Genomic DNA, 144,179 nt, shown 5'->3' on the forward strand with positions numbered 1-144,179 from the left:
TCAACAAAAGAAAGCAACAGTGTACTATTAACCTGAATGAATTATTACATATATTAATGTTAAAAGTTAAGTAATTGAATAAATTAAGTCTTAAGAAACAAAGCAAATGCTTAAGAAACCTATCACTTATCTAAAGGAAAGTAATCAATTTAGAAGATATTTCAGTGAATGCCAACAAAAAATTTTGGATGGTCTAATAAGGGATATAATGGATGGATCTTAGTATCGATTTTGAATTACTTTGGAGAATGCTCTTAAAAAGATATTAGGCCCTATAGGAAGAAATGCATACATAGTACATTATTAAGCTATTTACACAGAAATAGGTAGGAAAAGGAATCTAAATCTTGGTGTAATGGTATTCAAATACCTGAGACAGAGTTTTTGGTCACAAACTTATCTACTGTAGGCATTACTCTTCCTTCTCAAATCACTTTGAAAGCCTGAGAAGATATACTTTAGGGTTTGTACCTCATTCATAAACATACATTGTCAGTGGATGGAAAAAGTCAACAATATTGTAAATTTCCAAAATTAATATCTAAAGGGAAGAATAAAATAATTACAGAGGGGTATGGTTATAACTTATGATCATACACAAGTTCATACTTTTGCTTCTTTAGTCTTCTAAGTAGAACATCATTTCTACACATGTGACTCTAGTCTGTTTTTTGTTGTTCTGCCTTGATCACCATTGTGAGGTAAATTCTACATATTTGGTTTTCTGATATGATAGTGCAAGATAAAATTTTCTTTCATTTTGAGATGAACTTAATTGATTTTCATTGAACTGCAGACAGTAATACCAAAGCAATAGCACATTAGAGACTAAAACTCCAGTTAAGCATATTTTAGGGATCAGTTAACTTAGGTTAACTTAAGTACTAGATATTTTAGGCAATGAGACACACATAGTAAATAGATTCAAAGGAAGTCAAAACATGACAAGCTAAATTAGGAAACCCGATGTCAAAGACTTAGATGTAATTAAATAAAACTTTAAAATGTCACAAAATAGAAAAACATCTTTATGCTAGGAAGTGATATTTATTACCTAATTGATCTTTCTTTAATTGCTTCTTTGGAAAGCCCATTTTGAATGTTGTCTCCAACTCTACACATTCTTGAACTATTAAAAAATTACACAACAGTAACAAAAAACTTGCTCTCTTATTTACCTCATTCTCCTCCAACATCTTTTATTCTCAAATGAAAGATATGTATTATCCTTTTTCTCTTCAAACTTTGATTTTACTCACTTTAGGGGAAAAAAAAAAGCTTTTATGGACACTTTTGCCCTCAGCTTTATGTCAGAATTCTTCACATCTGTTGCCTTTATTTTATGTAATCTACTTATCATGAGTAATCAGACTTTTATCCCTTCAGAGACTCCACTTTTACTTATCACTTGAATTACTGCTGTGGTCTGATGAAGGAATTTTAACAAATCCTTCTTGATTAATCCCCAATACCTTAAGATTGTATATCCTAAAACCTTCCAAGTTTCCTTTGCCTCGTATATTTTATAGAAACCCTACCATTATTCAAGAGCCTGTGCAATCCTTGTATCTTCCACAAAGACTTTCCAGGCTAATTAATCCTACAGAGATCTCTCCATTCACAGAAATTGATAGCACTTTAAATATTTTTGTCTTGTGTCCCTTGTTAGGTACTTAATCATATGACTTTTGTCCTTTTTTAAAAATTTTTTTAAATTTTTGGCTGTGTTGGGTCTTCACTGCTGCGTGCAGGCTTTCTCTAGTTGCGGCGAGCGGGGGCTACTCTTCGTTGCGGTGCGCAGGCTTCTCATTGCGGTGGCTTCTCGTTGCGGAGCATGGGCTCTAGGGGAGCAGGCTTCACTAGTTGTGGCACGTGGGCTCAGTAGTTGTGGCTCGCGGGCTCTAGAGTGCAGGCTCAGTAGTTGTGGCGCACGGGCTTAATTGCTCCGTAGCATGTGGGATCTTCCCGCACCAGTGCTCGAACCCTTGTCCCCTGCATTGATAGGCAGATTCTTAACCACTGTGCCATCAGGGAAGTCCCATGACTTTTGTCTTACTTTAATGTTTTTTTATATTCATGCCTTATTTTTAACCATATCATAATCTCAGCAAGGCAGAACTGTGTCATTCATTTCATTTATATACCCACCCAACAGAATACTAAGTTGTATGTTCAGTATGTATTTGATGAAATGAGTGATGGAAGGAATGTAAGATGGATGGAAAGGAGGAAGGAGGGGAAAGGAGGCAGGGAGGGAAGAAGAGAGGGAGAGGGAGAGGGAAGGAAAGGGAAGTGATAAGAGCTGCCTGAGACTTTGAAAAGTAATCAGCCAATATTCGGCCACTTATTAAAACTTAAAAAAAAAACAAACATTGATTTTATGCATGCAGTAAATTTGATGAAATAAGAACTCAATCATCATTCTCAAAAAAAAATGGTAAAATATTACTGGAGAACATTGGTCGTCACTGGGTCTAATATATCACTGCCACTTTTTCTTGGTAAATTATCTTGTGTGTTTGTAGGGCACGGCACATAAAATTGTTTAAAAAATAACTCATCTCAGGTCCTTGCAACACTATTATATCCTTTTACAATTTTGAAAATATCAGAATGCATGGTCAAATACTTTATAGTACTCATAGCCCTTGTCAAAGGAATTGATTGTTTTGGTCTCTTCAAATGATCCCACCACGGTAAATCAAGAAACAATTTGAAAACAATATCCTTAGTTAGAGTGAAATTATTGTTTGTGCCATTACCAAATGATTAATTTCAGTTGGTCATATTAGAAATGGCCTAGATAAAAATAAAAGTCTTTATATTAAAGACTTCCATTGACATAGGCTGATGTTATTTTGTCTTTTATATTGAATCAGTCTATTCATTTGAATTTCTTTATGTGCTTTTAATTCTTGATATTTAAAAAAAAATGTTCTTCACTCTATCAATCTTAACCTTATATATTACATCTGTTATCAAGGAGTTCTTCCAAAATAAGCACATTCCCAGATTACTTTTGGCTGATTCACTACCCGGAGGGATAATAAAAATGTTTTTATATAGAAAGAGTACTCCATAAAATGAACACATATCTAGTAGTAAGTATTTATGATATTCTCTATTGCATTATGTACCCCCCAAAGCAGATATATTTGTAACCAATTTAAAAGCTGACTACTGATACACACTCAAATGATTTTAATGTTTTCTTACTGAAACATTTCATTCTCTTCATTCAGTCTGTATCTACTATATCATGTGTACTATTTAGGTGCTCAGGATACAAATTTAAATGAGATATAGAATTTGTCTTTAAGAAATCCTCAGGGTAATGGGGGTATAGACTTACAAGTTTTCACCACGAAACTGCATATGAGTGTTATAAGAGTACGGGGGAGGTAAAGGCAAATTTACATAATGAGATCAGGAAAATCTACATAAAAGTGGTCACTTCTGAATTATGAATGAAAAGAAGAATGAGAGTTCATTGAATGAACACTTAACAAGAGCATTCCGAAATGGAATATCACGTGAAGAAACAGGAATATGAAAATTTGGGGTGGCTTTTGGTTGATTGGAATGTAATATGACTGAGATATGGTGCACAATATGGAAAAGGAAGGATAGGAAAGAAGATCGGTATGGCTTAAACTCGTAAGCATCTTGTGCCTCAAGGTACAATTTTTGCACTTTTTTCTCTCACAGTGGGAGATATGAAATAATACTTGTAGAAAAGTAATTATACTAATAGTGGAGAGATTAAATTAGATATGATAAATTAGATATGACAGAGATCAAAATCGTAGAGAAGAGTTAGGAGTTTTTCCAGTAGTTTGAAAGAGAGTCACCCGGAAATGACCTGGGCTTAGGACTTAGTCCTTTTCTCTCTTTCTCTTTTCTGTCTACATTTGCAAAGCGATCTCATCTCATCTTAGAGCATTAAATCACATCTTTCTAGACATTTTGTCCTCAAATTCAGGCTTCTATTTTGGTTGGCCAAAAAGTCCGTTCAGGTTTTCCTGTAACATCTTACGGAAAAATCCAAACGAATTTTTTGGCCAACCCTATATATCCTACCGCCTAGTCTTCATTTCCTCATAGTTATAGAGTAGCCATCTCTTACTGTTAATATGTAAAAAACTGAAGTCTGGTACCATCTCCCACACTCTAGCTAAAACCTTCTCCAGATGCAGTTTTTTTTTTTTTTTTTTTTTTTTTTTTATTTATTTTTATTTATGACTGTGTTGGGTCTTCGTTTCTGTGCGAGGGCTTTCTCTAGTTGCAGCAAGCGGGGGCCACTCTTCATCGCGGTGCGCGGGCCTCTCACTGTCGCGGCCTCTCTTGTTGCGGAGCACAGGCTCCAGACACGCAGGCTCAGTAATTGTGGCTCACGGGCCCAGTTGCTCCGCGGCATGTGGGATCTTCCCAGACCAGGGCTCGAACCCGTGTCCCCTGCATTGGCAGGCAGACTCTCAACCACTGCGCCACCAGGGAAGCCCCAGATGCAGTTTTTCCTTCTCCATTGACGCTGATCCCATCTTTGTTGCTCAGAAAAAAATAATTTGAACTCATCTTTTTTTCCACATTTACATATCCTTTGATATTATGCTCAAAATACATCCAGAATCTGATTACATCTCACACACAACTGCTGCTACGCTCTTCTCAGCAGCAACAATTCATTTTGATTAAAGAGCCCCCTTAGTGGTCTACCTGCCTCCATCCTTGCTCTTCTATATTGTTTTCTCACAACATGGTAGTCAGAATGATTCATTAAGAATGTTATTTACACGTACTCAAAATCCTTCAAAGACTTTGTATTTCATTCAGAGTAAAATTCAGTTTTGCAGTGGCTTCCTAGGTCCTACATAATTAACCCTCAAACTCTATGAACTTTTTGCCCACTCCCTTCTCAGCACACTGACCTCTATGTTCTTTCTTCAGCACATCAGAGACCCTTCAGTTTTAGGGCTCTTTCAACCTCTTCCTGATGTTTGGAATGTTCTTGTATCAGATAACTTCATATTAACTTTCTCACATTCTTCTTTTCTCAGGTGTCAATCATCTCACAGAGGCCTATCCTGACCATTAAACTTAGATTGTAATTCTTTTCCAATCATTCCTGATTCTCCTTGCCATACACACAAAACATCTCTACCATGCAATATAGTTTACCTCTTACTATGTTTATTATTCATGGTCTTTCCTCCTGCTGGAATATAAATTCCAGACGTGTAAGGATTTTTGTCTGCATAGTTCATTGATACATCTGTAACACCAATAAAGTGTCTGGTACACAGTAGGTACTTGCTGTCTACTTTTTAAATAAATAAATGAATGACTTGCATTAATGTGATGGTAACTGTGATTGGAGACAGATGTGATAGCTGTTTATTACAGCAATGTCACCTAGTTATGATATAAAATTTGTATTCCCGTTTTCTCATTTATTAACTATGTGATTCTAGGTGATGTGGGAAAGGAAACAGTGAAGCAGCTCAGAATAATTATTAGAAAATGAGGGGAGAACTAGATGAGAATGATATCCCAAAAGTCAAAAAAATACTTCCAAAAAATTGGAATAACCAATACTGAACTGTACTATAAATAAGTCAAATAACTGTTAATTTCATGTAAAAATTAGGGTATCATTAATGATAAAAGAATAACTATTTTCAGTGGTGTGGGAAAGATAAGAACTCATCTTGTAATAGGATTTCATATAGATGACAGATAATTTTGAACAGGGTACATATGTGGGTACAGAAGATTTTTAAAAGAATATTTGCATTTTACAACTTGCTTTTTTCATTAGCCTTAAATTCATTTTTGTTACTTAAGATTTAGACCCAGTTCCACATGTTTTATGTCAAGATTATTGTAAAATTACGCAAAAGCTATTTGCAATTTAATCTGTGCACTCGGAATACAGGAAAATAATACATACAACATAGAGATAATTTTAAATACATGTAAAAAGATGGTTGTCTATTTAATTTGAATTGCGTGAACTGATCTTTAGTTTTATGAAGCAATTTTCAAGTATAATACTTGTATAAAACTTATTGCTACTGGTTTTCTTATAATATGATTTGCACAAATTGCAGACAAGGTAATTGATAAAACTCAGAGTTTCAAAGTCTAGTCTGCCCTGAATAAATACAGTCTCCTTTTAAAATAAGATTATCTCAGCTGCTTGTTTTATATGTTTTTTTCCCTTGTATAATTCAGTAGTGTCAGTTGCCCATAAACAGGGAGTAACTTAATGATTTAGCAGACAATCTGAAAGACATATAAAAATAATTTAGGTAGTAAATAAGTATGTAATAGTCTAAGTATGTCTTAAGTTAATATATTTAAAGTTAAATTTATTTAAACCTTTTAAAAGTTAGATTTTCAAAACATAAAGAAAACCAGCAAAAAAAACTTTACCTAAATTACATAGAACTTGCATATTTTAAAGTAGGCATTGACTAAAATATTTTGTCACTCATAGTTTCTGAACTTCCCTGTGTTTTAAACTGTAATATTGACAGTTCCTGGCTTTTAAATAATATACACAATTGTGTTTAGTTTTTACTGTTATTATTTTTATTCTCTTAATAAGTACATGTTATTAATCAACAAATTATATCCAGAAGATATACAACTAGTTATAGTCTTAATCCTAGATCTGACTATAACTTTTAAAAAGTTACTATTTATGTTAGTACTCTATCTAAACAAGACAGAGTACTAACATAAATAGTAACTTTTTAAAAGGTATTTTTTCTTCATCTGCGTTCCCCTCAATTTTCTAACTTTTGTCTCAATACATATACAAAAAAGAACATCCATAATAAAGATATGGCATATTTCATTGTGATAGTAAAATGTAAGCTCCAGAAGGGCAGTACTATCTACTATTTCCCTGTGCCAAGCACATAGTTAAGTGTGCAATAAATGCTTGTTGAGTGAATTGCTGAATAAATCCAAGCATTTCTGTAAAGGTAGTAGAATACAGTTAACTCAGATAAATATTCACTATTGTGGATTACAGAACTATTGCCTGATTCCTGAACCAAATTCAGGTCTTGTTAAAAAAAAAAAAGAGGAGCATGAACTGGTATATTTAAGCAGCCAATAGTGTCTGCCATACATATGTTGATTAAAATACATAGAGCGGGACCTTGTATTATCTACTTTAAATTTAACCATGTGGAAATCATGGTATTACAGTAGGTACAAGTAAATTAATGCATCTGGAGGATAATTTATAGCTTCTATAAATAAAAGTCAAAGCTTTTACATTTTATTGAAATCATGATTCAGCATTTTGAAGGCATATTAAATAGCATTTAAAATAACTTTATATCTTAAGAAGATATAAACAAAACAAACTTTATATGAATAGAGATGTTCTCTTATGGTGATATGGGGGTGTAACTGAAAAAAAGAGGTCTGCTGCTGTGGTAGGAGCAAAGACATTTATTAGGCAAATATTAAATTTTCTATTATGGTAATGCCTACTAAACTCAGAGGAAGATTAAAAGATGCCATTACACATGGTATATGCCTTCAGCCATTTACAAATTTCTGATGAAAAAAATGGTGTAGAAACATGACTATTGCAAATAACAATGAGGTCCATTAGAGAGGTACAAATAGTAGAGGGGGAAAGAATATCAAAATATTTAAAATAATTTGAGGAGAGGTCTGATATTTTATCTGTCCTTCAAAAACTGGAGAGAACTTGTAACTTCCCTCGTGGTGCAGTGGTTAAGAATCTACCTGCCAATGCAGGGGACACGGGTTCGAGCCCTGGTCTAGGAAGATCCCACGTGCCGCAGAGCAACTAAGCCCGTGAGCCACAACTACTGAGCCCATGCGCCGCAACTACTGAGCCCATGTGCCACGACTACTGAGCGCACGCGCTACGACTACTGAGCTCACGTGCTGCAACTACTGAAGCCTGCACGCCTAGAGCCTGTGCTCTGCAACAAGAGAAGACACTGCAATGAGAAGCCTGCTCACCACAACGAAGAGTAGCCCCTGCTTACCGCAGCTAGAGAAAGCCCGCATGCAGCAACAAAGACACAACACAGCCAAAAAATAAATAAATAAATAAAATCGAAAACAAAAAACAAAAAACATGAGTAAAAAAAAAAAACTGGAGGGCAATTTATAAGATGGGGATCAAGATATATTAAGTGATGCAATCTATAATTTAATTAGTATCATCTTGTATACAAAATATTTCATTATTTTGTATTTCAATATTCCTTCTCTCTGTTAGTTTGCTAGGGCTGAAGTAACAAAGTACCATGAACAACTTGTGTTGGCTTCAACAACGGAAATTAATTTTGTCCCATATTTCTTGAGATTAGAATTCCAACATCAAGGTGTTGATAGGATTGGTTCTTTCTGAGGGCTGTTTGGGAAAGGATCTCTTCCAGATCTCTCATTGTCTTCATGTTCACATGGTGTTCTTGTATGCCTATCTGTCTCTAAATGATGTCTTTTTATAGGGACACCAATCACATAGGTTTAGGGTTCACCCTAATAACCTCGCTTTAACTTCAGTACCTCTGTAAAGACCCTAAATATCTCCAATAAGGTCATGTTCTAAGCTACTAGGGGATTAAGATTTCAATATATGAATCTTTTGGGAACACAATTCACCCCCAGTGCTCTCCATTAGTCAGCTCCATTAGGATCTTCAGGGCACACTTGTTTGTTTATTTACCTTATTTCCCAGGAGGATTATAGATGTTCAAAAACATTTATCAAATATTATTGGAATTTGTTATAACCGTGATCAAGAAACACAAAGCCTATTTTGTAAGCAACACATTTGATCTTTATTAACATCCAATTAATTAAGAGTTGTTTGGAATTCTACATTTAGTAGTCATTTTATGGCATGCACAAAACATTTTTTATTCTTTTTCATTTTTTTCATTATAAGCAAATAATAGCATCCTTTTACTCAGCCCAGTGAATTGGAATCATAGTACTTGTGAGTTCCTTTGACATACTAATTTAGAGTCATATAACATAGATTTAGTGCCCATTTGCGCCCAGGTATATCTCAGTTATTGACATGCTAACTGTGCATCATATTTCTTCTAATCTCTCCGTAGTAGTATGTGAATTTTGATCTAGACTTCTACCTTAGTTCTTAAATAGCAATGCAGTTTCCTAGTTGGGACTAGAATAATGCCTCAAGCTCTCTCATTTTTCTGCGTTCTGGCTTTAAAGACTTTTGTCAGCTTAACGATTCCTACAGGATAAACTCTTTCTATTTCCTTTCAAATGCTGTATTTAAAATTTTAAAAAGACAAATAATCTTTGAAAGAAGCTGAGGGGCATTTTCCCCAAATAAATTTTTATGGCAGGTGGTGAAATGAAGCAATTAACGTTGAGTGACTCTATCTCAGATAAAGGTGGGAAACTGGCAGACAACTTCATCATTCTGGTGACATCGTGTTTGGAAAATGCTACCTCTCTCTGACTCACTTCCTGATTAATTAGCCTCAAACACCTCATTTCTAACCCTAGGCTTTACTTTCAAATGACCTATGATGCTTCACACTCATTCTTTTTTTTTTTTAAATTAATTAATTAATTTATTTTTGACCCCGTTGGGTCTTCGTTGCTGCGTGGGCTTTAGCAAGTGGGGTCTACTGTTCGTTGTGGTGCACGGGCTTCTCATTGCGGTGGCTTCTCTTTGTTGAGGAGCAGGGGCTCTAGGTACGTGCACTTCAGTAATTGTGGCTTGCAGGCTTTAGAGCGCAGGCTTAGTAGTTGTGGTGGACAGGCTTAGCTGCTCCGCGGAAAGGGGAATCTTTCCGGACCAGGGCTCGAACTTGTGTCCCCTGCATTGGCAGGCGGATTCTTAATCACTGCGCCACCAGGGAAGTCCCCACGCTCATTCTTAAAATCACTTGTTATTCATACTCAAAAGTCAATTCAAGTCTTTGATATTAAAAAAAAACAAAAAACAAACTTCAGAATGGACAAATATAATTCAAAACTTGTCTGACATATATATAATGTGAATGATTCTCAGTTCACCACCTATAAAGCATAAAATGAACTAACATTTATCTCTCCAGGGATTTCTTTTTCTCCTGACAGATTAAAAAAAAAAAAAAACTTGCAGTAGAATTTGGTGAGACAACTTAAAACCTATCAGCCCTATTAATTGAGAGAGATTATGTTTGTAACCAACAGGGATAAAGACTATGTTAAACAAGCCTATGAAAAAATAATGACTTACTAGAGAATGATTTTATAATGCAGTAGTATATAAATCATCCCTGCCTCCTTCCTCTGAGACTATATTCACATTTCAATAATCTGAGATTTGTCATTGGAAATGAAAGAATTCAGATGCCAACACTTAAGATTGCTCTCACCAATTATTCAGAGGTATGTTAGAAATGTATTACAGAAAGTAAAATTTAATAATTAGTACATTTATATAACAACTCTTGAATATTGTTTTGAAAATATTTTATTGAGAAATACATGTAGATAGCAACATATATTTGTATCTGGGGTGGGGCAGAAGTCATGCCAAGACTGTATCATTTTATTGTTTTTATTTTATTATTTTTTTAACATGTTTATTGGAGTATAATTGCTTTATAATGGTGTGTTAGTTTCTGCTGTATCACAAAGTGAATCAGCCATATGTATACATATATCCCCATATCCCCTAAGACTGTATCATTTTAGATTGCAAACATGTGCTCAGCCTTCTTTTTTATATGTCAATCATAAACCATTTATTATTGAATACCAACAGTAATCAAATTAATTTACTGATTATACAGAAAGTAAGTAGGAGATCTGAAAGTTAAATCTACTACATTACATGAACATTATTTTGAGATATATTTTTATGGGACAAAAAACAATCCCAAATGTAGCTTAATTTTATACTTGTTAGTAAGAAAATAATTTGGATTTTGATTAATAACTTAATGCCACTTTGAATTCCTTTGACTTAATTGTCCATAGGGTCTCCACTTCTTTATATTAGCCGACGTGCTGACATGCTTCAGTTAGCTTCATTCAATTATGTGAAATTGCAATTAGAAAAGGCTGTCAGCCAATGTTGTAATTAAATCTTCTAAAAATAAGAGATAAGAATCCAGTCGCATCCAATAGTATCAATACATGCCTGTGATAATACGAGGTACACATAAATGGACTTAGGTATTCCAAACTTATTTTTTAAAAGTGTATTTGAAAATAGAATTAGTAGATCTGTCAATCAGAATGTTTCTTTGTTCCTAAACATTCAAGTCCGAATTGCTGCAAAGATGCTTTTGTACAAATTTTGGTGGAAAGCTTTGTACCTTTTAGTATACGCTAAAATTGTTCCTCACATTCAAAATACATGAGTCAAGTAAATGATTTTTAATATGATATGCCTTTTCTTCATGCTGTTTGCTTATATTAATATGATTTTTCAGTCTTTTTTCTATGACAAATGTATTCTATTTAGAAGCTTATTCTTTGTTAATGTTATATTTATGAAGAAATTATAATTGCCTCTGTACCTGCTGCTTCAGTAAGAAAGATTTAATTTGCCCCAAATTATTTTAATGTCAACATCATTTATTCATTTCTAATTGTCATGTCCAAATTTGCAGGAGATAGGTATATACATGTGTATGTTTGTATATATATGTAAGTATGTATAAATACATATATATGAGTATGTATATTTAGATAAACAAGTGTGATAAAATTTTGTGCTTCTATAAGGTCATATATTTAAAATAGTCCTATATACTCAAATGATTTACATGAAAATCTAATTCTAACATTTCAAAAAAACTTTTGATTAAATACAGAAGTTAAGTGGTTTCCAAATTAGTCTGTCTTCCCTTTGATATAAAATATGTTTGGTGTAATTAGGAAACTAGTAGAAATTCTTATATTAAAAAATCAACACCAAATGCCATAAGAGAGTGGAGTAATGGCATTGAAGTTCTGAGAGAAAATTGTTTTAAGCCTTGATTACTTTACCTACCTATATTGTCAATGACGCTTAAGACAAACAAAAGCATTTTTAGCTATTAAAGGGCTCAGAACATTATCTCACATACATCCTTCCTGTGAAGGATGGGATAAAGAGAAAGGAAATCGTGGCATATAATAACTAAGGAACCTTAGTGAGAAACTCGATGAAAATGTTTCCTGGCTTGTCAGTTATACAGAATGCCTTATAAGCAACTGGTTCAAGTTCAAATAGGAAGCCATTGGACTCTAAGGAGAAAAGGGAATAGGATGGATTCTAAGCAATGTGTAAGGACTTCAGAGCTTTCTTATATTAGTAAACAATGGTGAAAATAAAAGCAAAAATATGTTTCTACTCTCAACAAGAGGAGGATAAAATAATTAAAACAGCTAAGAAAGCTATGAAATTGTACAAGAAAGGCATGTCAGATACATTGCAAAGTAAACTATGGCATGATTTCAAACAATAGAAGTAAAAGGAAAGAAAATCCACTTAGCTTGGATGCTTTGAATTGTCTCCTTCAAGTGATACAGCAGTTAGGGCATTGTACCCACGGAGAATGAAATATAATCCTAATGCTCTATTTTGCATATAGTTATACTTTGGGAAATATTATTTATTGTTTTTCAACTTTAAGAGATAATTCATTGAAAAAAATCCTCGTCTTAAATGTAGTTACAAAACAATATAAACACCATTAACCTTGACTATGTAAAAGGAAAGGGTGCAGAAAAGGAGGAAGGAAGCAGATACTAATATCCTCATCTAACAGAGTGGGAAGTTGAGATATAATACCTAAAGTTAGTGAAACAAATCGAAGTTTAAACCATGTCATTTAAAGTTGCAAAGGCAAGCAAAAGAAGTATCAAAAATTTGAACAAGGAGATAAAAGCTTGGATAAGTTACAGAGGTACATCCTTGTCTTTCACAGTGAGTAGTTATGTGTTAAATGTAAAATCAAGGAATAGTGATATAAACGTATCATGTAGAATAAAAGGAGATAACTATCTTAACAAAAAATCAATAAGGTCTAATTTATTGTATTTATTGTCCAATAAAATGATGAATTTTTTTGTGAGCATAAGGAGTAATTACTTGTATTTTACTTGGAAGATAAAGTTTGAAAAAAACCAATGCATCTGTTTTAAAAGAGGATGATATAGAAACTTAGAATTTAAAAAATTTAATCATTAATAGCAATTTAATAATTATTCAATAATTCATATTTATTGTGCTTAGCTTACTGCAAACCAATATGCAAGGTTTTTTAACATACCTTATCTCATTTAACTCCTGGAACCTTTTATACGAATACACAGTTCAAGAAAATGAGTAGTGTAGTAATATTCCCAAATATCATGGTCGGCATGGATAAAATTGGGTTTTAAACCCTGGAAAAACTAGGATTTGAAACTAAAAATTTTAGGTTTTTATTCACTTCACTACTACACTTTACTGACTCCAGTTTATTTCACCCTTTGTACAGGTAAGTGGAAAATAAGTGCCTTGGAAAAAAGGATGCAGCTTGTGAATTTTAACAGGAGTGGTATTAAAAATGTTGCAGTCGTTACAGCATAGGCATGGTCCCTAAAATATGGACTTTCTCTATATAGAACCAATACGATCCTATGGTTGCTTAACAACTGAATAGCATCAATTAATAATTATTTATCTTGGGTAAAAATATAAGAAATTGTGATTAAAACAAAGGTATTTTTCTATTATACTTTTCTGACTTCCAGGTTCATTATTTCATAAAGTCCTCAATATTTGTATAAACTCTTAAAAGCGTTTGTGAAAGAAATGATATACCATCTATATTTTGAAGTCAAGTAATGCCTAGTATGTTTTATAAGTTTCTGATATATCGCATAACCAGGGTTTGTTTTTTTTTTATTACAAAGAGTGTTAACAATAAACTACCAATTACTGAACACATGTGGGCTCTAGCTAAGTAATGTTCATCTAGTCCTTGAAAAAATCCTTTTGTGTGCAAAATATCCAAATTTTATAGTATTAGTAAGTGAAGTAAAGAGAATTTAAATAAGTTGAACCCATAGCTGATAAGTATATTTTAGATGTCAATATGAATCTAAGGATGTCTTATTTTGAAATTCACTCTCTTGCTTACTGCACATGGGTATCACGGCACTAAGTTGTACTTCCTTAGATCATCCAGACACCAAGAATTAAACCAAATATTGCCTTAAAATTATGAGAAATACTATTTTTAAAAAGTGAAATAATATGTACTTTTATATAAAGCCATATTAGGTCAGAAAGACTTAGATTAAAATATAAATCCACCACTAAAGTAATGGCATTATTTTGCACAGTTGTTTACTCTCTGAACTCATTCTTGTATTTCTTATACTTAAAATGACATTTTCTTACTATGTGGGTGAAAGCACACATTTAAGAAACTACACTAATTACATAATGACTAGCTAATAAGAGATGCTTGAAAATGGCAGTTCTTATTATAATTACTACTATTTATTATTATATTAAATGTAAACTTTTAGAACTATCAGATACCACCACGATATCCAGGAGCGGGTTAAATAAAGAGGGAGTAATCTGCCTCTAGTTTTTCTGTCAATATTTACATGGAGATGTTCCTTTTCAGATTCAGAACCTCAGATTTCCTGAGAGGCTTCACAGTAGAAGCCTTCTCTTTACCCCCACTGCAGCATTTGACCTCCTAGGAAATATTACATCAACAAAACTTCTCTGGCACTTTTTCCTTTAGGATCCTTGCTGTGCATTAACCAGATAAATCAGTTCCCGCTAATGTGTTAAGAATGTAAGTCATTACCATTACACTAATATTGCCCCTACTGAGAGAACAATATCTGATTAAGGAAGAAGTCATTCCAAAAAGGAGAGTTTCAGGTTTGGGGACATCCCAAGAGGAGAAACCTTTTTTTAGATCGGCCTTTAAATCATCAAAATGGGCCACAGAACAACAGTGTCTATAAATAGATAATTCTGGACTGGGCATCAAAAGACCCTCATCTATACTGGCTCTGCTATATGGTTTACCTTGAATACTTAATACTTAATACCTCCCCTTCCAGCTTCATTCTTGTTAAAGATTAGACCTGAGTCAAAATATTAAAATAGTTTACATATTTATTTTTATTTATCTTTTTAACAAATATTTAATAGTAGCTACCATGGCAGGGTACATTTGTTTCCTTGTTTGTTTTATGATGCGGATTTGGCAATGATCAGGATACACAAAATTCCTCCTCTTATTAAGAATCCATTCCAGTGAGGAAAAGCAGAATATACTCTTTAAAAGAAAATATATATGCTTTACAATTTATTGTTTTAAAGAAAAACAACATTGGTTTAAAAGAAAACAATGCTATGAAGATTACTCAAATATGGTTATACAATAAAAACAATCCAAACTACTAATTGGCTATTAAATATCAGATAGTCAGAGAATGGCTTTTGAGAAGACAACATTCTAATTGAGCTCTGAATGACAAGGAGGGACCAACCACGCATGCCAAGATCCGAGGAAAGGAAGTAGGTACAACTAGAGCCAAGATCTCAAGACAGTTGTGAATTTGTGTGTTTAAGACTAGGAAGGCTTGAACGGTCAAGCAACGGGTGAGAAAAGAGAAAAGGGTGTGTTAAAGCAGGGCATTGTAATCCACAGCAAAGTGATTGATTTCTACTTTGTGATCAGTGGGACTGAAGTATAAATTTTCACGTAGGGGAATAGCATGATCATTATATGTTGTAAATGACGCTGCCCTGAGTTTGGATTGTAAGGATAGGGCAATGGGTACAGGAAGAGTTGGAGGCTATTGTCTCAAAGTAGAATTATGATAGTTTCGACTAAGCATTTTAAGGAGAGATTTACAGAGAATTCAACAATCTGTAACTTTTTGAAATAGAGTGAACAGGATATGATAATGGATTAAAGGCTGAAGTGAAAGAAGATAATGACCAAGAAGGCCTTAGCGTTCCCCTCAGCTTGACTAGTCTTTAGACTGGTTTCTTCCTGACAACGGGGCCCTAAAGTCCCTTTTCTTAGAGAATTTACTTTAGAAAACTTGCAATTGTAAATTCTCTCTCTCCATCTTTGATATACACAGCTTCTATTACCTAGGAAGGTCTTTTCCAAGGACCTGGGAGTCATGCCTTTGAAATGTAATCATCAAGAGGAATAGTGTCCCTCTCTCCCTGTGTTTGTGGGAAGGTAGAAGCCTAACTCGGATAAGCACTAATTAGCAAACACAGATGGCCTAGGCATACTGACCAACGTCCAATCAGCTTCTTCTGATGCCTTTTCACTAGCTGATCCCAGGGCTTGAAAACCTTCTGGCCATTTGTTTCAACAGAGTTGAGTTCAACCTATTTTCCCTATTACAATAGACTTGAATAAAGTCTTCCCTGCCTGTAAAATTGGCCCAGTGCAATTTTTCTCTTCTAATGATTAAGACCACAGCTGAGATATTTGGCTTGAGTGACAGTATGGATATTGATGATTTTTATTTAATGGTGAAGACTGGTACAAACAGCATGGTATTTTAGAGAAAACCGTTCAGAGTTAGAGGTGTTAAGTTTGAGATGCCAATAGCTTTACAAAGCAGTAATATGTGCAAGTGGGAGGTTCATGGTGAAGGCCTGCGTTTTGTGTGTGTGTGTGTGTGTATACATGAAAATTCTCAGCTTATAGATGTTATATAAATCCATGTGACGGGGTGAGGGTACATAGGGAGGGGGATAGACAGAGCAGAGAAGGGAGCACTGATTTCTGGGACTTCCAACATTTAAGGATGGAGCCTGGAAGTAGGAACAAGCAGAATTTGAGAATGAGAGACAGGTGAAAAAGAGGCAAAAGCAAGAGAAAAACAGCTCATTTTTATAGGATAGCATAAAAAAATACTAAAATATTTTCAGGTATTTTAATTGGTAACATACAGACATGTACTTTTTTTTTTAAGCTCAATGTGGTTTTTTATTATTGTTATACAAAACTTAAGAAAAGTGAAATCAGGGTAAACACAAAGACTATAAATTCCCTGGATGTATTCTTTTCTTAGAAAGAAACAGCAACACCAAAAAATGAAGTGGAAAACTACATATAATACAGGCAAAGAAGAAGTAACCATGAGTAAAATAAATCTACACATGGAACTGTAATCACATTTTGATAACAGTGCTTATGTGATAATAGTGCTCTTCTGGTGATAACCCAGCACTGTTTGGGGAGGAAGGTAGACTTCAAATTGTGTCATTAAGAGATAAAAAGAATGGATAAAAATATAATGAATCTACCCCAGATATTCCCCCACACCAGGACAACCATGAAGCCATATGGCTTCATGCATTCCAAGCACAAAGAAAATGACTATATATTCATTAAGTCTGTGTAATACTATAGATGGCATATTTACTGTAAGTCCGTATACAATTTAGGGAGCACGAAATAGTAATCTGTTCTCATTTCTCTTATTTATAAAAATTAAAGCTTGATATCTTCTTGAGCAGTGAGATATTTTAAATAGCCATGTATTAAGCTTTGACTTTGAAAAACATGCTTAATTTTGTTAAATGCTAAACAAAACCAAAAATACATTGTATATATAAATATTTAATATTTATTTCATATGTATTGGGATATTCATTCTGGCATATCCCAAAATGTGAATCCATCACATTCATTATTTGTATATTTCATCACTAGTATTGACGATATGGTCACTTCTTTTTTAAACTTGGGCTCAGTAGACAGCAAAGACCATATTCCTCATGTTAGTATGTAGGTAATATTTTAGCAATTTGATACATGAGTAATTAATCTTGTGATGTATCTTTATTTCTGTCTATAATGCTATCTCATTCTATTTCTATGTAAAACAGATATAAACATAAAATAGAGATAATTTTGTTTTAAATAGTTTATTTTTATACATGTACTCATATTTGAGATACAACAGGTAAAAAGTAATATTTTGTAAAGGGACTTTCTCCCACTTTGTCCTTCACCCACCCAAGTCTTCTTCCCATAGTTAGCACATTAATAATTGTTTATAATTCTTTTAAGACTATACCAGGCAATAAATAATATTATATTTTGAGAATATACAAGGCAATACATACTGTAACTATATCACATATTTTTACTCTTTATATTTATTTGTTTGTGTATACATATATATGCATAAAAAAGGTAGGAGAAAAATTATATATATTATGTACATTATATAATTATAATTAATAATATAATATAATAATATAATTATATATAATTTTTTCTCTTTCTATTTTATTCAAATATTAAAAAGCTAACATACTATATACACTATTCTGTGCCTTACTTTTTGGAACAAACAGTGTGTAGTGAAATGATTTTGCATTAGTTTTAATATTCCTTGTTTTATTAAATTTAAAACATTTCATGGTATAGATATTTCATTATTTATCAAGATTTTAAACTATTTTGTCTTTTTTGCTATGGACACAATTGGATTCTTTCTTAGTATGAATGGACTCTTAGTTTACTACATGCAGTTCTATTCAGAGAAACACGTATTTTATGTTTCCAAAGAATTTCATGATATTTAAAAGATATTTAAGGATACTATCATATCCTTAAGGCTGATGTCTTAAAATCAACTTGAGATTTTAATCATATGGTGAAGAGTTGATAAATATTACAAACCTGGCGTCCATATTAAATGCGTTTGTAGGAGGGAAAACAAAACTATTTGGCATTTAATGCAGCACTGGACTCAACTATTTAATGTGGAAAATTGACTAATCATAAAAAAAACAAAACCTGAGCACAAATACTGGTATGCTATAATTTTGACTGTTTTTTTATAAACATTTACAATAATTCTGGACTTAAGGAATGAAAGTGTGATGAAACGTTGCCATTGAGTAAGAGCCATTGTTTTTAACAAGGAGTTTCCAGAGTAAGTGGCTGACTTAAAAGCAGACATTCAGTTCTCTACTTAGAAGCTGGTACAAAGTCAAGGCAATTTTAAGTGAAAAGACAAGCCAGAATTCAGTGTCATTTAATTAGGCCACATTGGCAACATTTACTTTTAAGATCAAGAAAAATAGAAGAAAAACAGTGGTTCCACAAAGAGAAAGTTACTGCTTTAAAAGTTATTCTTGTCCGAGTTGAATATAGAACTACTCTTTACTTTAAAAATCAATCACAATTCCACTTTATATCATAAAGTAAGCTGTTTTGCAGAATTTAATAGATTATACTATTGATTCCATCTATACAGTGCTAGCTGGTATCACATACCTATGAAGTATGGCCTATTATGTTACTGAGAGCAAGAGAAAAGGGATTAGTCTGTGAAAGAACAAGTAAGTTTCATGGTTCCATGCAATATTCACATACCTGTTAACTCAATAGTCATTTTATGTTAGTAAAATACAACAAAACAAAACTTAAAATAGTCTGTTTTAATCCTTGAAACATCTGGCTAAGCTTATTTGAAAAACTCAGTTTGGGTACCTCTTCAAAATCCAGGCACTGGATATGAAAGACTAGTTTTTTCTTCCTTCTTGTTTTCTTCACAGAGATGAAAATACTATTGAATCATTGATTTTAACTGCATATGATTACATTAACTTCTGTAGTGTCTTCTTGAGAATCATTTAATCAGACCAGATATTATTTAGCTATTCCCGCTTATTTTCAGTCTATGTCAGGGAAAAAGTGATGATGTTAGGGTGTGAGGGTGAGAGAGGAAGGCAGAAAGAGATTTGACTTCAATGGAAAAGGCAGTATGATGGCAGAAACAGAGATTAGAGTCAGGTACTTTGAAGATGGAGGAGGGGCTACAAGTAAAGGAATCTGGACGGCAACTAGATGCTGAAGAGGACAAGGAAATGGGTTCTTCCCTGGAGCCTCCAGAAAGAAACAACCCTGTTCACACCTTCATCTTAGCTCCATAAAACTCCTTTTATGGACTTTCGATCTTCAGAATTTTAAGATAATAAATTTGTCTTGTTTATGACACTAAGTTGTTTTGGTAATTTGTTACAGCAGCAATAAGAAATTAATATATTTATTGTTCACTCGATAATTGCCCTCCAGATTTACCTTTGGTAACAAAGAGAAAAGACTACGTTTTGAAGTCTGTCAACATTTATTATTTATACAGTGGGAGTCAATGTCAGCGCAATTCTACTGGAAAGCAAATAACAAGACCAAGTTAGAAATGAAAAAGATTTATTGAAGATAAAGTCTGTGAAAGTCAAAGGAGAGACGGAGTTGTAGTAGGGAGATTCTTTAGATCTGTGATGCAGGTTTGACACCTATGAAAAGACAGATAAAGAAGAAACAATGGATGGGGAGAGGTACTGATGCAGTTCTGAGAAAGTCTCATGCATGCCAACAGGGAACCCCAGAGCAAAGATTGCCTGTTAGAGAAGTCCCATGTTGGGCAAAATCAAGGCCCTTGGATTGCACCTGGCCCAGTTATTAGCAGGAACAGCCCAGAGGAAGTACGTTCTTGGCTAGAATACTCTAGCAGATTCTAAGGGTGTTGTCACCTCAACTGTCAGCTGATTGCAGTTCTAGGAGCAGGTTTTCTCTTGTAAGGGTACCCAAGTGGCATACCTCCTTGGCTGCCACAGTCAATTCAACATGGTAGACATGCAATAAATATATCTTAAATTTAAAAATAATGAATATTCCACTGGAATATTACCAAAGTCCAAGTCTTCGCCCACAATAGTTATTTTTCCCTCATGGTGTAGCACCTCCACCTTTATATTTATTATTTTCTTTTGTAGAATAGCTTTGAATAAATGTGTTTCATAGTTTCTATTTCCCCAATCATTACATATGCTACACTGATTATTTGATATTAGATTAAAAAAAGTTCTTCTTTATATTTTGCATGTCTATAGATTCATGACTTAGACTATTTAGCTGACATTCCTAGATTTAGACACGCATAATCTAGACTTTGTGTATTTAAATATGATCTCCTAACTAGAACTTTGAAACTTTTTTTTTTTTTTTTTTGCCATGCTGTGCGGCATGAGGGATTCCCCAACCAGGGATCAAACCTGTGCCCCCTGCAGTGGAAGTGTGGAGTCTTAACCACTGGACTGCCAGGAAAGTCCCAAACTTTGAAACTCTTTAATCAAACTTTCGTAGTTATCATCTTGGATGGGGTGCTGTGACAATGACTGACCTCACCCACTGTAGGTGACTATATTGGTTAAGATTCAGAGTCTAGTAATGTCTTTGTTCTTGCTTCAGAGATCAACAGCTGCATACCCAACTCTAGCTTCTCACGTCATCAAAAAGGAAAAAAAGATTAAAGGTAAAATAATGATATTCTTGCACAGGAAGACCTATCTCAGAGACTGTTGCAACACAGTATTTTATTGATTAGGAGTCCACATAATTTTACTCTAAAGGGCCAGATAATCCACTAGGTTTTGCAGGCCATATATAGTTTTGTCGTGTATTCTTTTTGTTTTTGTTTGTTTCTTTCTACAACCCTTTAAAATATAAAGACCATTCTTAGCTCCCAGGCTAAACATAAAAATAGTCCTCTGCCAGATTTATCTTCAATGTGGAGTCCATAAGTAATTGCATAATTCTCTAAGAAATGTACAAGGACAGGAGATGTCTCCTCAATCTTTCCAGTATATTTATGACCTGTTTCATTCTTTCCTGTATTAAGGAAGATTTTGTTTGGATATGGGCATTAGAAAAATCTAAAATAAAGGTGGCATAATTAAGATAGAAATTTATTCTCCTCAGGTAAACATACAGAGGTGTAAAAATGCAAGTCTGATCCACAAATTCCTTATGGATCCAGCCTCCTTCAAGCTTACCAGTTTACTCTCATCCCCTTAGTTCAAGATAGAATATATGCTCTGGGTTGGACGAAGGATTAACAAAAATATGAAAAAGGGGCAGTATCAAAATATGAAAAAGGGGCAGTATCAAGTGTATGTAAAGACATATGCAAGGAAGCTTCTGTAAGCACTTATGTTTATATCTGTTTGGCCAGAACTTACTAATGTGGGCATATCTAGCTGCAAGGAAAACTAGTTAATCTGCTGTCCTTTATACTGAGTTGCAGTATGCTGAGTCAAATTTCCTATTTGTATGACAGAAGGGTAAAACAGATTTCAGGGGATAACTACCGCTTCCTGACATGATTCTTCCTTATTTAAATTAAGAAGTGCAGGGACTTCCCTGGTGGTCCAGTGCTAAAGAATCCGCCTTCCAGTGCAGTTGGCATGGGTTCGATCCCTGGCCGGGGAACTAAGATCCCACATGCCGCGGGGCAACTAAGCCTGCTTCATAACTACTGAGCTCGCGTGCCTCAACGAGAGAGCCCGCATGCCGCAAACTACAGAGCCCACGTGCTCTGGACCCCGCACGCCACAACTAGAGAGAAGCCCGAACGCCACAACAAAGAGCCCGCAAGCTGCAACAAAAGATCCCGCATGCTGAAACAAAGATCCCGAGTGTCAAAACTAAGACCCGACACAGCCAAAAAAATAACAAAAAAATTTTTTTAATTAATTGAAATTATAAAAATAAATAAAGAAGCCCAGTTGTGGTACATAAACATTTACTCCCATGACAAAATAAGTATAACAGATACAAATATAGTAAGTTCTATTAAGCTATTTGTCAATATATTTTAATAGTTTAATTGAATTACGCTCATATATATTAGTTTGTGAGAAATAAATACATGAAACTAGATTTCTCTGAGAAATATCTAGATACCATGAAGCATGAAATATATAAAATATATATATTTTGGGGTAATATACTCAATATTAGAACTTAAATTACCTTACTAATAAGTATTATCATGCCATCTGAAAGATATTTTTAACTTGCCAATTTCTCATATTCTGTCATGGTACATGGAGAAATTTTTAAAGTAGAAATATATGAGAGAAATATTTTTAAAGAGTTAATTGTTCTAAAGGAGATTTCTTTAGTGATAAATTTCCTCAGAATAGTAGTCCAAGAAAATTACTTTACTAATAATCACTTCAACTACAATAAAAAATTGACAAGTATATAAGTTCCCCCATATTTATAGCTTTCCCATATGGATTTTTAAGTAAGTGAAAATTAGTATTACAAAGGGGAAGCTGGAATGTGAATTATGTGATGTTTATTAACTCACCTTTCTACTTGTACCTATATACATCATTTGGGTTTTCCATACCTTACACTTTTCCATACAAAAAAAGACTACAGTATTTACAATATTTACTTCTATGCTTCCTGGGAGATATACATTAGTTAATAACATATCCATCACAATAATATAACTAAGAATAAAATTAATAAAAGGATTGAAAACATTAACTTTAAAAATAAATGTGATATTTTTCTAAGCTCATACACAGTTGGAAATTATCCTAGGATCACTTCATAATAAGAATAATGTGTCGTACACTAAATTAAATGAAGAATTTCTACAGTGACTCTTTCCAGTTAGGTTATTTGGATATTTCCTTCCTGGACAACATAAGCACAACTAGTACAGACATAATTTTTCTGTTATTACTAGGTATTTATTAATCTACTATGTTGTACTGGGTTTTGTTTCAATTTACTGGAAGTAAATTACATAAAATAACCTTTCCATCAAAATTACATCTAATGAGAAAATTAGAATTTATCCAATTGGAGAATGCATCCATGAAGTCTTTTTTTTTTTTAATTTATTTATTTAATTTTTGGCTGCATTGGGTCTTCGCTGCTGCACGCGGACTTTCTCTAGTTGCAGTGAGCAGGGGCTACTCTTTGTAGCGGGGCGCAGGCTTTGCATTGTGGTGGCTTCTCTTGTTGCAGAGCACAGGCGCTAGGCGCGTGGGCTTCAGTAGTTGTGGCACACGGGCTTCAGTAGTTGTGGCTTGCGGGCTCTAGAGCGCAGGCTCAGTGGTTGTGACGCACGGGCTTAGTTGCTCCGTGGCGTGTGGGATCTTCCCGGACCAGGGCTCGAACCCTTGTCCCCTGCATTGGCAGGCGGATTCTTAACCACTGCGCCACCAGGGAAGCCCCCATGAAGTCTTGTATATTTAGATTTATACAGATTGATCTATTTGGCAGTCTTTAAATGTGATTATTTTATTTCATTTATTTTATTACTATTTTTAGATAATGTTAAAATTTACTTATAATACATAAGCACAGAGCTTGACATATGCCAGGTGTTCTAAGCATTTCTCAAACATTAATTTTAATACTTTCCATAACATTACATACGGTATGCTTATTATTATTATTGTTGTTGTTATTATATGTATGTATGTATGTATACATTTATTTTAAGAGCATAGGAAGTTAACCAATGCAGTGGCCACTTTTTCTTTGCTGCAAGTTCTTTTATTTCAAGAGCAGATTAATAAGCAGTAATTCTGTCCATACTAAAAAATAATTAAGGAGTTCAGGGCAGAGAAGAATGGTGAGTAGTGTATGAGTATTTAACTTAATGTTCTATACAGGCAAAACAAAAGCTTGCCAGTCCCAAGTAACATATGACATTAAATTACTAATTAGTTCTATTTTGTGAATTATGCATTAGGTTTGAATGTACTTGTGCACTACTTGTGTATTAAGAAGCCTTCAAACTCAGCACAGATATAGGAAATCCAAATGATTCATATTTCTAGATAAAAACTAACATGTTTCCAAACATTTCTGAAAAATAGAAAAAGAAAGAGGAAGAGTAGCCACTCAGTTTGCTTGAAAATTTTGTTCTTTATGACGTGTCCCTTATGAATATTATCTGATTGTTTTATCATGTTTGCTGCTGCCAACCACAAACTATTCATCTTAGGATGTGCTGTATAAATCATTATGGTAGCTATGACAACTTTTTATTGATATTTTAAAGTGGGATTTTCTTGAATCTTGCATTTAGAACTACTAGCATCATTATTCTCTGATAGAATTCTTAGAAATATCTGAATCAATTTTATTTTGCTTTCCTAACTATAAAATAAGATATAACTTTAAAAAAGTAACTAAGTACTTTTTTAACTTTATCATAAAATACCTTGAAGTAACTTCTCCAATGCACACAATTATTATTAAAGAAAATACATATATATAGTTTAGTATAATAAGGTATAGTATAACTAACAGCAAAAGAAATTAAGTAATATTATTTGGTTGTAGTTTGTTAGCTACAGCCATTTTTACTCTATTTCAGAGGGGCTCAAGTAATTGCTATTCAAGCTAATGGAAGTTATATACATATATTTATTTCTCGGACTGATGCTTTGGGGCTTCAAATAATGATTGTTTCTACCGTTTCTATTCTATTGTATACTATTCAGTAGTATCAAATGGCTGATATTTATGTAATGCTCTGCTTCTCATCAAATAGTGGGTAAACATGGTATTCCATCAGCAAATGTAATATTTAAAAAATAATAATTGTTGTTTCAGAGTCTGATCTGAAAGCCATCATGCTATATACACTGCTTTGTGTGTGTTTTCCTTACTGAAAGTTGAATTTATTAACAGTTCGTTTGCTAAAGTAAAAGGCATTCACAAGATTTATAGCAGAAACATTCACAGCAGATATTCATTATATTGTATGATTAGTAGAGGTTTGGTTGAGCTCATGTCATCCTTTGATTAACTGCCATTGGAGACAGAGTTTGCAACAGGGCTGTGTCATGGCTCTATGTCAAAAGTTTCACAAAGTTGCTAGTGGGCCTTTAGGGAGGGTAAGTATATAAACATTCACTTAACAAGAGATGTATGGACAAGCTGTGAAAGTAATGACTAATTGACTGCCATTCTGGATTTATTTGGAAATCTTTCAACTCTGGCTCCACCTCATGTAATGATGAATGACATCTCTCTCTAATAGAGGGAAACAGCAAGCTTGGGCCCAAAGCAGGCACTCTGAGATGTGACTAGAAGTCACAGTGTTTTAGTCAGTGGAAATGAACAAATAGAGACAGAGTATGTAAGTTTTCCCACTTACTTTTTTTGGTACTGAAATTAATAAACTAGGTATATAAAATACAATAATTTATTTCCATCCTGACAATCAATTTGAAGCAAATATGGTTGAATGTCAAACATTCTAATTTTAGAGGTGCATGTCATTGGTTGTTGAAAGAAAGGAGAGTTTCTGATTTCTGTGAGGTATAGTTTATATTTTATTCTTTCTGCTAAAGTGAAGAATGGCCAAATGTGCACATTTTTCTTGTTCATCTTCATGGTCCTATTAAGAAGGATGAAATTTTACTGCAATTAATTTTTTTCAATAATGATACCTATCCCAACAGGGAACAAAGTCCTCTCTCTTATATTTTGGTTTCCTCTAATCTGCCCAAAAAGAGTGCAGAGTAATTGGAGAGAAGAGTAAAGAGGATTGAGTAAGCATTGTTGAGATAAGTAATTGAAACTTTTTATAATTTTTCAAAAAACGAAATGAATTTTCTCATTTAAGTATTTATTTACATTTTTTAGACAGTATCTCTTTAAATGTAAAACTATCTCAGGACACTAAACTTTTAGTTCGTATTTAAAATTATGAGGACTCCATCATATATAACTCAGGTGAAAATGCAAGTGCTTAGGAAGAATGGGGCCAACAGCATGAAGGACCTGAAACACTTGTCTATTGCACTAGCTTCCTGAACTAATTTTGGATCCGAAGACAAGAAAGAATGCAGTTTTTAGGGGAGAAAGATATTGTGCTACTTACTGGCTTAAATTTTTTAAAAAATTAGTTTATTTATTTTTTATTGTAACATACTCTTTTTTTTTTTTTTTTTTTTAAAGAAATTCACGTTCTTTTATTTATTTATTTATGACTGTGTTGAGTCTTCGTTTCTGTGTGAGGGCTTTCTCCAGTTGCGGCAAGTGGGGACCACTCTTCATCGCGGTGCGCGGACCCCTCCTGCCGCGGAGCACAGGCTCCAGACGCGCAGGCTCAGTAATTGTGGCTCACGGGCCCAGTTGCTCCGCGGCACGTGGGATCCTCCCAGACCAGGGCTCGAACCCGTGTCCCCCGCACCGGCAGGCAGACTCTCAACCACTGCGCCACCAGGGAAGCCCCTATTGTAACATACTCTTAACTCACTTCTTTAGTCTCATAAATTTAAAGAATTCAGTAACATACTTCCCAGCATCCACATTTTAGAAAGTCTCCCAAATCATTCTCAGGCTACAGGTCATTTTAGATATATCCCCCATTTGTTCCTCACCAACATACATGGGCTTACTTTGTCATATTTGGGCAAAAGTACAGTTGGCAAGAATGGAACATTTCTGACAATAAATCTAAGACTAAGATAAAGAGAGGACAAAGATGGAAAACTGTTGTAAAATGTTATATAATTTGACCAAAAAAAGTAACAATGCAAACTGGAGAAGAATAAAGAAAGGGGAACATAGAATAAGCCCATCAATTGCCTATAGGTAACAGGCAGGAGGGAAAAGATAGTTATGAAATGACAAACTAAATGGAAGTAGTGTTAAGGTGGATGAAAGGAAATGGTTTTGTTAATGTCAAGAACCATGAAAGACATAAAATTGTATCCTACTTGCAAACTACCAAGTTAGCCTGCCACAAGTTAGCCTGCTACAGTTTCCTAGAAGCTGGCAGGAGACAAGGGACTCCCGAGTGAGAGATAAAAGACAGGATTATGGCTTCAGGCAGAAGGAGCTTCTCATTTCCTTCACTTCCCTTCCTTCCCAGGTCCCAAGGGGGCGATGTAGAGAAGAACACAGATGGATGCTGCACATGCAGTAGGTTATGTCACAGCTGAAGAACCCAAAGTTTAGGCAGCTTCAGTCTTTTAAGGTGGGCTCGTAGAAAACCTGCCCAAACCTTGCCACAGAAGGAGCCATTATCTTTATTATCCAGGTCAGGAAACAAATATGCTCTCTTCTCTCAAGGAAGCCACTCTCTCTATCTTCCAAGAGTATTTGCAATACAAATGTCCTAAAAAGATAGTCAAGAACAAAACTTATACAGACCTGCAGAAACATCATGGAAACGTCTTCCAAAAATTAGAAGAAAGGTAATCACTAGAAAAGAATTATAAAGTTTCCACAATACCTAAACGAATACAAACAAAATAATACAAATAAAAATATCAATAAAAAGAGACCAGTTATGTGAAAAATACAGCATAAACATAGCACAAAGGTAATATGAAATAAAATGATGGCAGACGTGAGACTGAACATATAAGTTATACCTCTCAATGTAAATGGGATTATTCCTCTTTTAAAAGACAAATATTTTCAGAACAGCTTGCAAATAAAAATCTTTCTGTATGTGCATAGAAGGTATATACCTAAAAGAAAAAGATACTGAAATAAAGGAGAGACAAATACAAGCCAAAGAGAAATTGAGATTGATATTTGAAAAGGTAAAATTCAGAGCAGAAAAATCAACAAGACAAAAGACACTTCACAATATATTAATACAATTTCAGTAATGAAGATAAAACATTCACAAATATCTGCAAACCAAATAAGATAGCAGCCATCTTAAAAAATTTTTTTAAATTTGATTATATTTTAATTTTTATTGAAGTATAGCTGATTTACAATATTGCATTAGTTTCAGCTATACAGCAAAGTGATTCAGTTATACATATATATATTCTTTTTCAAATTCTTTTTCATTATAGGTTATTACAAGATATTGAGTGTAGATAGTTCTCTATGCTATACATAGGTCCTTGTTTATCTATTTTATATGTAGTAGTGTATATCTGTTAATCCCAAAGTCCTAATTTATCCCTCCTCCACCTTTCCCCTTTGGTAACCATACATTTGTTTTCTATGTCTGTGAGTCTATTTCTGTTTTGTAAATAAGTTCATTTGTATCATTTTTTTAGATTCCACATATAAGTGATTCATATGATATTTGTCTTTGTCTGACTTACTTCACTTAATATGATAATCTCTAGGTCTGTCCATGTTCTTTTTTTTTTGTCAGCAGACATCTTAATAAAGCAATATTGACAGAAGGGCAATGAAACTTGATCACTTGAACAATCACTTTTGGACCAAGACAAGTCAAATGGTTCAACTACATGTAAGAATGTATAGTCTTAAAATACATAAATGATATAATTAATAAAAGATAAATTCTATGAATATATAATGACCTTTGCATCTAGATAAACTATACAGCTTTTTTTCAAATGCAAATGGAGAATTAAAAAAAGGTAATGGAATAGGGAAATAACAATTATTTTATTTATGTTTATTAATTAAAATACACTTTTTTATTAAAATCAAATATTTGAGAACAAATTCATAACCGAACTTTGTAACAAATATTAATAAATCACCTTCTTCCTGTCAGGCACTGTTGTGGATACATTGTCAGCTTAATGTATCTTCTATTCCACTTATGTAAACCCTGTATTTATGTATTAACTCTCGGTTGTAACCCTTCATATCCATTAACATAGCAATTGCATAAAGTTTTGATTCAGTTGCTAGATTCAAGATATATACTGAAGTACAAACACACACACACACACACAGAAACAAAAAGCACCCACATTAAAAGCTATCTTAATAAATCATTTTCTTAATTTATAACAGTTCAAATAAAAACCATTAGATTGCTGAAGGACTGCTTTATACACCTTCATAATTATAAATAACTTCAGAAAAATTGAGGAAATGAAATAGAAGTTAAAGAAAAAGTATTAAGATGAGATTTTGGTTAAAACTAATATGAATGGCAGAGTAAATAAAAGAGGAAAGCACTGTTGATTGTACATAAAAGAGAAAAATAAGAAGGTAATGAAAGTCGATTGTCGATTGCTCTGGTTCCTGTGTTGCCTTCTGTAATTCATCTGCATGTCTTTTTCTCCTTTTTTGATTTTAATTTTATTTCCATTCAGTATTGCTGAAGCAGAGGCTATATCAATATCAGTATGCCTCTTCTGAACTATATTTTTTTAGCAAACCTTTTCTGAACAGGAACAACATGAGTCATTTGAATATTCAAAAGAAATGTTAAGCAGTTACCAGGAAGCTGTACTTGTACAGACTTTCAAAATAAAGAACAAAGCATATTTTCATTTAATTAAATGAGTGTATATTCAATAAGGATAATTTATAGGATAAGGAAGTAGCAAGGTTAAAAGCAATTGAAAGACATTTGGAAACCAGATTATATTCATAAGGGTTTTATGTATTTGGGAGAGAAGAAGGTGTGTCGCCTGCTACTTTATACCAATTTTTAAATTATTAGAAAAACACATAACCAATAAGACATTATAAATATCTAATTAGTTCCAATACAATACTGAAATAAAAGTTCACATCAATATAACCATATGAAGATATTAACTTGAGAGCACAGAAGAATGAAGTATATGTTCCCTCTTTCTCAGTAGGATTTTAATGTTAATTTTTTTCCAAATTTTAAATAATTCAGAATAAGGGTTCTTACCCATTGACGTAAACATATGCATCTTATACTTTTATTATTTCTCTATATGGATATATTTTATCCAAAAGAAATATCAAAATATAATTTATTTCTCTATATTAGAAAATAACATCACATTTGGAATTTGATGATGAAAAAAAAGATGTTTGGTTGATCAGATTTATTACTCGTAAGTTGATTCAAATTACAGGGTTTATCTTTTCCGTACTACTCATGCCCTTTTCTGCCTATCCTATGTCCTTGGTTAAAGACCACTGACCTTCACTTGAAATATCATGGAGGGAAATGTCAATATTCAGGTAAATTCATCATATCATAGAAAGATGTTCACTTTATTTGCATCTGGGTGTATGCGGCAAAAGACATATGCTCTGGGGAAAGCAGATGGGTCGTAAGTGTGCAAAACTAAACTTGGTATCTATACATGTAATAGATTAGTCAGGTATGAAAGCCTACTTAGGTGTTCAATGTATGTTCGTCAGTCCATCCCTATTAAATTCATGTCTTCTCTTCCCTCTATATTAAAAAAAAAAGCATTGTCTCTTAACAAAGGAAGATATTTGGGGGGCCCATCTTATATTTACAGAACGAAAGAACTCAGAAAACCCCAGAGCTCATTAGATTGGTCACTTGATCTGCAGGAGTATAACTGTCCATATGATGCAATATTTTTCCAGTGAACAAAATAAAGCTGTCAAGATCATTGATATTTGTTCACATGTGAGCTAGTAATTGTGCTGATGCAATTTACAACCCGGTATTTCAGAATATTATGTGTTTCATTAATTTATGTTTTCTTGTTCTGTTTTGGTGTTATTTCCTTGGCTCCTTTTACTGCTAACTCATAATGATGGGGCCCCAGACAATTACCATCACCTATACTACACCTATAGCCAAATGAGAGTGAGCCTTCATATGACAGAATTTATCAGAAGAATGAAAATAATCATCAAAAATATCTATTAGTATGAATCTTTCTTGGTCGAATACATCAGATTCTGCCAAGTGATAATGGAATGGTCCTGTCTTCCTCTCTAGTCAAATATTCTCTTCCTTATCTCCAAAATAAGTATTTAATATCCAAGCATTCAATATGATGCAATGATAACTTAGCAGATTATGTGTAAATATGAATTTAGGAACTACAATACATCTAAAAGAGAAAGCTAATTTTGTAGATCTTGCTCATGAATTATGAAAAGCCTCTATTTCAGTTACCAGATAAATGTAGATTTCTTACCATGTAGACAAGTTATTCTAGATGGGGAGAATTACCTAAAATTACATGTATCATCCTCCTGTGAAACTTTCTAAGATATTTCACAGTGGTTCAAAACATGTGAATATATTAGAGATAGTTTTGTTAGGCAAGAAGTTGTTCCAAAACATTCTGTAGCATTACCCCGTGAAAGAATAACACTCAATATTGAAAGAAAGATAATGGCTGTAGAATCATCCCTAAACTTCAAATCTTTCTTAGGAGAAAAAGTTACTTTAGGATGCCCAACATTCTAAATTAGAACCCTTTTAAGGTGCCGTCTCTCAGATTGCAAGACGAAAGGTCTCATACTGTAGGTCTAAAATAGGACGTGGGACTTTGTACTTTTAAGAGTCCATGGGATTCTAACAAAAATGTTTTGTGAGCCATGTTTCATGAAGCTTTATACATTTTTTCTTCCTTACATTTTCTTTTCAGTTTGTGAAAGTGCCTGGGTTGTTGAAACTCAGACTTCTGATATCGGATGCTACTCATAGCAGCTCCTTGGTTGCAGGTGGGGGGAAGGAGGCAACTGACCCATTGACCTCCATTCTGTGGTACAGCGTTATGTCTTCCTTCACTTGTCACAGACATCAACATTTGGCTTTCAGAGATGCATACTTATGTTCATCAGTTCTCCGGAGAAATCACCGCCAAAATTCTGCCTCTTTTAATTGTTTAACACAGGTGGGACATATTGGAACTTTCAAGATAACAGTTTAAACAAAAGCATAAAAATAAATATATACTTTAAAAATCTGTCTTGTGGAGTACAGGATTTGAATCAGATCTCAGTTATCTTTTATTTTAGAGATCACAGATATATTTCTAGAGGGAGTTACCATTATGCCTCAAAAGGCCTACCAATTTCATATTCCCACTAAAAACTACCCAGTTTTAGTTGATATTTTACCTCCTATACATAGATGCCTGGATTTACCCTTTATAATCATATCAGTATAAGCTCATCATAATACAATAATACTGTAGGTTCTACTTAATAAAGAGATACCCATGCAGCAATGAGTCTTGATACTTCTGAATCTAAACGGATAAATAATACCTATGTTGGTGAGAAATTTTATAAAAGGGGGACTTCTGTCTCTTTCTTAAAACTTCCTCCAAAAGTCAAGGAAAACAAAATAGAAACACAAACTCCAGTTTAGGCGAATCTAAATTTCATTTGTAAGGGTGAGTCACAGTACAGGAGGCAGGCCTATCAATTAAAATGATGGTAAAACCAGGTGCAGGAAGAAACTGATTGGTCATCTGGAGTTTCATATCAGAGTGAGTACTCCCAGGACAAAGGTAAATATCCTTCTTTTTTTAGAGGAGTGGAATTGAATGCATACCCTGGGTATAAGTCCTTCTGCAGTTAGCATTTGGCACTCAGACTCCAGAGTAGCAAGACAGCCAAGAGTAATTAGAGAACATAAGGACACACCATCTTTGTGGGAGGAGAAATACAAGATTTTGAGCAATTAGCAGTTGATGATCTTCACTGACCACAAATAAAGGTACACACTGTATAATGGTGAGCTTCACCATAAAGCAAGAAACCTTCCCGGTAGCCTTATACACTGCTCTTGGCCACTCAATAGTGTGAGTTGCTTGCAAATAGCCAACACAGAAAGAACTCACAACACGTCCTCATTCAGAGATTTGTAACATGTTTGTTAAACTCTAAGACCAGTTGGAGGTCTAACGTGTAAAGAGCTTGGAAATCTTCAATCCTGTTGTCACAACGAGAAAAATACTGAGCAAACTGAAAGCAACAACTTTTCTTAGTTTGTCAGAAAATTGAGATTGTAGAGCAAACTGGAGGCTCCAAAGACTGTAGAGACAGGTAGATAACAGAGAATCATAGCTTACCAGGAGCAGGAAACATTGCTAGAGCTAGAAACAAAAAGGAACACTTAAAACTTAAATAACTAGTTGCTGGGTACTAGCTATACACTAGTTTACGAGACAAATGTTTCTGGATGCTGAGCCTTAGGTGGTGTCCTGTACTTTTGTGAGTTTTCCTAACCAGTGAGCCTTACCACGTCTTCAGTGTGAAGATCAGAGAAAATCCCCTCTTGCTTCTGGCAAGGGAAATGGAAAAATCACCATTTTGTAATAGCTCAGAGTTCTGTGTTCTCTTTAACAAAGGAGAAACTATTTACCTGAGCCTAACCAACCTAGAGTAAGGGAAATATCCAACCAGCCACCACTAGGCTTTCTGTTCTTACTTAAAGGGCTAAACAAAGCTGAGAAACACTTATGAAGGTCACAGCCCAGGGTTACAGACCCACTAAAAGACTGAGACCTAATCACAGAATTATAGAATGTGTCCCCTCTTCCCCACAGTTCATCAGTAGGACCTATTGACCTCAGTCCTCTTACCTGATATACCATGTTCAGTTTCAACAAACAGTTACAAGTCACGTTAAAAGGAAAAAAAAAACACCATCTGAAGAGACAAAGCAAGGAACAGGATCATAATCAAATATGGCAAAAATTTTGGAATTATCAGACTGGGAATTTGAATTATCAGACTAACTATGATTAATATTCTAAGGACTCCAGTGTAAAAAATGGACAACAGGCAAGAAAAGAAAGGTAGTGTAAGCAACGCTAAAGAAGAATCAAAAAGAAATGGTAAATGGGACTTCCCTGAGGGGCCAGTGGTTAAAACTTTGCCTTGCAGTGCAGGGGGTGCGGGTTCAATCCCTGGTTGGGGAGCTGGGATCCCACATGCCTCCCAGCCAAAAAACCAAAACATAAAGCAGAAGCAATATTGTCGCAAATTTAATACAGATTTTAAAAATGGTCCACATTAAAAAAAAAAGGTAATGGTAAAAATAAAAAACACTGTAAAAGAAGTGAAGAATACCTTTGGTAGGATCATCAGGAGTCTGGAAATAGTATAAAAAGAATCAGTGAGTTTGAAGATATGTCAATAGAAACATCCCAAACTACAAAGCAAAGCAAAGAAAGGAGAACAGAATATGCAAAAAGTATTGAACCATTTCAAAAAGTGTAACATATGCATAATAGGAATACCAGAAAGAGAAAAAATAAACAAGATATTTGAGATAAAATGGCTGAGAATTTGCCAAATCAATAACAGAAATGAAACCAGAGATATAGAAAGCTATTAGTGATCACAAGATAAATACAAAAATCTATACCTATGCACATGATATTCAAACTGCAGAAAAATCAAAGACAAAGAGAAAATCTTGAAAGAAGCCAGACAGATAATTTGGACTGCATTGAATTTAAAATTATGTAAATAATAACAAGCAAAAAAATGAAAAGACAAGCCACAGCTAGAGAGAATATGTGCAAATTATATATCAATAAAAGATTTGTAACTAGAATATGTAAATTATACAACTCAACAGTAAAAAGACAAATAACCCAATAAAAAATGGGGACAATATCAGCATAGACATTTTTTCAAGGAAGATATACAAATGCCCGATAAACTCTTGGAAATATGTTCAACTTCATTAGTCATCTGGGAAATATAGTCAAAACCACAATGAGATACCATTTAATAACCACTAGGATAACTATAATAATAAAAAAGACATAATAGCAAGTGGTGAGGATGTGGAGAAACTGGAACACCCTTATTGCAGCTTCTTTGGAATGTAGTTCAACAGTTCCTTAAAATGGTAGGCATAGAGTTAACCTGACACAATAATTCTGTTCTAGGTATATATCCAAGAGGAAGGAAAATATATGTCCACTCAAAAACTTGCTCACAGTATTCATAGCAGGATTACTCATAGCAATCAAAAAGTGAAAAATAATTTGTCCATCAACTGATGAATAAATAAATGTAATGTACATCCATAAAATTAGTACTATTTAGCAATAAAAAGGAATGAAGTACTCATAACATGCTACAAGATGAATGACCTGGAAAATATACTAAGTGAAAGTAACTAGTCACAAATGACCACCTATTATATAATGAATTCTATGTATAAAAAATGTCCAGAACAGGCAAATCTATATAGAGGGAAAGATTACTGTTTGCCTAGGGCTGAGGAGTGAGTGTAGGAAGGAATTGCTCACAGCCATAGGGTTTTGGAGGCTGATAAAACATTCTAAATTTACACTGTGGTGTGGTTACACAACACTGTGAATATAATAAAATCCACGAATTGTATACTTTTTATTGGTGAATTTTTATGGTATGTGATTTATAGACATTTAAAGATGTTTAAAGCAAACAATAGTACATCATACCACTTTGGAGCTTTGTGACAAGAAAAGAAGACGACTTTGGAGATCAAGTATTATTCTTTAGCACTTACTGTCTTTACTTTAAATGAATTTTTTGAGGTAGAAAGGGGCTTGAAAATCATTTACTATAATTCCCTCCTTTTATAATAAGGAAACAGAGGCCCAGAGGAGTTAAGTAGCTTTACAGCAAACTCTTAAAGGAAATTTAATAGCAAAGCCTATCTCCCATCATTGTTGTGTAGATTAAATTTGGTAAGGACATTTGCGATCTATAACATGCTATGTCAAAGTATTATATATGTTAATATAATGTTACATATAATGTTATATATTATATATAATGCTATGAAACATAGAATAATATTTTACTATTATGTATTAGCTTGAAGTCTAACTTGTTTAATATTCATCATTTTGGAATGCTGAGCAGAATAAAGTAGGACATGTAAATTGATAAAATTTCAGTTTATATTCCTCTTATCCGTTACCGTTTGTCTCCTACCTGTACTCAGAACTTTTTGCAAGTGTTTGGAGATTTTCCTTGTAGCAACTTTGGGGATAGAGTATTATTTGATTATTTTAAACTATATTTTTAGAAGTAAATAAATTCTCTCTGGGTTTAAGATAATATAAAAATGAAAATCAATAGAGAATGTGTTAGACTAAGTAAGATTGGTTTTGAAAGTTCTCATATGGATCAGGGGGCCAGAGTAGTGAATGAGTCCCCTCTCCTTAATGGGTTTTCCCTTATGTTATTTAAGTACTCAAAAAGAATTAATCCTTCTTGTGAAGAACATTAAAGGAATGGATCAATTTTTCCCTCAAAGGAGTTTTCAAAAAACCCAAATGACCTTTGCCTTTTTGATTGTTCAAAATCCTAAGGTATCTTGGTGTGTCTCTTGAGGTTTGTTTATTCTTCTTCCTCTTCAATATTCGTGTTAGGCATTGGTTTTTGCCTGGGGCAAGAACCTAATAGAGGAGGAATAGTGGTGTTTTAAAAGCACAAGAATCTAATATGCATTTCTTAATCTAACATTTGAAGGACTATTTTTTTTTTCTTAAACAAAGGTAAATTTAGGCAGGAAATTTGGAGGACTAAAAATTGCAAAAATTAAACTTTTATAAATATTTTAGAAATGTTTCTCTATATTCAAGTCTCTATTTTTTCAGCCGTAATAATCACTTTCCTCAATTTCCTGTAGAAATTTTTCCCCAATTTTACTCTATGTAGCTAAGGATATACATGGACATTCTTAAAGATATTGACATGCTCCTGCCCATATCACTTTTCTAGCACTCATGAAGAGATACCTTATCTCATTAAATCATCTGTCTAGGTGACTTTTCTATATTAAGGAAAAAATTTGTCTAGTTGGTAGAAACTTGGCAAACTTATCTACCCTACTTTTAGAAAGCTCACTAAGGAATTTATTTTCAGATTTTATTCCCAAACATAACTGAAGAGGTGGTCTCAGTGGGATTGATGTCTCCAATATTATGTTGTTGTTGTTGTTTTCTTTTTTTACTTACCTGGTGCCAGAGTGGAGAGTTCTGAGATAATCAAGTACACGTTGAAAAATGAGCAATTACATGGGGTTAATAGATATTTTGACCACATTTTTGAGTGATTCCTGTTTTCATTAGAGATAACTTAAAAAGAGACAAAGTTATTAAAGTGATATAGCTCTTTTCAAAAATTATTTTGGAAATATTATATTTTCACGCTTCCTACTTTAAAAAAAATCATTCCAAATCTGCTCATGTGGAAATAGCAAAATTTTATTATTTTTACTTAAAATCCAATTCTTTAGTTCCTTGGTCCTAGGAATTATTTCTATACATATGCCACAACACTGGAGGACTGCCTGACTCAAAAAGTCAGACCAGATTTTTAAAAACTGTTAAATTACCCTCTTTCTTGAAAAAACACACATAATATTCCATTATTATCCTTTTGAAGACTTTAAAATCTGTAATGATGTCCACTCTCATTCTTGATATTGGTCTTTTGTGTCTTCTTGTATTTTCTTGAACAGTTTGGCCAGAGGCTTATCAATTGTATCAATTGTGTCACATCAGTTCCCCCTAAAAACAAATGCCAAGATAGGATTTGTTGTGCAAAGGAGTTATTGTGGAAATGCTCATGAAGGATAAAAGATGAGGAGGGAACAGAAGTCAGCTATGAAAACCTCCAGACCACCATGCAGCTCTGACAGCTGTGAAAAGAAAAAGAGAAGGAAGGACTGGATGGGAAGACCTTCTGACAAGGCACAGTTCTGGGAAAGTTTTGACCATGACAATGGGTTTCTGAATTAGAGAAGTCCTGTGTTAGGTAGGAGTGGGCCAGGCCTGGTACCTTGGCATGCCTTGTCCTTAACCAAGAGTGATTCCTGAGTGAATGCCAATAGAGGTGAGGCCACTAGTCAGTCATACCCTCCACATTTGTTTCTCTTGAAGGAGATTTGAGCAGAACACTTCCATAGACGCCACAGTCTACAGCTTGCACCAAAGAGATACACTTGTCCAGGCAGATTCTGGAAGCATCTCTTCCATGGATCCTGAGTCTCTCTTCCTGAGGAGAAACTGACCAGAGTGAAGTTGGTAGGATGAACTGCGGCCCCTGGGGCAGTTGGTCTTAGAGCATAACTGGTACTTCATTTTCTTCTTCCCACTGTATTCTAATCTCCCCTCTTCCTCATCTATCACATTGGCAGGTCTTCATGACTTCCATGATGGCATGACTCAGATCCCCATTCCTAAGTGTTCTAAGCCCTTGGTCATCATACTGCCTTCTCAGACCAGGTTGCTGCACATGTCCGTTCACCATAATAAACAGGCAAGAGAAAACCAAGAGGTACCCATGCAGATAATTTGTGTTCCATATTTCTCCTAGCCCCCATTGTGCAAAACCATTGCAAACTCCTGTTGATCAGAACCAATTACCCTTTCTAAGAGAGTGACTCCTTTCTTACCTGCTGTTTCCTGAAAGTGAGAAGTCCAAACTCTCCTGCAGCAGTGATTGCTTTCATTTTGATAAAATCTTGTAGGTTCTCTGGAAGGAGTGTGCCCTCTTTGTGGACTAAAATGTTCACCCCCTCAAATTTTGGGACGAGAAGCAAAATATATCTAAAACAAAGCTAAAAACCTAAATCTTAAAATCATAGAATATAGGCAGTTTGACATTGGTTTGGCTCTATACTTCTATTTGAAAAAAATCATTTTTCTGATCACTGCATAACAAACTATTATCTTTTAAGAGAGTGCCTTATTTAAAATTACTTAAAGCATACACAAATATTCTCATAGAGAGGAACTGGAAAGATAATTTCCTCTAACAGACATCAGGGTGAAACTAAGAATAATTTCAAGAGAAAGATAAGGCTTGAATTCATAATTTCTTGATATACCAAAAAATATTTTAGTGGTTTACATCCCATTGTCAAAGCAGTTAGACACTGACTTATTTTACTTTCAGGGAGGGGACATTTCCTGTCTAGAGCACAATGTCTGATGTCTGATATATCATTCCTGTGAACTATCAGCTTTACTACTGTAACATTTAGAAATCTTATATTTTTGACCTTATAAGCTAATCTAGATTTTTGTCTAGGGGCCTATAGAATAAATGTTAAGTGTGGCTTTATGCAAATATACACATTAGTTGGCAAATTAAATGTTAAAATGATGCTTTGAGGGCAGAAAAAGACAAAATTAGGGAAAATAATATAAAAATTAATCAAGCTTATAAATTTGAACATATTTACTTTAGTTCTGTTACTTTTCTCAGGGTTAACCTGTGAATTATTATCATGTGAATAAATATAGATAACTAATTAATATCAGTAAATGTTAATACTTCAGAATACTTGATTTTATTAGTATTAAATTTGTGCCCAGATTTTAAATGAGGAAAGTCTGTCCTTCAATAACTACATTACCTTCTGTTTTATGTCTAAAGAAATAAAGCAATAAGGTAATATTTCAGAATATTCACTTCTTGCGGTAATTCAGTACATCAAGCAAATATCAAAGCTAAGGACTTCTGTCACAGCAACATTCTACATTGCAACTTGGTAGAGGAACAGTGTTCAGAAAATTATGTGTACTTTCTCATCATCAGTTTCACAGAAAAAATAAAGATTAATACTGAAATAATTGAAGAAATAAATATCAAAGAAAAAAATAAAATCTTTGCAATTTTTGCATTCCTAAATATATTTTGGAATTATGAGTATAAACAATTATGTAATGATACCAGTAAAAGTATTTAAAACTTGAAATTTTTGGTGCCCAAAGGAAAAGTTTCATTTATTCCCTTTAAATGTTATCTGAATTTTTCCAGCTGAAAATTCATAGGTATTTGGATATTTTATTATAGGGCAACTCCAAACAGGAGAAAAAGGAAAATGATATTTGACTGTATTGGAGATATATTTTAGAAATGAAATTCCTCATGTGGCATTTGCACCAGCTCCCTCTGAAAAACCTAAATTCCAGCTTTTAAGAAGATACTGTGGCTCTTACTGAATATAAATAGTAACCCACAATATCACCAATAGCAATATAGGACACATCATTATATCTTTTTTTGAAAAATTTTTAATAGATCTTTATTGGAGTATAATTGCTTCACAATACCGTGTTAGTTTCTGTTGCACAACAAAGTGAATCAGCCATATGCATACACAGGTCCCCACATCCCCTGCCTCTAGAGCCTCCCTCCCACCCTCCCTCTCCCACCCCTCTAGGTCATCGCAAAGCACCGAGCAGATCTCCCTGTGCTATGCTGCTGCTTCCCACTAGCTAACTATTTTACATTCGGTAGTGTATATATGTCAATGCTACTCTCACTCTGCCCCAGCTTCCCCCTCCCACCCCGTGTCCTCAAGTGCATTTTCTATGTCTATCTCTTTATTCCTGCCCTGCAACTAGGTTCATCAGTACCATTTCTTTTTTTTTTTAGATTCCATATATATGCGTTAGCATACGGTATTTGTTTTTCTCTTTCTGACTTACTTCACTCTGTATGACAGACTCTAGGTCCATATGACCATCAGTGTTTTTCTCATCAGAGATATGCTAGAGTAGCTTGCATGCTTCAGTTGGAATAAAGGAAAAGAAGACAAAGAGTGATTCATTTTATGAATTAGGTGGTAGAGACTTCTATCTGAGCTCAAAATGAACCTTATATTCTTGGCAGATAATCTGGTGGGAAAATAATTTTGCTTAAAAAAGTGGCATGACTTGCTAGATTCATGATTTTTCCATGTATGAGAGTAATAGATATTTCTCTTATAATATGCTAATAGTATATAATATCTGCGAATATTTTATTTCCTTCATAACTAAATTGAGCAACAGGTTATTCTACATTGAAAGAAATACACTTATTCTGTTCTTTTGTTAAGTAGTTTAAAGGTAATAAAATTGAATTAATTTTAGAAATATATTTAATTTCCAATACTGAAAACTTTGGAAAAGTTGCTTTCTGTAAAAATATGTTATTTATCCTAAATTATTTTTATTTTGTCAACTATGGTCTATGGTTAATTTTTCCAACAACTCTTAACTTTGAGAAAAATTAGTCTCTGTTTGAATTAAGAATGCTGGTGAATAATCTCAATTGCAGTGCCAGTTAATAAGCCATTTCTCACTGAAGTAGACCACGTAAGGCTTAAAATATTGTCTTTTGAATGATACATTATCATAAGGTCACATTCACCCTTTTAAAATAATTGATGACACTACTCTGAAAGATACTAGTGGAGTTAAGTTTAGTTTTATGGCCAAACATTCTGATGTGACTTTCACCCAATCAAACACAGACACATAGAGAAATGACTTAGAAATGATATAATAAAAACACATTTCAAATTTGTGACCTAAAACATTCACCACAATGCTGCTTATATCGTATTTCATGTAAAGGAGTTATATGTAAAATCGGTTGGCTCTACAAAAATCATAAATGTATCAAGAATATAATATTCTGGTCTATGTTATTCAATTAAGCTTAGCAAGGACTACTTTCCATTCTCATGACAAAATAAATCAAACAAATGGTTTGTAGGAGTGCCTGCTTGGTCAGTCTCCTCGTACAAGTTTATTTGAATCTTTGTTAGTTTTAGAGAGCTCCTTTAGCTGAAAATGTACTTTTCATAATCATGAACTAATCAGCACCCTTCTTATTTCTATAAATTTAACTTTTGAAAGAGGTTATCTAGAAAAAAATAAATATCAATTTTAATAATCATGATAGAAATTCTATTATGCAGAGGCATTAATAAGTGAAAAGGCTGAGATAGCATTTTACTATTAAAATAGCTCACCCTTTCTGCAACTTTAATATATTCCTTTTCTCCTACCATGATTGAAGCTGGCAGTATTAAGACCAATTGTGCATAAGGCCAGTTGAATTAGCGACAGGAGGCAATTAGATTTGACCAGATCAACTGAGAATTCTCATAGATTTTTGTCGGTTTATAATAATGAATAAACCTGTGTGAGCATTCAAAGGAAAATGTTGACATAAGGAAAAAATTTACATTTTAATAATGCTGGAAATTCCCAATGAAATTATTCAAGCCTTGTTTCATCTTTTATATTTATTTTTGCATAGGAGACTGAAAAAATTTCACAAACTAAAAATGCCTGTTGATGTGTCATGAAAATGGGAACTAGTGATTTCAAACTCTGCTATGGCATTGATGTGCTGTTGGCTGACTATATCCTGTTGCTTTCTTTCAGGTGAAGTGATTTTTGACTCATGTAGCCTTTATTTTATAAATGTGCAAATCAAATGATGGAGAAATGCAAATACTGTAAATGTATGAATTGGTTTTTTCCATGTATCCTCCCAAATTCCATAGTTTTTTATACATGAAGGGAACAATAGAGTATTTTTTAATATAAATTTTTTAAATGAATAGATTGGAAAAAATCCTTGATGCCTCTTTTTCTCTCAAAGTATATGCTTAACCCATCAGCTAGTTCTGTTCTACTTTTAAAATATATCTTGGGGCTTCCCTGGTGGCACAGTGGTTAAGAATCCGCCTGCCAATGCAGGGGACATGGGTTCGAGCCCTGGTCCAGGAAGATCCCACATGCCACGGAGCAATGAAGCCCGTGCGCCACAACTACTGAGCCTGCACTCTAGAGCCCACGAGCCACAACTACTGAGCCCGAGTGCCACAACTACTGAAGCCCGCGCGCCTAGAGCCCATGCTTTGCAACAAGAGAAGCCACCCAATGAGAAGCCCGCACACTGCAACGAAGAGTAGCCCCTGCTCGCCGCAACTAGAGAAAAGCCTGTGCACAGCAACAAAGACCCAGCGCAGCCAAAAATAAAAATAAATAAAATAAATTTAAATATATATATATATATTGGACGAAAGTTTAGCACAGCCTTCACCATTAGCACCAAGTCAAACCCACCATCAGCTCTTGCCAGGACAGACACCTCAGTGCTCACCAACTGGTCTTCTGGCTTTCTGTTTTCCAACCTCACCCTTTAAATGCAAACAGAATTATGTCATCCTTCAATGACACTTTTAGAATAGGATTCAAAATCCTTACTCTGTCCTACAAACTCTATAACCGGAATCCTGGCTCACCTTAGACCTTCCTTCTTACCAATTTCCCTCTCCACTCTCTTGATTTCTGGGCACACACGCCCCCTCTGTGTTCTACACACACATCAAATACACTCCTACATCCAGGCCTTCTCACCTCCTGTCCCCTTTGCCTGCTTCCTTCTTCATACTGGCTTGTTGCAACTCAATCACCATTTTTCCTTAAAGCCTTTCCTGGACCTATCTAAGATGCAAGTCCCTGTCACTTCTGATTCTTTTAACTAGCTAATTTTTTTTAAAGCTGTATATGACATCCTTCTATATGTGTATTTATTTATCTGCTCATTTTCTGTCTTCTCCTTGACAGTGGGAGTATTTTTATTATCTTCTCTGTTTCCTCAGCACCCAAACAATATCTGGCACACAGTGCATTCTCATAGAAATTTGGCGAACTGAGTGAATATGAATGACCAAGATGAGAAATGGTTCAAAGACTCCTGAAAATGGAAATATATCAAATAATGTTATGAATCATTTGAGGATGAGATTTCTAAGAGTATAAGTCAGTAATAATCAAGCATATTATACGAACTTCAATTTTGGTAATACCTTGTTATTCATGCAAAATTTGAACACAATATTTTACTGCCAATGTGTTTACCTCTGAATTAAAAAGGTGCTTTCACAAAACTGTGGATTATATTTTGTAAATATGGTGAACTCAACATTAATCTGTTATACCTAATGAAATGTTAGTATTTGTAGTAGTTTAATCCTGTAATCCATTGGTTCAAGGTTATTTATTGTTTCTTTCAGGTATTCAATGAGAAAGTAAGTTTACTCACCAGTGTCTTATAACTGTCAGAATTCTGAGCTCTTTATTTAAAAATGTATGAATAAATACATGTAATTAAAAACAAATTTCTAAAAACTGTGGCTAAAAATGCAAATTAAATAAGCAGAAGTGCAAAAATAATGTTATCATACATAATTGTTAGTCCATTTTGTATAATAATGTTCTGCTCACTTAAATATGAATATTCCCTAGAAAATTAAAAGTAAAATTCTTATCAGCTATTAATTAAATCACTTTTTTTATTAGAGTTTTTAATGCATATTTTTGGACAAAGTACCCTCAAAATTCTTTACATTTTTATAAAAAATTCAACATATCCTGAAAAACTAAAAGAAGAAAGTTCAATTTATTGCTATGCATCTGTTTCATTATACATAAAACATTTATTACATTGAAAAAGAGTTAGTATTCAATTGTTTTATGTAATACACTTAATATAGTCCTTGAATATTTATTTTATGCATATAGCTACAATTTTCAAATAATTTTGTAAAAATCTAAATACTTGTGTTCCTTTAGTACTCTGAACACCGATTTTTTTTTTTTTTTAATTTGGGGATAAGAATGATTTGTAATCGCTAATTAGCACTCACAACTAAACTAATATTGAAACTGCAGTTTTATACTCTGTAACTGGCTGGTTAAAAATGATCCCAAAGACAAATCTAATCTGAGCAGCAGATTTAAAAGATCTACAGTTCTGACATACCACAAAGATTGCGAACACATTACACACTAAAAGTCAAGAAATAAATAACTGATTGCCACCAACTACATTTATTGAATGCTTGCTGAACCCTAAACATTCTGGCGAGTTATCAAAGGAAGAAGTTACCTACCCTCAAGAAAATTTAATACATGTTTTATATATTTTCTACTTTCCCTTCAGAATGTAGATGTAAATTTTAAACTCTTATCTGGATTATATTTTTGAATTTTTAATTAAATTTTGTTTTTATATATAAAGTGACTCAGACTTAGTGATCACATACAGTGATTCTAAAGTATGAAATGAGCAGTGGTGAGAATGTATAACAATTATTTTTAATCAGAAATCTGAGATGCAGTTATTCAAGTAACTCCGCTAATGAGAGTGACAGATTTGGAGTCTTCCTAGCCTGTTGCTTCTCCACTACTATGTTTGAACAACCCATTTTTCTACAGGCCCCAGAATGGAGAAATTTATTTAATATTACTTAGCTAGGGACTTCCCTGGCAGTCCAGGGGTTAAGACTCTGGGCTTCCACTGCCGGGGACACAGGTTCAATCCCTGGTCAGGGAACTAAGATCCCACGTGCCATGTGGTGCAGCCGAAGTAAATAAATAAATAATTTTTAAAAATGGCCAGAACCAACATTTAAAAAAAAAAAAATTACTTCGCTCTTGGCCAGCTATGAAATCAGGAGTTTTTGATAAATTTGGTTTATTGCCAAGTACTAATAACTGAACAATTTAGGTAATATTAATACAATGCTAATTCTGTGGATTATACATTCTCGGATTTTCCAGGTTAGACAATAAAACAACAGACCTGAGGGGACATTGTTTTTTGATTATGAAGAGTCTCCCCATCACATTCAATTTTAATAGATTTACATGAATAATAGAGAATAACGAGATATATATACCCCACTTGCATTCAGTAAATATGGGACCAGTAAAGATAAAAATGAAAAATGTGTTATTTTCCAGGAATTTTTATTTTCATTACAAAATTAGTGGGAAAAACAAATAAATACTCCTTTCTTCTTAGAAAAAAAAAGTTTTCCATTTTCAGCTTACCCAGTTTATTCAATGGATACCATTTAAAATGATGTTTAAAAATGTATCTTCATACATTGACAAATGGAAACTAAATTTTTGGTGTTGAGCACTTTGTAGTGTACACAGAAGTAGAAATATAATGTTGTACCCATGAAACTTATATAATATTATAAACCAATGTTATCTCAGTAGATGTTTCCATGTAAAGAAACTTGGGAAACAATGAAACACAATTTTTTTCAGTTTTTATTCTATTCAATTCAGGTTCAATTGCCTAAAGGCACTTAGATTCAGCATTTAAAAAAAGCATAATATTTCCTTGTTCATAAAAAGAATACATGTTTCAGATTTTGAAATAAATGTATGAGGCATCAATAGAGACACAGGGTCAGTATTCGAATTACTGGATTATTTACTTAGAGTAAATGAAAAGCTTGTAAAATATACATGTTTAAAATATGATATATATATATATTTAAATTCCTCCTTAAAATATTTATATTTATATATTATCCTTATTTCATTTAGAACTTTGAGAAAAAACTTGTTCATTTATAATCAAATAATTATTGTGTCTATATGACCTAAGATCTGTGTGAGGCACTGTAGAGTCAATGATTTAATCAAACATATATGCCCTCTGGCAGCAGGGAGCTTGTGAATTAATGAAAAAAAAAAAAAAAGACAAATGACCTTTAAAAACTGCATGATTACAAAGATTACAAATTATCTGCTATGAAACAAAACTAAGGGTGTTATAAGACATTACAATAGCAGACCTAATTTTACATGGAGTCAAGAAAGGCATTTTCAAAGAAGCAACATTTATTTAATACAAAGGTTTGGTGGAATGGGGAACCAGAGGCATTAGCAGGGAAGAACATCTATGAAAGCTCTGAGCGTGTAGGGGAGGGGAGGCAGAGAGAGAGAAAGATCTTGTAAGAAAGAGGAAAGATAGTGAGCTTATCTGAATGCAGTTAAGCCCTGAGATAAACAGGAAGAGTGACATCAGATGAAATTGAAGAGGTTAAAAAGTCAGAGGATGCAAAGTTTGGCAGTTGAGAATACTCCAGTGTGAGAGTATCCAGTAAAGGTAATTGAAGCAGGGACACAATTTCACTGGTATTAGAAATAAGTAAATACGGATGAAGAGACCACTCAGGACATTTGAGGCTGTGGCAGAAACCAGGAGATATGATAATGACTTGGACTAGGGTATCGGTACTGAGCACGGAGGGAAGCTGAAGTACATAAAGGTGTGTGTGTGTGTGTGTGCGCACGCATGCACATGTGCATATAATTTAGTTCGTTTACCTATATCCCTTACTGATCCAGAGCATAAATGTGTAGAGTTAAATCAAGTAAAAGAAGAAAAAACAACTGTGGTTTTAAAGTGGATTTGAGAATGACATTAAGATGCTTACTTGCTTTAGGTGGGCCACAGATTTGAGCTTTCAAATCTGAGCTTTCAAGCCATCAGTTCGTTAAGAAAAGACTTATTAGTTATAAAATTTACCCAATAGGTGAATAGATAGATAGATAGATAGATAGATAGATAGATAGATAGATAGATAGATAGATAGATAGATAAATAGATAGAAGTAAAACCAAACTGCTTTTTCGGGTGTATGACCAAAGACATTCAGATCTAGTAGGACTGAATAGGAGTTTCTCCTAGAATAGTCAGATGGTTAGACTAGATAAATTGCAGAAAGGAATAGTAACAAAAATTATACCTTCATACCTAGGGTTGTGTGTGTGTGTGTGTGTGTGTGTGTGTGTGTGTGTGTGTGTGTGTGAGAGAGAGAGGGAAGGAGAGAGAGAGTGATAAAATCCTTTAATCAGTTATCATAGAAATAGTCACACAAATATTAAAAATGTTTTAATAAGATACCCAGCTAGTATTTTATTAGTCATTGTTAAAAGAACTCTGAAGGTCAAAAGAACTCTGAAGGTCTTAAGGAAAGGAAATAAGGTTGAATGTGAAATAGTGTCATATGCCTTGCAAGTACAAAATAACATGAGTGATATTAAACACATCACCTGTAGACATTAAAAGAGTTCCTTTTGCAAGATTAACTTAACTCATCAATAAATTATAAATGGAGTTAACCAGATTATTTTTAAAGAACAAACAAGGAGATAAACACTTTCGAATCAATACCTGTAATTAAACCTGTTACATGTTACAGTCATTAGTTTCATAGTTTAATAGATGACAGAAACTTCTGTTGGAACCAAATCGAATGTGCCTGTTAGTAACAATGAGTAATAATGAAGTACAGGGCTATGTAACAGAAACAAATGAAACAAATCCTAGAGGGGTGGGATAGGGAGGGTGGGAGGGAGACGCATGAGGGAGGAGATATGGGATATATGTATATGTATAGCTGATTCACTTTGTTACAAAGCAGAAACTAACACACCACTGTAAAGCAATTATACTCCAATAAAGATGTTTAAAAAAAAAAATGAAGTGTGAAGAACATGACAAGTTAAATTTTGTGGGGTTTTTTTTTTTTTGCTGTGCAATGTTCTTGGAATAGAGTACATCATAAACAAAAAATTCACTTTTATATCTGCTAATTTCATGGACAGAAACATAATGGATAGATCAGTTAAACTGCTTTGCTGAACTTTTTAAAATGGACCATCAGACTCTATAGCCTTCATGTAGAAAGCATTTGATTCACATTATTTGACATAATTAGGACAGCTACAAATTATTTTAAACTGAATATCTGTTGCAACTCTCTTTTATATCTCCTCTCTCCAAGTGATAGAGAGGTTATTTATTCAATATCCTACTAAAAATATAAAACTCTTCCCCAAAATATGTCTGATTTTTCAATTTCTAAACTGCTGTTGATATATTTAAAGCAACTTTATTTAAGCAAATTAGTAATAGTTATAATAAAAATGTGAACAGGACTTACGTGGTGGTGCAGTGGTTAAGAATCAGCTTGCCAAGGCAGGGGATACGGGTTCGAGCCCTGGTCCGGGAAGATCCCACATGCCGCGGAGCAACTAAGCCCGTGTGCCACAACTACTGAGTTTGCGCTCTAGAGCCCGTGAGCCACAACTACTGAGCCCGTGTGCCTAGAGCCCCTGCTCCGTAACAAGAGAAGCCACCGCAATGAGAAGCCCACGCACGCACCCCGAGGAAGAGTAGGCCCCGCTCACCGCAACTAGGGAAAGTCTGCACACAGCAACGAAGACCGAACACAGCCAAAAATATAAATTAATTAATTAATTTTAAAAAATGTGAACAAACGAATAGAGCTCAGTGATAATCAGCAAAGATTTTAGAGACACTAAATGTAATAGCAGAATCTGGTATCCAAAGAAGTAGGACTAATAAAGCAAACAGGTTAAGATTTTAATAGTAATGTAAAAAATATGACTATATATAGTGGAAATGGCATCTTATCAATTAAACAAAAATGAATGTTCTGAAAAAGAAATCATCTCTGTTCTTTCAAACCTAAAATAGAACCCTCCTCCTCTTAAAAATGTATATTATTAAGTTAAACAGGAAAAGAGACCCTAATTAAGGTCAGATGTATGAGCTGAAAAATAGAGTCAAGGGATTTTTTCTAGCACAAAGAGTTAAAGGACAGATGGATGAGAAGTAGAAATGACAAGTTAAGAGGAATAGTGGAAATATCCAGCAGGTCCAATATTTATTGGTCAAATAGGAGTTCCAGATGGAGATACAGTGAAACCAGAGGTGACATTCATCAGCCAGCTCACAAATATTTAAGTGCCTGCTTTCTTCCAGTCAATGAGTTATGCACTGGTGACACAATGATGACAAGGGAGACCCCTTCCATAGAGGGAGCAGACTGTGAATCATTATAGAAAACAACAAATTAGATAATTCCAGGTACATACAGATATTAAACTAGAAGATAAAAACCACAGTGTGATAGAGAATGATGGTGTTTGGATGAGTATAGTGAGATTATGTAAGACGGTCAATATTGTGAATGACATTTGAGTTCAAAAAATAAATATGGGAAGAGGGTTGCCATGTGGCATGTAGAGCAGATTAGATCAGCAAGTATAAGAAGCTTTGGAAAATGAATGAGGGTGGCATGCTTGAGAGAATGAGAAACAGTAGGCAGGGGGAGGCGGGTTTTTACAGAATGGGATGAAGTCAGAAATGATAAGCAAGGCCTTATCAAGTGGAACTTTTGTACAGTCCTACAGAGGTAGGGTTTTATTTGGGTTATGATGGGAAGTCTTAGGAAGATTTTGGTTTTATGCTTTAAAAAGATGGCATGCTGCTTCACAAGAACCATTTCCATTGGTGGGTCGAGTTGCTGTTGAAGATCTAAGGGGGCAAACTGAAAAGAAGATGAGTCAGATGGCTGTTGAAAGAGTCTGGGTAAGAGACAATGGTGGCCGGCATATCCAAGGTGGGAGGAAACTGTTCCTGTGAGCCATATGGAGATGGCTTCCTGAAGCCTAGGACATTCTCACCTTCGTCCCTAACACCTGTCATCTCCGGGGCAGGTCTGTGAAGATATACCACTCTTTGGACAGTCTTATTTAATTGGTCATCAGGTGACACTAATGGTTTTGATTATATAGACTCTAGTTTGCATTTGCAAATTACCAATTTTTCTAGGATATGTCTACAGACATTTGGTCTGAATTTTACACAGTAAAAAAATATTTTAGTGAAACTTTAAAGTTAGATAATGTTCTCATTCAATTTTGCTCAGAAACAGAAGTTAGAAGATATAAAATGAAACAGTGTATGGCATGACACATTAATCAGCAGCTAAATATTTTTAAATGGAAAATTTTACTGCTATTATGCAACCAATTTAAAGAGATTTCTGTTTCTATCATGAAGAGATTTCTTTGGATGTCTACATCATGAACAACTTTAGATTAATAAAATTTAATAATTTTGGCTAATGTCATATATGTCATTAAAGTAAACAAGGGAATTCACTGAATTTTGTATAAGAGATTAATAAATTGTATTACTTTAAAATATCATTACTAAAGAAACTGAGACATGTATTTTTTTAGAACCCATGCATGACCAGCAGCTAATTTTTCAAGTTTATTGTGTCAGAGTTGTGCTTTCTGGATTTCAGAATCAATTAGATTGAATTAAATGTTTGCTGAATTGCATTAAATTGGGGCAAAAGTTTTCAAAGAATTTACTGAAGACCAAAGAACAAGGAGAAATTCAATTGACCAGTTGGTATGGACAGTGCTTTTAAGGATGAGACTTAAAATCTTAGTGTAAAATGCTCCTTACTTCTGAATTACCCAAATTTAGGACTAAATTTCGGGAATGTCCCATTACTTTTCTCTTTTCAAATAACACTGACAAGTATGCTTTGTTTGGGGATTTATTAGTTAAAGGGCAGACTAATCTACTGTAAGAAAGTAGTCCAAAATACAGTGATCCAAATATCACAAAAATGTATTTCATCATCTTCTAGGGTTCAGAGGGGAGCCGGCCACTGCTGGGTAGCCGACAGCGTTTCTTAATATGTGGTTTTACTTTTGTGGAACAATGAAATCAATACTTTTTTCTATCTTGCATATTTTTGCATATCTATTTCATTTTTTAAAAATTTAAAATGATTCCCACCATCTGTCCATATATTTTAGCGACAATGTTATAGGCTGGACAGACCAGTACCAAGATAAATTAAAAATTTAGAATTCTTTGGCTAAATAATTTATTGTGCTATAAATTGCAGTGAAGAACATTCACCTTCACAAATATGTGAAAATTTCCCAAATCATACTGTTTTTTTCCTAATCAAATTTAGGTGTCTGAAAATTTCTGTATAACTTATTTGTAAATGGCTAACTATATTTATATTACCCATAGATAGATATCGCCATTAAAATGTTGTAATACAATATATCTCCCATATAAACAGATCAAACACCGACTTACTATAATTAACCAGTAAAATTCCAATTAGCTTAACTTCTTAATGTAGAGTTAAATGCTCTTAAAATATCAGATATATATTCCAGTTGTTTATACATGTATAAACATACATGTATATTCTCCATTTACTTTTATTTTGTAGAAGTAACATGTTCTTTTAAATAATAATTAAAAATACAGAAATGAATGAATGGCTAGTTATTTTTCACATGTTTTCCTCTTCTCTCAACCCTGATTCTAAATTTCTCCTCAGAGATCTTTGCAAATAACAGTTTTGTGTATGCTACTTGTATTTTTATATGCCTTTAAATATGTTTTTATTTATATATTTATAAGCTACATGGTGTTCTTTTGTGATTTCCTACAATTGAAATTACACTGTCATATTTTTATGAAAGCTTTTTAAAATTGGAGGTGCCTTGGATGTCTTATTTTAGTACAAATAATTTCATTTATTTTTAAATAGTTACTTAAAATATCTTAAAACTAACAATTGCATATGGTAAAGAAAAACAAGAAAGCTATGTAAGATGGACACAATATATATAACAACCTTCTCTTTCACCATTACTGATAGTGTTTTGTGTATTTCCAGTATAAGATGGCATTATATTACATTTTAACTTGATATTAGTTAAAAATATATGCTTCTCATTTTAAGACTGCTTACCTATGTCATTAACAGGAAATAACATAGTTCTTGAAACAATCCACTCCTTGTGGGAGCCTGTATTGTTTCAAATTTTCTGTAATTACAAATGGTGTTTTAATGACCATGTTTATATACAGCTAACTATATTTTAAATCTATCTTATGTGGTTTAACTTAAATGCTTTTTAAACTTCTGAGTGTTTTTCAATATCACAGACTTTTTGGATAGACAACATTTGAGAGAGGAAAATCCAAATCTTTCTTTACAGATAAAGGAAGTCTGGTTCTCCAGTGTCACTCAGTAATTTCACTACCACCATTAAAAGCATTTTTTTTTACTTGGGATTTCTTCTGTGTCTTTCTGCTTCATATGAAGAACAATGCACATTTATTGATGGGATATAAACTGAGGGCCTCTAAAGATGCAACATCATGCCACATTTCAGCTTGCTGCCTACTTGGAACAGCCTGAGTTCTGCAGATTTTTTTCCTACGTTTCCCCGTTCTGAAATTACAAACTCCCCTATAGTGTACCCTCATCAATCCGTTTCCTCTTACGCAGATTTATTTTTTTTATAGCATTTATCACCTTAAATTACTGGAGGTTTTTTTTTTGTTGTTGTTGTTGTTGTTAACTATTTTCCTTCACTTAAAATATAAGCGTCATGAAGAAAATGTTCGTCTTTTTTTTTTTTTCCGGTTCAGAAACAAAGGAAAGTTTTATTCCCTGATCAGAGAATGGAGTGGTGTGAGCTGGGGATCTAGAGCACGCGCTCTCCCCGACAGGCTGCCGCTGCGGTTGCTTTAAAGGGATCTCGTCTGCGGGGAGCGGGCGGTGTTCTCGCGGGAGGGGCGCAGCTGTGCTGCTCGAGCTTCGGATCGCCGGGCACAGCGTCACTGCACACGGCCCGCGGCCGCCATCTTGAATTGAGGTGCTGTGCGCAGCGCTTCTGCGCACGGTCCCCAAGCAGAGATGCTGGTGCCGCGGTTTAGCGCGAGGAACTCTGGTCTGAAGGGCGAGGGACGAGGCTTCTACCCGCGACACCCTATGAGCAAGTGAAACTAGACTCTTTTACCTACAATTGGTCTCCAGTCACATGGCCTCCTTACAGCTCCAAGAAGAAACCTGGTAAATTCTAATGGTGGTCTTCTTTGCACACGTATGGCTCTAGCACTTAAAATGATGCCTGACTCATAGCAGGCACTCAGATATTTGTGGAACAAATCTTTTTCTGCTGATGCAAGAAGCATTTTCCTTCCATCTGTCAAAAATGTCACCATACCCTGTGTTATCATGTACCCATTTTTAATTTTTTAGATATTTTTCTCAGAGTCCTGTGGCTAACTGTTCTAAAAAGAAAAGATTTTATTAAGATACGTTCTTAGATTCTTTGCTTTGTTCTTTTCTGCTTGGCAATTAGAGGCTGTCTCATTTCAAAATTCTTTCATTTTCAGACATAGGGCTTTTTCTTTCATAATGTCTATGAGTACTCCTTCCCATTCTATATTTCCTTTCATTCCTATTTAGTTACTTCCCAGTAGAGCAAAATTTAGCCTTTTGGATTTATACTGCGTCCTCTTACCTTTTATCTCAGTCTTCTTATACCTTTGTCTTTCAGCTTTATGTTCTGGAAGGTTTCCTTAATATTACATTTTTCTTACTTTTTCTATCATTACATTTTCATTACCAAGAGTTTTGTTTTGTCTTCTGAGTGTTCATCTATTTGTAGCTTTATTTTATTTTTTAGATGCAAGTATTTTCTTAATCAATCTGAAAATACTGAGTAGAATTTTCTTCAATTTCAGTCTTATTCCCTGAATGATCATTGTTTTCTCCATGGTTAATTTTTGTTTTCTTTGTACTTCTGTTTCTTCAGTTGTTTGGTGATACTGGTTGTTGGTTTATATTTGTGAATGAATGAGAAGATTGGTTAATCTCTCTTTGGGTAGGTTTATTTCTCCATCAGCTTCCTCTGAGTGGGATGGCTGACTGAGTACTCAGTACTCAGTACTGATAAGTGAGATAAGTGAGCAGTGTTAGCAGGTAGCATTCACTTTAGTGTACAAACTCCTGTAACCCGATACATGCACTATGTTCAGAAAGGTTGTCTCTCTTACCCTAACATTCCCACGAGGAGCCTTAGCTAAATTCTGGCAACTCTTTAGAATGCAAAGTCTGTCTTTGCTTTGAGATACAGCAGCACTTCACCTGTTATCCCTGAGTGTGTGGTCGTGATAGGATATCTGGCCCAGTTGTTCCAAATGTGATTTCTGTGAAGACTGTCCTACATCTCATTCCCACTAGCTGAAGACCATTCAAGTTTGGAACTTTTCTGAAGCTTCACGGGACAGAAAGTTTTCCAAACCAAGCCACTCCTTCTCAGTACTGTGAATGGGATCTTCTCCTCTCCTGCCCTCTCACCTGCTTCTTTGTTAAGCTGTCCTTAGCACCTTTAGATACTCTTACCTTAAGGTTATTGTGGCTGTATCAGAGCTATATCTACTCGATTTTGAACGGGCTGCTCCAATTCCAGTGAAATTTTGGGAGGAAGAGGTGAACATATGTGTGTCTCGGCATCATCTTAAATAGAAAACATGGAATCTCTTTTATATTTCGTCTTAATATTTACTCCATCTGGCAAATAACATTTCAAATCAATCATCTATTTTCAAAAGGTCGAAAATGTAAATATTACTAAAAGAATATATGACAAAGGAGATTTTTCCTTCAGCCTCAGAGATACTCTACATATTGTTTTACATTTAATTCCTTCTGAATATTAAAATTTTATAAGATATGTATGTCTAACTTTTAATGGTCAATATTCTCTTCTATTTCTCAATATTTTTAACAGGAACTCAGTGTTTCTAACTCTAATAAACATGCATTCTCCATTAATTAACAATACTTACAAACAATTATTGATAGTTTTAATTTATTTCATGCATAAAATTTGTTTAATACCATGTAAAGTGACTTACATGTGTAAGAAGAAAAAATGTTAGTATCTTCATTCATAGACTCTGGAACCATATTAATTATACAATGGGTTCTCATGGGCACATGAAGGTTGTAACTGGTTGTTATAGGACATGTGCTTGAACAAATGTAAATAGAAAACTACAAATGAGGCTTATCTTATGTTTTCCACTTTAAGTATTTTACCATGCATATTTTTAGTTGCTGATGTCTATAAAAGGGTTAATTCTACTTTTTCTCTATTGATAAAAAATTAGGTAGTGATTTATTTTCTAAAGTCAATTGTCTCTTATAGTTCTGGTGATTTTCTGTGGGACTGGCTACTAGAAATTGCTGGGAACTAGGTGGAAAACATTGTGTTTGATGTTATATCCACAGATTTTGTGCTTCATTTGGTCTGTAGAAAAATGAACACAAGCTTTTCAAATAGCCGTATCTTGCTCAAATGTGTTTTTATGACCTAACTCTAAAGCTCTAACTAAACCCTAAAGCTCTCCAGTACTTTGGCTCACCATCAAGAGTGGTGCTGTGAGCAGCAATACCATAGTCTAGCATTGCTTTTTTTATTTTATGACAATCTGCAGGCACTCCAGAGAACTGGATTGGCAATTCATATAATGCTACCACATAATGCAAATTTCCTTGAACTGCAAGGCAGTGTGTGTCTTAGTAGTAACATGAAGGTGAACACTGAGTACTGTAGAAAAGCCTGTGATATATGATCCATGGGAATGATTCTGCCCCACTGGCTGGTTAAGTGTGGGGCTTTAACAGCTCTAAAGCATAAATCTACTGTCTACGAGGCTACTCAGTTTTATTACTGTTTCTCTAACTTGAGAATTTTCCTTTTGGGGATAGAACCACCTTCTCTCATCATTTATTACTCATGCTTTTTGTTACAGCGTGAGTCTGCATATGGTGGTATTAGAATGGCGTAGTTGTACGTGGCATAACTTGGATCGATTCTCTCAGGCTCTCTCATTCTCTTCTTTATAGTTTAAGGAGGGTGGTTAGTAGTAGAAGGAAGTATATCAGTGCAAAATTCAAGACCATGAAGTGTCCAATTTCAAAACACTAGCAAAATAATGCAAAGAAAATCTGAGGTATTTTTGGTAAAGAGAGAAAACAAAAAAAGCAAAGAGTAAGAAAGGAGTGCTAGTATAATTCTTCTTAAAAGAAAGGAAAGAGGGCAAAAGGTAAGAGGAACAGAGGTCTTTGAAACACTGGATGTGAAGTACAAGAGTTGAATCTATTTCTGCATACAGTTAATGTCTTTATCTGATCATTTCTGCTCCTGTTTTCTTTTTTTCTTCCACTTAGGATCTATTTCTGGCAATTTCTTTATTCAAGTAATACACCCTTTTAATGTAGTCATTTCATCAAAGTGGAAAATGCATCCCTCATATTTTTAAACTTTTGTTTAACAAGTGAATGATGTGTAGGTACGTGTGTTTGTGTAGCTGTCATCAGGTACTGACACTTCTCAAATTGGCATTTTTGAGTTTTGTGGAGTCCCATGTAGGATGTTATGTCTTAAATATTGCTCTATTTCTCCTCATAGTAAATGTTGGCTTTAACCAGAAATAACCTCCTCAAATGGGCAAATCACAAGGTGGTTGTCAATGGTTAATGCCAAAGTAAATGAACATTCCATTTTATCATCTCTAGCAGTTTTCTTTGTATGAATATTGTGACGGCAGCAGACTTTGGTAGAAAAAGTTTTCTTACAGGAGTCTGGTGGCTTATGTTCTACCCCAGCTTCACAGCTTATTAGTTCTGTGACCTTGAGCATGTCCTTTTATTATCTTAACTCATTTTCCCCAATCAGGAAAGAAGGAAAAATAATGTTTCCCCAGTTGCCACCTATTGCTACTCTGAGTACAAATGGATATCATACTCGAAAGCATGTACAGACTTCTCAATACCAGAGAAATATAAACAATCATCCTTAGAGTGTGGAAGAATATATTGTACATATGCATATTATTATATCATTTTTTTTAATTTTATGTAATACACAGATTGTTTTCCTTTGGTTATAGTTTTCTACAGTAGAACTTCCTACTAGATTCTTCTGTTACTACTATAAATTCATAATAATGTTTCAGGACAAGCTTACTTTATAGCAAATCCATAATTGTTAACAAATTATTCTAATATACCATACAAATAAGCACATTTTCATAAGAAAATATAGAATATGTGTCACTAGTAAATAGCCCAAGGAGTAAACAGCTTGAATAATCATCTGCCATCTTGTGATATAAATTTTCATTTCTTATCAATAATAAGAGGTATCTACTTACATTGGAATTTTCATTACTAAAGAACTGATCCAAACATAAAATATATTTTTAATATAGTTAATGTCTGTCTGGAAGACTTCATTATATAACTATGATTTTACACTATTGGCAAGGTTTGAATGTAATTCAGTGAGAGGAAAATTAAATTTGAATTATATTTATTGATCTTAGATTACATGTTTCAGTTTTTAATTTAGAAAAACAATGAAAATGAATCATTCAATCAAACCTAATCATAACCAGAGATATATGGTATATACTCAATAACATTTTACTATTATCTTAAGTATACATTGCTACTGTGTTTTAAAACTGGTGAACAATAAGTTTAAAAGTTTGAGGGAAAATGGTTTTTTTTTTTATTTTTTTAATTGAACTATAGTTGTTTTACAATGTTGTGTTAATTTCTGCTGTACAGCAAAGTGACTCAGTTATACATATATATACATTCTTTTTTTAATAAAAATATTTTTAAAGGTGAAATTTTATCATATGTCATGCTTTAAATGTTTAAAAGTTTAATAAAGACTTAAACAATGACAGCAAATTACTCATTAGTAATTCTGCTTTGAGAAAAAGTGGAAGTATTCTCAATTGCTTAAAGTATGAAACTATAACAATTATATGATCATTAATGCTGTTGATAGAGAATATTTTCTAGAAATAATTATGAAGCCTGAAAATGCACAGGTCATATGCATTATTTACATCATACAGGTGATTCATATATGTGCAGCAATATAAGTGAGGCACCCATATAATTGAAATCAGTATGATTTTCCATTTTATTGAACTTATTTCAGTTTTATTAGCAATATGGTATCACATTTCAATGTAGATCAACATTTCATTGATTAGTTAATTTAATAAAAATAGTTGCTGCTTTTCTCAAACCAGTCACGTGCCAAGACATGGTAAGCAAGATGATTAGACATAACTGTGTACTAAAAATGTATTCTGGAGATCTGGGATCACATGCAGCTATCGTTGAAGAATGAAAAGGTCACTTGCTTCATTATATTCCTTAGTGCTTGGCTAACATTCAAAGTTCACACATCAGACATTGAGTTGAAGTATTTATTTTCTCTACAAAAACAACAAAACTTTTCAGAAATAGGGTCCAATGAGAAAAGCTCAAAATAGAAATAATTTTTTAGCTTTTTTCCCCATATGCTATAACTAAACTAATCATCTAAGCTAATTAACTAAAACCCTTTAAGCAAGGCCAGGTTTTAAATATAAAATTATTGTCTGTGATTATTATGTTGAAAGGCATTTCCAGGTCAACAATCTAAATGCCTTGGAAAACTGTGGGAGAAGTATTGTTTCGGGAGAGTTGAGAATATATTGTGATATAAACAAGTTTTAACATGTTGAAAGTAGAATATCTGCATCTGAGTGGGCAGGATTTGCTAATGGAATGTTTTCTTGCTAATATTATCTCCAGGGCCTGAATATTTCTGGGTGATATGTAAGTTGATCTTTCCAAAATAATGTAGCTGAATAATATGTCAGAAAGAAGGACGGGGTTGTTTAAGATGAACTGGTTATGGCTTTTATAATTCAGTACATGAAGAAAAAACATGTTATTTATAAGGACAGATGTGAATGCACACTGCAGTGAATTCACTGGAAGTTTTAAATAATTTACAATGACACATTGTGCTACAGTTTAGAGTCTAAATTTGTATTGGATTTCAGAGAGTTGTTCTCCAAGGATTCTTGCAGCTCTAAAACTTGAGTGGGAAGGACACTTGGTGTATGCAGTTCCTGTGCCTCTATGGTCAAAGCCTATTGAAATTTTTCTCTGCCATGCCAAGCATTCTCCAAGAAATAAAGTGAGGTTACCTGCTGAAAGCTTCCACATTTTATGTTCAATCGATATATCGTTGTCCTACACATCTTTGTGATGTATTTTACTGTAAATGCACTATCAGTTATCCCTGTCTCAAATATTGTCAATCCAAACTGAAAGGAGAGCAGATTTATTAGCACAGCTGCACACTTCTGATGCAGCTGCCGATAGTATTTGTAATGAAGTTCAATATAGTTTTAGAAACGTAATTGTAAGTACACTTGTTCCAGTTCTTCTTAATTTGTTCTCTTATTTCAGACTCACAGTGTTCTTTTTTCACCCTGGGTAATGACATTTATTTTACCAGAAGTTTTATTTAGCAGTTTTCACTCAAAATTAAATAGCATTATTATCCCTTGCCTCATGCTGTACTTTTGGAATCGTGGTACTGAAATAGAAATTATGAAAATTTCCATTGAGTGCAAAATCAATGGATGAGATGATAATGCTTTCCTACATTGTGATTTTTTTTTTTTTTTTTTTTTTTTTTTTTTTTACCAACCCTCTCTTGAAGTGTTTTGGGAATTCCTTTGCTAAGAGCCACTATCCTTGGGCAGAAAACAAAGATACTGTGTGCTCACTGTAGAAGCAAATTGCAGTTTTTGACGTAATTGTTGGACCCTTTTTACATCAAAGATTGGGTGAGAATGAGTTATAAATAACTGAGTGCTCAGAAAAGTTCCACATGGAAGCTCACATTAGCATCTCCAGCCTGCTGTACTATGATCATTCTAATGTGGTTTTCTCAAGTGCATAACTTAGTTTGTTGCTCTGTCCTCTCACCCTTTCTTAAGGGTAGAAAAGAACATGAATGGGCCATCATTCACTATTAGGGTAGGAGAGAAGTAAGGCAGCAGAACTTTGGGGATTAAAAGGGAAAATGATGAGAGTTTGATATGACCTAACAGTAGAAATAGTTTTAGGGACTGTCAGGTAAAATGTGGAGGGAAAGGATATGTCAACCTGTCATTGTTAAGGAATGAAAATCATTAGCATTTTCAACCACTCAGTTACATATACTTGCTCATCTAGCCATCGATTTATCCTTGGCAGTAGTTGTTTTTGTGGTATATTGTTTTGCTTTGCTTTACTTTGTCTTACTCTCTAAACGCTTAGGAAATTGTCCTCTATTATACTGATGAGTAGTATGGAAATTTCATTCGTTTTCTAGAGTTTATGTTTCTTTCCATAGAGTCTTGTGCTAACTAGTCATAAGTTGTAATGTAATTCAGATCACTTGCATAGTTTTATGTCTAGGGAAAAAAAAATTTAATAACTAAAGGCAAATGAATTGACCAGGAAAAGACAAATTTCAGAGTTCCATAATTTCAATGTGTTGTCTTTATTTGGGATGCAAAATTCACAAATATAACCAATTCAATGTTTATTAGAGTGTTTTGAACAAAATGTGTCCTATTTGCCATCCCATAAACATATTTTCTACATTTTATGTTAGGGGGAAAAAAACTCACTAGCACAGTTTTACAACTCACTAGCCATATGCTTCCCATATTCTTTCCCTCAATACATTCTTACTCTAGTAATCCTTAAAAGTGCGTTTTCTTATACCCATCATTTGTCTCTGATTTTACCTAAACATCAAAAATGTTTAAAATGCTATATGGATTTGTATTTTTACTGGTCTATAGCCTATCCTGACAGCACCACTACTGTAGTTTTCTAACCCCTGGGAAAGCCTAAAACAAACTGTTTTCTCAGTTGAGCACAGTCAGAAATTAGAAGGGGGCGTTTCAAAGGCATAAACAGCATCCTTTTGTGGAGTATATAACAGACATAAACAAGTTTGGAGTTGTTCCTCACCAACTAAATTAGTTTAATCTGTTAAGGGTATACTTTTTTTTTTTTGCTATAATTTACCAGTTGTAATTACATAGCAGTGGTGTGTTATTTGTTAATTGTCTGTGTTCCTGATCAGAGCAGGTACTGAATCTGCTTTGCCCAGCTCCTATCCCTGGTACTTAGAAGAGTACCTGACACTTGGTAGACAGAAATCTCTTGCATTCCTATATACTAATGATGAAAAATCTGAAAGTGAAATTAAGAAAACACTCCCGTTTACCACTGCAACAAAAAGAATAAAATATCTAGGAATAAACCTACCTAAGGAGACAAAAGACCTGTATGCAGAAAATTATAGGACACTGATGAAAGAAATTAAAGATGATACAAATAGATGGAGAGATATACCATGTTCTTGGATTGGAAGAATCAACATTGTGAAAATGACTCTACTACCCAAAGCAATCTACAGATTCAGTGCAATCCCTGTCAAACTACCACAGGCATTTTTCACAGAACTAGAACAAAAAATTTCACAATTTGTATGGAGACACAAAAGACCCCGAATAGCCAAAGCAATCTTGAGAACGAAAAATGGAGCTGGAGGAATCAGGCTCCCTGACTTCAGACTATATTACAAAGCTACAGTAATCAAGACAGTTTGGTACTGGCACAAAAACAGAAGTATAGATCAATGGAACAGGACACTCTAAGAATTTTTGAATTAATGATTGTGTCTTGGACATCTGGTCTTATCATGAACTCATGTGTCACCTTCCAGGATATATATGTTAGAATGTTGGGTTTTTAATTATGGAATTAACACTACATTAGTTAAAATGCTTTAATGGTATTTTATATTTAAAACTGCATTTTAATAACCAGAACAAATTCATGAAAGATACAAATTAATAGTTCCTTTTTAGTTTATTTTTCAATAAGGGGTGGTAAATTTAAACATTCCATAGTATCTTTTTTGATTCTGCATAGGCACTCTTACTTTGGTGTTGATCCTCTTTTATTCTCTATTTCCTACTATTACTATTTCCTACTAATTCTAATTAATTTAATTTGTAATTTAGCCATATGAAAAAAATTGAAATATAAAAGGATTTAATAAGAAAAACAATTTTACTTTTATATTATTATTGTTTCTTAGATTTCAGTTACCATTTTTTTTTTTAAGATGTTAGCTCTGAGTTGTTTTTTTTTTTTAAATTTATTTATTTATTTATTTTTGGCTGTGTTGGGTATTCGTTTCTGTGCGAGGGCTTTCTCTAGTTGCGGCAAGCGGGGGCCACTCTTCATGGCGGTGCACGGGCCTCTCACTATCGTGGCCTCTCTTGTTGTGGAGCACAGGCTCCAGACGCGCAGGCTCAGTAGTTGTGGCTCACGGGCCTAGTTGCTCTGTGGCATGTGGGATCTTCCCAGACAGGGCTCGAACCCGTGTCCCCTGCATTAGTAGGCAGATTCTCAACCACTGCGCCACCAGGGAAACCCTCAGTTACCCTTTTTAAAATAGGCTAACTTGTTTCAACCTACAGTCCAATGAATTCAATAGATATTTTAAAATTTATATCTCCATATATGACGATTTTTAGATAATAGTCTAATGATATTCTATAATTTTCATGGTAAACATTTTAATTTTGAAAGAAATATATAAGTTTTATACTTCGTATTCACAGATATGTGTTTTATTTTTCATTCTTTACCTTTGACGTATTTAACATATTTCTTCTAGTGTTTAGCAATGAAATAATTATGACTATTTTTGCAAGTTAGGTGCCTTATATTGAACTGTTAAGAAGAGTTATATTGTGCCCTATAATGTATGTTCAGTGGTAGAGATGTTATGGTTAATTTTATGTGTTAATTTGGCTGGGCCATGGTTCCCAGATATTTGGTCAAACATTATTCTGGATGTTTCTCTGAAAGTATTTTTTGAATGAGATCAACATTTAAATTAGTAGACTTTTAGCAAAGGAGATTGCCCTCCATAATATAGGTGGGCCTCACCCACTCAGGTAAAGACTTTGATAGAAAAAGCCTGACCTCCTCCCATGGTCAGGAAGGACTTCTGCCAGGAAACTGCCTTTGGACTTGAACTGAACTCTTCCCTGAGCCCTGAGTGTCCAGCCTATTGGACTACCCCATCAGATTTTGGACTCACCAAGCCTCCATAATTGCATTGTCCCATTCCTTAAAATCTCTAAATCTTTCTCTCTCTCTCTCTCTCGATATATATATATATATGTACATATGTGTATATGTATGTATACACACATATCTTGTTGATATAATACAACATATTTTACTCATATTATCCTTGAAGCAGACATATCTGGCAGTTCAATAATTCAATACTATGTTAGGCACTAGAGTCTATTCTAGTATTCTTTTTCCTGCTACTTCTATAACTGCTTTGTAGTCTGATATGAACCAGAAAAAAACAGAGTCCTACTGAGTTTGTTGTCAACTCAATAATTTGAGTGGGTTTTTGAAGACACTAAATATATACATTAAAAAAGTGGTTATATGTGACAACCTACTGATCGGTATTTAGGAGTAAAATTGTAGGGTACCACTATTTTACTGCAATCACTTGTTTTCACATTTCTCTTTAAATCAGTACACTGTTGACAAAAAAGGGGAGTGCCATGAATGCTTATTACTCAGCTGTATCCTTGCTGCCTAACTCCTAGCCCTGGTAGTTCCCAAGGCATCTTCACTGGACCTTGTTGATTCTGCTGCTTCAGTTTAAAAAACATTCACTAGGGAATAGTTCTATCTGTTCCTCTTTTCTTTCTGTGTTGTAGCTGCTGCAGTTGTTGTTTTTAGTATGCCAGGTATAATGTCATCATGTCCTCTGTTTTGAGTGTCTTATTTATGTTTTGCAGTAACAAGTGCCCAATAAATATTTCATAGACTATTCAAGTCTAGCTGGAGTTTCAAGTAATATGCTCTATCTGCAAGTCATGTGACCAGTCCTAAAAGACAAGTATATTGATCCAATTTAAAGTGAAAACAATCACAAATTGGAATGGAAAAAAAAAAAAAGCTAGCAAAGCAATGGGGGGAAAGAAGTTGGGACAAGTTATGGAGACGGCTGGAATTGTTCAAAATTTTAATTGAACATGTTAGATAAGCTGGGCTATAAATGAACACAGTTCTTCAAATTAGTACACATTATATTTGTTTTCTAGCATGTCTGTCTTATATGTATGTCTTTAATGTTTAACTCCTTAGATCACATTTTCTTACTTTATTTAGTAATATATTCATTCATCTGTACCCATTTCCTAAGCTGTTATGGAATGGGTGTACATCTGTTTGCCCTGGTGCTATGGGTTTTGTGATAATGTCTTCCTTAGGGTACTGTGTAAGGTATTTTGAATCCCTTAAAAATTCTGAAGTAGACTGTAGTTATGATTCATTTTTATTTGATACAAATACCAATTTTTGATTGAAATAATCTAATATACTGTCATTAATGATGCAGACACCAAGAGTTAGAGGCAACAGTAGATGGTTTTTAAATTGCAAAATATCTATCATGCTTCAGAGATTGAATTCTCATAATAGGTGATAACAGGATGGCAGGATATATTGGCATATTTTTATCCACAGGAAGATATACGTTTTTTTTGAAGTAAACGTTGTTTCCCAATTTAGCCGTAGTCACAATGAATATCTGAGTCAATGAATCTTGATATTGACCTTAATAGTAATCAATTCCTACTTCATATTGCTGAAGTCATAAATCACAGTTATATGGCTTACTGGTGTTACTGTTTTCTAATTTCCCATGACATTCTCAGATCAATACTTCAGTACTTACTAAATGAAGAAAACAATTTATTCTGATAACACATTTGTAGTACATAACATTGTAAAATTACAAAGCTGATATTTTAAGTTTTCTAATTCCTAAGAGGCATTGCGAGATGAAATGTGTTCAAGAGAACTTATTTACCTGACACTCTTAAATCTTGAATAACTTGATTTATAATTGATGATTGATGTACATTTTTATTTCTAAGTGTGAAGGTTACATAAACAAATAGGTAGTTACATTATTTTATTCAGAGACATGCCACTTAAAGTAGTATTATAAATGCAAAATACTTGAAATTGAATTAAGCATTTTAAGCTGAGCCATAAAATTAGTTGTTGGAATGCAGAGTTAGAAGATAATTGCCAGATTTCAGCATCAGTATGTACAATTTTCTAAAACTTTAGAAGTGTTATGACAGTAGTTAAACTATAAAAAGCTGTACCTAGATGAAATTGACTTATCAAAAGAAATATACAGCAAAGAGACTACAGAATGGGCCTGGAAAATTAACAAGGCCTGGTGCTCTCTGCCTAAATCATTGTTACACACTAATTAGTGCTGTGCTCTGATTTGAGGCTTTAAATTTGTTCCTTTGAAGATTTTCTTAAAATTGTATTCAAAGGAAAGGCTCTTCTTTAATAAAACTGTATAATTCTTCATTCACTTGGGAAACATAGCTTCCCAGCATAATGCTGCTTGAAAACCAGGAGCTGACTTCTAATAGAGGTGCTAATTATTAACATTCCGGCATCAGCCGAAGGCTGCATTCTCTAAGATTGAAATAAAATAATAGTGCACAAATATTTCCCCTCCATTCCCAATAAGTACTTGAAAAGTTCAATAATGTTCATTAAATACATAAATGTGGATATTAAGAATAAATATATTTTCCCTGTGTTTTATGATGTGCTTTCTGAAAAGCAAAGCTGAAGACAGTCATCATTATGTGGCATAAAAAGGAATTCTTTGGCTGTTAATTATAATGTAAATTTATCATTATACCGGAGAAAAGAATGGCTTCATATTTAAAACCATCAGGCATGGCTGGTCACTCAGAATATAGATGCATTAATCTTTAATAATTCATATAGTACAGTATGGACAAAGAAATATAAAATGATGAGATACCTTAAAATGACTTAAAAGAAAGTTCTAGTAATGGTCTGTTATAAATGGAAACTTGACAGAAGAAAAGAGGGTATTTAATTTTGTCTTTTAGAAGATAGAGTAGTTAATATGAAAATTTATACAGACTTTATCTACACATGTCTGCAAATTACCTTATTTACTACTGTTTTTTTTTTCTCCACCAGTTTTGCAGTGACACAATGTAAAGTCCCTTTCCTAAGTGAAGAAAGTTAACATTGTCATGTTAGAAAAGGAAGGACCTTGGACTGGGAGTTAAAATAATGAACTTGTTTAAACATTAACTCTCTGTGTGTCCTTGGGAAATTAACTTACCCTCCCAGGCACTTTATTTCCTCATCCTACTCAGTGTAGAGTAGGAGAAGTTGATTTCCAAATGTTCACAATGCAAGTGAAATCAAGGCAGCTTTCACCCTGAAAAGGTGGAACAGGGTTAGTGGGTAATTTTGTATCATGTCAATTTAAACTGGAAAAACATGATACTTTCCAGAATTTTCTTCCTTGTGTGGTTTCAGGTAAGGACTGACCACAAGAGGTAGTTGTTTGAAGTTGGGGAGAAGAAGGTGAAACAAAAGCCATTGTACTTTGAAAGTTGTCATCAGTTTAAGCAGTGAGAGACAGATGCAGAGTTTTAGCTTGTTCTCAATTTGCTCCATGGCCAGCTCGCCTCATCAATTTCTGGCCCTACTGAGCAACTGGATGCTTAGCTGTCAACTCACACAGACAGCAGCAATGAAGAGCCAACAACTTGCCAAGGATATCTACCCTGCCCACTTTGTGGTTCCACCCTTGCAGCTTCCTGCCACTTCTGACTTTTTCATCTACATTAGCACTATTTGGTGACTTTTTCCTAATCCTTTCTGGTCCTTTAATTCTTCAGTTCCTCCAACAATTGTGTAACAACTAACGTCTATAAGTTCCTGATTCTCTAATGTCCCTTAGTGATCGTGATTTCCTGTTGAAATCCTAAGTGATATAGTTGGTGAATGTTTGCATCAGAGCTAGCATATTTTAAAATGTTCATAGATAATATATATGTAATGGTTAAAAAGAAAGTAAATGCCTATATAGCTATAGTAAATGCCTATTGATCCCATGAAATTATTAGATAATACAGAATTCCTAAGTATATTTAATCTTGAAAGTAGTGTTAAATCCACGTACTCTTGGTTTTACATTATTACACTTTTCTGGCCTTTGCCTTATCTTTGAAATTGTTTTTAAGTTTAACTAGTTGATATCTTAAAGAAAACTTTGAAATAAACTTGAATTTGATATTCATATAAGCTAACAGAAGATGAAGATAAATTTTTAATGAAAGTAAATTTAGGGAACGCTTACTAGTATCTAAGTGGCTATATTTAGAATAGTATCAGAGCTTATCTGACATGAATTTATTGAGGAGTTCAAGTTTCTCTTGGTTTCAAAGCACCAACTGAAAATTTTTAATTATGTTAAACATCATTTTCCAAAAGTATTGTTTCATGTTTCCTTTCAAGGACTCTTGGGGGGAGGTGATTAGGAGCCATCATTCAAATCTTCCCAAATCTTGCTTCCTGCTTCTTTCCATCAAAATGTATGTGTACAATTCCTCTATAAGGAAATGTGATAGGTAATTTCCTAAGAATATTGCTAGCTATGAAAACCTGGGGACTTGTGGAAGCTAATAGAAACAGTAGACTGATGTGTATCCATATCAGTTTGTGTGATTGCCTTAACTATATATTTTTATTTACACTTTTCAAATTCAAAGCTGGTGTCTGCTTATGAACTGTGACTTTCAGAGAAACTCAAGCTCATGAATGAGAATCTCTCAGAGACAGTGTGCATAATGATAGTCCTGAAATATCTGGAAATTGAGTTCACAGTTAAGGTCCCCGATAAACTGAGGGAGTCAAAGAAAGTATAATTAGAAGACCCCAGCAGAGGCAATGGAGGAAGTATAAATAGGGAGACTGCCCATCTTTTTCCATCTTTTTAGAAAGGTATGCAAAAAACTTCTAGGAGATTAAGAAATTCTCAGCTTTATCCTATCTCCTAGAATGCTTATTTTTCATTTTACTTTTTGTGAATTAAACAGTGTATTATTCTAGAAGCACTGAAGAAAGAAGAGATAAAACAGGACCCTCTCTCCCCAGATAATATTCTAAACCCATGCTTTACATATATTGTGGCCAATAATCTTGTTCTTTACCGATGGAAAATAAAGTGAGAAAAAACAAACTGGAGTGGGACAGGGGAAGCATAATATAAATATTGTGTTTCCCAAGTATTTATGGCAAAATGCCAATTTTCCATGACTTAGAGCCAAGACAAAACAAATTATAAAATATTTTCATAAAGCCAATTCCAAACTAGCAATTAGTTTCACAACCAAGAGAGGAAAAGATATGAATTATCCATCTTAGATGGGTTATCCAAAAAACAGCTAACAAGGTCACAGGGAGAAGAACTTAAGATGAACAGGGTAAGAGGTACCAGGAAAAAATAAAGAGGCACAGGTGAACAGCTGTGTGGTGTTATTGTCTACTCTCTGTAACAAAGGGGCGAATAATCACTGTATTTGTTAGAATTAGATTTGACTGCAAGTGTTCAAAACACGAAGATCAGCAGGATAAGTAAGATATAAATATTTCTTGTGCATAAGAAAGATGTTTCAGCAGCCAGAACTATTCTAATAATTTACTTTGTGGTTTTACAAAACTGTCGGTGTGGTGGGCAGAATTCTAACATGACCCCTAAGAATCCTGCACACTAGTGTACATACCCTATATAATTCTCTTGGTAGGCAGAAACTGTGACATTATTCTAACCAATAGAATATGGAAAAGGTAAAGGTAAATGGATTTTGCAATTTAGGTACCTAATCTGTTGACTTTGAGTTTTCAAAGGAAGCTTATCCTTTGTGGGCCTGACAATCAGATGAGCCCTTTAAAAGAGGTCCCAGACTTTCCCTAAGTTAGACTTGAAAGAGCAGAGACATTCTCCTGTTAGCTTCAAAGGAGCAAACTGGCATATTATGGAGAAGGGCACAAAGCAGGGAATGGCAGCAGCCTCTAGGGTTTGAGTGCCTCAGTCCTGCAACTGCTAGGAACAGAATTCTGCCAACCACATGAGCCTAGAAGAGGCCCTCAAGCATCAGAGGAGGCCACAGTCCCAGCTGGCACCTTGATTACAGTCTTTGAGACCCTGAGGAGAAGACCAGCCTAAACCATGCCTGAACTTCTGACTCCAGAAACTGTGAGATCATAGATGGCTTCTACCTCAGGATCCAAGGCAGTTTCTTGAATTTTGTCCTCATATCTCTTACGTAAAAAGTAACACAAAAGAAGGATTAAAGAAGAATGAGGAGAAGAAGAAAAAAGTGCCTCTTTTAAAGAACACTTCCTAAATTTCACACCCAACAATTCTGCTTATATCTCACTACCTAGAGCATGGTCACTTGACCACCTTTAGCTGCAGGGTTCCTTCTTCTGGGTATTATTGAGGGTTCTATTACTGAAAAAGAATGTGAAAATGGACATCAGGGAATATTGAGATTCTCTACCACAAATTTCATATAATTTAAAGGTGTTAAAGGGGAGTGGGTAGTGAGACAGGTATGCCTATCCAGAATGTGACCAAAAGAGGGATCTGCCCCTGGCAGAGTTTGTCTATATTCAGTCTGGTCAGAAAATAATGACAGAGCAATCAAGTATCTTATAAATTATGAAATGCTAAATTCTACTTATGATAATAGTAACACAAGACCTGTAGTTGTTTTTAACTTAAAGACACATAAATCTAGGCAATAAAACTACAATACTCTACAAAAGAGAATCACTTTCAATCAAGCATATTAGAATAAAGACTGAAGTATCATTCCCTACATTCTATTGGAAAAAATATTTTGTGTTGAGGTTTGGCTAAAATGATTCTATGCATTGGGTTGTTGATAACATTTCAAAATATTTACTTTAGAGGCTCCTTAGTCCTGATATTGTTTGATTTGTGTACAACAATTGCATCACTTTTGAATCTATTAAATTTTACTACCATAATAGCTTCCTTTATCTCCACTTGATTTCTCATGCTTTCAATATAGCCACTCCTTCCACTTGGTTAATTAAATAATGACATTATTTAACAATGGTAATATATATGTTACATATATACAGTCTAACTTCACGATACAAAATGGGATATTAATCTACTAAATATGTTTCATTTTAAAAATAAAAATCCTTGCAAGTGAGCATAGTGTAACTAGGTCATGAAACTGATGCCATATTCTTATAATCAATGTGTAGCTTTTCAGTGGAATGTAATATGTTTTAAACTTGCTCTTTTAATTGTGATTATAGAAACACTATTCACCATTTTTTGGACTTGGGACTTGGAAGTCTTGGTTGGACAGTTTTTTTCACAATCTCCAAGAAAGCCATGTTAAAACTCTATTTTACATAAATTAGCTGTCTGAGCTGTGAAGATATATTATGCATAGATTGTTTAATTTAGTTGTAATTCAGCAAGCAAGATATTTTAAAGCTATCAGCTTAGATCACTCTGACTTAGTAAAGTTGTTCAGTGGATACAAGGGTCTTATTTTTTATGTTCTTAAGTTTCTCTGAAGTTTTTCTGCTCTAAATGAACTCTATTCTCCTTGTTAAAACTGAAGGACAAAGGGTCGCAAAGATTGAACTCAATTGGAAAAAAATTAAACTGACTTTAGTTTCAGCTAATATAATGTGGCATGGATCTGGCATTTAATTCCCATTTGTTTGCAAATACCAGACAATATGGAGCTTCTGAAACCTCAAGAGGGGCCCCTCTTAGAGAAGGAAAATATATTAAAAGCAAAGTAAACATCTCTCTTATCTTTTTCCATTTCAGTACTCAATCTGTGATTTTAACCCATTTTATTTAATTCATATCCTCTGTGTTAGAAAAGAAATTTGAAAGCAAATATTTGTTTGATAAAATATGTAAGCTATAGAATTAGCAAATTGTCTAAATGAATAATATGTTACTGATCGATAATTATTAGTTGAATTTGGAAATTACATTACTCATTTATTTTAATAAGAGGCTGTTGTTACTTGAAACAAATGTGCAGTAGTATGTGGAGAAACATGTTGGAACTAGGAGAGAGGTGGGATGAAACCCCAAAACTGACACCAGATAACCCTCTCAGTTCTTCATAAGCTGGGCAGATACGGTTAGCCAGCAAATAAGGAGGAATAAAACTACTGTCATCCATGAAGAGTCTGTGGCTACCTCTTCTCTGTAGCTTTACAACCTCCTTGAAGTGAGTGTTTTGAATATGGAAGTTAGAAAGTTTCACGCACTTTCCCAGATAGAACTTTAAGCTTCAAAATTTCTGGGTTGGAAAATAGCTTGAAGCCTGGTGATGATGAGGGAACAATTCCCAGGGCACTGAAGTGTTCCCAAGATTACTTTATATTTGTCTATGACAAGGTCTGAAATTTTTTCATAACTAACTCATTTATAGATCATGGGATATAATCTCGACTCGTGAAGTGCCTGCTCCTCCCACCTCATCTCTAAAGGATCAGAGAGCCAAGAGTTTGGATGTCAAGTCAAAGTGATTGATGCATCTCTCTGACAACAGGTATGAGGCAGGTAAATTATTATAAAAATGATCTGTCCTCCAGAACCTATCATTTCATTGCTGCCTCACTGCCTCATCATGGAGGAGCCTTCCCAAAGAATCCTGACGCAAACTTTATAGGGCCATTTCATTTCATAATTTGCAAGTTGGTATCATGTTCCAAAGTTTGAACAATCTTAGTTCACCTTCATATACTTTATCTTCAAAGCAGGACATTTTGTCTGGGGATATTTCTAGGCTCATCCCTATAGTGTGCCTGAGATTGGGATACCCACAAAACCTTAAGCCCTTGGTGTGATTGCAGGTATCACCAGCCCAGATTGCAGCTTCCTTTAGGGAAAATTTTCGTTTAGAACCCTTCATATATTTTCAAGTCAGAAGACGAACTTCAGGTGGAATCATCTCTACCTTTTAAAAGGTTCTGATAAAATGAATTGTCAAAGGAAAATAGTTTCAGTGTGTCTCAATAAAATTCCCTAATGCATATTTAAATACATCCTCTCTACCATATACCAATACATACCAATAATGTGAGGAGTGGTACAACTTTCATCAAATCATGAATGATTCTGTTACACAGGACAGTAAATACCTACTGACTTCACATTTGTAGAAATGAGACTTCATGCTGTGTTTTTTGCCATAAAAACAAAAATAAGCTACAGCTACAAAATGTCTTGCTGGAGTCATTGCACAGCAGGTTCTACTACTCTGTTGTTAATTCAGCATCCCCTTCTCCCAGCCCACTCAATCTAACAAGTTTTGAAGGAGGACAAAGTCTCAGGCTGTTAGAACAAACTAAAATCATAAAAAGGCTCAATAATTTAATATTTGTTTGTATTTTATAATTTTATTATACAAATTTCCAGAGTTGAAGAAATTTTATAGAGATGCCCTGTATACACACCATCTAAGTCCTATCGTTATCATTGTACTATATTTGATTTGTCATATATTTATCCATGTATTTATCTGTCTATGCATCCACTGGCCAAATTTATGTTTTTCTTGGTGCGTTTCAAAAATAAATTGTAGATACTTTCCCCTTAAGATATAAGAATGTATATTACTAGATAGCCCTTAATATTGGCTTAGCTTTTCTTATGTTGTAAAATGTATGTAAAATGGAATGCACTCATTTTAATGCACATTCTCTGAATTTTGCCATATACCTACATAACACAACTCTCTAGCAATGTACAATCATCATCACCCCCACCCCCAAAAAGTTGCCTCTTGTCCTTTCCTAGTCAATCTGTGTCACATCACCAGGTAAGAATTGTTATTGTTAATTTCCACTGTATATTCAATTAGCCTCTTCTAGAAGTTCATAAATGTAGAATGATTATGCAATATGTACATTTTTTAATAGACTTTTTTCATTTAGTGTAAAGCTTTCAAAATTCATCCATATTGTTGAATATATGGGCAGTTTATTCCCTTTCCATTGCTGACTTAACATATATCATCTTATGAATATAGTATAGTTTATTAATTGTCTTATCAATGGACATTGTGGCTGTGTCCGGTTCTTTGCTATTATGAACATTCTCGTACAAATTTTTATGACATTTACTTTCATTTCTTTTGGATAAATGTCTAGGATTAGAATTAATGAGTGGTAATGTATGTATATGTGTAATTTCCTAAAAAAATTGCAAAAATTTTTCCAAAATGGCTTAGTATTTTGAAGTTCCACCAAGAATGTATGGAGATTCTGGTTGTTCTACATATTTGTCAATATTTCGTGTGGTATGTCTCTTTTGTTTTAGTCACTTTGGGTGGATATATAGCAATAGCTCATGGGTTTTTTTTGCATTTTGCTGATATCTAATGATACTGAGCTGTTGACACCTTTCCATGCGCTTATTTGTTGTTTCCATATCTTCTTTTGTGAAGTGTCTGTTCAAAGATTTTGCCTATTTTTGTTATTGGACTGTTTGTCATTTTTACTATTGAGTTGTAGTTGTTTTCATAGTATCCTATGATACTTAGATACCAGTACTTTGTCAAAAATATATTTTTGTAAATACCTCCACAAGGACTGTAGCTTCTTTATTTATTTTCTTAATGTTTCATTCTATAAGTTTTTAATTTTAATAAAGTCAAATTTATCATTTTTTAGAATTATTTATTTCTATGACTTATCTAGGAAATATTTACCAAACCCTCCAAATCAAGAAAACATACTCATGTTTTCCTCTATAAGTTTTATGGTTTTAAGTTTTATATATAGACCTATGTTCCATCTCAATTTAAAATTTTTTGTAGAATGCGAGGTAGGCATCAGGGTTACTATTATTATGCTCATGTACGTATCCAGCAATTCCAGCAATATTTGTTGAAAGTCTTTTTTTGCCCCATCAGCTAGCTTTGAAGCCTAAGTTGAAAATTAAATTATGTAAATGTGGGTCTACTTCTGGGCTTCTATTTTCTTTTATTAATGTGTAGTTTGATTCTTATGCCAAAACTGTATTCTCTTGATTACTGTAGCTTTATAACAAGGTTTGAAAACAGGTGGTTTAAATACTCCAGATTTGTTTTTCAAGATGGCTTTCAATATTCTAGGTTCTTTGCTTCTCCATACACATTTTAGACTCAGATTGTCAATTACTACAGAAAATTTGCTGAGATTTTGATGTGACATTGCGTGGAATCTGTATATCTGAGAGGAATTGACTTCTTACCAATACGGAGTCTCTCAGTCCATGACAATGACTTTTCTTACTATTTATTCAGATCTTCATTAAGTGTAGAGGTCTTGGCACATACTTTGTTGTATTTATTTCTAAATTCTTTATGTTCCTTGACACTCAATAGAATTTTTTTATTATTATTATTTATTTATTTATTTATTTTTGGCTACATTGGGTCTTCGTTGCTGTGCACGGGCTTTCTCTAGTTGCAGTGAGTGGGGGCTACTCTTCGTTGCGGTGTGCGGGCTTCTCATGGCCGTGGCGTCTCTTGTTGTGGAGCACGGGCTCTAGGCCCGTGGGCTTCAGTAGTTGTGGCATGCGGGCTCTAGAGCGCAGGCTCAGTAGTTGTGGTGCACGGGCTTAGTTGCTCCTCTGCATGTGGGATCTTCCTGGACCAGGGATCAAACCCGTGTCCCTTGCACTGGCAGGTGGATTCTCAACCATTGTGCTACCAGGGAAGTCCTTAATAGAATTTTTAAAATATTTTGTTGATAGTATAAAAAAATCATTACTTTCTGTTTATTAATCCTGAATCTTGATATCTTACTGAATTCACTGATTAGTTCTGGTAATTATACTGTAGATTTCTGATGATTTTATATGTAAACAACATGGCTTCTGCAGATAGGTTTACTTCTAGGCTCTTACCTTTATGCCTTTATTTCTCACTTCTGCAGTGGCCAGGAACTCCACAGAAGTGGTGAGAATGGGCATTTTTTTCTTGTCGCCTACTTCAGAGAAGGTATTCAAATTTTCAGTGTTAAATGTCATGTTAGCCTTAGGTTTTTCATGAATGCTCTTTTTCAGGTAGAGGAAATTTCCTTTTATTACCAAATTGCTACACATTTTAATTTTGAAGGAGTGTCAAATTTTATCAAATGCTTTGTTTCATTTATTGAAATTTAATTTGTACTTTTTCTTTGTTATCCTGTTAACACAATGGACTACATCAGTTGACTTTGGAAAGTTCATTGATCTTACATTCCTGTGACAAAATCTATTGGCTATGATACATTACACTTTTATAATGCTGGATTTGATTTTCTAAAATACTGTTAGTTAAGCTTGTCTGTAGGTTTATAGGGGTACTATATCAGTCTCTAGTAATTATTTTATTTTAATTTTTTTAAATTTTGAAATTGTTCCCTTCTCCTCTATATTGTGAAAGAACTTGTGCAAGATTGATATTATTTCTTCTTTAAATGTTTGAAAGAATTTACGGTGATATTATCTGGTTTTGGAGTTTTCTTATTGGAAAGTTTATGAAAATGGGTTCAGTTTACTTACTAGACATAGAGTTATTCAAATTTTGTCCTTTGTTTCCTGTGTGTTTCAGTAAGTTACATTTTTCAAGAAAATTATCCATTTGATCTAAATTATTGAAGTTGTTGGCAGAAAATTGTTCATAACCTCTTATTCTGTATGTACCTGTACTGATAACCACCTTTTAATTATTAATAGCCATAATTTGTGTTCTTAACATCTTTTCTTGATCAATCAGCTTAGACGTTTATAAATTTTGTTAATCTTTGCAACATTTAATGAAGGAAATTTTCTCTGTTGAGCTATTCTGCTAGAGGTCTGTTTTCTATTTTATTGATTTCTGCACTTAAATTCATTATTTCCTTGGGATTTGTTTTGCTGTTGCTGTTGGGGTAGTGTTGTATAAAAATCAAAATAGGTAATTAGTGGTGCTATTCTAATCATCCAGATCTTATCATCATCCATATCTTATCAGTTTTTTGCTTGGTTGTTCCATAAATCAATCATTATTTTTACGGAATATGTCACACATTCTTAGTTCTTTGTATGTAGAGTAATTGGTTATATCCTGAACATTGTGAAAGTGACATTAGTCCAAAAATTGTTGACTTTTTGGTTTGTATGGTTTAGTAGGCATTTAACTTCGTTATAATGAAAATGCAAACTCTCTCTTAGGCAACTAACAAATCCCAGGTTAGGTCTTTTCTCTCTAGCTGAAGTCTGTCTCTAGCATGTGCAGTTCATACTAAGTCAGAGATACAGCAGAGTTTATATATAGAGTTTGGGGCTCCTTCACTTTGGCTCTCTCTTCTCTCAGCTTCATCCTTCATTTTATAACCACTGTCATTGCCCCAGACTCTGTCTTCTGCTTTTCCAGGCTGAAAATACTGCACATTTTTAAAAGTATAGTTGATTTACAATGTTTCAGGTGTATAACAAAGTGATTTGGTTATACATACAGATATATATTATTTTTCAGATTGCTTTCCATTATAGGTTGTTACAAGATATTGAATATAGTTCCCTGTGATATACAGCAGTTCCTTGTTGTTTATCCATTTCATATATAGTTCTGTACTACACTTTCCATTTTTGTGCCACAGAGATCTTCCTTAAAACTTAAAGCCAGCATAACAACGGTCAAGCTAGTCCAAGCCATTTCCCTTTTTTGATATTTGACTCCTCTCCTTAATCTGCTGTATTTGTTCACACTCCAGTGCCTTCGTATTTTGTTCAGAGTGATCTGTGTGAACATAGGTCTAGCAGGAACTTCCCCAGACATACCAGAAGTGGAACCCCCCCGCCAATTTTACTAACTCAGAAAGACTCATTATACTGATATTCTAATTGCTTACTGAAGTTTAGTTTTTCTAGTGAGATAGAATATATCTCACTATGTATTTCTAGTGAGATAGAATATACCTGGTAAATTTATCCTTTGACAGTCAATTATTTCAAGTATCAAAAGAGAAACAAATTTTATTACTTGACTACTTATTTTATATATAATTCAGTTGATAGTTGCTATTTATTTATCCTGTATTAAATTTTTTGACAAAGTTTTATAGATTTATTCAGAACAAGAATTGGCCAATGGTGGTTTTCAGGTTAAATCTGGCCCACTGCCTATGTTTGTAAATAAAGTTTAATTTGAACGCATTTATTCATTTATTTATTGAACACCTTACTCATTTAAGTATTGTCTAGGAGTGCCTTCTCACTGTATTAGCAGAGTTGAGTAGCTGAGACAGAGACCATAGAGCCTGCAAAATCTAAAATATTTACTCTTTCTACATACTTTATAGAAAGCTTCACTAAACAAAATCTATAATATAATATAAACACCTCAAGGTGATTTTTTGCTAATAGAAGAGTCCAGAGCATGTACAAATTGTTCAGCTTGTATACAGGTGACAGATAAAGCTTCTTTCTAGTTAGAAAGCAACCCTGTTAGACCTTATTGAGCTTTACTAGTCCCTCCCCAAGCCACTGAATTGTGAATCATAAGATGTTTTATTTGACCATAATTATTAATGATTATGATTTCCAATTTTTATAAAATGGAGTTATTAATAACTTCAGCTGTCCTAATATTGTGTGTATATTAGCATGCTCAGAATATAATTTTAAAGAAATTATAATGTATTTTCTTTATGGTATGGAACTAGCCTACATAAGCATAGAAAGGGCTCTTTTTCATTAGTCCTATATGCCTTTAGTTTCATCATGTCTCCTATTTGCTGGTATTTCAATATTGTATTTTTAAAAGCACATTGCCAGTGAATATAAGGAATCTAGTAATCCCTTATTTCTCATAGTGAATGATTAAACAGTTTATAACAGTGTATTTCTCAAAGCAAGTTTCTCTTATGATTTTCATTGGTCGTTGTTCAGGTAAATGTTCTCTAATATGCTCCCTATAATTGTTTTTTTCTGATGGACTTCGTCACTGAGTTGAGTTGGGGATTTAAAGAGTACAAAGCAAAACAAAAGGAGGGAAGAAAATTTACCTTCCCATATGTTGATAATTTTTCTTTTAGACTTTTATTGAATTTGTCTATCTTCATTTGGGCAGAACACCAGGGAATGAAGTGAAAAAGACTATCTGCTCCCCTAATATTCATATTATTCAAATTTTATCCCACTTTTAACTTCTAATTTTAAGATTCATGTGAATACTAGCATTTGTAAAGTTACATTGCTCTGTATCTATTTCTTCCAACCAATTTCCTTTCTGAAAAATATTGAATTTCGTTTTACAGGGTCAGCTTTAAAAAGAAAAATTACAGGATACAATAAATTCATTTAATCTTCCTAAGTCCACATTTGGCCTTAATCTCCTTGTTCATTTTTGGACACAAATATCCAGAATAGAATTTTATTTTCCTCAGAGGAGAGAAACACTTTCTGTGGCTTTCATGTTTAACACCTCAACAACCTTTTGCTCAAGATTAAATACTTCATTGTGTCTACGGGCAGTCGCATATTTATTACTCTCGAGGCAGTGGTATTTGAAATAAATGGAAGCGAATGACTCTGTGAAATAGTTTCTGAAATCCATATATCATGAGTTTCTCTATCGCAAAGGAGAAGAAAACATTTCCAATCCCCACTATAAGAAGAACAGTCCATGTGAGACATGCCAAGGCTATAATAGTAAAGGACATTTTAATACTGGTCATTGTGTCTCAGTTCCTTTTTTGCTGTTGGTTGGAATTCTTGGAATTGTAGAAGTGGTTCTCTATATTTTCTTTTCTTAAGACTGAAAGTATCTATTTCTCAGGATTTTTAAGTTCACATATTAAAATTTTACAACATCCTTCAAGTACTAGTTAATCATCTTTGTCATATGACTATTTGCAAAAGTAAGTTTGCATAATAAACATATATATGATATTTATATATAATATTCATATGGAATAAGAGTATGTATTTTTTGACTCATTTATATTATTAATTTCAAAGCTCAATCCCACGATACTGACATCCATACTTTTCCGACATTAGTCCCAGGACATGACTACACCTAGGGCTTTTCTTTTACTCTTCCCTCTACCTAGAATTTTCCACCAAATATATGTGCAAGATTTTTCCCTCTTTCTGAAGGTCTCTGCTCAAAATGCCCTCATAGAAAAGTCACCCATGACTCCTATCCTCTTTCTCTATCGCCTTCCTTCATTATGTATCCATAATTTTATCGCCCCCTATATAATGTCTTCATTTGCTTGTTCATTGTCTGCCTTTCCTCACTAGAATGTTAGCTCCATGAAAGAAGGGACAAATCATGTATATATATGTGTATGTATCTCCACAGACTTACAACAATATGTGGAACAAAGCAAATGGATTGCTTGAATGTCGGATAAATCTTTTTTTGTTGCATACTGAACTCAGTTAAACACCCTGAAATTATTTAATTATATAGTTTATAATTAAGTTATAAGTGTAAAAAGTAATTAAATTATTATAATTAGAAAAAAAACCCTTTAAATTCTTCAATGTAAAATAGTCCTCTTTCAAAAATAACTTTTAAGGAATTCTTCAAAAGTGAGGCATTGCCATAGTTTTATTTTAGTAACTCTTAAATCAGAAAGCAACCTGTATTCTCAACAATACTTACCAACAGTATGTTAATAGTCAATATAATACTGAGTGTGCAAAAAATGTTAAATAAAATAATGGCTTAAATATGTCAGAGACGTGTATGAATATATTTAAGTGAATAAAGTAAATAAAAGTCAATGTTTTATTGCTTAAAATGATAAATTGCAGTTATCTCTGAATTTTGTTCCTGTAAAGATTCTAATTTCTTATCAATGGGGAGAGTTCAGTTACTATTTTGTCTTGCTAGTCAGTCAAATTTTTAAAGTAAATAGGTGTCTAGGATCATGTTTGACTATGCCTAAATTTCTAACTGATCAAATATTTTTGCTTGTGTAGAAATATTTTCTGTTTCTCTCAGAGTTTTTATGCTTCCGCATTGCCAATAGTGTTAGAATTAAATATTTTTAGCAACAACAACACAAACAGAACCACTTCTTCATTTTAAGACATGACCATGCTTATTAGGGCAAACAGTGTTTTGCTACAACAAAAACAGTTACTGAGTCATGGAAGTTGAGGTGAGAACTGAACCCAGAGGTATCCTTCTAATTCCATTTATCACTTCCTTTTCGTTTTCACCTAAATAATTCTCACCATACATCTATATTATATATGTGGATGGTTGTCTTTATCACATATTCAACTCCAGGCATTTCAGCAACCCTGCTTTCCTATTGTCATGCGTGTGTGTGTGTTTCTTAAACAAACCACATGATTCCTTTGCCAATTTATCTCTTCAAATCTCAATATCTCCTAAATTTTATTTATCTGTTTGTGTTGAGATTCATTTAAATTTACATTTGTAGTCATTATGTTCTAAGGTAGTATATAGAGAACTTAGTATTATTCATGAACCCCTTTTAAGTATTTTTCACCTAAAAATCACTGAGTGCCTATACTTTTATAGAATTTTTGTGTGTTGAATTGAATATTTTTCTTATTTTTATGTGATTTTGTAGATTTCTTTTTTCTTGATCTTTTCTTGTCTTTCCCTATAATTTCTCTATAATTCTTTGGATCAGGTTTGGAAAATCAGAATATTGGCAAAACTATCTTGTTGTTTTCCAAATATTTTTAGTTCATGCTATATTTTCAAATACTCTGATTTTGGACCATATACTAGAAGGAATCACTAGCTAGGTCAGTAATGATTATAACATAACATTCCTACAGTGTAGCAAAACCTCACCATGTTTGTGTGTGTGTATGTGTGCAACCACTGTTACGATATTACTCACTCTTGCTATATGAATTTCAGTGTTTATTTCTTTGACCTTATTGTATTATATATTCATAAATCAAACTTTGGTCTCCATAAATAGATGGTTTTTCAACAACCTGATATTATGCCACTTATTTTAAATCTTACTGCATGTTATACTTCATTCTACCAAGCACTGCTTAACTTGCTCAGCTCAAAATCTGCCTGACAGATACTTGTGTAATAATATATACATTGTGTTGTTCAGAAATTAATATTTTATGTGGATGAGGTCCTGGTTGCATACATGTGACAATCCTGCGTGTCACCAGTATGCCACGCCACTCCACATAAGTGGAGAACCCCTGGTTGAGAATCCTGGCTTTTAAGTCAGTTATGCTTATGTGTGAATCTAATCTTCCATTTATACAGTGTCCTTTGTCAACTTAGAAATCACCTCTGTGATTCCATTATTCCTCAATAAAACATGGATTTTTGCAGTACTTCTATATTGTGGCAAGATATATGTTAAATGAATAATATATTTAAAGTTTTAGCATAGCAAACATTAATAAATGCTAATATATTAGCTATTATTATTATAATTATAGCTATAGTTCTGAGGCTCCTAATAACTGCTATTTTCCCATCTCCATGAAATGCACTTGAACTATCGGCATCCATTTATCATCTTGGCATCACAATTCACAGTGAAAAATATGAAATTCAAATCTTTGATACCAACCACTTAACCAGCTGGTTAATTCTTGTAATCACCTTCCTATTTCTAAGTTAAAACTTGCCCAAATATACTGCCTGGATCCTTTAAGTTCTTGACTCAGAACTTCAGAATACTGAAGATTTTGTATTTCCACGTCACAGTATTTAATGGAGCTTCACAGGGTTTCTGTTATATGTTAAAAAAAATTAGGGGAAAGCAAGAAAGCAAGAAAAAAAGAAAGAAAGAAAGGGAGGGAGGGAGGAAGGAAGAAAGAAAAGGAAGGAAGGAAGGAAGGGAGAAGGAGGAAGGAAGAAGAAAGAAAATGTAAAGATAAGGTTTATCCCAGAAATGATATATTGGCTGCATCAGTTACATAATTTGCCTTCCCTTTATCCATCAGTAGTATTTACCAACCACTTGCATATCTTCCTCTTTCTCCGATATCTAGAAACAAGATTATTCTGTTAGCTATCAACTGTTAATTCTGCAAGCAACTTTTTTAGAAGGTTTGAATTTATTGTCCATAAGTAAAATTTTAAAACTTATACTTTCAAAAAATGTTTTTTATAGTGATTCGGATATGCATTTTCTACTTAACTTTTGAGCCTCTGACTCCCAACACTAAATATAGTTTTATATTATCTCATGGATGGTGTAAACAAGTTTCTAGGATGATTACTAGAAACATGGAAAAATAGAGGTTTACACCAAGTAAGATAAAAATGACAGTATTTGCATGTCAGACAGATATAAAAGACTCAGTCATGCTAGGATGGATATTTAGTACAGCTGGAAAAACCAACCAGAGAACTGTGGTCCAGGGAGGACACAGTGGATACACCATTTACCAAACCAGTTAGGAATCTGCTAGTGAGATTCACTAAGATACTCATGAGTTGCTTCCCTCTAGGCCAGGGCTGGCAGTAAAGGGATGTCTTTACAATACTGGGCGCACTGATACTGATGGGGATAACAGGATTCCAAAACCACATTGGCCAGGTGGCAGCACTTAACTGTTAAAAGACAGGAGCACGCAATTGTCACATACAGTGGCAAGATCAGACAAAGGCCAAGTAGGAGTGACTGACATAGAGAGTTATGAAGATGATGAATAGAACATGGCATTTCTAGGGTCTAAAGAGATTAGCCTATACAAGCATTACTTAATGTATAATTCAAAATGAATTAAAGATAAATGATTAGGGAGATGAAGACAGTCTTATATCTCTTGCCCAGTTTCTGGTCTTGAGAAAGTTTTCAGATCCAGAACACATTGCTTGAAGGAAAGGTCCCCAGGAAGGAACACTCTCTCTATAACACCATGGGAAGTGACCATGGCAGTTATTTCCCCAAGTTTACTCCAAAGAACCTGTGACCATATAAGGGAGTACTTGTATGATAGGAAAGGAGACAACCCAAATATTTCAAGGACTCTTGGCCACAGGTCTGACTTCAAATTGATTCTCTAAGATTGAAATGTCATCATGGTTTACTATTAAAAGGAATGCATAATAAAACCAAGTAATAAGTAAAGTCTTTAGACCCATGCTGATTATTTGCACAGTCCCTGACTAATGGGAAGCTCATACTTGGTGTTTGTTGGCACAAATAGCATGTTGGTTTCCTGTTCTATGCGATAAAAGATATTGAACTGGGGAGGCCAAGTAGAAGCCTCTGAAATTGTCTCCCCAAATTCCCACCAGCCAAGACAGTAAATCAAAACAATATTGTACCCTTGGGGGTTATGACACAAATCAGTGCCACACTTAGAGACCTACAGAGTGCAAAGGTAATAATCCTCATCATATATCCATTTAATGTACCAGGTTGATCCACGCAAAAACCAGATGGTGGTGTATGCAAAAACCAGGTGGATCCTAGGGTATTATAGTGAACTATTGTAAAATCAATGAAATAGTAACCCCAATCGGAGCTTTTGTACCAGATAAAGAATCTTTGTTAAAACTGATCAAAATGTCTTTGAGTACATATTATGTGACCATTGATAAGGTGAAAGTATAATTGTCAGAAACAGCTCAGATTTACTCGGACTAGAAATCAGTATACAGTTGCAGTCTTTCCCCAAAACTGTTAACTCTCCTGCTCTCTGTCATCATATAGTTTGAACCAGGACCTGCTGAACATCTCAAAGAATGTCTCATTGTTCCATCATACTAATGACATCATGCCATTAGACTGGATAAACTATAAATGAAACGTATACTGGGGTCCTTGGTAAGAATGTGTGCTACAGAGAGTGATAAACTCCATGAAAATTCAGACCTCTGCAACATATTAAAATAGCTCTGAGGCATGCAGGGATGTCTGCCTTCTAATGTCTGGATTCTAATTACATCTGGTACTTCCAGCCACAGAGAAGAAAGCACAATGCCTTCTAGGCTTCTTTGGGTTCTGACCAGCATATACCATGGCTGGAAATACTGTTTGGACCTATATACTAGGTGAGAAAAAAAGCTGTTAGTTAGTGGGGGTCACAGAAGAAAAAACTCTGCAGTACATTCATACTGCACCACAAGCAGCACTGCTTCTTGTGCCATATAGCCCAGCAGACCTTGTGGTATTAGAAGGTATTAGAAGACCCTGTGGCTTTTCTTACAAGCCCAATGGGAATATCTAAAACAGACCCCAGATTTATGGAGTAAGCCTATGCCATCTACAGTGCAATATTATATACCTTAAAAAAACCCTCATGTGTTTCTAGGTCCTGAGAATGACTACTAATGAAATCTAAAGTCATCATGCAGTCAAAATGGCTTACTATGAGCTGGATTTGTCTTAAAACTTGGGCAGGACCAGCAACAATCTATTTAGTAACCTGGAATTTGTACATATAGGATCAAGCATGAGCAGGTTCGGGTGGCATAAGTCAGCTACATAAATACTTGGCCCAGAATCTCACATCATCTACCATTGTTGAATCAGAGCCTCTCCTTTAGCTGATACCAATGTCTGTATGAGGAATACCATAACTTAATTACAGTGGGAAAAAATGCCTGAGATTGGTTTACAGATGGGTCAGCTGAAAAGGAATGGTGATTACCTTATAGCCCTACTCAGGAGTGACCTTGAAGCACAGTGGTAAGGAAGGATTCTCCTAGTGGGCAGAGCTTTGGGTGGTACATTTCATCATCCACATTGTATGGGAAGAGAAGTGCCCCAAGGTAATGGATTCATAGACGGTGATGAGTGACTCTTTGGCTGGTCAGAGCCAGGGAGGAGAGGGCTCAATTTCCTCTGTTCAGTCCTACTTCCTTTTCTTCCTTTCCACAGATGCTGATATCAAAGCAAACCTCTAATAAAATCTCTGCACACATGTTTATCTCAAAGTCTGCTTTCCAGGGAACCCAACCTGCCACAAAGCCCATGGTCCACCCATGGATGCCTTCAAATCCAATTGCTAACGTGTTATTTTACCAGCCACAAACTTAGGGGTACAAAAACACAGCTTTCTTCATTTTCCTATAACTGCCTAGAGTATAATTAGGGGGTTGGGAATCGAGGTGAGGGTCAAAGCAGAAAACTTAATTTAGTCATTTTCAGGTAAAACTCATCCATATTTTTATTTCTTATTCATTGCGTGTAACGTAGTCAAATTCTAAATTTCTTCCTTCCCTCTCTTTTATTCATTAAACTGATTCTAAATTCTGAGACTAATAGGAAACTTGGATGGTTCTTAAACTCTCCTGCACAAATATCTCCTAGTATATACAATCATTCATTGTGACTTTTGGACTTCATCATTTCTGCTTCTTAGCTGTTGACATTTCTCCACTGGGATGGGAGTGGCTATGGGGGTGGAGATGTGTCACTGAGTTCATTGCATCTTCATCTGGCCTCTTGTTCATAGGGTCTACTCTAATATCTTAGGCTACAATGGCCTTATCATGATCACAAAATCCCTTTTGGGCTGGTAGTTTTCTTATCCAGCTGTTTGGCTTATTCTTTGGGGGAACATGAAATATTTTTACTGCTCCTCTATGTCTTTGTCAAGCCCCAAGGACCTCAGGCTGTCATCATGCCCTCCCTGGCCAATTTCAGATGCATCTCGCTCTATTCTCCTGCGTGCTCACAGTGATACCTATGGCAATAGCCACCCTCTGAGAGTTCCAGTTCCAAAGGGCAGCACTAGTGGCAGGTACTCACAGATCCCTAAGATTAAAAAGGCGCTCCAGTATTACTGCGCAATGGTTGTTAAGATGTGTAAGGCACAGGACCTGTCATAATGGTATCAAATCCGGTTTATCATCCCTAGCACATAGATGCTTTATCAAGTCTAGAATGTGAAAATTATCTCATATTGGCAAACATTCTTCCCATATCTGTTGTTTATGGCATAAACATCACTTTGGCATTCAAAGCCAGATTTTGTTTTCTCTCAACTTATTGTTTCTGCACAAAGCTTCACAAATTCCTATTTAGAGATCTAAAAGTTAAGATTCTTGGCATACATGCTCTGTCAACCATCCACTGAAGGCAGTTTGTGCTAGATCTCTTCCTTTGCCCCTCAAGAGATAAGCAAGGCAGAGTATGCCTGTGAGTTTGCCCCTGTAGAACATTTCCCCAAATTCCTCACCCAGCTTTGTCCAGAAGGATGGCCTCTAGCTAACATGTGTACTGTTTCCCATGCCCTCTGCTTTCCTGTTGGACTCCCCAGAGGGGAGCTGCAGCAGAAGGGTAGAGGGAAAAGGCATGAGAGCAGGGTATTTCCCCCTAGCTCTCTCCCTGCAGGGTTGTCTGGAGGGGAGCGAGCTGTGGCCTAAGACACTGCTTCTCTCAAGGCCACAAACTCCCCACACAAACTTCCTTCCAGATCCCAGGAAGTGCACCCATCCTCTGTGCTCTTGACTTGGTGTGCTAACTGCTTACCTGCAAACCTGCAACTAAACTACAGGTTACTGCACTACCACTTGGGGTTCCTGCATACCTTCCCCTCTGTAGATAATTAGTTCTTAAAATAAATCCACTCTTAAATTCTTCAAGAGTGACATCACTTTTCTGTTTGAAGAAAGTCCTCACTGCTGCCTGAAGGGTGAAAGGTTACCTATGATAGGAAGTCACTGGAAAAAAATATTTGTTAATATGAAAATGCTGTACATCCCCTTAGGCTGACACAGTTACAGACAATAGTTATAATATTTCAACCATGTTTTCAGTTGTGAAAAAAAAGTAGAAACCTTCTCTAAATTTCTTTTGCTATTCAGGATTTCCTTGCTCAGAGAATGGATACTACATTCTGGGAGCATCCACATATTATCAGGGTGAAGCATCTGGTCTATGATCATTCACCAGCCCTTCTCTCTCATCTTTCAAGAAGCTAAGCATGTATACCCTTTATATGGTTTCCTTCCAAGCGTATGTGAATTTCTGTTTCTCCCCCTGGGACTTGTCACTTAGGAGTGAGTCTCTCTATTTTCTTAAACTGCCAATGTTGCTTGAACTTCTGTGATACCGGGACATGTTCTGTTTTTCTATGTGCAATGGTAAAGAAGTACCCTTGTGCAGTTGCCTTAAAATTATCCCCATTTTTAAAGGTGACTGAGTTCCCATTCTAGTCCTGAATTTTAAAAGCAGAACCAATCCCTTGCTCATTGAATTCCTGGGGCAGGGGAAGCCAATGACAGAGCTTCCTCTTTGAGACCCACCTCACTTCTAAAACTAGTCTCCCTCAGATCCTTCTTTAGTTCAGGTAGACTTTATATAAAATATGTTATTTTGGTCACATTTTTTCCCTCTTGTCTTTTTGTGCCACTGTGGTGGTAAAGCGCCAATTCCCTCAGAGCACTTTTTCCTATCTGCTTGTCATAGAAAGTTCTAATGATCTTTTCAAAATGCAAGTTTGATCATGTCATTGCTCCTGCTTAAAATACTCCAATGGCTGCCCTGTAATAGGATTACATAATATATATAAATTATATATATATATATATATATATATATTTTTCACATATATAAATCTTTCACATGGTCTGGAAGATATTGCATAGTCTGGCTCCTGAGGCATTCTCTATCTTGTTTGTGTATTGCTACACAATATTGACCTAATATTGATTTCTTGGAAATATTATGCTCCCTCCATATGCTTGCATGTTCTCTTTCCTCTATATTCCCCTTTTCATACCAGCTCTCATTTTTAGTTTCAATCTCAGTTTAAGAATTTCTCTCAGGGAAACTTTTACTGACTTCCCAATTTAAGACAACTCTTTTGTTGCATCCTCGCATATTACTAGTATAGACATAATCTTTGTCCTATACTTAAAATGAGTCATAACATTTATCTTTATAGTTATCTGTTCCAATTTTGAAAAGAATCCAACTCAGTTACTCTCCAGTCAATCATTTGGTTGATATTTGTCTCTACTACTACAGTATAAACTCAGAACAAAAAACCTTGTCAGGTAAGACATGATAAGTTTCACTATTGTTTTTCCAACACCTAGCAGAGTGCCTGAAATATGGTGGGCTTTCAACAAACAACATGGGTTAGGAATAGTTATATGTCAACCTTTGCTCATGCCTTCCTCCTTTGCACTAAGCTTCGGTCCACCTTTCATTTACTCTAAAACAGGCATAATCTTTTCCTTTCTTTGCATGTTATTTTTCTTTTCCCTTTTTTTGCCTAGCTCCATTTATTTCTTCAAGCCAGAGTTTAAATATTGCTTTCTCATAAAGATATTCTTAGACCAAAAATTATGAAATAGGTCCACTGATATTTTTCACTTAACATATATACATTTCACTCAGCAATTATTTAATATATTTGTTCCTCAGTAAACTGTAATAATCATTAGGTATGAAAAATGCCCTTTTTGGATACCACTTTGAATGCCTCACACCTGGTACAAAACCTGGCACTCCATAGGTGGTTGCTCCTCATATTGCTACTTATGAAGTTGCAGCGTTCCTGAATTAATATACTTCAAGAGGATTCTTACAGTGAGATGTGTTTGAGCTGTGTCATCAAAGAAATGACGTTATTGACAAGGTAGATCTAGGGCTATTTCTTATATTAATGCCGATTAAGGAGACAGTTATCTTGCCCAGAAAGGTAAAAAAACATTGCCAGCGGCATCTGAGAAGCCATGCCTTGTAATCCAATGTTCTCCTAACTTCTAGTCACACATAGCTTGTTTCGTACAGTCCAGTCATTTCTATTACATATTTATTGTGCAACCTCTATGGAACACTCATTGTCTAGGGTATTTTGTAGGATAAAAGGAAATGTAAGACATATTCACTGAGTTCATAATGCTTATGGTTATGTAGGTGAGAATGCAAACTTACATTATGCTATTAAGGCCAAAAAATTTACAAGGTAAAAACAAAGAGCATTTGGTCTGGTCTTGAAATGTAAGAGCTTAAAGAACAAAGTGATCACTAGAGGTCAGAAGAGACAAAACAAATCAAATGTCTTGAAGGAACTAGGACTTGAGATCTTTCCTGAAAACTGAATAATATTTGCTGTAAAGGACAAGGAGGATAGTATTCCTGGATGACGTTTACAGAATTATTGACCATTGCAAAGCCCCTAGTTTTAAAAAATAACATCACCTCTGCCATCTGCAGTAATAGATATGCAAAGTTATACCCAGTGAAGACACATCACCTCTTGAGCTCCCCTGCCGCCCTACGTACCATTAACATTTCAGGTATTGCTTTTTAAAAATAAATTAGAATATGTTATAAACACAAACTTCATTATGATTGATTTAATCCTATTTTTGTCTCCTAGAGCCAGAATAGAATACATTATTTATTGATCTCTTACCCACATTCTTCTGCTTTACTATTACTAAATGAATTTTGACTTATGAAGAATGACCCATAGAGTCAAATGTCATCTCCTACTCAATAGAGCGCTAATTCCTGTTACTAAAATGGTCTTTTTCTTATCCTAGAAATGTAATGCATATGTTACTTATTATAGGATTTCAATAAAATATTGATGCACTAATACCTTATCCACTTAAAGGATGTGAGGTCGAGGGTTCAAGAAGAAGGGTAGTCTATTCAGAGCTTCATCATAGAAGGATGCTCAAAAGGCAGGGGCTGTGGATGGAAGAAAGAAGGATTCCCCACTGTCATGCGTTTCATGGATTTTTCTCTAATAAGGTTTGTGCCATCTAACAGTTCTGGAAGGGACTCCATGAAGTGGGAATTTGAAGTAAAATTTATTATATTACGTTAATCGGGCCATATTGAGATCTTTTAACGTGATTATCATTTTATACTACTGTATTATTATTTCTTTATTTAATACTTTATATTTACAGGAGTATAGCACAGAAAGTATAAAATCTGCTTTAGATATCAAGTTCTAATTAATGGACTTAGCCTATGTTAGGTGAAAAAAGTCTTTATTATTAGAGCCAGACAAAATCCCTTCACTCAAATATCTATGCACAATATTAACTGCAAATTTTAAATTTTTATAAAAATTGCAAAATAATTTATTGAAATGACTGAACTATTTGAAATGAGAAACACATTTTTAAATATATCTATTTTTTTTTAATGAAAAAGACATTCAGTAGGTTCTGGTACCATGCTCCAATTTTCCTCCTAATGATCTGGTGTAATTATCTGAATAATTTATTTTCTAATTTGTCCTTTTGTGAAGATTCAAGTAAAGTTCTTGTGCTTTGCTATCTAGGCTGGATGTCTGCCTCAGGGGTCTCAGTCCTTGCTTTATGCAGTGGATCAAAGTATAGTCTTTAAAACACATTTTTTTCAGTTGTCTTCTACTGACAGCTTTGCTTCCTTCCAATATAGTCTGCAAAATGCTGGCTTCCTGTTTGACTATTTAATGGTGAAGTTGTATCTCTTAGCCTCTGTCTCTAACCTGAACATTCTGAATCACTGTGATTGACAGAATTTTATCTGCCGGCTGCATTCTTACATCCACAACTTGCTTTCTGCTTTTTATGAGTGTGTGAGCAATATTTTTAATCCTTTGGGCTGGAAGCAAGTTTTTATTTAGCTTAGAGCTGAAAATAATTACCCGGTTCTTACCTAGCGCCACAGCATGTCCTTTCTAATAAATTAAGTAACCTTTCCTCAATAACGTTGGCTCTGGATCTGTTGTTTAATCACCTCATGACCAGTTTTATGTAGACTACCTTTTCAGATACATTATTTAACTTGATCTTCATCTGATACGTTAGGAAAAGAAAAAAAATACACACGTACACAACGCGATGTATAGGACTCGATGTGTTTCTTTTTATTCTGTTGCTTTGGTCCCTGTAAAACTATTCCTTCAGGCCAGGGTGTCTGGGGCTCTTGCCTCAGATAGGGAATTATGTAGCAGGATACAGAGAATAGAGTGAAATTACACACTTCTAAGTATCTAAATAGCCTTGAAAAGCAGGGTTTTGATTTGCAAGGACAAATCTTTTTAAGAGAGAGAAAAGGTTTTGGACTTTAGAAAGCCTGTTTTTGCATATCAAAAGCAAAATCCTAAAGGAATCAAGGCCTAGGGCTTCTGCCACTATAACTTTTTTTTTTTTGAAAAGCCAATTTCCCCATTTCTTTACCAAGCAAAACTAGAAAGATAGGGGAAAGCAATTAATTATTGGCTGACATGAATTCAGAAATTGGTTCAGACCTATCAGACACTCCCTCCTCAGGCAGTGGGAAATAGTAAAAACCCAGGTAGGGTTTGGTTTGAATAAAGGGCTGCTTTATTTGGTTTGGTTTGAATAAAGAGCCCTATATCTCACTTGCCATTGACACCCTGAGAAATGGGGAGACTTGTAGAAAAATCTCATGTGCCAACATCCTGTGGAGGTAGGGTTGTTGACAGTGTCAAGAAAGATTTAGGCAGAGACGGCCTGAAAAAGCTCCCAGTTCCTGTGGCTCAAATTAGGGAGAATACTCAAATGAGAAGGCAACATTTATCATTCACACTGGAAAACTTCTGGGAATAGAAGTGTGCGTGATTATTTATTAAGCCAGCATAAACCATCCAGTCTAGGGAAAACAGAACATTATAGTAACCTTACAGAGGAGCCTAAATGTTCTAAAAGAGAGCCAGAGTATCCAGTATGAAATCACAGATGGCACAAAATAGACTATATTTGATGCTGGGACTATGAATATCTCTTTAGATGCCAAAGGGAACAGATACTGGTAATGAAAGGTCATGGAGGGAGTATAGACATCTTAAAATATAATACCATTGAACAGAAAATGACTACACATATCCAAAGATTCCTATATCCTCTCAAAAAAAAAAATCACCAATAGTCAATCTAAGAAAGAAGCAGAAAATTTTATTTGAGCTAATCTGAGGATTATAACCCAGGAGATAGTCTCTCAGAGAGCTGTTTTTGGAGAGAGAAAGGGGGAGGCCGGCGTCCATGTGGTTTTGCTGAAGGGTATATGTGCATTCGAGCACATATCTCAGCGTAAGGTTGCTGCTAGTCACTAGGAACAGACATCTTAGTTAACAGTTTTAGTGCTTTTCTAAGTGTGGGAAGATGCAAGAAACTGGGTTTGTAAAATTTTCTCTTGAAAATATCTATCTGAAGATCTGTTTTACCAGTTTTGCCAGAGCACAGAGCTCATACTGCTCTTTACCTTGAATTCTTTTGAGGGTGTATTTTTATGTCAGCCACTGCAGTGGCTAATGACATGATTCTTGTAGAACTGGATGGTGGGCAACATTCTTTATTTTACAATCCCTTCCCTTCAGGTCTTAATTTCAGCCAAGGTTTGGGAGGCATTTCATGATCAATTAATCCCACGGCGCTAGGAATGCTTATCCCCAGGTCAGGCGAGGATTTCATTTTGTTGATAGGCCACTCAATGTGCAGTTACTGGACTAGCCCCTGTTAACAATGACAAAAAGCCTCTGGACTGCCTGTCTTACTAGTCTGCTATGATCCAGGGAAATGGTTCCCTCTTGTTGCTTCTTCCCATAGCTAGAGTTACACTATTACAATGATTGCTCTTATAGAACCATATTTTTGGCAAACTGTTTCAAGTCGCCTAAATCATCGTTAATTTTATCTGAGGCTTAGTCACGTATTTGGTAATGCAAGTGCCAAACCCCTTATAGGATTGAGAAAGGAATGTTATCTTCTAAGGAATTACATGGCTGGCATCGGAAGAAGAAAAATTGATCTTTATGGTTGAGCAGGTATTTCTGCCTCTGGGGAGGTCTGGTTAACACATAAAGCAGATGCACAATGAACACTAGAGGGGAAGGAGGAGGCCAAAGGGCAGAGAAAAAGGTTTATGAACTTTTTCATGTCTTACCTTAAAGCGTGAACTTTTATTTCATCAATCCTAGGTAAGACCATGTAACATAGAAGATAGACAAGGAAGCAGAGAGTCAGAAAATTATAAAAAGGCTAAGAGAACTATTCAGTATTTAATATTAAGTTTATACTTACCAGCTAACAGATGTATGATGACTTGAGTCAGAATTTAAGTTATAGAGAGTCAGCCTTACTTTTATTTAACTGAGTTTTTGGCTTCAGTACAGGAAGTATTGATTCCATTTTTTTAGACGAAGAAAATGAGGCTCAAAGTCATTTACAGACCAACCCAAAATCTCAAAGCATGTAAGGCATGGTTCTGGGACAAGAGCTGTATCATCTGGTTCTTTGTGCAATATTTACAATAATGTTTCTTTCTTTTACTTCCCTGCTTTTGCTAATGTAGTTATCACTTAATCCACACTTTCATAAATGTATCTTCTTTTCCTTGAGGCTGGAAGTAAGTCTGGGAGATCAGGGTAGGATTCTGGATTGGTGTGATCAAGATAATGTGTAATTTTTTTGGCATTTTATTTTATTTTACTTTATTGACAGTAAATATTTCTAGTAAAGGGTCTGGCTTCTTATTTTTTCATGTTTCTTCCTAACTCTTATCACCGTCTCTCAAAATCCAGTCATATTTGCATGTATTTATTATCCACACTGTACTCCATCATAAAAATGTAACTTCCATAAAGGAGGGAAACTTGTCTTTTTTGTTCACTTTTATATTTGTGGCTGAAACACTGCTGCACACATAACAAGCACAGAGTAACAATTTGTTTAACCCATTCATTAATGAAGAAGCAGTTGAGCCTCATCAAGTGTGACACTAGAACAAACAGAAAGCTGACTGATTAATTTCAAGTTTAATTTTCGTGAGTACCATTTAATTAATTATACTGCATGTGAACACACTATTATAGGTATCTCTAGAAGGGTCATTCTCAAATTCTATCATGCTTTATGATCACTTGGTGAACTAGTTAAAAGTGTAGATCTTCAAACTCATCATTAAAAATTCTGCTGTAGTGGATTTGGAGTAGACCCCCCAAAATCACTTAGCAATAATCTAATAAATACTCTAAAGAATATGGTCAAGTTACCATTTCAATTCAGGCTCCAGAGCTTTTACTCAGATTTCACTAACTATGTAAGGTGAATTTTGTATACCTGCTAGCATATTCTCCCCACTATTTGGTACTGATTTTTATTAATTATACACCAATAAAATATACACCAATTTCATACTATATTGAAAAATATGGAACATGAAATCAACTTTGATAAAAAGTAGCATGCTCCTGACTGACATCGCATGCAGACAGGGCCTGCATTTTAAGCATGTTCAAGTGGTGAGTTCATGAGATAGATTTAGTAATCTGCAACATGAGTGCTAGATCTAGTATCCAAAGAGGCGTATTCGCAGACAAACTGGGATTGCATTTTAGAAGAAAACATGTATTTATAGCAAAAGGTCACAAGGATGATAGAAACATTAATCACAATGTTTGTTCTGCTATCTGTTCTCAAGAGGACACATAGTCATGAGCTCTGAACTCTAGATGTAGCTTACCCTACCTATTCTGATACTATATGTCAATAAATCTTACTTGGATTTACTCTAATAAATATTTAGTTTCCACGATCATGAGAAGGATGTAATTATAACATGAGCACATCCATAAAAACTTATGGCACAGTGTATTCTAACATGAATTGTCTGTTGTTTGTCTTCATTTTATTAGATCCATTAGCAGCTTTTTACATAGTTGACTTCTGATACCGGCAAGACCTGAATCTCTAGGTTAGACCTACATCTCCACCAAACTCCTAATTCATATATCCAATTCCTTAGTAGATATTCCCATTTGAAAGTCTAATTAGGCACCTCAAAATCAATTCAACTTATCCCAAACTGAATTCCTAATCTTCCTGCAACCAAATATGTTCTGTCAACAGCCTTCCCCATCTCAGGTGACAACTTTTCCATCTCTTCATAAGCTCAGTTCCCAAACTATATTTTTTGTCTTTGAGCACTTTCCTCTCTCTCATGCTTACTTACAATCTTCTAAGAAATCCTACTGGCTCTGCTTTCAAAATATATACTATTTCCAATTACTTTTCACTTCTTCACAGCTACCAAACTGATCCAGGCCTTCTTCATCACTTCCCTTGTTTGCTGCAATAGCCTCTGAAAATGTCTCTGGTCTTCTACCATTGTTCCATTGTATTTTATTCTAAACACAGAAGCTGGAGGAAGCCATTAAAAGCATAGCTCAGAATACATCACTCCTCTTAAAGTCTATAATGGATTCTTATTTCATTTACAGTAAGTCAGAATCCTGAAATTGACATAGAAGACCCTATGTGATCTGGCCCTACTTAGGTCTCCAAAATCTTCCCTGAAAACTTTCCCCCTCCTTCACTTCCCTCCAGCCACACCAGTTTTGCTGCCCTCCCCCAAACTTGCCAGGTACAATATTATCTTATGGTCTTTGCTCTAGGTATTCCCTCTTTTTGTCTCTACTTTGTCTTCCAGTGTATATGTGGTTATCCACCTCACTCCTTCTCAGTCTTTGTTCAGATCTCACATCCTTAATAAGGTCTACCCTATTCATCCCATTTAATATCACAACCTGTTTTCCCCTCTCATCATCACTCACCATAGATAGGCATTTTGAGCCTCATTGCCACGTTTTCCTTTTACACAGCTATTATGATCATCAAACAAAATACACAATTTCCTTACTATTTATTCATCTTATGGAAGCACACTACTGTAAGAAATAGTACACAAATATACATGTATAGCTCAAAGAATGATCACAAGCCACAAGCTGTGTAATTGCCACTGAGGTTAGGAAATAAGCATTGCAAGCAGTCCAGAAGTACTCTCATGCCCTCTCCAATTGTTCTTCTCACTTTCTTCTGCAAAAATTATTACCCTGATTTCTCATGCTTTGATTAAATTTTGTAGGTTTTGAACTTTGTATACAGTAGTGTGTGTGTGTGAGCATGTGTGTGCGTGTGTGCTTTCTTTCAACAGTATTTTTGGGAAACTCATCCATGTTGCTCCATGCAGCTGTAGTGTTTTACTTTGCACTATTGTATAATTTTTATTGTATAACATATGACAATTTATTTGTTCATTCTATCAGTGAAAGAGCAATTGAGATTATAATCTTTGTTGTTTGTAGTCTATTTTACCCCGAAGTTTTTAAGTTTGTTGAGGATAAGATCTTTACTGTTTTATTAATTGATTAACACCAAAAACCTAGAACAGTGCTTGGAACATTGCAAGTAACTCAATAAATATTTGTTGAATTAAAATAAGTTAATTGGAATGTGAACAAAATTCCATGGGAGTATTTTGAAGTTCATTGTTGGAAAACAATGCAAATCCTTATGTTTTGCTTTTTTTGAAAGTTTTTATTCATATGTCACTTGTACTTTTATAGCATTTACAGGCAACTCACAGGTAAAATAATGATGTGGGGAATACATTATCAGTGTATTTAAACAATTTGGAGAAATAGAACTGAAATTGGTTTTTTTTTCTTTTTTCTTTTTTTTAAAGGAAGAATCTTGATATCCTTTTTATTTTAATTAATTAATTAATTTATTTATTTTTGGCTGTGTTGGGTCTTCGTTTCTGCGCGAGGGCTTTCTCCAGTTGCGGCAAGCGGGGGCCACTCTTCATCGCGGTGCGCGGGCCTTTCACTGCCGCGGCCTCTCTTGTTGCCGGGCACAGGCTCCAGACGTGCAGGCTCAGTAGTTGTGGCTCACGGGCCCAGTTGCTCCGCGGCATGTGGGATCTTCCCAGACCAGGGCTTGAACCCGCGTCCCCTGCATTGGCAGGCAGATTCTCAACCGCTGTGCCACCAGGGAAGCCCCTGAAATTGGTTTTGATGACCTAAATATATCACAATAGAAACAAGATTTGACCAGAATTGTCAAAAAAGTCTGACACTAGTATTATATAAATAAGATTGAATTATCAAATGTCAATAATGCAAACTCTCATAAAATATTTAAAACTTGAAAATAAGAAACATCCTATTCCAACACACTAGGCAAAGTAGGAAAATTTGTTTTGCCTAGTCATGGAAAATAAGTATCACAGACATGAAACATTTAAATGCATAAATTTAATTTCTCTTTTATTGTATTTTATGTATTTTATAACATCCAAGAGAGGTGAATTATCAAGTTATTAATACTTGTATAGTACATATTTAATTAACTGAATTAATAATGATCAGTGGCATTATAGGAGCTATCTGATTCATTTATTATATAATAATATACTGGTTAACACTTAAGAAAGGTGGGCAGTCATTATCACTGTATCATTGTGCATTGTGCTAACATTAAACGGATCAAATTAATGTAGTGTTACTTTTATCTTAAGCAGGTTTTAATGAATGTTTCATCATTTCAAAATGTTACCATGACATATTATCAAAATATCAAATGCTTAACTTAAGGGTTAGCATAAAAAGGTTCGTTTGGTACTCATGTTAATGAGAACTTTGTGTTTTTTTTTTCTTTTGTTACAGGTATAATTAAAGACAGGTATTATAAAGGCTTTTTTAAATTACTTAAATATATAACAGGACCACCTTCAAAGTTGCTCTTGTGAGAAATAATAATACATTTAAAGCTATGGAAATTCTTTTTCACACTCCACTTTTAGCCAGTTGATCAGTTCATTTCTATTAAGAGACAGAACTATGACTTCATATTAATGATGAAATCAGAACAGATGGAGCTATCTAATAGTTCAGGCAGGAAATTGGAGTAGGAATTATAGCTTCTTACCCTTTATCTGCTCTGATTCACTAAATGACCTTGGGCAAATTACTTAAGCTGCCAGGTCAAATTTTTTAAGTGCACGTCTTCTTTTTTTATGCCCAGAGCTCATATTAACAGAAAAGGAAGTTCTGGAGATATAGAAAAAGGAAATTATATAATATAGAGTGGAGGAAAAAGCCTTTGGCATGAAAGAGATTAAGTGGCCTACCCAAAGTTTCACAGTTAGTATGTGGACCACTGGGCATTCTACTCAAGTGTGTGACTCATTGGCCCTCATTTACCAAACTTTTACTGTCACTATAATAATAACTGCCCTGCTTTTGGCTATGATAGTATATACTTAAGATTTACCTGGCAAATTAGCTGTCTAATAAATGTTTTAGTCTTTTCTCCAACACCAAAAGCTATCAATTTTTATTCTTAAAACAGCTTTTAGATTTATGTGCTCGTTTAATCCAGATTCCACTGTCATAATTCTAATGCTTATCATTCCTCATCTGGGCACTCATTCATCTAAAAATTGTTGTCAGTGACTCAATTTCTTTCACATTTATTTCAGCTTTCATGCTTTTTATTACCTGTAGGTAATATTTAAGACCACCGAAATGTTGGGAGAGCACGCAGGAAAAAAAGAGGTCAGAACCCTTTAACATGACTTTTTACCAGTCACGTAATAAAAGAACCTGAAAAGGAGAGTGAAACATCCTTGTTTTTGTCTTCTTTTTTGTTACTGACCGAATTCATTAAATTAACACAATACACTGATTCATCTCTACTATATTGTCTGAATCTATCGACAAACTTCCATTCAAACTGGCATTTTTCTAATTCAGGCTTATATTATTCCTTGGGAGTTTTTGACTAATCCCCTTGTCTCTAATGCTTCCCCCTCAAAAGTATTCTCCACATCACCTATACATGTGCCTCTGATCCATTTAACATCCGTTTTAATCTAGCGTATTAATCTCAAATAAGTATGAACTTCTAATTTCCTGACTACACATAATACCCATATTTCTTTGTTAATGCTTTTTTCCTCTGCTGGAATGGCCATACTCTTCATGTTTCTAATATTCACCTTTTAAAACTTGACATTAATTTCTCCTCCAGAAAGCTTTCATTCTTTGTTCATACCAATTATTGGTGTTCTCCTTTTGTGTTTCCATAGTATACTGTATGTATCACTATGATTACACTTATTTTTATAATTATGAGATTTCCATCTATTTTATCTATCAAATTTTTTCCTTTAGAGATAGTGATATATAAAACTAGTTCAAAATGTCAAAGAAAAATCACACCAGATGAATTTAAACAGGCAAAATAAACCTTTATTCAAGACTATTGCAATAGAGGAGAGAGACTGAACCCAGCTCTGTTGCAAGAAAAGATGGGAGACTTTTTAAGCAATGAGATGAACCAGTCAAAAAGTACTGGAAGGCGTTAAGGGGGCGGTTGGTCAATGTGATTAGGCCATTTTTTAATGGCTTTGGTCCTTATAGGAGTTCGGCTCCTACCCTCCTGCAGGGAATGGGAGATGGGGTGCTATCTTCCTCAATCATTACATTTTAAAGGGATGGCTCCAGGGTTCTTTATGAAGAAAGATGTTTCTGGGTTATAAAACAGGCAAGAAGCTAGGAGAAGGTTTACATTTAAAAGAGCAGAGAGAATTTACACTTGCAAGTTTTCTAAAGTAAATACACTAAGAAAAGGCAGGTCAAGGCCCTGAAGTCGGGAAGAAACCTGTCTAAAGTTTAGTCAAGCTGAGGAGAATGTTAAGCCATCTTGGTCAACATATATATTCACAGTTCTGAGACATGGTAAACACTATAAATTTTACTTTGCTGTTACATGCTACAAATTCAAATGGTATTCTAGCACAAATATTTTCCTTAAAAATCTCATCATTATTCTTGCCTAATCACAGGTACACTGGGCATTAGATGCTGGACAGAATATGCATTTTTTCCTGGCTTTAGTTCCCTTGTTTGGATGCTGATGAGTTTCTTCTTTCTTCTTTTCCCTCACTTTTTCCTTGATGCCTTTTCTGTAGGTTCTGACTCCTAAGAGCCCTTACTTCTGGCTTTTGCCAAAGAGGTCCAATAACCTCTTATATCTAAGTGCCAAACCGGCTCCTGGCTCTGTCCTGGGAAGTCAGGGACAATTCTTACTTTAAGCAAGAAAGAAGGCACTCTCATGATAATATTGATTACTACTCATGGCCTAATAGATGCTACATTATGCTAAAGCATACACACACACGCACACACACACAGAGGCATGTACACATGCACACACTCACCCTATGCATATAAGAGGTAAGGTTGAAAAGAGCTGGAGAGGAAGGGGGGGAAGTCCTATCCTGCCACATAAATTAATGTTGACTAAATAAGTAAGTGGATATTGATACTTGATTATAACATTATAACTTTAGCTTACAAACATTACATAAAATACATAACTTTTCACATATGTAGGCATACTATTTCAAAGCCAAGAGTCTTAATCTTCTGAAAAGTTTTATGGAGAGAATGAAATAACTGCATGTTTTTTTTCTAAATGACTACTACGTTATTACTAAATAATTATTTCAGTCATAGACGTAAATTCAAAGATTTATTACTTTTGTAGAATAGCAGTACTATTCTTTATATACAGAATAAAATATAGAAATATTGTATATGTTTAAGTTCAAACATTATTTTATGTAGAAATCCTAGTTTTCAAAAGAATATAGGGAATCCCCAGGTTCAAATTTGCCATAGAAGAGCTTGGAAATTGTCACTCCTAATCATATAGGAAAAAAACTGAACAAACTGAAAATCAATAATTTGTCTTGGATCCATCAGAGAACAGAGGTTTCAGGACAAATCACGACTCAGAAAGCTGGAGAGACAGAAGAATCCAGGGAGTCACAGTTGAGAACTGCTTCCCTGGTGAAAGCATGCCAGTGCCATAAACAGGTAGGGATAACTAAATGGTCATTTTGAAGAATTGCTGTAGGTTGAATGTAAACTAATGTGACTGAGAAACTCCTGGAGCCACAGTTTTAGGGACATTCCACAGCTTTGTTATTTTTTTACCTCCAGGTATTCTACCAAGTAGAGTCCTGATGAAAGAAAGATCCTGTCCTGAATTCAGAAATGGAAGGAGAGGAGTAATCATTGCACATTTGCCGTAACAATAACTTACTGTCCAGTGGGGAAGACTTTACCAGAGCCTATCCCATGTGGGAAAGGGCGTCTGTCCTTCTCCAGGTCTCACCTGAAATGGGGAAGAGGGAAAGTTAAGAAACACTTGTGAAGTGACAGTCCAGAGAGACAGACCCACTAAAAGACTGAGATTTAAACGTAATATGAAATGCTTTTGCTCCTCAATCCTTACCACCACACCAACAGGCTTATAGTTGAATAGCGAATGACCGCTGAAAGCTGCAAGACACAGACTCTCTCAAAGGAGGAATACTTAAGCAAACTCAGAGTCAACGTGGGAGACAAAAACAATAACATTAGAGGAAGTAGAAGCCTCAGGTGCCTACAACTATAGCAATATTAAACACAGTCCATCTCTCTGCCAGCTTAACTTACAACTTCACACCAAAGTCCTACTTACTAAATTTTTTAATACCTGCTCAACATTTCTGAGTTTTAAAAAAAATTACAAGGTGTGCTAAAAGGCAAAACAAAGCGCAGACTGCACAAAGTGTGCTTAAGAACTAGACTCAGATGTGGCATAGATTTCAGAGCTATCAAATAGGGCTTAAAATAACTATGATTAATATGCTAAGGAGTCTAATGGAAATAGACAATATGTCAGGCCAGATAAATAATGCAGGTAGGGTGTGGGACACCCTAAAAATTAAAAGGAAGTGCTAGAGATTATTTTACTGTAATAGAAATGAAGAATGCCTTTGATGGGCTCGCCACTAGATGGTACACAGCCAAAAGATGAAACAGTGAGCTTAAACATGTTATAAACACTTCCGAAATGAAATGCAAAGAGAAAAAGAATGAAGAGAAAACCAGAAGAGAACACCCAAGAACTGTGGGAAGCTTTTTAAAGTATTCACATGTGTAAATGGAATATAATAGTAGACGAAAGAAAGAATGGAAAAGAAGAGGTATTGAAGTAATAATGGCTGAGAACTTCCTAACAAACCACATATCCAGGAAGCTTTGGGAACACCAGGCAGGACAACAACATCAAAAATACACCTAGGGCTTCCCTGGTGGTGCAGTGGTTAAGAATCCACCTGCCAATGAAGGGGACACGGGTCCAAGCCCTGGTCTGGGAAGATCCCACATGCCGCAGAGCAGCTAAGCCCGTGTGCCACAACTACTGAGCCTGTGCCCTAGAGCCCGCGAGCCACAACTACTGAAGCCTGCGTGCCTAGAGCCCATGCTCTGCAACAAGAGAAGCCACTGCAATGAGAAGCCCACACACCACAATGAAGAGTAGCCCACGCTCACCACAACTAGAGAAAGCCCACACGCAGCAACAAAGACCGAACGCAGCCAAAAATAAAATAAATAAACAATTTTATAAAAAAAAAAAACACCTAAGCATATAATATCCAAACTGTAGAAAAACAGAGAAAATAAAAACTCTTGAAAGAAGAGGAAGGATGGGTAAAGATGGCTAGAACCTTACTTATAGAAGAACAAGTATAAGAATTACAAAGACCTCTCATTTGAAACCATGAAAGCAAGAATAGATTAGAATATTTTAGTGTTTAAATTTTTTAAAAATAAATATAGCATTCTATATCCAGAGAGGTTACCCTTTGAAAGTGAAAGAGTAATAAAGACTTTCTCAAACAAAAACTGAGGGAAATTTATTGCTGCCAGACTTGCCCTATAAGAAATGCTGAAAGAAGTCTTCAGTGAGAAGAAAAATGATATAGGTCAGAAACTTGGATCCACATAAAGAATAAAGAGTGTCAGAGAAGGAATAAATGAAGGTCTTTGAAATGGTAAAAAAAAAAAGTATATAGCATCTTTTCTGCTGAAATATCTTATATGAATTACTATAAATGACTGCGTCCAAGTCACAAAAGTGATAGTAGTTACACTTCTTACATGGGGTAAGGCAAAACTGCAGTGTGAATCTGTTTAGATTCTGAACATAGAAGCTGAACAGATTTCTATGTGGATCCATTACCTACTCTCCATTATAGTAATAAGCACCTAAAATATAAATGAAAGAAAAAGATACACTGAAAATAGAGGCAAAAATTTTCTGTGTATATTACATGGGAATAACCTTTTCAAAAGGCATAATTCTTATATGAAAGAAAGAAAGAAATCCTTATATAGTAGCTCTTCGAAGAAGATTGTGTCTATTCACACTTAGCATTTGTGTTATTTACAGGGACTGTACTGAGGTAGTGCCATAGTTGTGGCTACTGTAGCTGGGGATGTTTATAATTTAAGATGGAAATGGGAAAATATGAGATGTACGTAAGGTCACTAAAATATATATTTAAGAAAATCTGTAAGCAAGGTAAAATTTTATAGTATGCAAATACAGAAGATAGTGTGTAAAGGAGATTTTTGAAAACAAAAGTACAGAAAAAGATGCTTATAATCAGGTAGAGGATTTACAGAAATGATATTCTCTATGATCAATTTCAGAATTTAAGTGATAAAGAGTACTGGATAAGAGACAAATGAAAAATTAGGAAAGGTTACAGTTATCACACTGTCTAAATGGTTTGTGAATCTGCTGTGATTCTTCCTTCTCAGTTTACCCAGGGATACTTTTGGTGGCACAGCATATTCCCAAATATGTATTATACCCCTTATATTTATGAGAACAGTAGTAAGGAATAACTAATGTTGAGTTCTTTTTTTGCATCTTACATTGCAGAGGTATCTTCCAGCTTCTACATTTGTTTGTTTCAATATTATTATTTCCACTTAAATATAAAAAGACAGGGCTCAGTTGTTGAATATTTTGCTGAAGGTCCTACAGCTTGAAACAGAAAATTAAAAAGTAGCAGAAAGAAAACATAAATACTGCAAAAGTATGTTCTTTAAATCAATTACTATAATAGGTAAAGCCCTCATGAGCCTAATGATAGCAAAAAATGAGGAAACATAGGTAAAATTAGAAAATAGAAAGTAAAGGTAAGCTAAAATAAATGGAAATCCAAGGATTATAAGAGAAAAATAATGCAATTCTAAACAAAAATAATTGAAAATCTAAATAAATTTTGTCTAGATATAAATTACCAAAATTTCAACAGTCATAGAACATATGGATAAAGTGACTAACATTAAAAACCATAAAAACATGTTCACAGTTGACTTTGATCTATCCTTTTCAGAACATATTTAATTCTCTAAATTATTGAAGATACATAAGAAGATGGAAATATCCCAATTCATTATCTGAAGCCAGCATAACATCTGATTATATCAGTTTATATCAATTTAGGATAAAAAGACCTGTAATAAAACTTAAATATCAATTCTAATAAGTGCATTTAGAGCTGATGCCAAATTATTTAAATGTAATAGACTTTTTAACAGAATTGAACAGAGTATTATTTTAAATGAAGATTCACTAAAATAATTCAATTAAAGTGATAATGTTCTTTAGCATCATTGTTATTTGTATTTTTTTGAAGTTCTAGCAAATGGTAGAAGTAAAGAAAAGATATTACTGGAGAAAATATTGTATAAGACAAGATAAAACTATCTCTGCTGATCATATGATTTTATACCTCAAAAGCTAAAAAATACTACTTTAAATATACTATAATTAATAACAGATTTCTATGTGGATCCATTACCTACTCTCCATTATAGTAATAAACACCTAGAAATATAAATGAAAGAAAAAGATCCACTGAAAATAGAGGCAAAAATTTTGTGTGTCTATTGCATGGGAATAACCTTGTAAAAAGGCATAATTCTTATATGAAAGAAAGAAAGAAGTCCTTATATAGTATCTCTTGAATATCTTAAACTATGATCTTTGCCAATAGGAAGGTATAATATTTTTCATCCCTCTTGACCAAAACTGCAACAGAAGAAAATATTAATTGTACTAAAATAAATTTATAAATTTAATACAATTGCATTTGTTGAATTTGTTTGAAATAAACCTAAATATTTAAACATGCACACAAAAATTCTAACAGAACCATATGAAAAAACTATGGTGAAACTTCCTTTACAGATACCAGATAGTGGAATAGAACAGAGAAACAAAATAAATCGGCATTATTTTCATAATAATATATGATACATTTATTACTTCAATTCAGTGGAAATATTTAATATAAGATATGCACACAGTTTAAAACTCACCAGGAAGAAAATAGAATTGGATGTACATTTTACATCATATTCAAAAACAAATTCCAGATAGTTTAAGGTTTAAATTAAGGCTGCATTACTTATCTTGGTGGGATATCTACTCATTAGTGTAGACTGGGAAAATAAACATGCAAAGATTTCTGAATAATATGATATTAGTTTTTTTAAACAGTTACTAAACCTCTCTCCCAGTCCTACTGTTTATGTGAGTGTGAGTGAATGTGTTTGTGGGATGTTGTGGGTGGTTGTGATTGTGGATACTTGTGTGTGATTGTATACAAATGTATTTTTGGAGAAAGGGGAGCCAAACAGAAGAGGAAAGTAACAAAAAATGTGCCCTCTCTCTCATAAAAATTTGGTTTATGAATAATCACATTCATAGATGACTGTGAAATAAACTGTGTTTTCAAAATTTAATAATTTTAAGAAAATTAAATTATGTAATTTAGGAAAAGTACACAGACTTTTTTGCTTTTTATTATCCATACTGTCTCTTAACTTTCTGAGATTATGTATTATACTTATTTTATATGTTTGATCTGTCTCTTCCTATAGTTCTGCTTCATCTAGTATATGTTGTCTATGTGTTGCCTTCCTTTTACAGTGATTATATCCTCTATGAATACTTGGTTTATTGACTCTGAGCTCACTTTCCCCTGGAGTTAGGAGTTACCATGTCTAGTATCTAAAGACGGCCAAGGTCTAGGCTCTGCTTGCGTCCTCTTGGTAAGTTAGAGAAGGAAAGGATGAGCCTTCACAAGGAGAAACACAGGCTTCCCAGAATTACTGCCAGGCATCCTGTTATGCTGTCTCTGCACTAGCAACTTCTTTCTTCAGAGACGATTTTTAAACTCTCTAAAAGGAGCAGCATGGAATGAGAAAATGACTTTTAGAATGTAATCTACCAACCCTGAGGGTTTGAAGAGAGAATATAGAGGGAAAGATGCCCAGGGCAGCTCAACCTACTTCTCTGTTCATTATCTTTTTAGCCCAGCAGGATTTAGAACTGCCATGGTATCAACCCATGGGCCCCTGGTGGGCTACAGTGTTGATGCTGTTTTACAACTCATAGTGACCATGGGAACAGATAGTGACCCTCCCAGATCAATGAGAAGGTGAAACAAAGACAGTTCAAATCTGGACCTCTACCCATTTCCCACTGCTGGGACTCTCTCTTCAAACAGAATGCTCAAGCTAGTTCCTGACAGCCAGGAGTTGCCCCAGGACTCCATCACTGTTTATTTGTTTGTTTTTTATATCTCTTGATCCACACTTTCTTACTCTAATAAGAAAGTAAGATTAAATTTGCTTTTCTAAAACATAAAATAAGATGCAAAACATTTCTCATCATGAGCATCCATTATTTAATAATCAGCATTAAGTATTTTGAATAATGGTATAATTATGAAATGTAAAAATGTCTTCATCATTCTCTTCAAAAAACGTTGAACATGTAAAAGTCCTCAATTAATTTTAATTATAGATGTGTGTGTTTGAGTGCAGAATTTTATTTTGATGTTTGCACCATAGCATAGCAGTAACAACAGGTTGTAATTTGAGATGGCTGTTGTTTTTACTTTTCTTGGGTTTTGCATTTCTAGCATTTTCTGTTTGCTTGACCCATGCTGATGCACTTCATTGTAGCTAGCTGTAGCTTTTTACCCTGAACTGCCTATTGTTGTACTTCCTGCTGATACTACTCTGTTGTTAGAAATCTAGCATTAGTCTTACAAACCACTGGAGGACTGGCCTTTGGCTACAGTTGTCTGTAGGGATTCCAGGTGCCCATGCATTCAGCATTAATGTGTGATATAGTCCATTAGCCTCAAGTCTTTATGAGATCCTCTGAGGTTAGCTGAATGTTCCAGGCTGACTTTAAATAAAACAAATTTATTGACTTAGTGTAGAAATTTATTGCCTAAATCATTTTCAGACTGCCCTTGAACATTTTTATTTGTTAATGCTTTAGTCATTTTTACTCTTTACATGCTGTTGAATTCTGAATATTTTATTGTCTGTGAATATTATATTTGGTTATCTAGTGTTCTCACTTGTAAAATCTCCTGTATTAAATTGGAATCATACACACTAAGTGTTGTGTTTACCATTTTCCTTTCATGTAGAACTACATAAATTTAAGAAGTATAGAAAATTTTTCTGTAAAAGTGAAGTGAAACACAAACGTAATAATTCTTTATTACTTAGCTAGAGAACTCTTTTAGGCAAAATACCTAAGGGAAGAAATGGAAAAGTTGTAAATTGGTACAACCACATTAATATATTTATTTAATAATATTTACTTAATAATTTGAGGAAGGTGGTAGAATTGGTCTTTGGAAATATGATTTTTTAAGATTCTTTTGTTAAAATGTTACATTTATTGAGTCTTTAACAACTTCCCATTTACTACAATTTTCTTACCCACTGATGTAACCATGTGTGTAAATCTATAGCTAAATGTCATGTGACATATATTTTATGCTTACCAGAGGTAAATTCTATTTGTATGTAGATGGTGACTTTTGGAAAAATTAAACACAAACTTTCAGCATCTTCTACAATAATGGCTGCTGCCTAATTTACAGTCCAAAAACCAGTTCATCAAGAAGGGAAAAAAAACTGAAACACTACCTAGTTCCATAGCAAAATGCAGAGGCAGGGTGTACTACAAGCTGTTTCTGTATAAGTATGGAAACGTTCTATACCATCGGATCCATTTCTGGAGCCCATGAATAATCAGGTAGAGACTGCCCAGGAAAGAACATTTCTCAGAACCCTAAGCGTGTTGATACACAGATGAAATCACATTCAGAATAAGAGTGTCCCATCTTGGCGAAAATACTGGGAAAGGTCTGAGATAGGGTACATTTGAACACTGGAATGTAGAGAATTGAATGGAAGGAGCTTGAGAAGATGCTGAACCTGAGGAGACAATCTTAAGGAGGACCACTGAAGCTAATGCTCCTACCAAATTAATAGAGATGAATAGAGATTCACAAAGTCAGAAAAACAAGCCCTCTTCACTAAAAAGGTGAAAATGATTAATGAAATTGCACCAGGCTATACTGAGAAACAAAGTCACTCTCAATGTAAGAAATCAAGTCAGCCACCCAGGACTGTTACTCCTGCCTACATAGAATCACTTCTTATTGCTGGTCAGTTTCCAAATGAACAGAAAACAGCTAACAACATCTTTACAAAACTTTTATAAGAAGAAAAGAGAAAACAACAATAGATTTTCGTGATGAAAATCCCCAGTCCATCATCCCCCCACAAACATAGAAAGAAAACATAAGTCAAATGAAAAGTATAACAAGATGCCTCAAACACATCTTTAAAGAAATATGTGTAGAAATAAGTACAAATCCACTGCATCTGAAATCAAACACAAGAAATCAGAAATGACAAAATTAGAAATATATCAAATGAGAGCTAATGGAACTCTGTAAAAATGTTAGTAAAATTACTGGAGAAATGACTAAATTTCAAAATATTCAAGGGAGAATAATTTTGATTAAAATGTTAAAGTGCATCTTTTTAATTTGCAAATTACATCTCTGGTAAAGTAATTTTTTAAATTTTATTTTATTTATTTTTTTATACAGCAGGTTCTTATTAGTCATCCCTTTTATGCACATCAGTGTATACATGTCAATCCCAATCTCCCAATTCATCCCACCACCACCACCCCCCCTTCCACTTCCCCCCCTTGGTGTCCATACGTTTGTTCTCTACATCTGTGGAAATGCATTATTAAAACATAATGAAGTGCAATAAAGTGCACATTGGCAAGTATGAACTGATAAACCAAAATTAATATAAAAATTAAAATGAAAAAGAGACAAAATAATGATCAGAGAAACTATGATGGAAGTGAAAGTCCAGGAAGATCCAACATGCATTTAAGTAAAGTTTGTGAAGACTAAGAAAAATAAATGAAACAGAACTAATCATTAAGACTATAATCCAAGAAAATTTTCCCCAAATAAAAGAGAGCCTGAATCTATACATTGACAGTAACCATATGCACCTGGGTGAGCTGATTCACAGCCATCAATTTCTAGGCTTTACCCACGTAAATTAACAGACTTTAGCATTAAAAGAAAAAAATCCTCTGAACTTTCTATCAGAGAAATCACTTGTGTGAAAGAGAATTTGGCTGTAACCAGAATCCTTGATAGCAATGTAAGAAAGAAGGGCAGGTTGAGCAACATTTTCAAGACACTCAGGAGAGAAAAGGCAAATCAGGCATTTAACATCCAAACAAACTATCAAGGCAACACCTAATTAAAGCAGAAACTATAAGAAATGAAAGAAGGAATAGACAGAAATACACTAATATTAGAAGACTAATACATCACTGAATCAAAGACAGGTCAAGTGGGGAAAAATTAAGTAAGGATAATACAACTCAAAATAAAGGGACATGTATATCAAAATTTCCAAGGTGATAATAGAGAATATACTTCTCAAGATCACATGAAGCATCCTAGAAAACTGACCATATGCTATGTAAAAAAAAAAAAAAAAAAAATTGAAAAAGCTTCAACAAGTTCCAAAATACAGATATATTACAAATGCAATCTGGTCACAATACAAAAAACTAGAAATTAATATCAAACATTCTACTTAGAGAGTTTGAAAGTCTTAAATAGCTCGTGGGTGAAAGAGAAATACAAACCCAAAATACAGTCTTTATGTTAAAATTGATCATTAAAATATTTGTTATCAAAATTTATGAGTTAAAATTAAAGCAGTGAGTAAAAGAAAATCCATAGTACTGTGTTATCAATAGAAACATATATCAATAAAAAGAAAAGAAGGAAAATAAATTTTAAAAAGTCTCAAAAGAAATTAGTTGGCAAATGTTAGTAAACAAATAAACAGAAGAGGAAAGTGATACACATAAAGCAGAAGTTAATAGTTTGAAATAAAAGCAGTAACTAAATAGTATATAATATAGCTTAAAATTAAAGCAGTAACTATGTAGTGCATAATACACAAATATGTGTGTGTGTGTATAGATACATAGATAGATGGATTCTTCAAAAAAAAATGAAAAAAAAAATAGGCAAACCACTACCTAATCTTTAACAGAAAAAAGGAAAGTGGATTTTTACAGAATAATAAATAAAAAGGAAAAGCCATTTAAATAGAGTATACCAACAATCTTTACTATTTGAAAATTAACTTAAAATCTAGATGAGCAAATATCTTGGAAAATTTCATTCACAAAAATTGACAAAAATTTTTAGAGGTAATTTTTAGAGATTTAGAAATAGAGATGGTTTAAGCAGATAAATTTCTATAGACAAAAGAGAACAAAAGGAAAAAGCTAAAAGAAACAGACAAGGCCTGATATTTAAATTAACATTATTAATATTAATGTACACATGTATGTCATGCATACCAACATGGAGTTAGATAGATGAAGTGGGAAAATGATAATAGTTGATGAATCCAGAGTGAAGAGTATGTGAGTGATTATATTTAACATCTGTCAACATTTCTGTAAGTTTGGAAACTTCTAAAAATAGAGGAGGAAAATAATACAAACATTTTCAAAAATCTCTGGCTAGATTCAATTAAAAAGAGTCATCGTTCAAATAGCAAAGGCATTGACCTACTTTTTTTCCTAAATCAAGTTCCAGAGGAAATTTCTAGGAAAGGAATTTCTTATATTTCAGTGAAAAGTTCATGGGATCAAGACCACTAAGAAGCACTTTGGCTGAAACATATTCAAAGTGTGTCAATCTCTGAAAATTTGGGGATGCTACAGATTATCTTAGTTATATTAACCACAGATGACTGATTTTATGAACAAATCTAGCTAAACATCTTGAGTAAGCATTTAATATTTTTGTAAAATAGTTTTTACAATCAAAATATATAACACTAGTTAAGACATATTTCCACAGTAGGTTATGGTGCTCCCAACATGGTTGGAATTAAGAATTCTTTATTTATTCATTTATTTACTTAACGCTACCTATGAGTAAAGTTATACAGTATTTGTTTTTCTTTATCTGACTTATTTCACTTAGTATAATACCCTCAAGATCCATTCATGTTGTTGTAAATGGCAATATTTATTTTTTTTTTTATAGCTGAGTAGTATTCCATTGTATATATACGCCATGTCTTTATCCATTCATCCATGGATGGGCACTTAGGTTGTTTCCGTATCTTGGCTATTGTAGATAATGCTGTTATGAACATGGATGTACATATAGCTTTTCCAGTTAGTGTTTTCTTCTTCTTTGGATAAACCCACAGAAGTGGAAAAGTTGGATCATAAGATAGTTCTATTCTTAATTTTTTGAGGAATCACTATACTGTTTTCTGTAGTGGCTTCATCAATTTACATTCCCACTAACAGTGTAAAGATATTTTTTAAACTGAAAAGGAATGATAATTGTAAAAGATAAACTAATAAAATAATTAAAACATGAGACAGAATTACCCAAGGTCTGCTATTATGCATAATAATTCATTATCTTATGATATCATAAAAGTTCTTTGCAGTTTAAGTTATATTTCTTAAATCTTGGCCTTGACTCTTCTTATAAATTTATTGAATTAAACTTTCTGAAATAAGAAGTGGAGGTCATAAACACTGAAACAGCATCAGATGCATCAAACAGCATCAGAGCAATATTTCTCTGTACATACGATCTGCCTCCCTTTGCAATTGTTCCAGAATCCTTACCTCACAATATTTCTTTGGTGTATAAACTAAATGTGATATGACTTTCTTTCAGTTTCTGAAATTGCCCAATCCAGTTAAAAGTTAGTCCTAGACAAAAACTTAAGAATGCCTTTTAGACAGTTTTTGTTTTGGTTTTATAAAATCAGTTGCTGAGATATCCTCTCCACTCCTTGAGCAGCTCTTGAAAAACAGATTTGAGGGTGTCAAGTGACAAAACTAAAACAATTGAGTGATGAGTTTGATGTCTTTTATTCAAGGGAAAACAACTTATGGATTGGGAGAATACAGTTCCTCACAAGCAGTGGAGCATTCTTCCAGAGGAATCTGGGACAAGATCGAGTTTTACAGAGAATTAGAAGAGGCAGTGGGGAAACAGCATGATTGGCTGGGAGATCAGGGATTTCCTCATAAGGTTAACAGGTCCAGTTTTCTAAGGTAAGCTAACTAAAGCTGAACTGGAGGATTGTGATTAGTGTATGTTAGCTTTCTTTGACAGTGAGGCATTCCCCAAAAGTGCGGGCTGACGGGTTTAGTTTAGTGACGTGGGCTGGGCCACTGGGGCAGCAGCCCTTGTGTGGGTCCTGATATACGAATCAACTTTATCAGGGGAGTGAGGAGATTGAGGAAGAGTGAACTCTTTTGAACTCAAGAGACAGGAAAACATTCGGCCCCTGGGCATACCATTCTGTGCCTCGTCTGGTCTCTAGAGCACTGTTGCTTGTCTACCTCGGTGTTGTGATCCTGGGAGACACTCATAAATGAAATTTAAGAAAGAGGTAAGTTTTAATCTGTTTTCTCTCACCTTAGGAGCCATCAGCACTCTGCCTTCTATGTGCCCTCCTCAGTGCAACCCCTGAGTGTAGCCACTTCATCGTTCCAGCCCATTGGCCCAGAGATCTAGTGCTTCTCCTTTTGCAGGTTCATCTCTTGCAGCTAAAGTAGGCACCATGGCCTGTCCATTTACTTTCAATTTCATGTCCACAATGCAAAGAGACTGAGGGTGACATGGGAGAACAAACCCTAAGGCCCCCTCTCTGACAGACTATAATGCACAGACTAGTGAACGTAGCCACTTAGGTACATGATACCCACACTACGACACTTCTTTATATACGTGAGGGGTGGAGGGTATACTGATGGAGAAGTCTCAGCAACCCCTCATCTCTCACGTTCTTTTCCTCCTTAGGTCAGAGTCCTGAGAGAAGTTCTGTTCATACTTGTCTCACCATTTTACTTTTCTATCTCTCTCGTTTTGATTTTTTCCCAGATTTTCATTATCCAGAAAAGAAACAGTTATTCCTTTACTTGCCCCAAGACAGTGTAACACTGATAACACTGATAGTGTCTTAGAGTGACAGAGGTGACATATGTGAAATGAGTTTATTCTCCATACTAGAGGAGAACTCTAAACTGGGTTTCAAAACCCTTAACTAAGAGGAGAAAAAAAGGTAAATGAATTATTTTTCTCTCAAAAACTCTGTTCCTGATAGATAATCTTTTTTTATGTTTGCTGATTGCATTATTTTTTAACTCTTTTCAAAGAGATAGAAGCTTTGGGTGAACTGGAGTAAAGAGGGCAGGTAAACAAAAATGAATAACATAGTTTTTCAAAATATCATTCACTTTTATCTACCCATTCCCTTAATCATGAAAAATCTTGAATATTTTCACTTTTTCCTATTAAAGCAAGGTTGGAATGAATAGCCTTGTGTGTGTCTTCTGTGTGTATGTGATAACTTCTTTAAGGCAGACAATGAGTATTGGAATTGCAGGATCTAGGTGCATTTAAAATTTTTACTCTTATGGATAAGTTGTCTTCCAAAATGGCTGTACTCATCTATAGTCCAAGGAGCAACGTCCAAGATTATCATTTTCCTCACATCATTAGCAACAGTTGACATTAGCAAACAAAAAATCCATTTTACTATTAATATTTATCATTATTTTTTAATATTATTAACATGTATTATTTATGGTATCTCACAGATATATAAATTTTAAATTTTTATTTTATTTTTTTAAATTAAAGTATAGCTGATTTGCAATATTATATTAGTTTCAGGTGTACAACATAGTGATTCAGTATTTTTACAATTTGTACTCCATTAAAAGTTATTATAAGATAATTGCTCTAATATCCTGTGTTATACAATATATCCTTGTTGCTTATCTATTTTTTACATAGTAGTTTGTATTTCTCATTCCTGTACCCCTAACATTCCCCTTCCCCTTTTCCACTCCCCACTGGTAGCCGCTAGTTTGTTTTCTATATCAGTGAGTCTGTTTCTGTTTTGCTATATGCTTTCTTTGGATTTTTTTTTTAGATTCCACGTATAAGTGACATCACACTATATTTGTCTTTCTCTGTCTGACTTATTTCTCTAAGCATAATATTCTCTAGGTCCATCCACATTGCTGCAAATGGCAAAATTTCAATCTTTTTAAATTTTATATACATATATATATCTCACATCTTCTTTATCCATTCATCTTTTGATGGACTCTTGCGTTACTTTCATATCTTGGCTATTGTAAATAGTGTTGCTATGAATATTGGGATGCATGTATCTTTTTGAATTAATCTTTTAGTTTTCTTTGAATATATACCCAGGAGTGGGATTGTTGGATCATATGGTAGTTCTATTTTTAGTTCCCTGAGGAACCTCCATAGTATTTTCCATAGTGGCTGTACCAATTTACATTCCCTCCTGTAATGCATGAGGGTTCCCTTTGCCAACACTTGTTATTTTTAGGCTTTTTGATGATAGCCATTCTGACAGGTGTGAGGTAATATCTCATTGTTTTGATTTGCATTTCTCTAATAATTAGAGATGTTGAGCATCTTTTCTTGTGTCTGTTAGCCATTGTTAGCCATTGTTAGGAATTTGTATGTCTTCTTTGGAAAAAATATCTATTCAGGTCTTCTGCCTATTTTTTGATTGGGTTTTTGTTTTGTTTTTTGATATTGAGTTGTATGAGTTGTTTGTATATTTTATATATTAACCCCTTGTCAGTCATATCATTTGCAAATATTTTTTCCCATTCCATAAATTTCTTTTAATTCTGTCGATGGTTTCCCTTGCTGTGCAAAAGCTTTTAGGTTTAACTAGGTCCCATTTGCTTATTTTTGCTTTTATTTATTTCGTCTTAGGAGACAGATCCAAAGAATATTACCATGATTTATATCAGAGTGTTCTGCCTATATATCTGCCTATATATATACATCTCATTGATATATTTTATGCTTTATATCAGTTAGAATGTTTTTGGATTCAAGTAGTAAACATTATCTCTATTCAGTAAATAATAGGAAATGTATCACATAATAAGAAGTTTCAAATATATGGTGTCTCCAAGCATGGTATGAGCAAGGCTCCAAATCCACTTCTCTGCATTTCCTTTAGTTCTGATCTGCTCCCTGTGTTTGTTTTGTCCTCAGGCTATGTCTCATTCTGGTCATTTAATGGCAACAGCAGTTTCAGTTCTTGCATCCAGATACAACAGTGTTCAGAGGCATAAAAGAGGCCATTTATCCCTCATGTGCTTGTTAGGAGCAAAACCAGAAAAAAAATTCCCAGAAGTCATTCCTTGCCCCCAATAATTTCTCAATAAATATTGACAAAAATATTCTAACACTTAAGCTAGTCACTGGCAGGGAATTAGTTTATATTATACAGATTATAAGGTTGGTTTCTACCCAAGAGGAACCAGCTCCTTTGGCTAGGAAAGCAGCTGGACTTTCTTGAGGCTCATGGCTGTGAGGAAAGAGTGGAAGTTAGACTCATGAGAAATTCTGTCATGAAAAAATTCCAGGGAAGCTGGGGTGAATGTATCTAGGCAGACAACAGTTTCCACTATGTTTTTTTAAGAAAAAAAGGGAAAATAACTTTCCCTTCTGAAGATATCCCAAATGAAGAATAAAATGTATTCAAATAAAAAAAATTATAGTATTGCAATAAGTATATAAAGAGAACTAAACACACCTGAGGCTAGAATCCATGGAATTTCCTGACACAGAAATTCAATTTATAAAACAGTAATGTGTTTTTAAAATACAAAGTTATATGATCACTAATATATCTTATAAAATATATAAATTCATACAGATTATTAATTTTAATGTATCAAAATATGAACAGGGATGGAGCTTAAATGTATCTTCTCCACAAGCCAATTACTGAACAAACTATTTATTTTCATAAGACAGGAAAATCAGAACAACATTGTAGGGAACAATATCTGGTCTCTGGTAACAAAAGGACGAGTTGAGTGAGGTTAATCCTGTTCTTTTTACCACTGAAAATATATTTGAAGGTTGACAAAATATCAGAGCTCATAATTTAGGACCAGTGACTATGAATAAGCATTCAAGTAAATATGTAATGAACTAAATGTTGATAAGTACTAAGGAGAGGGAAAAAGCAAGGAGAAGGGCTTAGGGAGTGCCAGATTAAGATGGAGTGACGTGTTAAGACTTCCCTTAGAAACCAGTACTTGATCAGAGGCCCTTAGGGAGTGAAGGAAGGACTCACACAGGTATCAGGGCATTTTACAATTCAGGTAGAGAGAAGTACAAAAAATCAGAAAAAATGTTCACTTTGCAAATCTTATTTTTACTTTTTCTAAATTTTTTACAGTCAAGCCCTAGTTGTAGAAGCATGAAATAATGTATAAAAATTTTCACTATGTATTGAAACTTTCAGTTAGGTTCTTACTCTATTTCACCAAAGATATTATAGCTAAGGGAAAAATAATGGCTACATCTGGATATATATTTATATTAAACAAGGTTTCTTTCTATATCATAATCCGTGCTTCTAGCACTTAGGCATATCTTTAAGCTTACTACAGACCATACCATTTTTCAGTGACAGGTTATGAACATTCAAATAAAGAGATATGGATAAAAATGTGTCAGGGTTTGTAAAACATTTTCTAAGGGAAACACATAATATGTCTGTCATAACTGAGGCACTAGAAAGGGATCCTGGAATGGGCAGAGATAATTATCCAAATTCTAGTGTACCATCTTATAGTTCCTCATATGACTCAGTTTTCTTTGAATTATTCAAAAGGTTGATTCAGTAAGATAATACATTTAATGCTCTTAAAATACAGCATATGCTTAATCAATGGTTGCTATTTTTATTATGATACCTATTATTCCATTCCATGCTCAACATGCATCTTTGAGATTGTTAGTTTGTTTCCCCACCAGCGATATAGGCTTCAACTCCAGTGTACTTGAAGGTGTTGAACATGTAACTATCCTTGGGAGATGCATATTGTTATATGTGTGTCTGTGTGTCTATGTGTCTGTGTCTGTTTACATGTATATATGTGCTATTCTGCTATAGATCTTATAATAGAGCCTGAGTCTGTTTTTTGATCTTTACTGACAGCTATGGTGCTCCACCTCCCCCTTTCCCTTTGCTGCACAGCTGAATAAGCTGATAAGAAAGCATGAGTGTTCTCTCCTTTGGTGCAGATGGGAGGTTCAAATCATAAAGTCCCTTCCCATGCATGGCAACACTCACCCCAGCTCACTTCATAACCGCTAGAAAAACTCCAACTAGTCTCCTTTTCCTGCTTTCTTAAGCCATCTTTTTGACCAGCTTGAGAGTCACCCTGTTTTCCCCTGAAAGTCTCATGAGGATACATCATCAGTCTCGACACTGCAACCAAATGTTTGACAGGGATCCATCCTCTCTCTGTAGAGTGGCCAAAGGACATCTCTTTCTGTTTCTTACTTGTTCCAGCTACTTATTTTGTTACTTATTTTACTCAAAATATCTTTCTTTCAAACACAAACACACACATAGGTATACCTACATTGAGATTTTGTTTCCTGATGCATAGTGTTTACATGCATCAGGAAACAAAATATTTGTATCCCTATTGGTTGATACTGGCTTGGCATGAATTCTCTACCACTACAAAGGGAATTGGGAAAAATATTTTTGTTTCCTCTCATGAACCTAAGTAATGATACTTTGGGATATATATCCAGGTCTGGTATTGCATATGCATATCTTTTGTTCATTTTTCTATTTTTGTTCCTTGATTTGCAGGAATTATTTATATTGTATATGTTAAATATTATGTCCTAATTGTGCTTTTCACAAATATCTTCTTCCAGGTAATTATCTCTCTGTTAACCTGACTCTGCTTATCTTTCCTGCAAAGGCAATTTTATTTAATGTGAATGAATTCACAACTGCCTTACCATTTGTGCTACATGGTTCCTGTTTAAGAAGTACTTCCCTATGACTAGTTAATTAGGATAGTCTCAACATTTTGTCCTCTAATTTGAGTCTATATTTTTATTTAATGTAAGATAAGGAACTAGTTTTATTTTTTTCTCTAAATAGTGATCCAGTTTTCTCAAGATTAAAAATGAAACATATTTTTTCTTTATTGATTGTGATGAACTCTTTATCTTGTATTGTCATATAAACATAGGTTGTCTCTTATTTTTCTATTCTGAACCATTTATTTATATTCTGTAGCTTCTTACTGTGTGCTAATATTTAGTAGGGTGAGCCCTCATCATGCTTTTTCTTTTTTCAAACATAATCTATTTAATGATCTTTACTTTTAAAATAAAAATTTTCTTGGGATTGCATTTAGTTACTAGTTTAATCAGCCATTTAATCCATTAGCATGTTAAATCTTTTTATTTATTCAACTAATTTTTAATAGAGTACTATGGTATTTGTTTATATAGTTAATAATTATAAAATTTCCCTGATGATATTGAACATTACTTTTTCTAAATAAAATTTTTAAAATTCAAATTTATTAGGTTTTATTAGTAACAATTACACAGAATAAAATTCAGAAATTCATCAATGATTGTCACCAGTATGTGCTTCTTTGTGGCTTTTAAACAGTATTTCTCATGAGTCAAATTTATTCATAGAATAGTTGAATTTCATGCATAGCTTCATAATATGGATATAACAGGTCATCCATCCATAAAATTAATGAAAGCATATCTTTTATGAAAATGTTTCATGAAGAACATTTTTAAAGTTAAATTTATTGAATTTTCATGAATACATAATATTCACGTATGCTCAAAAGAAAGAAAAGGGAAAATGCTTTATGAAATTCATGAGCAACATTTGAACTCAAATTAGGAAATCTACTGTCAATTCTCCTGATTAGCAGTTTAAACCAATATTAAGTATGAAAAGATAACAGGAGTCTACAATCAATGAATCTAATTGTGGAGGTTTTTATACATGGTTCCACTCAATGCTAAACAATCCTTATTTCATGAAGTACACCAGGGTAGCTATTCCACAATTTTCCTTGGTTATCCAAAAAAATATATATTTGAAAAATTAGTATATCTTCAGGACATGTTATCTTATTTATACACACATAATATGTGTTCCTAATAGGATGGAAGTTTTGTACAGAGTTGTCAGCAAGTTTTAAAGTCTTGCTTAAAACTTGGGTGGTCAAAAATCACCTCGATAAGCAATTGCCCTTAGAATATTTTTTATTGAAGTATAGTTGATTTACAATATTAGTTTCAGGGGTGTAACGTAGTGAGTCAGTATTTTTATAGGTTATACTTCATTTAAAGTTATTACAAAATAATAGATATATTTCCTTGTGCTGCACAATATATCCTTTTTGCTTATCTATTGTATACAAAGTAGTTTATATCTCTTAATTCCCTAGCCCTATATTGCCCCTTCCTGCTTCTCACTCCCCACTGGTAACTACTACTTTGTTCACTATATCTGTGAGTCGTTTCTGTTTTATTGTGGTTTTGATTTGCATTTCTATGATGATTAGTGATATTGACTATCTTTTCAATGTGCCTGTGGACATTTGTATATCTTCTTTGGAAAAATGTCTGTTCTGGTCTTCTGCCCATTTTTTTTTTTTTTTTATTGGGTTGTTCGGTTTTTTGATATTGAGTTGTATGAGGTGTTTATATATTTTGGATATTAACTCCTTATCACTTATATCATTTGCAAATAAGATACTGAAAACTCCTTTTTCAGTTATTCTAAGATGTTAGAGCTTTCATTACTATTTTGAGATATATATGAATATTCTATAATACAGTACAACTGTATGGTAATGCACCTAATTCCAATCTAGGACATTAAGTGATTGGCTTTCATTATACTCCTATCAATCTCCATTTACAAACAGGAGTGAGATAAAAATAATCACAGTTATTATTTTTTACAAGAAGGAAGGGAACAAGAAAGAGATGGGACTGTCTCTAGAGAAATGTTAGGCAACTCGAGGGAGGTAGACAGTGTGTTCCTGAGTCATTACTATTCTTCTTCCCAATTTTCCTGGATTTGGATCAAAATATAGGTAACAGCCAGGTGGACATTTCTTCAACTGCTGTTGTTCTTTGTTGGAAGGGACTGAATATCACAGCATGAAGAGTCATCCTTATCAAAGTTGAAGCAAGAGTAGACAACTTCCCACTGATGATGTCAAGACATTTACACCAGGCAGCTGAATCCTTCCTGCTCAGATTGGTCAGGGTATTTTATTAACTGGTAATAAGGCGATATTGTTTTCAATATTATATATAATTTATATTTTGTGTCATATTTACCATACTCTGGCAGGTGTTACTGTACTTTCTAATTGCTTATTGCTGGTGTGGAAAAATTCATGTTACATTTGACCAAATATTACCATAATCTCTCAACCACTTGAGCAGATGGTTGATTTCGTTAGGTTTTTCACAGTGATCATGATATTATCTTCAAGTAATGAGAGCTTAATCTCCTCCCACCAATTCTTTTTTTTTTTTTCTACTACCTTATAGCATTGGAGTGTATTATTTTAAACAATAGAAGCAGGATCAAAGATCCATGTGTTTTCCTGATTTTAAAGTGGATATGTCTGAAGTTTTTCCATTAAGTGTAATGTTTACTGAATATTTGGGGGATGTAGCCATTATCAAACTATAAATATTCCTTTCTCTTCCAAATTTTCTAAGATTTTCTTTTCCTTACAGACAATATGGAATACGAAATTCTTCTGTAAAGTAACCCCTTAACATTTTGACTATAAATTTGTCTCTTGTGAGACAGGTTCTTGGGTGTCATATCCTTAAAGTTCAATCACTCATAAATCAAATTTCTGAAATATCAAACTTTAAGACTAATTTTAATCATTGTAATCAAATTAAGAGTTAATCAGTGCATGAGGTTTAAATGAAAATCAGTAGATATATTTTTAACCATCCTAATTACAACAGGTCATTCCAAACTACCTCAGGATATATATAGTTGCACATTTCATTTTGACCAAAACCGTAAGAAATTATTCTAAAAGTAAAGATAATACTGCATTTTTTTATGCAAAGCTAAAATCAAACTTGAATATGCAGAAAACTCCTTTTTGATTATTTACCACACCTTTTGATTATTCACATATACCTGACTAGTTGCATGTATTAAATTTTAACGAAATCACTTAATAAAAAACATATCTTTTGTCTTAAAAATTATTTTTAACTGTCAGTGGTCTTATAAATGTACTTTAAAATGCCCTGGTGAGTCTTCTTATGAATGTCAATTGCAAATGTTCTTATAAATGTCTATTTTTGAAGTTCATAAAAATAGATTTTGAAATGTTCTTACAAATATCCCTATGATTTGGACTTATTGATCAGGAGACTAGAAGTGTTAGAATTACAGTTTATTAGATTTTTATCAAGTTGTAGGTAATTATAAGTCCTGCTGTGGAACAAGCCCAGTAATATATAATATAGAAAATGTGTGTGTGTGTATGTGTATATGCTTAGAATCTCCCTGGGAAGAAATGATTACATAATAAATAAAATTCAAAATAATATAATCATGTACAATAAATGTAAGATGAATCTGAAGAAGGTAAGTATGCATACGGATTTGAGAAAAAGAGCTAGGGGTTGAGCTGAATATTCAAAGATGTGAAAAATTAGAAAAGTTGATGAAGTAACTACATTTACTACGATGAAGGGTCATAGTAAATGTAGTTAATTTTTATGCCATCATACTGCACTAATCCAAAAATATCTTAAAGGTTTATTAAGTATCTTTATCATAGAAACAAGTTACTTTAACTCTCACTGATACAGGAAGACAGAGACAATCTCTTTCTTCTCTCTCTGTATAAATTATCCATTTATTGATATATAATTCTTAAATAAATTACATCAAATAGTAAAATCTCAGCTTCATAGTCTTCCTCATGTGACTTTTTGTACTCAAATGTAATAGGAACATAACAAAAATAATGCTGTTAACAACTCCCTTTGTATTGACCTATATTAATATAAGCCTTTTATACTGATTCTTACAGATGTCTTTTGTGGTGGACTTGTGTTGCCCTAGTGTCCTTCTTTGATTTATTTTTCAGATTTGTAATGCATTAAACCTTGGTCAGTATAGCAACAATGGCAGTAGAATCATCAGTACACCTGGTCATTGCCTTTAAACTTTGAATCTCTATGGATAACAGACAACTATGGGAGAGGAGTGGTCCAAAACTTTCACAAAACAGTGGATTAAGAATCACTTTTACCACTAACTCTTAAATAATAATGTCTGTAGTCATGGAAATATTGTGATCACTAAAAACAATTTAAAAAACGAGAGACCTGATGAATTTGTCTTACATATATCAGCAGTATTTTTCACTGCTTATATTTTAATGTAATCATATAATATATAGCCTTAATAGTGAGAGATGAATGCTTTTAAGCAGGGCTTTTTAGACATTATGGCAAAGTTAGCAAGGTCACATCATTGTCAGTAAAGTTTCTAGAATATAGAAGCATTAATTGTTTGGTGGATTTAAAAATAAAGTGATTTATTTGCTTTCCAGTTTCGTACCTGGATGCAGCTCAGTTATTAGCAGGTGTGGGCATATTGTCCTCTAATCAAATTTTTCAAACCATCTCTATTAAGAAGTCAGTAAAACAAAGTATTGAAATGCAGATTGTATTGATTTGCTCCAAGTTAATGCAAGGTAAGAGGAAAGAGTTATCTTAGGGTAAATCAATATAATCTACATTAAAGTACATTGTCTCGTAGAGTGCCAGGAAATATTCAGTGATCTCCATTATAAAAGTGGCCATTGTGACCACCTTATGTTGTCAGTCCTTAAATTTATGTCCCTTGCACCTCAAGGTAAGCAAGGTTTGTAAACTTTTTACAACCTAAATTTAGATTCCACTGAGTTTCCTCTCAGGGCTTCTAGTTTCTGGTCAGGTAGGGAATTGGTGTCTGGTTAATTTCATCATAAATAAAATCCGGATTCTAAATATTATATCTTCAATGAATTGATGTTTTTAGGTCACTTCTATACCGAAGCCTATACCTGTATTATAATCTTGGTTATTATGAAATCATGGTTTTCTTAAATATTGGCATCTCAAAAATAACTCTATGCTTTTACTCTGATATTCTCTCTAAAAAGTATTTACTAGTGGTGCTGATGATCTTTATCATTCTTTAAGTAGCCAAAGGAACTTTAAGTCATGTCCCATGTGATATTAATTTATTTGTATTAATAAAAATGAACTTGTAAACTGTTTCTAGGAAAGTATAAAACAGCAAAGTTGAGCCTATTTCATTTACATAAAACTGATTCTTTTACATTATAAATATATAGGAAGAAACAAAATATAAGATGTTCTTTAATCTCTTCATTGTGATATATCATAAAAATTTCTTCAGTTTTCAATTTATAAAACTTCTCAAAATTCTCTTTGATCAAGGGACAAATGCATTTCCATGTCACAAAAGATGATGTTGAATGTAAGAGGGAGGTATGGAAAAAGCAATGCCTTTGAGATCATGTTGATTATTGCTTGATTGAGGAGTTACTTTTTGTAGGCCTGTTCTGAGAATGGGACTAAGATGAAAAATCCTAAGTCTTCTAGAATATTTGAAGCAGTTCAAAACTATGATGCTATAGGTCCATAAGTACAAATATTTTGAAAAACTCTTAAAATTACAAATTTGGATAATTTGAAAAGTGACTCTAACCTGGATTTATTTTCAACTTATGTTTGCAAATATGCATGCAAAATTGCTTAACAATTAAAGGAAGCATTCCTGACAAAATGTGATTTTACACTTTTCTTATTTTCTCCATTTTACGTATTGTAGAACTATTTATTAGCTGTCTATTTAAGAGCCATCCTCCTCTTCTGATTTACTCACAGTACCTTCATTTTAAAAATGAGATACCACAATGCTCTGGGAAGTTGGGCCCAGAATCTTCTAATGCAGTCATAGTACATAATCTTATTCCCCCTTTTCCATGACTGGTTGAAGCGTAAGGATATCATTAAACTCTGAAGAATGAAATGTACTGGGATATTTGATGAAACAATTTAGGAGAAAATTTTCCTTCTAATACAAGAGAAACATATTAAGGTGAAATTCCTCAGCTCATCTGACAAAAAGAATTTGAGAAAGTTATGCCTGCAGTGGTTGCATCTACCCTGTGACCATGTGTTGAGAGAGAATGTACTAGCAATGGCAATAGGAAGGCACAAAGAGGAAGGGATTTTTGAGGTGATCAGTGTATATACTACTAAATCAACCAATTGGAACCATCTATCTTCATATTTCTTTTAAAGTAAGATAGTAAATTCATGTAATGTAAGATAATGCATTGTTTATAACATTTTTTGAGTATTCTGTTACTCACACGCCAGTGTTTTCAGATTTACTGAAGTCCACAGATGTCCCAAACATTTTCTCCCAAGAATGAATTCACCATATTCACACATATTTCCATCAGGGGAAACAATCTCCTCTTCAAACAACAATAAACATAATATAATGTAATACTTATTTGCCCCTATCATCTTTAGGATCTTTTCTTTTACAGTGAGTCTCCATTTTGAATCAAAAGTGAATTAAGCCCACCACTTGTGAACCTCTTTAGCCATTTTTAGGATATTTTTCTTTAGGTTGCACTCTCTCCTGTATCAGTGATGTCCTTCTGTCTGTACATCAATTCCTGCATGCTCTAGTATCTCCCAATTTAAAATAGAAATAGAAAGAAGACCCAACCATTCCTAGATTCCAATTTTGTCCTATTTCTCTGTTCTTTATATGACAGAATTTATTCAAGGTTTTTACACTGCCTTTTTTTTTTTTTTTTAACACTGTTCTTTGTGTTTTCTCTCTCTTCAACCCAGTCTAGCCTGTTTTCTGATCCAGCATTTCCCTTACTTGAAAGGACATTGATTTCCTCCATTTTGAAAGTCTCAGTGGTCCCTCTGCTATTCTCCTTTTACTTGCCCAATCAACAGCGTCCCATATAGACAATGCTTTCCTTGTGCAACACTTCCTCTCTGCTCATGTGACCCAAATATTTTAATTTTTGTTCCAATCAATAGTCTTTGAAAAAGCCCTAGAATTGCTCAATAAAGTTGCCTGGCAATTGCCCCAACCTTTTCATATAATAAGTCAGCAGGCTGGTCTCCTGGTTTTATTTCTGGAGACCTTTCAGGATTTTCCCAATTAGTGGTTTTCATCGAATGCTGGGACTGGCCTTCACCAACAACCATATGAACTAGCTGATATAAGTCGGAGAAACCAGGTTGATAAATATGAATGATGATATTAAATTCCTCAACAAATCTGTAAGGATCTTCGGTTACTTTGGGAAAGTCCTTGAGTATGGCTCGCAGCTCAGCTTTAATCCAGGGAGGATAAGAAACTAAGAGTTTAGCCTCTGGATTTTCAGAAGGCTTAATTTTAAAGGGACAGCATCTGGCAAGTTCAGGGGAAAAGGGAGAGGGGTGAGATTCAGAGAAAAAGGAAAGTTTGGCGAGAGCACTAGTATGGGGGAATTGAGAGTGTAGTGGAAGCATAGGCAGTGTGGAAGAGAAGGAAGAAGATAGCTCCAGAGGCAGAGTGTGGCCAGGAGGAGCTAAGGGGGAAAGACGAGATAGCACCAGTGCAGGAGCCTGAGACGAAAAGGCAAAGAGGAAGAGCCTGTGGCTGTAGGAGCCATTTTATCTTTTTTTAATCCTTTGTTTGCCTCAGTTAATCTTAAAATCTTATTTTTCAGAGAGGCAATTTTAGACTCCTGATGACTTTGGGAAGCCTCAAAGTACCAATCGATATAAGCATTCCACACACTTCTGGAAATTTTTGAGCTACTGTAGTCCAGTGGTTTTAAGGAAATTAACTTTGGGGATATCAAAAGTTCTCAATAATGGCCTTTGATATTCCAAATTGCCTTTGGTCAGGTTGGTCCATTTAGTTAGAAGTGCTCATTGGGAAGGACCATTATTTTTAAAAATAAAATCAACTGGAGTCCCTGTAGGGGGTCACCCTTAAAATATTTAAATAACTGGGATCTCATTTCTCAGAGGTTTTGCTCTAGGGTAAAAGAACAATTTTCAAACAGCTAAATAGCTAACAGCTCAAACAGCTCAATTCAAACAGCTTGCAATCCAAATTGTTCAAACAACCTACAAGCTTAATACCAGCCTGTTCTGAGAGAACAACTTGTTCCCAAGGAGCCAGGCCAAAGTCTTCTCAACCAGTTCCCATAGAACAATCCATACTCCAAAGAAATGGGCTGAAGGGTGAAAAATAGCACAGTTTTGGCGAAACTACCCCTGTTCCCCAAGGAATGGGCAGAAGGTTTCTTAGCCAGTTACAGTTGAAACAGTCTGATCTCAAAATCAGACCAAAGTGCCAAATGAATTCTTGCAAATAGGACAAGGCCTTAACCAGAAAGGGCAAACCCTAAAACAGATCATGAAGAAAGCCAGGAGAGCTTCAAACACCAAGAGGGCATAAACTGGAATCTAGGAGACAGATCTTCAAACTCCAGGGTTGGCAAGAGAAGCAGCGAGGGACAATGTGCTCAGTTATGGCTACCACACCTGTTTGTTCACCAGTCCTGGGGCCATCAGGTGTCTTCTCTGGTCCCGTACAGGGCCACCAAAATGTTGATCTGAAACAAATAGACTGCCAGATATTTCTCCAGCAAAGCTGAGTTTGAGAGACTGAGTGCGCTCAGCAGTTAGGGTATCAGTCCTGATAGGAAAAAGAGAGTTTTATGGGTTCTACTTGCTTGTTTGTTTATTTTTTAGCCGAATGCACAGAAAACAATCATAGGATAATAAAGAAATAAGGTGATGAATAAAGACAAGAGTATGATATGTTTCTGGTGGATCATATGATAGGTTTAAGTTTCACTTTTCAAAAAAAAAAATGCCAAAGGATTTTCCAAATTACTTGTATCATTTTATATTCCCACCAACAGTATATGAGAATTTAATTTCCTCCACATCTACAGTAACACTTTGGATGGTCTGTTTTTTTAAAATCTTAACCAGTATAATGGGTTTATAGGGATGTTTTTTATTATGCTTTTGATTTGCATTTCTTTAATAAAATGTTAATGTTATTTATGTTAAGCATCTTTTGATGTTATTTATGTTAAGCATCTTTTGATGTGCTTGTTTACCATTCTTCATGTTCATTTGTGAATAGTCTGTTAATTCTTTTGTCTATTTCTCATATTGAGTTGATTTATCTTTTTATTATTGACTTGCAAGTGTTCTCAACAGAAGTCCTTTGGCATATATGCATGTAGTGAAGGTTTTCTCCCAGTCTGTGACTTGCTTTTTCATTTAATTTGTGAACTGTGAAGAGCCAGTTTTTAGTTTTGATGAACTTCACTGTACTAAAATTTTCTTTTATACTCTGTGCTTTTGTTTTCTCCTTGAGAAACTTTCTATTTGAGAATCATTGGCCACTCCAAGGTCATAAAGAGTTTTGCTTTTATTTTCTTCTAGAAGTTTTATGTTTTGGGGTTTTATAATTTTAAAATACTTATAAGTTGGTTCCTTCTTTTATTAATTTAAATATTAAGATGAAGAGTTATCTATGAGTTTTAAGTTTTGAAATCTTATTTTATTATTTTTTTCCAGCGATAATAATGATGAAAATAGATAATTTTGGAGACCTTAACCATGATCAGAACTTTTCTACCTGAATTATTACATTTCCTGCTGAGAACAACTATATAAATTACATTCTAATTATGTTTTATATAGCTCTATATAAAACATCTGAAATAGAAGGTTATGCTTAGATTCACTCATCTAGCAGGTAGTATATTTGAAATCTTTCCAACCAGCACAATTTCATCAGCAAACTCCATTTCATTAAACATATTATGTCTCAAATGTATAATTATTCTTGACCAATAACTTTTAAAATTTTCCACTAATTTAATACAAAAAACACACTTCAACTTTTGGTTGTTGGCCTTAGACACGCCAATGAATATAAATTTTAAAGTTTTAAAATGTCATATGAGAAATGATTTCTACCTTAAGCTTTTTAATTTATTCTGTATATCTGTGTTTTGTTTATATTTTTATTTGTTGAGATAGAGTATGCATTTGGGTTTTTTTTTTTTTTTTGCTTTTGTTTTTCAGAAGAGAAGATTTACTGTGAGTAGTTAGGGACCTACCATTTCTGTGTTGAATTGGTCCTTCTGGGATATGTGCTGTGTAAAGGTGTAAATATACCAACCCAACTAACCTATTTTAAGAAAAGTTTTCATAAATTCTGCAAAGATATACTTAATGTGTTTAAAACAGTTCACTTGTCTCTGTCTTTCTTTTGTGGAACAAATGTCACATATGTATCTGTAAATCCACACCATCAGCAGAATTATATATACTTCATCATTACTCATTCAGTTTTTCTAATTCACTTGACATTTGACACTGGTTATGGGTTTTTCCACTCATTTAAGTGAATTTACATTATTTTTCCACATTTCTATACATTGAAGACAAAGATGGATGGAAGTAAAGTAAATGGCTAAGGTATATGTCACATAGATCTGAAATGATTTCTATAGTGACACTTTATACTCAAAAATAATCTTTAAAACTTTTCTAGCATTAAGGGAAATGCTATAAATATTTGGAAAGTACTTACTGAATGAAAAATAAATTAACTGAAAAATTTCACTACAGGTTTATTTGAATCTTTATAATAAAAATAAGTTGAAATCACCATATCGGTACATCATGTTGAATAAGACTGTGGGCTCTGTATCCAGCTATGTTACTTTCTGATGGTTTTGGGTCAAGTCACCCAGCTTCTTGTTCTTATTGCCTATTATTTAAAACAGAGATAATAATGACACATTTATTGGATCACTCTGATCTTAAATAATTTACTTATAAAGCACTCTGAATAGTACATGACACAAATTAAGAGCTAATTAAAAGTTAGCTGCTATTATTATTATTATAGATTTCACATGTCTTAGGAAAGAAATAGAAAGCCCTATGTCTTTTTTAGTTAGTACTTACATCATATAGAGGTTTATATGATTACCTTCAATAGCATTTAAAACACATTACCTTGCAAATCCCATTATAAAAAAATTTTAAGGCTTCCTATCCCCTAAAATTTGTGTCAAGAATCAATGACTTCATCTGTCATCTTTTTTCTTTCTTTCTTTCTTTTCTTTCCTTTCTTCTTTTCGTCTATTATGTATCTATCTCATCTGTCATTTCTCACTATGTGTATATATTATCATTCCCTTTTAAGTTAATGTTTCACAAAGTATAGTCTTGAAAGTACCTGGATCAAAAGCATCTATGGAGCTTATTAAAATAATGATTCCAGGATCTCACTCTCAGAGATGCTAATGAGTAGGACTTCGGAAATTCTGAGGAATTTGCATTTTTAACATTTGATCCGTGCATCTTAAGCACATAAAAGTTCAAAATTCAATGTTTTGGAAAACCAAACTCTTCGTTATTTTCCAAATGTTCATTCCTCCGTGGATTAAGTGTCCTCTCTATGCATAAATAGCTGTTTCATTAATTATACTCAATCCTCAAAGAATACCATAACTACATTATATTATATATCTGCCACATTGGTTATTTCAAATCACATTCATCTTTCAGATTTTGACTCACATCCTATCACTTTCATGTCTACTGCAACTTCAAATCCCACGTGAAAAAAACCATGAAATCCTACAGAAACTTTTACGGCATCACGTGATATCTTTATTTATTCTAACTCACATTAAGTAACATAGTGCATAATGATAGTTAATGTAACATAGTGCATAATGATGGAGAGCACAGCTGTGATAATCAGCCAGACAGACTTGTGTTTGAACTATGATTGTCTTAGTTACTGCAGAAGCTACTTGACTTCTCTAAATCTCACTTTTCTCATCTTAAAATATTTACCAATATTGCCATATTTACTAAATCGATTATGATTAAATATGAATTACATAAACTAATTCATGCTTTGCACAAGTTACTCAGTCAAAAAATTTAACTTCCTATACTTTCACCCCTTTCACTCTTATTTATTTTTAAGTATCACATGTGAGTGTGTGTGTGTGTGTGTGTGTGTGTGTGTGTGTGTATGTGTTCCCAGCTAGACAATTAAACTCTTGGGACGTTGGTTTTGTGTCACTTTGTATCTATAACAAATAACATCAATATTCCATAAATAGTTTAATTACCATCATATCCAATATATATACTTTACTAGAGTGTCAGAGCTGTATTTATCATTATTGACTGATAAAATATATATTAATGGTTTCCATATATTTTGTCTTCATTAGGCTTGGGCTCCTTCTAGACAGTCACTGTCTTATTATATATCTCCAGGGCCTTCCGTAGAACCTGGTATAAAATAAAAACTTTATGTGTATGTGTTGAATGAATGAATAAATGAATGGGTTTTACATTTCTAAAGAAGCAATTTTGAGGGGATTTTGAATTCAGTAGCTTGTTTAGTCCTGGAGCAGAATGATATTTTGTTTGTTTGTTTTTTGTTTTGTTTTGTTTACCTGGTTATCGGTGTGTACATGTAAAACAATTAAGACCTTTAAACAGTCTTTGCTACTCAGTTTAGCTCTTGTGTCATCCGTTCTTTAAATGTAGAACCTGGCATCTAGTTGCTGCTGGCTGGGTGAATGAATGAACAAAACACTAAGCTGATGGATGTTTCACAATTCCAATATCCTGGCATTAATTTACAAAATGGCATTTGGGGTGGGTTTGAAGATAACTAGTTCAAAGCAATTATGTCCTTGTTTAGATGTAAGAATTTTTCAGTCCAAGGAATGAGGGGATGTCTCCAAGCTCAAAAATTTACTTTGAAGACAAAAAAAGAAAAAAGAGAGAATGACATACATATGGACTTTTTTGTCATTTATTATAACATAAGTATTTTGCATAATAGAAAACAGAAATTTAAAAATAAGCAATGTAATAATTTGCAGTGGTGCATACATTTCAAGAAAACATAAAAGTAAACATTAAAAATAGCTTTTTCTCTCTGTGTATAATTATATGTAATTACTCATGATCAGAAAAATGTAGACCTACAGGAAGTAAGACTCAGAATTAATTAGCAATGAATTAGCACTAATCAAGCTCTTTAAATTTTGTCTAAATATTTATTATTTTGGCGGGCAGTGTCACTTTGATGAAATGTTGCTCACGATGATTCACAATTGGTGGGTCCTATATTATGTGACTACGTAGAAGAAGTTTTAATTAAATAGCTAATGATAATGATAACTGAATAGAATGACTGAATTATATACAACTTATATATGAATCTACTCTGAGAATGACGGATAGGGATAATGGATAGAAAAAAAGGAAAAAGGACTGTCATTCTTTTAATTAAAATAACAGTTTTCACTAGAAATCAGTGTATGTGTCACTTACATTGTTAAATTAAAATTCATTAGTGTTTACATAAGAACAAGTATCATCACTTTTTTTTTTTTTTTTAATAGCCAGGACATGGAAGCTCCTATACTATTTTGTTTTGTTTTTTTAATTTTATTTATTTATTTATTTATGGCTGTGTTGGGTCTTCGTTTCTGTGCGAGGGCTTTCTCTAGTTGCAGCAAGTGGGGGCCACTCTTCATCGCGGTGCGCGGGCCTCTCACTATCGTGGCCTCTCTTGTTGCGGAGCACAGGCTCCAGACGCGCAGGCTCAGTAATTGTGGCTCATGGGCCCAGTTGCTCCGCGGCATGTGGGATCTTCCCAGACCAGGGCTCGAACCCGTGTCCCCTGCATTGGCAGGCAGATTTTCAACCACTGCGCCACCAGGGAAGCCCCATCACTTTTTTAATAGTTAAATATAAAGAGAGTATATGTGTTTAACAGATGTGAACAAAGTTATAGTTTTAGAATTTCAACATGATTTGTAGGTCTATAATATTTAGACCACAATACATCAAGTGTTTCTTGTGTGTCGATTCTGTGCCCTGAACCATGACTGTCTCATCCTGAGGGAACTTCAAGAGCAAGTTTGAAGGTTGATCTGAATCCTCATTGGCTCATAATTGCCTTAAGTCATTCTCAAAATGCATATTCCTGGGCCCTTACATTCAGAGACTTCCAATGTGTAAACACAGAGTCATTCCTCAGAATTTGTCACCCTGACTCCTGGGTTTCTTGCATGTACTAAATTTTGAGAATCACTGGACAGGAAAATAAAATAGATTTTACTATTTATTATTTCTTGCTTAATTAAAAGATTGCATAATTGGTGATAAACAGTCCCTTTTCTGCTTTCTATTCTCTGAAATCCAAATAATTGTTTAAAGTGAGTGAAGCATAAATAAATTTTAAATATTGCACCTTATCCCAGGCAACCAGATCTATCATACTACTAGTGGAGCATATATTTCCTAAATTACTTGCAAACTACTAAAAGAAAATTTTCCTGCATGATACAAAGACAATTTTGCTTTTCCCTTTCTGTATTTGAAGGACCAGAAACGTGATGAAACCTGTTTTGTATTGTGGGTATTATCTTATTTTGTTTCCACTGATTTTGAAAAAAAATAAATAAATCAAAACAGCTGAAAAAAATGTCACTGAAACTGTTTTTAAAGTCTTTGAGTCTGCTGAAGAGCAGTATTGCTATGTATCTATGCATAATTTCTATACGAAAAATTGGAGGAAAGTTACAGCTACATTTCAGGACTTATTCTAGGTCTATTTCTAGCAATATTCAATGAAAGAAATAAAAACTGTGCCTAAAACCATTTGGAATGCTTTAAAACAAATAATTTTCAGATTTGCACAGTTAATATATTTGTTTTGTTTTTGAAGAATTTATAAGGAAGCAACTTGTTATCTGTAACATAATTAACAACCAAGCAATTAAACCAATAAATGCGTATGTATTCATTGTATGTATTATTTGCCTGTCTCTGCAAAGCGTTGTGCTAAAAACTGTAGAGAATGCTAATCCTCTGAACAATGGAGAATACCAAGTTAGGACTAGATATAGTTTCTGCTCCTTGGAGTTTAGAGATAAGGACCTAAGATGTATAAAATGATGTATTTTTGGTGTTTTTTAATGGATTAAGAGGGACTCTGTACATGAAAGGGTCCACTGATTCCAAAGGGTAAAGATGAAGAAAAGAGTCCAGGTGACAGGTGACGGCACAAAGAGTGCAGGGAAGTTCCGATTCAAGACTTACTGAGATCTGGGCAAAGGACCTCAGAATCATAGCACTAGAAGAAATGAAGGAGGCCATAGAACTAATTCTTTCATTTTACAGAGGAGGAAGATTCCCGTAACTGGTCCACTGGTCCAGTGAGCGAAATTACTCTGGATCTCAAAAGGAAATGAAACAATCAAATAGCTTGAATAAAGGTACACTACATTAAAAAGAAACATGACAACAAAAGTTGTCAGATTTTCACTGAATATATCAAAAGATAAAATGTATAAATTTACTTAAAATTGTTTCAAGTATGCACCTCATTTCAACAAAAGCTGAAAATGTAAACTTCAACATCTGTATGTGTAAACACATAATCTGTATTTTCTTATCATGAAATGTGTTTATAACAAACAGTTGAAGAATTTTTCCCATTTTATGGTGGTTCTATCTTAGGAAAATATTTAAAAATTATGAGGATAATTAAAACGGTATTGCTTCAGTTACTGTAAGGATTCAGAAACTATAGTAAACGTTTTCCCAGATCTATCTGTAGAAACCTATAAGATTTGCAAAAATATTTAGTCACTGAATTATGTTAAAAGTAAGAAAAGTAATATATGTTTATTCTTAAAGATGCTAATATTCAGTAAAATAAAAGGACAACTGTCTACACTAACCAAATTTAATTCTTCCTGGGTGTAGTTGTACATCTTTATCTCAGTGTATGTAATACTCATATCAGTAGCATTTGTGAAGGCTATTTGATTTTGAATGCCACTGCTAGACTGATCTAGCATGTATATATATTAACAAAAGAGAAAAATATGCTTCATATGGAAATTACCTGCTTTTTTCCTCGGTTATAATTCTGTTTACAGATAAACACTTTGTTTTATCTTAATGTGCATATTTTATTGACTTATTTATTTAGTGAGTTTTAAAAGCCCTATTTATTTTACTATAAACTTGTGGGCCTTTAGGAAAAATAGCAATCTGTTATATAAATTAGGAAAAATATGTTTTCTCATTACACTCTTTTAAGAATTTGGAACAGCCTATTTTCTAAAGAAGTGTAAATATCTACCTTATTAAGTGGCTTGCTTTACTCCTTATTTTTATGCATGACTAAAGGAAACATTCATTTCATAAGGTCCCAACTGTTGAAATTTCAGTTTAGATTATATTTCTCTGGAATAAACCGTTAGCTATTCTGAATTTTAGAAATGAGTTCTGCTATATAACTTTTCAGGATAGGTTGTTGGAGAAAAACATTGTTATTAGCCATTTAAAAATAAATGAAATGTTTTTAACTTCTTACAAAAATGGTTCTGAACATCACTGAAGATTTTCTTGATATTATAGAGCAAAAATATGAATATTAATTCATATAATTTTAGGCTGACCTAGGTGCACCCATGTTTGTTTTAGATGATGGTATTGTAAAATAATCTGCTTTCTGAAACTTTCTGTTCTATTTTGTATTTTTGAATTTGAATATTTTTGCTTTTTCATCATTAACGGAATGTCTCTGAATTCTAATTTGAAGTTTCTAATTTGTAGTGGGCTTGGAGGTCAGCTAATAACAACAAAAGAAGGTGTAACAGGATGTGTAAAACAAAAGAATGAATAAGGTTAAGAGAGACCCTAAATGTATTTTTAGATTAGAAAAACTTGGCTGCATTATGGACAAGCTGTTTTGCTGGAACGCTGAGATTCTAAACTGATATGTGTCTATTTGTGTGTGTGTGTGTACTAAGAAAAATTTTCTGTTCATTTGATTATTAATGAAGAGGAGCTCACAAAATGGATATTTCAGATGAAGTGAACTACTTCCCCTTAAAACCACAAAAAGGTTTCAGGGGGTCTTAGTTCGGTTATTTCCAGACTTAACAACACCCATGGGTCATAGTCTGGACTGCGGCTGGGGAAGGTGACTTGGGAGGCTAATTCCGCAGCATTTCTAGCCCCCTCACACGAGTGAGGGCTGAGTACATATAACACCGCTGATTGGGTCTCCTGCAGAGGATAAAGATAGAATATTAGGGCGAGATTTTTAGGGAGAGTTACAGATAGAAAGACTGAGTTAGGATGGTGTATAGATATTGAACTATGTATGCTTGATCTATTGTAAATGTGCAATAAATATTTCCTTAAATGTCACTTCTTCTAAATATTAGATCACTGTTGTTTTGCCTCTGCTAGGGAAAGCATGGGACATCAGAGAAGTAAGGCTCAAAGTGAAATGGAAAACATCATTGAAATTTCTAGACCCCAACAAAGAGCCAAACTCAAATAAATATGACCTTGTGAGTGTTCAAAGCTATTAAAATAAAAAAAAAATAAATAAACAATACAATTCTCATCTGCCATTTTTACATTACTGGAATGGAAACCGACTTTTAGAATGACACAAAATATTCTTTAGTTTGCTTCGGTAGCTTCCATGTTACAAAGAGTGGCTTAGGTAATTTTTTTTTAAAATTTATTTATTTATTTTTGACTGCGTTGGGTCTTCATTGCTGCGTGCGGGTTTTTCTCGTTGCAGCGAGCGGGGGCTGCTCTTCGTTGCGGTGCACGGGCTTCTCATTGCGGTGGCTTCTCTTGTTTCGGAGCACAGGCTCTAGGCATGCGGGCTCAGTAATTGTGATGCACGGGCTTAGTTGCTCCGCGGCATGTGGGATCATCGAGGACCAGGGCTCGAACCCGTGTCCCCTGCATTGGCAGGTGGATTCTTAACCACTGCACCACCAGGGAAGCCTGGCTTAGGTAATATTTAAGGTAAAGCTAGGACGACATATTTGTATAATGAACATTCAAAATGATGTAAATGTAATCATCTGGAGACACTGGAAAAATGTTTGCATTATTTAAAGTGACAAATGTTAATTTAGTGGATAAGCAATCTGTCAGCTGCTTGGGACATACTCTCACAGCTGTGGGAATCAAACCCTGGAAGCATGACTTACTGAAAGTCATTCCAGAAGCACCTGTTCCACACAAAAGGATAAATTACTTTTATTCTTAGCTTATGTGAATATTACTTGAAATGTGGGGATCATGCCACAGATACGGCATTATTCAGAAGACTTACCAAGTTCACAGATGTTGTGCTCACTACAAATTAGCAACAGCCGAGCTCAGTGCAAAAAAAAAAAAAAGCTGTAAAATTAGAAAATGGAGGAGAAAAGCTCCCCTTGGGAGCTTAGTATTTTGGCCAATTAGACCCAATAATATTGGATTTTTCTGCCTTATTGTGAGAAATATAGATTATGACAGACCTAGGGCTTCTACATCTGGTAAGTTTAGGTTTTAGTAAAGTCTTATTTTTTTAGCAAGAGAAAACAAACACATTTAATAAATAAGTAAATAAATAAATGAACAAAGATCTTGTGTATTGTTTTCAAGGACACTGTTTAGTAGTCCTATACTTGCTTGCATGGGTCAGTTTTAAATTGTTCCTCTATAACTAGTATGCAGTTATTATCCATATATCAAAAGTTTAATATTTAAAAATATTTTTCCTTTTTTATATAATATAAATAAGCCTGTGATTTCTCAAATGGCCTTTTATAGAGGCATAGATTTTTAATTGATATATATTATGGTAATGATAATAAACACAATTTAATAATCCCCTGGAGAGAAAGTTAGGAAACTTCTAAACACATTCTTTAATGGAATTCAGAGCTGCAGGAATCTAGTTCAGAAAGTAGGTGTTTTCCAACTGTGGCTTAAAAATAAGAATCACATGGCAGAGTTGTCAATAATGTAAACCTTTTCTGAAAATTTGGTCAAGTGGTAAATTTATCTAATCTGTAGACTAACTAAAATAAACAAATGCCAAGCAAACAATACACGCATAAGCATACATACATAGTCTCCCAGACTTTAATCTAAAATGCCACAAATGAAAATTTCATGGCTATCCTTTCACCTAAAAAAAAAAAAGAAATTAAAAATCTTGGAAAGTTTCCTTACAGAATTATCCACATATTTGATATACTCCAGTGGTCAAAGCAGTCATAATTATCCTGGTCCTAGAAAGCCTTATCTTGCATGAGAACATAACTTTTAAATTCCATGGCGAGTGTACAGAAAGGATATAATTAAAGAAATCTAAGCTAATTTCAGCACTAAAATAAATATATGATGACAATATAAAATTAATATTATAGAAGGGAGTAAATTTTATTGATATATCTCAAAATATTGTAAAATTCTTTAATTAACCAACTGAATAATCATTGCAACTGAAAAGATTAGTCTTTTCTCTATAAATTACAAAATATTTATAAACTGTACTAAGTTAACAAAACTAAATTAATATTTGAACATTAAACCACTGGTAATTTCTAATGTGTGTCTCTACCTAATAATTCCCTTCTGAGTCCTGGGCTGTCATAACCAGCGAATGACACGAGTCCAGAGACCAGTGGCTTTCCTCTTCTTTCACCAGTGATCGAGTCTAGTCAATTTCATCCCGACTGTCCCATATTTGTGTTTTCCATCATCTCTTAGGTGGATTACTGGCACTGCCTCTATGATGGTCTCCCCACTTCCAACTTCGTTCGATTTTCCACCATAATGGTCAGAGTGCTATGGCTGGGGTAAAATCTGACAGACCTTTCCCCTTAAGTGAACAGCACGTAAATCACCCGGTAGTTTCTCACTTTTGTAACCCTCTCTGGTACCCTAGGTCCCATATCTAACATTATGTAGCCAAAAGATGCTGAACCGGTATGCCCTCTCTAGTCTCCAGTCCTTTGAAGATGCTGTTCCCTCAGTCTGGACTGCTTACTGCTTCATCTTTACCTGAGTCTTTTTCTTCTCATCTTCAAGAGGAGATGAATGATAGGGATGTCTGGGCTGAATTATATATAACTCCCAAAATGCGAATTATGTACCTTTGTCATATGTTTTACTCTTAAATTTCATAATACCAAAAAACTTGTGAAAAGCTTAAGAAATATATTTTTAGGGACTTCCCTGGTGGTGCAGTGGTTAAGAATCCACCTGCCAATGCAGGGGACAGGGGTTCGAGCCCTGGTCCGGGAAGATTCCACGTGCCACGGAGCAACTAAGCCCGTGTGCCACAACTTCTGAGCCTGTGCTCTAGAGCCTGTGAGCCACAACTACTGAGCCTGCACACTAGAGCCCACAAGCCACAGCTACTGAGCCCTCATGCTGCAACTACTGAAGCCTGCGCACCTAGAGCCCGTGCTCCGCAACAAGAGAAGCCACCACAGTGAGAAGAAGCCCGCGCACTGCAACAAGAGTAGCCCCCGCTCACCGCGACTAGAGAAAGCCCATATACAGCAACAAAGACCCAACACAGCCAAAAAATAAATTAAAATAAATAAACAAAATTTTTTTAAAAAGAAATATATTTTTATGTATCAAATTTCCTTTTTCTTTTTGGCAGTTCCAAGAGTTCCCAACACAAAAATGCTTATTGAGAATTCTATCTGGAATCTTTACTAATTATTAATCTTTAAGCTTATTAAGACTACTTTGGACATAGCACCATAATCTATGAGTTTTCCGTCCTCTACCACAATGGAAGTATTCAACTTGAGAAGATATGAAATAGTATAACTACTTAAAGGAATGGGTGGATTTCAATGAAGGCAAAATCTGATTAATTTTGTGTTGTCATGTAGGTTCCATGCCAGCCATCTCATTTAATATATGAACTTATTGCTAGTTACATTAGTTGACTATGGACCATGTGTCAGCTACATCACTCCAAAACTCGTTAAAACTTTCAAGGTAGAAATCATTCCATCGGTCTTATAGCTCAGGAAATTGACACTCATGGAAACTGATTAACTTATCCAATGTCATAAAGCAAGTTTTGAAGACAGTTTGCAAACCCAGTTCTTTTGAACTCCAAACCATTGTACCATCTGTCACCATCTGATCAATCTAGTCTGTGATCAATCTAGACTCTTCTCAAATAGTAATTACATTACTCTATTAAACCGAGCTAATTTATTTGTCTCAGAAATGTAAATAGGATCCTCCATCTTCAAAAGAACTTTGTTTTATTACCTTTCTCATTAATATTACACATCAAAATGAAAAAGTGGCTAGGGAGAGATTTCTGTATTTCCAGTTTATGATTCCAAAGAGCTACTCCTTACAGGGATGTAATCTTACAATTTTCTAACTAATAAAACAGCCACATCAGTAGACAACTTGAGAAATAATACCCATAAGGGATTAATCAGAGGAAACCTTTCTATATATTTTCTAATCTTCACAGGTATGAAGGGTAATTGTGACATGACACAGGCCACACTCAGTGATAACAGCGTCACTGAACACAGACTCACAGCAAACCTTCGTAAACTAAGAAAAATTGCAGCTGATAGAGATGAAAGTGATATTCAGAAAAGATGTCTTAGTAACTGTCAACTAAACAGTTATAACTAAACTAGCAATTGTATTCTTAGTTCTAACACATTTTCTTTACATGATATGAAGCATCAATCTTTTACAAGTAAGTAAATAAGGGAAAATATTTTATTAATCTTCTATTATCAAAAAGGCAATACTACCTTTCCAAAGGGAAAAATATCCTATATGTTTCCTGAGTATTTGATAATATAGAAGAGCTATAGAAACATTTATGTTTAAAAACATTCCCAAATGTTATAAAATGGAACTTGGTATTTTGTTTTGTCCTGATTGCAGGTTCCACTGCCTTTCTAAAGGGAATCCAGTTTGCCTTGTTGCTTCCCCGCTTCTCTTTTTATTTTCTCTTTCATTTATTTTTTGCTTTATAAACAAACAATCAAGTATTTTTAATTTAGCATATACTCATAATTGAATTATTCACTGAAATTGTCATATCTACTTTCCATATATTCACCCTAATAGGTTTTTTATTATAGTTTACAGTTTATATTTATTCACAGTTTATATAATTTATACTTTCCATATATTCATTCTAATAGGTATTTTATTATAGTTTATAGTCCCTTTATTCAGAAATCAAATTTTTCTCATTACTTTAGAAAAAATTATATATTTTCATCTGGCAAGTCTGGATTTTTTTTTCTTTCATTTTTGTGTTTGTTATCCATCCTTTCCCAGTATAACACCTTGTTTTCTTAAAGTAAATTATTAAAATAAATTAAAGCACAGCATGATAAACAACAATGCAATTGCACAAAGAGAAAAAGATTGGGGGGAAATAAGATCATTTATGCAATTTAGCTGTGTCATTTTCTATATTCTGTAGGATTATAGGCATTAAGTTTACATTTGTAGAGGGAAGAAAGAACAGAGGTCTGTCTGGAAAGCAGGCATGGAAATGTAGCAAATATACACCTTTGATCTAAATGACAGAAATAAATTTAACAATGACATGATAATATTAGGCATTTTAAACTGACCTGTATTACTTGAAATGCAGGTTCAATATTTTTCAGTTTGAAAATATTTTTCAATGTAAAGCATAAATGAAATTAAGTTAGGTACATAATATCTATAACAGAATTTGCTACATTAACTCTTGAAGATGTGGGTTAATATTTTATTTGCATACATCCTCAAGTCGATCCTGTTCTTCACTTGAATTTATCACAAGTCTGCAGACATGGCTTGCTGCGGGAAATGGACATGAACAATTACATTTTCAGTCTGAAATGCAGTGAAAGATTCCACTCCAGCTACATTTGCTAAGCTCTTTGGTAGCTGTACTGATAAGGCAAAAAGAGGTTCAAGAATAAGAAATCTAAAGTGGAGATGCAAATCTCATGCTCGGTTGCTGTATTGTTATCTTAGAAGATGCTGATCCTGACTGGCCTCAAACTAGCTTTATGAGGAGAACTAAACAGGAAAGAGAAAGGGGTTATGGTTCTTTCTTTCTAAGCTATATAGTACATCCATTTTTTATTATATCACCATTACAGTGAAAAACAATTTCATTAATGTATATTTAAAGCAGTTTTTGTTTCATAAATTGTTAAACACATAGGCTTTGAATATGCACTCCATTTTTATTTCTAACTGTTACTCTTTACACACACAGAGACAGAAATATATGTCATATATTTATGCCTAAATGGTATCAGATTATGTTTAATCAATCTTACCAAATGAATTGCTTGAATAAATGTTGAGTTCTATTTTTAAACAAAGCAGAGATAATTTTAATATTTCTGAGCTATTTAAAACAATTGGTTGTTTTTAATTTACATATTCTAAGGATGCTTGTCCCTTAAATGATATTTTTTAAAACTTAAAAATATATACAAACACTCAAAACAGTGCAGATTTTTTTTTTTGCCAGTTTAATCCTCTGTGTTCCAATAGAATTTTTTTTTAAATAGCTGTGCACAGTTACTTTAATATTATTAGACAGATTTCTCCTTGGTAAATTTTAATCCAGCAATAGTTTCGCTGTGTAAAATGTTGGTGTTTCCATAACTAAAATGGCTACTTGGAAAAATTAAAATATCAGGATAATTATTTTTTAAATGTGAACTTACTGATTTAAAAAGATACAGCAAGAAAGTTGAGCAATTTTATATTGAATTAAGTTTTTTCTTTACTTGGATTTAGCACCACCTTTCAGTGACACAAATATGTAATACCAGTGAGAGAACTGGTATTACAAGACCAAAAAGGTCAAATCCAGTTCCTTATCTCCAACATTTATCATGAAGAACTCAAATAATATGTCTTAACTCTAAATCCTCTTTGTCAAATGAAGCAAACACAAATGTATTGCTTTTATTTATAAATTAACATGAAACTGATTTGCAAAATTATGGACAAAATATTTCTAAATCAATAGGTACTTCCTTCCTAATGTTAATATTTTTACAGTTTGTACTCTGTTTTTCAAAACTAAATTTGAGTTTATTTTGCTGATTGTTAGTAGTTTTTTTTGAAAAGCATTAATTTAAATGTAAAATGACTATAGGGTAATTAAACAAGTACAATATAATTTAATGCTACGCAACATCTAACTTTACTTATATTACTCAAAGTAATACATGTAAGATTAAATTTAAAGATAAAAATAAAATACTAAATTCGCAAATAAAACATCTATTTTGTTCTTTATACCTTTATTCTAAATTATTGTTTTGTTTTCTTAAAATGGAATATTTATACGACTATTGCTGAGGTTACAAGATTTATATTTTCCCTTATGTTTTTTTTTGGTGTGTTTGTCATTGCCTTTAAACACTCTTGACTTTGAAAGAAGGAAAATCTGCTGTTTTAGCATCCTTAACTTCAATTAAATCTGCCTTTTTAGCAGAGAATTACAACTAGTTTCAGCTTTCAAAACAGTTCACAATTGCTCTAAATACTTGTTGCTATGGGTAACCACAATTTCTATGAAAATTTTTATCCCCTTATCACATCATTGTGAAGGTGGGAGAAAAAAAACAAAAAAAGAGGGCAGATTACTAAATATTGAGACAACTGAAGTCAGAAGATACAGAATAACACAAAAATTAACAATTTAAGAAATGCATATATTTTATACAGCATTTAATAAAACATACTGCATACATATATTTCAGTATAAACATAGAACTATACCCAAAGAGATATTGGACAAATAGACAAATTTTTTTGTAATTCTGTTATTTAATCCTCTCACAACCCATAATCACAGTGGCATTTTTAATGTCATTGCTCCCCAGATACAATTACTAGATAGTAAATGCATAGACTTGAATACAGCATGGCAAGAAATAAAATTTTGTACATCAAAGCAATCATTCAAAAAGAGGCCATAGAATCAATATATGATAATTACAAATTTGAACATAGAAAACATAATATTCATCTATGTATATATATATATATATATATATATATATATGTACTGCTTCATCTGAAGCTACTTCTCTTTTACTATTCAAAGTTCAGTTCAAAGTTTACTTCATAAAGTGTTTGCTCTGTAATGGATTTCCATAATCTCTTCCTGTTACTTTTTATAATATTTATTTTTCCTAACATATTTTGAAACTATTTCCATTGTAATCACACACTCTTCTCTAAGTGTTTCTTATATACATTCTTTTTGATTACACACATTGTAAGCAATATAAAAATCATGGGAGAGACATGGGCAAATAGTTAATAAATATCCTTTAACTTAATAACAACTCTTTCATACAGGACTAGAAGATTACATCATACTCCACAAATGGGAAGGTTAAATGGAGAATATGTGGTGTGGCTTTAATTTTAGAATAGATTCATATAATGAACACAAAATGTCATGTAAATTATATTGGCCAGACCAA

Source organism: Balaenoptera musculus, chromosome 5, assembly GCF_009873245.2.
Source record: "Balaenoptera musculus isolate JJ_BM4_2016_0621 chromosome 5, mBalMus1.pri.v3, whole genome shotgun sequence".
NCBI lineage: Eukaryota > Metazoa > Chordata > Mammalia > Artiodactyla > Balaenopteridae > Balaenoptera > Balaenoptera musculus.